At 50.1% G+C, this 125983-nt stretch overlaps 1 protein-coding gene across 4 annotated transcripts; it reads left to right on the top strand.

Annotated features, from left to right (window-relative positions):
- Nucleotides 1-13135: 13135 nt before the first annotated feature.
- SAMD4A (sterile alpha motif domain containing 4A) lies at nt 13136-122336 on the top strand. Of its 4 annotated transcripts, XM_074869173.1 has the most exons (13): nt 13169-13238; nt 14048-14695; nt 77503-78021; nt 97980-98243; nt 103837-103946; nt 104600-104686; nt 107259-107553; nt 109007-109092; nt 111242-111360; nt 113736-113937; nt 114783-114909; nt 116648-116731; nt 118712-122336. In XM_074869173.1, exons 2-13 carry the CDS (start codon nt 14500-14502, stop codon nt 118738-118740), a joined length of 2118 nt encoding a protein of 705 aa, XP_074725274.1. In that variant the 5' UTR covers nt 13169-13238; nt 14048-14499; the 3' UTR covers nt 118741-122336. The 4 variants fall into 4 exon arrangements, with proteins under 4 accessions (XP_074725273.1, XP_074725274.1, XP_074725275.1 ...); XM_074869172.1 differs by lacking the exon at nt 118712-122336 and having other exon boundaries at nt 13136-13238; nt 14472-14695; nt 116648-117846; XM_074869174.1 differs by lacking the exon at nt 97980-98243.
- Nucleotides 122337-125983: the final 3647 nt, after the last annotated feature.

Genomic DNA, 125983 nt, shown 5'->3' with positions numbered 1-125983 from the left:
ACAAGCTACACCCAAGGTGCTGCACACCTCCAAACCAGGGAAGGAAGCTTCCCCTCCTCAAAGGTATTCCATCTTCACCTTCCCATCATTCATTGGTTTTGTTTTGTTTTGCCACGACACTGCTTCCCAGCTCCTGGCGATTGCCTCTGAGTGAAAGATTTAGGTGATGGTGGTGGTGGTAAGAGTAATGCTTAGTTGTAAAGACAGATAGGGGTTGGGAATTGATGGATGTAGCCGCAGATTTCCAGCCAGTGATCTGTAGGCTGTTTGTAAGGCAATTTATCTAGTCTACGTAAAGTGACCTTCCTTGCCAGGGAATAAACTGGCCAAATCAGTCTTTCGTTTGCACTGTCTATCAAACAGAAATTAAATACCCAGGTGTCTGTGGGGACTGACCAGAGAACTTTGGAAGACAGATGAGCCTGCATGGAAGCCATCGTGACAAGGAGTGGCTTGTGTGCTGCGATGTGGGAGGCTGAGAACAGCAAGAGGAGAGCAGAGGAGACTGTAGTAGCAGAAGGAACGAGTGCTGGTGGCAGCGAGGTCCTACCTCGGGTAAGGACACGGTGCAGATGTGGAGCAACAACAGTGTGATGCAACTCAAGCAGACCCAGAGCTGCCTGTATGAGAGAGCAGAAAGACTCTAAATACCACCCGGTGTCTGCACCGCTCAGGACAGATCACGGAGGCGTGGTGAGGACTCGTCCTCTGTGTCACTACAGACAGTCCTCACCCGAGCTCTTAGACACGCGTGTCTTGGTGCTAGTGAGAATGGGAAAGCGCAGAAAGAGCATGAAGAATGAGTGGGTGAAATCAGTCTTAAAAATAAAAATCGCCTTCCCTTTCTATGTGGTCCAGCGTTGAGTTTTGCTAGCTTGGTTGCAGCATACCCGATGGAGGTAGTCCCCGAGTTTAGCCTCCCTATCTGTGTCACCAGCTTCGTTCTTTCTGTGCTTTCTGGAGCACAGGTCTGATGGGGAGCGGCTGAGGGAACTGGGGGGGTTTAGTCTGGAGAAGACGAGGCTGAGGGGAGACCTCATGGCCCTCTACAACTCCCTGAAAGGAGGGTGCAGAGAGGGGGGATGAGTCTCTTGAGCCAAGGAACAAGCGCCAGGACAAGAGGGAATGGCCTCAAGCTGCGCCAGGGCAGGGTCAGACTGGCTCTTAGGAAGTATTTCTTTGCAGAAGGGGTTGTTGGGCGTTGGAATGGGCTGCCCAGGGCAGGGGGGGAGTCCCCATCCCTGGAGGGGTTGAAGAGTCGGGTTGACCCAGCGCTGAGGGATCTGGTGGAGTTGGGAACGGTCAGTGTGAGGTTAATGGTTGGACTGGAGGATCTTCAAGATCTTTTCCAGCCAAGATGATTCTGTGATTCTGTTCTGCCGTTAAAGGGGAGCAACTAACGTGATGATGGTGGAAATAATTATCCTTCAGACTTCCCTCCGTACCCACATGTCGCTGTTGTGAAATGGAGAGCTGGTGTAAATTGTTCCAGGCCTCTGTGAGCTCTCAGAAAAATAAATAGAAAGACCAAAGAGCCTGAGCCATGACAATAGCCGTTTCCATATGAACAGCTTACACTACCAGCATGAGGAATAGTGGCTGTAGAGCTTGTTATTCCAGAGGAGCAGGTTAATGCTGCACTGGCTCTAACCTGGAGGTGGTCACTGCTTGATAGTTAGCAGGGACTTGGTTTGTCCACGCAGACGATCAAAGAGGAGTTGTTTACCGCTTGACCATGGTAGTCCCCGACAGAATCAATTCATTAAAATTTCCCAACAAGACAGCGTGATCCACGCTTGTGGGCTTGTTTAATCTCAAAGTGAAATTGGTATTCAAGTAAACCCCACAGAGAATTGCCTGGTCTGTCTCATCCTTCAGCCAATCGATGCCAGTATTAAATAATAATGGCAAACAGGATGTAGCCGTGCTGAACTGCCAGGCCATGTATTTACCATTAAGTCTGTCCCAGCTTTTCATTTATTTCATGTTCTTTTAATAGCATTTTCCAGAGATGCTTAGTTGCTTTATCGGATCTAACAAGCTTCCTTGCTGGCCCAAATCAAAGACCTGACAGAGTTATAAAAAGTACAGTAGCTGGCTTATTACGTTTGCCCTTCTTCTAAGAAGCCATCTCAAAATATAGATCAGGTGAGAAGTAAAAGGAGCAGCTCTAAAGCTGCCTTGTGTGTCCCTTGGTTGTCTTAAAACAGGGATTCAAGGCTCTAAGAGAGAAATAAAACCTTCCTGTGACCCACAAAACCACAGTATATTGGCAGAGACTGTTCTGCTCTGTCGCCCTGTTGTAATAGAGGTCATATAACATTCCTTTTCCACTCATTATAGATGATGTTTATGGATTTGGGGACATCAAGGAACATACGCAGACTTCTGGCAGCAAGACTTGCTTCTTTTCAGCAGCGTTGGGGTATTAAAAATTGGTAACAATTTTTGCTGCAGGAGAGAGGCGGGAGGTACCTCACCGATCAGTTTGGTTCATCAGCTGTAATCAGAGCTGAGGCTTTGAAAGGAGTTGATCAAACTAAGTGGTGTTACTTAGGGATGTCCCAAGGTGCCTTTCCAAATGCCAATGGACTATGATGTGGACATCTTACTTCTGTAGAGAAAGTTCTCTGTTAGGATCTTCACAGAATCATCTCAGTTGGAAAAGACCTTGAAGATCCTCCAGTCCAACCATGAACCTCACACTGACCGTTCCCAACTCCACCAGATCCCTCAGCGCTGGGTCAACCCGACTCTTCAACCCCTCCAGGGATGGGGACTCCCCCCCTGCCCTGGGCAGCCCATTCCAACGCCCAACAACCCCTTCTGCAAAGAAATACTTCCTAAGAGCCAGTCTGACCCTGCCCTGGCGCAGCTTGAGGCCATTCCCTCTTGTCCTGGCGCTTGTTCCTTGGCTCAAGAGACTCATCCCCCCTCTCTGCACCCTCCTTTCAGGGAGTTGTAGAGGGCCATGAGGTCTCCCCTCAGCCTCGTCTTCTCCAGACTAAACCCCCCCAGTTCCCTCAGCCGCTCCCCATCAGACCTGTGCTCCAGGCCCTTCACCTGCCTTCTTACCTGCCTCCCCCAAGTATAGGGCAAATAGTAGGAGGGAGACAATTCAGGTCAATTAATCTTAAAATGATCTTCCCATTCCCATGAGGAATTCAGAATTCCCATAAGGCATTTTGAAAATTGTCTGATGCCCTGACCTCTACTCCTCGTGGGCTGAAATGGTGCTGCATTCCACTACAGACCCTGCGAGGTCTCACCACCACCACAGAGGATGACCGTTGACCGTCAGAGCGCCGAAGCTGTCTGCTGAGCTCCCAGTAACCAACACTGCCAACCTGGCACGAGGCTGTTTCCCACCTGGAAATAAGGGAAGGAGTTGTTCATCATCTCATGTTTTGATGGGTCTGAGCAGATGAGACCCCATCTACGTGTTTTGTTCAGCTTTAAGACAAGCTTCTGTGTGAATCTGATTAAAATGATTCATTTACTTGCTAACATCAAACTTAAAACTGTAAGTATGGTAAAAGGAGCCAAGACTCGGGATCTGAGTTTCTCCTGCTAGTTTGTGCGTTGCTCAGTTCCCCCCGTGCCCCAATGAAGCTCTGCAAGATCTGCCAGGTGAAGGAGGTCTGGGGCTGACGTGTGTAACTGGGAAGTCTCTGGAGTAACTGGCCACCAGTCACAATTTACTCAGTTGTCCTGATGTTCAGAATAAACAAGGACTGGTCTCTGTCACTGCAGCGGACGTGCAGCCCCTGCAAAGGCTGTCCCTGGTGTCCTGTATGTTTATAGCTAATGTAATTAATGCCAGGAATAGATGAATTTTACATGATACAGCAAAAGTCCTCCTCTGAATTAAGCCGTTACAAAGGCTTGGTATTGTCTTGCTGGAGTATGCTGGGCAGGAAGGGCAAAGAGAAACCAGGATTAGGGGTTTATTTCTGGATAATTTTTAGTATTACTCCCATTTTAATGTTGCTTTGACAGCATACAGTGGCCTCGTACTGCAAATGCATACCGGAGCACAGCTCTCAGGTCCCTACCGAGCGTTGGAGAGTCCCATGCTTTGCAGGGTCCCCCCAATACCAGCCAGAGCCCACTCCCTGCCTTGCCACTGCTCTCTGAAGCAGTGCTAGCCATAATCACCTGAGATGTTTGCCCAGCTAGTGGCCCCAGAGAGGCTCAGAAAGTCTCTGTTGAACAGTGTGGAGTCACTCAGGCAGCTCTACACATTGTTTCTGTATTGCTTTTACTTCCTCGTGTCTGTGAGCGATGAGGGTAGAGGAGATATGAGCTTGTAGTGCAGCGATGGTTATACCTGTAAAAAGGGGCTTCTGCTGGTTTGGTTCCATAAATTTGTAGGAATGTGCAACACCTACATAAAGGCACCTTTGTGTGGATGCTGCTGCATCTGAGCTAGGAGAGTTCATGCTTTAATTATGCCATCTCATAATGGGAATGTTTTAAAACAGTAAAAATACTATGTGTAAACATAGTCTCTTAAGACTAGATGAAGTCTTCAGCAGAGTCTGATGTCCAAAGTGACAAAAATCCGGGTGCTCCTGAGGGTTGAGTGAACCCCGGAATTACTTCTGTGGGATCAGCAATAAGTTATCTGGACAACTAGTTGCTACCTGAGTTTTATATCCTCAGTTTGTGGCGTCCTTGTATCAGCAGAAAGTTTGTACCTAGAAAGCTTTTCTAGGCTTTAGACGCCTCCTCCAGCTTTTTGTCTTCATCAGATGAGGGTTTTTGGCGGTTCCTAATATTTTTTACTCTCCCATTGCATAGCCACTTCACATCTGATATTTCTTGGCAGATTTTTCAATAGTAGCTGTAGTCAGGGGACTGGTGAGAAGTCTAATGCATCACTTATCTCTCTCACAGTGCTATTTATTTCGGTGTCTATCAGTTCCTTGTGAGCAATAATTTAACAAACGGGCTAGAGGGAGGATTGCTAACTTGTGAATTATTTTGATAGTTGTTCCTCTTCTTTTTTTCTTTTAACTCTGCAGATACTATTGCGTTCAGAGGCAGTGAGACCCCAGAGATCTACCAGGGGTTGTCATGCATCAATCTCCTGCCACCAGAACGGACTGTGAGATACAGATGTTCTGTTGTGTCTTAGCTGGTCAAACACAACACAGACACCGTGCTTGGAGCTACTTGATTTTAGTCTCCAGTTCCTGAGGGTCCTTGATTTCAAGGATTTCCCCTGTAGGGAAAGAGCCTAGACCGCAAGCTCAAAATGCACCAGCTTGCAGGAAGGCAGGGTGGGATATTGCTGGCAGCGAGGCTGGGGATAATTACAGCGAGTGGGGAGCCCCGAGGGAGTCAGGCACCGCGTTTTCTTGTGTGGCTGGTCCGCTTGCCAAGGCTAGCAGACCCCTTCCTAGGGCGGCACGTTGCACTGATCAAAGTAAGAACAGGACAGCCATTTATGGCGTATGACAGCTTGAAAAGCAACGCTTTGCACGAGACGTTGCCATACACGGAGACAAGATTGACAACCCAGCTGCTGCCTTTCTTTTGAAAGCCATTCCTTCCTAGGTGGTCACTACCAACCCTGGCTGGAGTGGCAGCAGCAGCATCCAAACCCTCCTCTGCTGGGACGGCTTGAGTGACACAAGACCTTTACTTTTTGCGATAGGGCCAAAAGAAAGAGGTTTGCCAAGAGCTGGTGGATTCACATTTAAGAATGGCTATAGCTTTTCCAGTCTTTCAATCTTTAAGTATCTTCCCAGAGACATGAAAATGTGTAAATAAGTCTGCCAGCTCCGGTTTTCACTTTCAGCGCCAACTTCTTAACGAAAAAGTCTCCGTTGAGTCCAACAGCATTTAATGCTCTATCATTAACAATTTGCTTTTCTCCTGTCCTGAAAAAGGTATTTGATAATATAAAGGACTCTTGACCCTATGACGTGTTTTAATGGGGTCATTTATATCTTTCATTTTAGCAACCTTTACCTTGATGTTACCGTGCTTTAACTGTTGGATCGACTCGCAGTAACCCATTAGACACTTATTTCACAGCACCCTCCAGGCTTTGCAGAGTTGTACCCTCTGCAATACTTTGCCACTCGTTTTGCTGGGCTTTATTTTGTTGGGTTTTACAGGTAGGTTGGCAATGTGCAGATTTCTCTGCAGTTCATCCTGCTCCTGCTTCCAGTGACTGCAGCCAGGCAATGTGGGGCTCCACTACCCCCTCTGGATACATCTGCTGTAGCTAACTGGAATGGCTGGACCTCCATAGGCCACTTTTTCAATAGTGTCCTTCAATGTTCCTGGTTGCTGCACATCAAGTGTTCATTCTCCAAGGATTCCCAGAAAAACCATGTGTTCCAGCACAGCCAGTATTTTCCTTGTCCCATGTAGTCTGAAAGCTATTAAAAGAGGTGGTGGGGACAGAGAGGTGGCTGGATGCTGATGAAGTTGGGGACAATTACAGGAAACGTGGTGGCTCATAAAGCTTTGCCCTGGAGCCAGCAACCAGTTTTAACCACAGACGTCTACACTGGGACGTAACGCGTGATCTCGTATTGTAACTATGTGGTAGCCTCGGCTGTCGGGAGTAGGACCAGTCCATACAAGGGCAAGGCAAACCCAAAGATATTTCCACTGGTTTTTGATCAAGAGCCTTGCCTCTCCAAATGAGCTCCTTAAAGCACAGAAGTAGGAATGATTTTCAGTCTTTTGTATGTCTCTTATTTGGAGCAATATAATCCTTTGTAGCGGGATTTGGAGATGGTCCAGCTGAGTGACCCTACCTGCACGAATCTGATCTAATAAGATGGTTTTATCCCCTTTTTGTATTTGCTCATTTCCATGAGAATCTTCTCCTTTTTTTTCTTTTCCCACCTGTTGCAGAGTATCTTGCTGATACCCATGAAGACAGGAATGGTGGTTTTGGGGCATTTTGGTGTATTGCACCAAGCGTGTTGAGTGGCCCATGGGCAGAGCTGTCAGGGTACCCCACTCCCCATGCCAGGCTCCTCAGGGAACTCATGACCTCCGCTGTGCTCTGCTGGATGGTGGCTGGAGACAAGCTGAGTTTGGTATATACGGAGCAACATTTACAATCTTACCTATTTATTTCTTCCCTGTTTTTCAAAGAAACACATAAATACATCCGAGCAGCAGTTTAAGCATCTGGTGGAGCATTGTCCAACCAGTCTGGTTCATCAGGGAGCTGGGGCTGGTATTACCCCGTGTTAGGTGTTGGAAACATGAGAAAAGCAAAACAGTGAGAAATCTGAAAACACACATTTCCTTGACGCTGGGTGCCCAGAGCAAGCACAGGATGGGATGGAGGTCCAGTGATTTGTGTTTGTTGTGGCGTCAAGGAGGAATGCGAAGCGGGGTGTGGGCCGTGTGGTCCCATTCTTTCACTCATTCCAAGGACAGATTTATCTCCTGCTCTACTCTTTTCTCTCAAGGGATGATTTTTTCAGTAGCTTGCCAGCCTTGTTCCTCATCCTCCCTTTTTTCCCCACAGAAAACAGCTGTACCCCTAGTACCAAGGAATGTGCCGTGTCGTTACTCAGAAGGTAATGGTTTGACTACAGTCCCACCCACTCACACATACAAACTAAGATAAATACTACCCCAAGTTTGTACTAACTTGGAGGGACAATTATCCGACACCAAATCGGAGGGACAGATCGATGGGTTTGTGCTCTTGCCCCCCCCCCCAGAAGGGACGCCTTTTGGTAAGATTTCCTTGGCTACGCCGAGTGTATACCCGGGAACTTAGTGTGTGTGATTGGAATCGTTTTTCTTTTGTGTAGTGCTATATAACAACCTGCAGTTTGTGCATTTATCATAGGCAATCTTAAAGAATCTGTAGATGTTGCATAAAAATAAACCGTCCTATTCGTGAATCGGACGGCTTCTCTTGAATGCAACCAGACTTACAGTGCGTGGGCTGTTTGGGCTGGGTCAGACCTATAGTGACAGCCACTAATCCTCACTATTCATGAATCTGATGGCTTCTTTTGAATGCAGCTGGGCCTACAGCATATGGGCTGTTTGGGCATCCAGGTCAGGCCTATAGTTACGGCCCCAGTTGACATACCTATTAAGAGATAAGTCCAGCCGCCCCTAGCCCCTTTAATCTCTGAGGACCAGCTAGAACACAAGGGGATTTATCTCTTACCACATGTATTTTCACCCTAAATGCAACACCCAGTTAGCCCTTCATAGACGTGCCAGCCTTCATTTATGGAGCTCTCCTGAGGACTCCTGAGAAGCAAAACCCATCCTACCTCCTACACAGCTGGTGCCTCTCTGCCCAGCTCAGTTTCCATATCTTGTCCCCTTCTTGTTACTTCTTGCAATGTCTCTAGAGGACTCAGGCAAAATGGAGGATACCCCTTAGAGGCCTCAGTGGATCATCTCTATTTACATCTGTTCTAGCTGCACTCAGCCCTAGGTGTTACTTATTTAGGTTTTGTGGAAAACTGGGTGTTTGGAGCCAGGAGCAGGAGGATCAATGCGAGCTGTTTCCCGACGTGTTTGCCTTTCATGCTTGGATCCCCTGCCATTTTATCAGGTGGAAGTGTGAAGGTTTTCCTCCACACCAGCATGTTGGCTACGTCTAAAACTTCAGCCAACCTAGCAACTCTTCCATTCTCCTTTAAGGAAATTCTCCTTAAATTACCATCATTTTGTCAGCACCAGGCATGCTTCATTATTAATAATTAAGTAGGAAAACTGCCTTAGTATCAGTGTTGCTGACATATGTCTTGAGTTGGAACCAGGCTTCCAAAGAGAATTGCTTGAAAGGGGTAGTCAGGGAAGCAATTTCCTCGATGGTGCATGCTAATGCACATCTCCAAGCCTGTCTTGGAGCTGCTGGAGCCGGGGAGTCGAGCAGCTCCGTTGAATGGTGCCTCCTTGGGGATCAGTGTCTTGTTTCATCAAGGCCATCTGCTTGCAACACAGCCTCAGTCAGCTCCAAGTCCTACAACAAGCTGCTTTCATTGCTGGCTGGAAATGGTTTGAAAAATCTGAGTGTTGTAGGTAAACATGACGTGAGGCTATGGGATATAGCCATCCAGGGAGTTATCTCGCCGGCAGGCATTTACAGGGTGTTAGTGCACATGAAGAGGGGCCCAGAGCTGCTCAGGCATCTTTCTGCAGACCCATCCGAGGTGTGAGCTGGAGCTGTGCTCCGTGCCTGTGCCGACGGCCGGCGGAGGGGGCGGGATGGGACATCCCTCGTGTGCCACACGAACCAGCCTAATAACCAGGCTGTCCCGAAGGCCCAGCAGGGCTTGAGTCAGGCTTTGCCCTCGACACACACAGAGGTCTCAGTTTTGCAAAGAGAAATTCTGCAGATATTCACTTGCTGTTGGTGGGATGATAAGGTTTTGCAATGCGAAAGCCTGTGTTTATATTCAAGGGGCTATATTCAAGGGGAAGAGCTCAATGAAACTGCCTGCTGGGTTAAATAAATCCTCTGCATCCCCTTCTTCCTCAAGCTCCTCTTCGTCACCGATTCTGTGCATGTCACCGGGCATCAGAGCTGCCTGTGATACGTTTGCCAGGGGTGCTTTTTTGAGAACCACTAGTTAAGCTTATTTATTTTGTTGCCTCTGTATCCCTGGGGTCCCTATGAGCCAACTCACCAAGTGCACAGGGCAGAGCTGAGGCTGCTGGCGAGGCAGATGCTGGTGTGCTCACAGCACAACACGATGGTGTTTTCAGAGATGAAACGGGGCTTCTCAAAGCAACCCCCTTGACTATGGCTAAACAAATAATGTGAGCAGTGCTTCCCATGCTAACCAGTATTTCCCAGTGCTTCCACTTGCTTCCACTAGCGCTCAGATGCTGCCACTTCTTTTCTTTCCCCTTCAGCTGTGCACCGACCCCCTGCTGCAGCTCATGCCAGAGGGTTAAATGTGCTCTTCCTCCCAGCCCTCGTCCCTCATCGCCCGTCGATCACTGCCTCCTGCATCAGGCCAGTCAGCCCACACTGCTTTCAGGAGGATTTAGGCTACAACACCTAATTTACCACTAACGGGACTTAAGAGGGAGTGGTTGTACATCTGGGCTGAGAGCTGATCCATAGGGCAAGGTCATGCATTAAGGCTGGAAGACAAGCATTTCACACCCTGCCCCAAAACGATGCCAGCAAAATGCGGTGTATGTAGAGTTAGGTTAGGTATTCCAGGCCTGGGATCATATTTTTTTTTCTGTTTTCTTCAGTGCGGAAGAGATCTCTGTCCTTCCCCAGCCCCTTGGAAGATCGCTGCTCCTCTCATGGCAAATTCAGACCCGAGGTCATCCCCGAACCCCAGACTGGGCACGGGAGCATGACTATAAATACAAATTTTCAACAGCTGCCCCACCCAGTTTGGAAATATAGATCCATGTAGCTTTTATTATTTAATTTTTGGTTTTACTTTTCTTAGATTTCGGGTTTTTGTGTTTGTTTTTGGCGGGTCTTATTTGTATGAATCGTACAGCTCCACCACCCAAGGTAAGGAAAATGCTAGCATCCCAGTGGCCAATTCGCACTTTGTTGAGGAACAAGTGGAAGAAATGCTGTGTTTAGTTATCTCAGCCTGCCTACCATGATATTTTCCCTAATACTTGGGTTTAATGAGATAGGAAATCTAGGCCATTGTGTGCTGGTGGATATCCTCATCCTTCTTTCAGCTAAATACGTTATCAGATAGCTTCCACGGAGATGAGCAACTGCTTCCTTTGAACTTATGAACCGTCAGGATTCACTAATTTGTTTAGACCACCTGCTTGGCTAATATTACCACAAGCCTCTTGTTTTCTCTCCAAAGTGGTAAACAGAAACGTAGAAGGTACCTAAATGCTGCTGTACCGAGCCACCCCGGCATGCCGGCAGCAGAGGTCGGCCAGACCACGGCTCTGCCCCAGCCAGATAACGACAGCACAGACCACGCAAAGCCCCGCTAGCAGCCTCCACTTTTTTGCCCCGGGGCTTGCAGCCCTGCAGAAATACTTCAGCTGGATCCATGAAGATCCCGGCGTCCCCCAGGAATTGCCATATAAAATGGAATTACCCCGCTTCGCCACTCTCTCTGCCTTTTGTTTGTGCAGAGCTGGCTGGGGTGTCTCTGCTCCCAGGACATAGTGGCTGCACATTGGATGCTCCATGGGGAAGAGAGTTAACCACAGAGGTGTTGATGAGCCCCCCCCACCCCAGCCAATTAGCCCTAGAAAAGGAGATTTGCTTCCAGCCAGCTTGGGGATCTTTCTACTGCACTGATCTGCAACGGGCACCCGCCCCGCAATGCATCTAGTGATGCAGCAGGGTATTTCTTCCATGAGTCGCAGATATATTTTTTAATTACCATAGAAACCTCCAAACATCACAGCGTATGCCGTTACATCAGGATCTCACTCCTCCACATCTGCTTCCTGGGGGCACTATGGGGATTGGGTACTGTGGGGTCCTGGGTGGCGGATGATTCTTTTGGGTTTTATTTCACAGACTCTGTGGCTTCGGTTCTTTTACTCTCGCTCGTTCATGACTTGCTGCGTGTGGGGGAACACCATCTCTCGCCGATCTGCCCGGCCTCGCGGAGGGCTGCGTTTGATATTTCAGCCCTAAATATTCTTCTGATGGCTGCTGTTACCACTTTAGATGTGCAAAATGCAAAACCTGAGAGGCGTTATCAGCAAAGCAAAGCTTGGCAACTCTTAAATTAGCAACGTGCAAGCACGCGGCATTCTGCCCGGAGCTCCTCGTGCCGTTAACGCCGATGCTTTAACGAGCCTCGATCCGCGTCCCCGTGCAAAACGTACACACCGGCGCGGCAGATGGTGTATCCTCGCAGCTCCATGGGCCGTCCCTCAGCACGCCCGGCCGGCAGGAGGACTGTCGGCGTCGAGGTGAGGGGAAAGGGGCACTTTGATTGACCATTTATTAGGATGGAGCTGGAGGATGAGACAGATGGTTGGGGTTTGTTGGCAGGGAACTCCGCTCCTGTTTGTTTAATTAGTCACCAGACATACTGAAAGCTAAAGCGTGTTACACGCAAACACGTAAGCGGGGGGAGATGGACCGTTTGCACTTGACGTATAGGAGCTGCTGGAAGCGTCTTGGTGATCCTCATCGCGTGGTCCTGCTGCGGGATCGACGCTCCTGCACACGGGATCGGGCATTCCCGAGGGCTTCGAGCAACATTTATCTCCCTGCTACATTTTTTTTCCCCCAAAAAAGGGATGGACTCAGCCGTGTGCATTGCTTTTTAAGCCAAAGGGTGCACAAACCTGGAGTTTTCCTTTCTCCAGCACCCACCAGAGCACGCAGGAGTTGCCGGTGGAGGGGTTCGGCCCTTGCTTTGCCACGATCCCATCACATCTCCCTCCCTCGCCATCTCCCGACACCCAAACACGTCTCTGACTCGCCTCTGAGCTGCCCTGTCCGCAAAGCCACGGGGACTAGGAATTGCTGCAAAGGTGCCCATGTCACTTGTCCCCCCATGCACCAGCTGCACAAGGATCGGACAGCCCACATCCTTTTACAAATGAAGACGCTTTACACCATTTTTTATGCTTTATAAAGCATTAGATTCTCCTCAGTATTTGCTGTCTTCACGCAAAATGCTCGTACTTGGGGTTTTTTTCCCCCCATTTCCCTTCTTAGGAGATACCTGTATCACTCATCCCTCGAAGACCAGGGAAATAAAATCTGTGGGGGATACTGAGGACCCGCAACACAAATCCTAGTAGCGCCTGCAGCGTTACATCCATCCATCCCCATCGCCACCCGCCAAAACCCCGGGGTACCGTTTACCGCTGAGTGCGCCGATATGAAAAACACTCCCCCCCAAAAAAAAAAAAAAAAAATGTTTTAAAGACACTTTCTTGCCGATGCGACAGTGACCGGAGCCCGAAGTAGCTTTTTTTTTTCCCTCCCCCCCAACCCCGCCCCTGCCATTACCCCGCGCTCCACTAGATGGTGGGTTCCCCCCCCCCATCCCGGCTTCCCCGCGCGCCCCGCCCCGCCCCGCCCCGCCATGACGTCACCGCTATGCAAATGAGCGGCATGTGGGGAGCGGGGGCTCGGCGCGCCGCCGGCCTCAGTCTCGCGCCGCGGAGCCGCCGCCGCCGTTCGCGCCCCGCGGCCCCCCCCTCCCCTTTCTCCCCCCCCCTTCCCCGTCCCCTTTCCCCGCCATGGCACGGCCCCCCCCAGCGCCGCGCCGACCCCCCCCCCGCTCCCCGGGGCCGCTGTGAGTCAGGTGAGTGTGACAGTGCGGAGGGGGGGAACTTTTTTTTTTGGGGGGGGGGAACTCGTTCCCCTTCGCCCTTCAGCTGTGCTTTGCTGCAGTGGGGACACCCCCCGGGGGCTGGATGCGTGTGGGGGGGGTTGCTTGGTCCCCCCATAAATGGGGGTGCTGGGTGTATGGGGGAAGTGCTTATTCCTCCCCCCCCCCCCCCATGCGGTTCTGGATGTTTGGGGGGGTTGCTTATCTCGGGGCGCTGGATGCGTTGGGGGGGTGCTTATTCTCCCCCCCCTCCATGGGGGTGCTGGACGTATGGAGGGGGGGGGCTGCTTATCTCGGGGTGCCGGATGCAGTGCGGGGGTTGCTTATTCCCCCCCCCCGGCGGTGCTGGATGCATTGAGGGGGGGTCCTCCCCGTGCCTGGGTGCCGCGGGGAGGGGAGTTCCCTCCCTCCCTCCCCTGACGGGGTGCTAGATGCATTGGCGGGGTGTGTGGGGGTGCTGATCCCCCGACCCCCCCTCCCCGGGGTGCTGGGTGCACTGCACGGGGGTTGCTTACACCCCCCCACACTCCCCCGTGCTGCTGGGTGCACCCTGGGGGGGCGCTGGGTGCAGTGGGAGGGGGTGCACCCCCCCCCACCTCCCCGAACCGGGCTGGGGGGGGGGGGGGGGGCTCGGAGATCTATCTGCTCGTTCGAAGAGGAGGAGGAGGGGGAGGAAGGCAGCGGGGCTGCGGTGCCCGGGCCGCTGCGTGCCAGGGCCGAGGGCGAGCCTTCCTCCCCCTCCTCCTCCTCCCCCCCCCTGACGCCCCCGCTCTCTCTTCCAGGTGTGAGGCCCCCGACGCCCCCCGCCGCCCCCCGCCGGGAGGAGGCAGCCCCCCCGCCGCGCCCTGCCCTGCCCTGCCCGCCGCCGCAGCCTCGCTGGGGGCAGCCCTGACGCTGGGGTTTTCCTTTTTTTTTTTGGCTTTTTTTTTTTTTTTTTGGTGCCCCCCCCGATTCCCCCTCCTTTTCCCCCTCCCTCCCTTGTCACCGTCAGGGACTCCAGCACTGCACCGGAGCCAGAAGAGAGGGAGCAAAACCCAACCCAGGCCGAAAGCTGCGTCCAAAACAAAACCCACCCTTTTTATTGCGAAGGAGACTGTTGTTGTTTTCCATTTTTATTATTATTATTTTTTAATCCTGACCCAAGACTTAGGGGAGGAGAGTCGGGGCAGGGAGGCTTTCCCGGTTATTTATTTTCTCCCCCCGCAGAGGTGTCTCCTCCGGCCGCCGGCTCACCATGATGTTTCGAGACCAGGTCGGCGTGTTGGCCGGTTGGTTCAAGGGCTGGAACGAGTGTGAGCAGACTGTTGCGCTGCTCTCGCTGCTGAAACGCGTCAGCCGGACCCAAGCTCGCTTCCTCCAGCTCTGCCTGGAGCACTCCCTGGCAGACTGCACCGAGCTCCACATCCTCGAAGGGGAAGCCAACAACCCCGGTGAGTGTGGTGTTTTTTTTTTTTTTTTTCTGCAACCCTTCTTGAACGATGCTCTAATGCAGGCAAAATTTTAAAAAAAAAAAACAAAAAACCAACAAAAAACCCCCACCGAAAAGCAACCACCCAAGAGGGAGGTTGGTGAGCCAGGGCTCCTCAGCTTGATTGCATTAACAGCTTCTCTCCTTACGTTTTATTTTTCAAACGGGCGATGGTTTATTTCAGTTTGATTTTTCACAGCAAACTACTCCAGTCTATGGCGTGGTGTAACTACGGTAGCATGAATGATTGGTGGTTTTTTTTTTTTTTCCTCTCTTCCCCCCCACCCCCCCCACCCCCCTTCCTCCTTCCATGCAGTTTCCTGTGAAATAAGTAAGTCAGGTCACGTAGAGTCTGGATTTTCTAGGCTTCTTTTGGACAACGTGGCTTGCTTTGCTTTCTGCAACATGCAGAAGCAGCCCATCGCTACCTTAGAGGAACTGTTATTTTCTAAAGGTCTGGGCAGCCGCGTTACCCTATTTTATTCATTTATTTTTTTTAATGTGGCAATTCCTATTTCATCATTCAGATCCTGTTTGGACGCATTTTTTTTCCTGCGGCTCTGAATACCCCCTTGTGTTTCAGTGGAGCTCTAAGAAAATATGAGTAGAGCGTTTTACGTTACTGAACGTCCAGGGTGCGTTACAGAAAATGTGCACGGCTACAAAAGTGTATTTCGGTTTTATTTACACACCATTACAAGTTAACTCCGCAGAAGTAAATGGAGTTAGAGCAGGGTGAAAACGGCACGAGCGGTGTGCGAATTGCGCCGTGTGTTAACGTGGTTGTTTATGGGTGTGTATGCAGCACAAACATGTATGTCCCTGCGTGTGTGTGTGTGTGTGTGTGTGCAGATACACGCAGGGATGCAAGTCGCTTTAAGCAGAGTTTCTGAAATACAGAGTACGAGTAGGGAAGGCGAAAATCTGTCTTTAAGTTCCATAGTTGCGTTTCCCCAAACCCTCCAAAAAAAAAAAAAAAAGGCAAAGCAAACCCTCCCCCTGTTGCAAAGCATCCCTTTTGTTTAAAATCTCGGGGTGGGGGGAGCTGGGAGCTCTTGGTTTTTGGGCTGTATGTGTCGGAAGGGCGCCGGGGAGTGGCCGGTTGGGTTTTGTGAAAGGTGGAAATCTTGCGGGCTGGCGACGGCCGGATCCCGAACGGAGCCCCCCGTGTTGACGGAGCGGGAAAAAATGTGGGGTCCTTCTCCAGCTGTTCCCGATTAGAGCACCGAGCCGGCAGGATTTGGCAGCTCGCTGCCTGTGCTGCCATTTGATGACAAGGTCCAGCGCAACGCCGTGTTCAACCGAGAACGGATTTAAGTCCTTCTGCAGGAAACCAACCCCGGGGCTGCTCCTGGATCGGGGCTGGCTACAAGGGGGGAGCAAGGCTGGAATTGGCCGTTCCCTTATATAGCTCGCAGGAATGAGAGGGAGGAATGCTGCTGAGTGCGTCTGGGTGCAATACTGCTGGTTTTATAAACAGCTGAAGGGCCAAACCTCATCCATTTGGGTGGGGAGGCCCCCGGGGGGGGGCAGGGAGGGAGCATGCTCTCTAAACCCAGCTGCTCCGGGATAAATGTGCAGCCTCCCATGCCGGTCTTAGCACGGGCTTGCTGCAATTCCTGCTGCAAGTCGGCGTCAGCAATATATTTTTAATTTTATTATTTTTACCAGTGTCGCAGTTTTTCAGTTGGGTTGTGTCGGTGGTGATAGCCGTGTCCCCTCGGTTGGTCAGGTAATTAGAGGGGGTTGATTTCCCTCCTGACCGCGCCAAAGGCGAATTATGAAGGAAAACAGTGTTTTGAAGTCCTCCCAGATACAAAGTCACGCATGGCCGGCTGTGTGGTGGCATTTGCTCGATGTAAGCCAGGGTGGAAACCAGGGGTTGGACCCTTCCCATCTCTACTCGTGCGAGCAATCCCTGCTTGCCCCTGTAATCCCGTTGACCTTGCTTGGCGCGAGGATTTCTCCTGCGAGTGAAGCTTGGCATCCAGCCTCCTGCCTGTCCCTCAGTGCGTTTGTGGAGCTGCCTGCACTTTCCCTGACATTTCTTCCAAAAATGAGCTGTTCCTCCAGGGCATTTGTAACTCCAATAGCAAAACCTGGATCCGCCGAGTTCCTCTTTCTCGCCAGACACCCCTCCATACTGCTTTCCCATGGGATGGACGTATCTATGCGTCCTGCAGAACAGGACACGCACTTTTCTGAGCTGGGTAATCCTGTTGCGGTGGAGGGAAGGGTAGCTGAGGTGCTGTTGGGAAATAGCTTTTCGTCTCCAGTGTTAATGCTGTCTTCTTCATAAAACCACCTGTATTTTTTTAAATAGCTGCTATTCAGCACCCATTTTGCAGTCTGACATTTGTCGCTTGCCTGGCAGTGGAATCACACCAAGTTCTTCTGAAAAGCAGTGTCATCATCTAACCTTGAGTTACTCTTTACTGTTTCAATCCTGTTGTTTGCTTAACTAATTTGAGCTTGATTCCTGCCCAGGCTGGGGGCTGAGGTGCCTCCTGATATGTTTTCTTGGTGTTTGCTGACTTGGAAATGGTGGCTCCGTGCTTGTAGGTGCCCCAACAATATCCTCGTTGATGTTGGTGACATGGCAATGGTGGTGTGCAAGGGACTGCAGGGTGATGGGGTTGCAGAGCTTGAATGTAAGACGTGGTGAGGTCACCTTCAATGAAGCATAGATGAAATCCTCCGTCTGGCAAGGGGTGTCACCACGAGTTAAGTAATGCTGGTCTGAATGCAATGTGCTGGTCTAATGTGCTGGAGCAAGTGTCCAAATTGACATAAACGGTGGGTGCTTGTGAGAAGCGAGTTGTTTTGTACATGTGGGACTTGTTGCTTGCCCTAAGCCCCTTGGGGAGGTGAGAAAACTTGAATGTTATCCCTATTTTACAACTGTTAGAAGGAGGTGACAGCCCTGCTGTGTTCCTTGGTGGATGGGCACCATCCTTGGCACTATCATCACCAACAACTGAGATCAGTTGGGGCATGAAATCCTCGCTGTCTGGTCAAGCTGGGCTCATGAGCCTTCGGGTGTGAGGACCAGGCGTGGAGGAAACCTCCTCTCAGCAAAGGTGTCCAGGTTGTGTCTCGCCTGGTAGACTCCAAATGAGAGGTCTGCTGTATGGCAGATGAGATGGGGAAACCTCAAGGAAGAAAAATAACTCTTTTTAACTAGTTAATTGATATGGAGAAGCAAGTATATTTATTTTGAAGGAGGTTTGTGGTTTTTTTTTTCCCAAGTGTAAGGGTATTTTTGATAAGGGCAGCCAAGCCCTCTTCGTTAGGACTGCAAACCCAATGTGTCTCTGCTGTGTAGAGCCATGTATGACTCTCAGAAAGCCCTGAGGAGCCTCCTGCTTCTGTGATTCTTTGGATACTTGCTCAGGCATGGAGAGGTGCCCACCCCAGATGAGAAACATCTTGCAGAAGGCTACACTGGTGTCTTGGAGCCCACCAGCGATGTGGTGTGGGGGCTGCACAGATCACCTGCAATCTGTAGTTTATTTAAAGGTGTTGCTTGGTTATAAAGGTAAAGTAGAAGTGAGAAGCAAACACGGAAGGAAATCTGTACGTTTCTTCATTAGATGAAGTGTACAGCTTGTGGTTATCCTAAATGGTGGCTGTGAGTAGCCTCACAGAGCTTTAATGGTTTAACTGGTGAAGAATGCAAGTTGCTGCTAATTCAGTTTGAGTACGAATGGCTTGGCGTGCCGTGCATGGAGAAGAATATGGAAACCATATTATCCATGCACAGAAATAGAAGTTTCAGGTATTACATAGCGCTATTTAAAAGCCTGCTATAACTTCCTTCCTTCCTTCCAGCCTGGCCTTGCCGGGCTGCTTCGGTCCCAGCTGCTCGGAGCCATCAGGATGTGGCGACCTCCTCCAAGCCACCAGTAAAGGTCAGGCAGGAGCGTAATGTGTCCCATGGTGGGAGCGGGACCCGAGCTCCTCCTGCGCCCGGCCGGCTGGCGCTGAGACACCGCGGGGTGCTGGCTATGGCCTCTCCGTGGGGTACAGGCCCGATGAGGAGATGGGGGGCTGCTCTATCCACCAAACGTGGTCTCTAGGCTTTTTGTGTTGAGTGTGGGGTGTGCTTCTGCTCTCAGGGGCTTGGGCATCCCCTCACTGATGGCCAGGGGTGCGACTGGGTGGTTGGTTTTTTTTGTTTTTTTTTTTTTTTTTTCAAGAGTAGTCCCACATCCCGTCCCACCAGCCCCAGCTTCAGATCTGCCACGGCTTCCTCGCTCCTGCAGTCTCTGCTGGTCGACAGAGATGCCCGGAGGCTCTTGTGGGACCACCAGGCATGCAAACACCCATCTGCGCTGGTGGTAGCAGAGTGACAACTTTAAGCCCTCGGTCTTGAAGGACAACAAGCTTTCTTTGCCCTGTGCACAGGCCATTAACTACTTCACATGTTAAGGCCAAAATCTTTATTTCATTTCGGCAGGCTGTCAAGTATCACAATGAGAGCATCAAAATGACCTAGATTTCTCGTCCTGGGAAGGACTGGCCAGAGGAAGAGACAAGGGTTGCAGGGAGTGGTGATGTCTTTAATTAGACCAAGTGATGCAGCTGGAAAAAATGGCCAAGCACAGAGGTGCACCAGCTCAAAGGAGGACTTGTGTGGTTGTGGTTGGTTTTTTTTTCCCCCCCCCCAACTGTACCAGCTGGTCTATTAAAAGGTATTACATGTTCCTGCAGACCTCACCTCGTATATCTTTAGGTCACTGTGGCTCCAGCCCTACGACTGTTGCTGCAGTCTCCCAGCTCATTGGGAAGCTGCTCCCCCTCCGCTGTGCAAATTTTGCTGTTCGTCCCCAGTGAACCCCACTGAGGGAAAATCATCCCAGTGCCCAGTTTGAAGTTCCTTTTTTAAAATTTATTTATTTTTCTTGGCTTACTGTTGCATTGCGATGCTGAGCTCTAGTTTAAGTGCTCTTGTGCTGTGCAAGAGCATCGCTGGGCTGTCCCATGGCGAGGACTGGAGAGGCCAAGCAGGCATCCTGAGAGGAGAAGGGGGCGAGTTGCTAAGCCCTGTGCTTGGTGGGAGCAATAGGAAGTTTTAAGTGCAATGTCAGACACTGGCATCGCATGATCCCTCTGCACACTTGTCTCTGCCTGGAGAGAGGTGTGAGCAGCCCTGCCAGCTCTGCTCATTAAAAATCACGAGCTGGGACTCTTAAATGGAGAGATCTGCCGAGCTGTTGGACACTGTCTTCTTTTCTTCTGTGCGCTGTTGCCTGAGCTGCTGCCATGCATCTTGCCCAGGTTTTGTTTGCAAACTTGAGGGCTAAAAGCTATCTGTGCTGGGTTTTTGGGAGAATAGCGAGGGGAGGGGTGTAGAGGTACAGAGCAATGTTAGCCAGGGGCTTTGGGCAAGGCCACACACCCAGTATTCTCTTGCAATTCAAAAATATTTTTATTTTTAAAGATGCTTTTCAGAGTAGCTGTGGGAAGCACTGCAGGCCAGCATTTGGCTCATGCCAGCCCTGGCTGGAGGCAGGTCTGTGGCGTGGCGTGAAGAAGGCTCCCCTTGCTCTCCCCTGGACCTGGGGGAGATGCCTCTGGGCTTGCACTTAACTCTCCTACATTTTCTCCTGTTTGCTTAAAAACGCCTTCCCTCGTGGTTCCTGGCACGCATCCCTTGCAGGAGGAGGAGGAGGAGGGAGAAGCTCCCTGTAGCTCGTTCCCGAAGCACCAGCAGTACCAATGCCCAGGTCTCCTCCACCGGGCAGGGCTAACGAGGGCTGGGTAGTTTGGTGGTGGGTGTGCCTCTTCCCATGAGGCAGAGCTTGTGGGGGAAACTTTTTTTTTTTGGGGTGTAGAAAGGCTTAAAGCGGTGGAGGAAAAAGTTAACTAATGAGAATGGCGTGGTTTGCTGCCTGGAGCATGGTGTGGTGCAAGCGGGTCTGCCCACGGGTGGGCTGCTTTCTCCCAAAGAGACTTTTCCATACTTTGCAGTGTCTTTTTAATTATTTTATATATAATGCATGCCTTGGCGAGGGGCCTGATGTCAGGGTTAATTTTCCCACTGACTGAAGCTGGGAAAAATCCTGCTGTTGAAGTGCATGTAAAAGATGCAGAGAAGCATTTCATGCATCATCGCAGAACTGAGCTGGAGTTGTCTGCCTGGCCCAGCTTGTTGTCCCTTGCTTTCTATCCAAGTGCTACCCTTCTGTGCAGGTATCTCCTGTTTGCACTTGGAAAAGTAAACGAGATTAAGTTCTGCCCCACGACGGTGGGTGCAAGGCTGTATGTGAAGGGGAGGAACCACACAGGGCATCGCTGACGGCGTACAGCAGTCTTCAACCTGTCAGGATACAGATTGATGGGAGAGGTCAAGGGTAGCTTTAGATCGGGAGCTGAATAAGAACCAACTGTAGAGCCATCAATTAAAATAATCTAGTTTGCGAATACACTTATCTTCAAATGAGATTAAATGGATGAATGGGGAAAGCGCTCTGCTCGTCGCCTGGGCCGTTGCCGGTGGGTGATCGTCTGTGCGGTTACGTCCTGTGGCGTGTTAGACCTCAGCATCTGAACAAAGCTGCGTGCCCGCCTCGCCATTTATATTATACATGTTTGCACTTGGGCCAGTTGCTTTTAAAATAGTTGATGCTCCGGTCAGCCAGAGTTCCCTGCAAAGTTTCCCTGAAGCAGTTGGTGAAGGTTTCTGTGGATCACGGTGCAAATTCCCGTCTTCCTACAATTTCTTAAGCTTTGACCTTTCTCTCGTCTTCCATCAAAAAACACCTTTATTTAAATTGTGGCCCGCGAAAGCAATTTTTTACCAAGCTGGGAGTTATGTTTGCAATCAGCGTAACTGAAATAGTAATTAGTGTGAACGCTCGTTTTATTTTAAGATACATTCGTCAGTGTGTTAGCTTTCCAGCTTTGTGCTTGTGTCTAATGTTACCGCAGATAAGCGTTTGGCGAAAGGGCACCCCTTGCACTACCCCTGCGTCTGAACCCCAGGGGTCAGAGCCGACAGCTCCTCGGGGTTGGATTCATCAGAGGGTGGAGAAGCTGGTGTACCGCAGCGCCTGCGGGGCTGCACTTTGGGGTTCCCACCTCATCCCTCCCAGTCTTCTCCCCGCTTCTTGCATGGTGCCAAGTGAGTGCAGGAGCCCACGGCAAAGCGCAATTCCTCGTGTTTGAAACCCTTTCTGTCTGCAGAAACCCAGGATTGGGGCTTGACACCAAGGGTTGCAGCTGGGATGAACCCTTACGTGAACTGTGTGTGCACATGTATATCCCTCTGAGTGTGCACGTGCCCTTTGTATTTTCTTTCTATGTTCACTGAATAAACAAGAGCATTACTTTTATTACTAACTCTTGGTTACACAAGAGCTGCTAAGGGGTCTAAAAGATGCTAAAAGAGGCTGTAGGCCCTGATGGAGGGATGCACAAGCTTGCATGCTCACCCCTTTTCTCTTAAAAAAAAAAAAAAAAAAAAAGGTGGGGGGGTGGGAAGCACTTATCTTTGCAGTGCTCTGGTCCTAGGAAGGAGACCCAGAGATTTGCAGAGGTCACCGCTGAGTGTGAGTTTGGCAATGGCAAACAGCCAAGCCGGTGGCTTTCCATCTTGGCCCCAGTAATTACAAATAACGTTGAGGTTGGAGCGAGCAGATCTGTTCCCGACTTTCCACCGCTTCCTCTTCCACAGCAGATGCATTAAGTGGAGGTTCAGGATCTCATCAAAACAAGGTTGGGATTGTTTCTGTGTTGGAGAATGTGATGCTGGCTTTTCTTTGGGAGGAGTTTCACTTGGAGAGGGAATCGCTTTTCTGGTGCGGGGGGTCGCAAGCTGGGTTTCCTTCCCTGGAGAAGAGGTCTTGGGGGATGGCCCTGCAATTCAGAAGAGGTCTTGGGGGATGGCTGCTCTGATTCTGGGTAATGAGCAGAAAATGAGTCTGCTTGGGGTGGGGGCACCAGCTCCAGAGGCAAAAACCTAATTTGCTTTGTACCTGGCAGGAGTTAGCTGTGCGAGGCAGGTGCATGGGCTTTTACAAGCCTTTCCATGCAGGGAGGAAACATGTCTAAGGCAAGAGGAGATGTAAGTGAAGGGTTTATCAGCACAGGTTCACCCATCCGATGCCTGGTTCACAGTTTGCAGTTTTATTTGTGAATTTGCATGTGGTGACTCTATGGTGTGGCGTGGTTGTATCAAAGATTTTGATGAAGGTGTCTGAATCGCAGTGTGTTTTTTCTGATCAGGCTCTGTGCTTGCAGAGCAGGGTGGGCATGCAGTACAGCTCGTTTAAGGCTTCCTGGGCTTGGGGCTCCTCTCTGACATACGTGAAGGCTCTGCTCGCTGATCAGGTCTGATCTCTGAGTTGAAACCGGGGTGATAACCATGTATTTTGCTACTATTAACTCTGGCTGCTGCTCTTTGCAGACTTTCCAGGGCATTTGAGCTGTAGCACAAAGATTATTTTTTTTTTTTACATTATATAAAAATAATCCACGAGGCAGAAAAAGACTTTCTCCTGTGCACGTGACCATGCTTGAACAAATTCATGGTCATTTTGTATTGTGAGTGTGGGACTTTCTGTTACAGAAGATACGGACGGATGGTACTGATGGCTCTGTTGCACCAAGGGCTGAGCCAGCTTCTGCCGCAATCCCTGCAAGCCTTCCGTGACATTTGCAGGAGCTGGACGTGGCCCAGCGTGTTGAGCTATCATGCCTGAAGATGTTATTTTACTTAAAGTAATGTTAATATTGTGAGTGTCGTCTGCAGGATTCAGCAGCTTTGCTCTGCTCTTTGCTCTCGAGTGAGGCAGCCCTGGCGTGGAAGCATGGGGCACTTTAAAAAAGCTTCTATTCTGTTACTGATCCTCGCAAGTAATTAGTTCCAGATTTCTCTTTCTTTTTTTTTTTTTTTGATAAAACTTATTTCAGACAAACCACAAACCTGCCTTGCTTTTAACCAGTTAGTTCTCCTGCTCCTTGCCTACGCTGTTGCCTGGTTGGGGTATGGGCATGTGTTGTGTTTGGAGTTTTAATTGTTGTTATAAGAAGTAATTGAGTGGGTGGATGAAACAGCATTTGACCAGGTTTAGCTTGAAACATTTTAAAACTCACTTTCCATGCCACTGCATTTTTTCATGTTTTCAAAGAAGAAAAAACCTTGAACGTCACAGATGGGTGGTTCTTGTCCTTGTTTTTTTTCCTATTGTCCCCTTCTCTCTGTCCCTCGCCTGCCATGGGAAGTGAAGAAGAAAGAAAATCAGGAGAGAAATGTGGAGCAAAAACCCACAACTTTTGTTGTGGAGAAACTTGGCTGATCTGACGTTTGCAAGCAGAACATAGTGTTTCTGCAGCAGCTGTGGTCTACGTTCATGCATTTCCCTGTTTTTCATAGTTTTCCTGTTGGGATATTCCCCTTATTTTTCATGCAGCAAACATCAATGTGATTTTTCTACCTTTTTTCTGTCTGTTCCCCAGCATGCTCAAATTGCCCATGGGGTCAGCTTGGTTCTGGGTAGGTTTTTTTAAAATCTTACAGTTCCAAAGTGGATTATTTAAAAAAAAAAAAATGCAAAGTCCTCAGGCTGTTTCCCTCCAGATAATGTGAATGTAGATGAAATGTTGAATTATAACTACCTGAGTGACCTTTTAAGATAAGAATTGTTATTGACTGGCGGTATTATGTTAAACAGATAAGAATTTTTTTTAGAAGAGAATGGAAAAAAAAAAAAAACACCCAGTAACCATAACAACTTACCTGGTAATGCACAGGCAGCACACAGCTCCTTCCTGATGCTGGTGCAGGGGTCTTGAGGGTGGCCCCTCAGGAGGAACCTGGGACACCTCCTTGGGGCTTCAGGTTGGTGCTGTGAGGGATGCCCCAGGTCACTTGGCTGCTCCTGTGGTTGTCAGCTCTTGAATTTTCATCATCTGAAGGGAATTTTAGCCAGAGAGTTGTGCTAGGGCTCAGTCCTGTGCTGGTGCGTCTGGTGCTGTGGGTTTGGGTGTGGTGAGAGAGATGGGTGCAAGGGGAGAAGGTGCTGGGAGCAGGAAGGATGCTTTTGATGGTCCTCACTTGAGAAATGAGCAGCCAGGCAAGGAAGGCTCTTCCTTAACATTACTGTGCCTTGGAGCCCCATTGGGAGCTGGGTCCCATCTCTGCACCCCAGCAGAGGTGCCAGCTCCTGTTTTGGGTTATTATAACAGAGTTAGGAGTTTGGTGAGAAATACATGTACTTAAAGCCTTCCTTCACCCAGCTAAGCCCTGCTTGGTGTGTTTGCACATGCTGCTCCTGGGGATGCTGTCAATTTAAAGCAGAATTCACACTTCTGCCATGGACTTGATTACCTTCTGTTATCAGGGGTTGCCAGTGAGGCTATTAGAGCTAAAGAAAACCAACCGTGAGCAACGTGAGCAATTGATTTTTTTTTTTTTCTTACCACCTGCTTTTCTTCTTTCTCCCCCATCCCTTTGCACTTGGATTACCTGCGTGTCACAGGTTCCCATGATTTGTGGAAACCACACTCATGGCTCGCAGGCGGGGGTGGGCCAAAAGGTGAACACGAAGCAGCAGCTTGGAAAGCGCAGAGACCCAGGAGGTCTAAAAGGAGAGGCCTGATTAAACAAAAAATACTCTAAATGCCTTAGAATTAGGTCTAGGGAAAAAAAAAAATCCATTTGAATATGTACCAGCAGAAGAGGCAGAGGTGTGCAACTCAGTGTGTCTGTTCAGGAAATCAGTTACTTAAACCTGCTTGGTTAAAAGAGTCATCGCAGCAGCATATTTCTTTTAACGATAGCTCTTAGTGCTGTGTAAAGGTGTCTTCTCGGACTGCACTCGCTAACCTTTCATCACATTATTCTGAAGCAGTCAGTTGGATGCTGAATGCTTTTTGTAGCCGATGTCAAATCTCGGTCAGCCGGAGAGCCTTTATAAATAAAGGTGTCTGCTTGTATTCAGGCATACGTGGATAATAGCTGCTGTAATTCAGCTGTCCAGCTCGGCTACCCGGCTTTTATAAATGACTGATCAGAGATTCCACTGAGAATGGGTATTTAAAGGGATGGAGCTGCTAAAAGTGGTCTCTGTACTGATAAGTATAGCGAGCCTCTATCCTTGGGACAGGTGGCTGGTGGTGTCCTTCTTCCACTGATGTCCTCGGTTTATATTTCACACAAAGCAAATGTTGCATTAATAAAACTTCAGTGTTGTGGTTAGATTGCAGGGCTCTGCATTAATTTTTTGCAAGCTGCACTCGAATCTTTCAGTTTGTCATCTTTTTCTTTTCTTTTTTTTTTTTCTTTTAATGGGAGCGGGTAAACACTCGGAGATCTCTCTGGACAAGCCACAGCAGCTGGAGGATACTGGTTTCTCTATGGAGTGGAGGAATTTCATCAGAGGAGCTATTGTTCGACTGTGTTCTCAGCATTTTGGCAACTGTTCTTTAGATTAACCCTACAGAAAGGGGAGGGTGCTCTTTGAAATAATTGCAAAAATGTGGGCAGATGCTTTTGCATTGTTAGAAGTCGATACTGGTTGGTAGTGGGGAAGCATGGTGTGGGATTAAGGAACGAAGAAGCCAGAGTTCTTTAAATCCCTCCTAAAGCCGAACTGGATGTTAGCATTGATGTTCAGTTGTTTTCTGTTTTTAAAATAGAAATAGCTCATGTTTTCTCTCCCTCTACCCTGAGCAGTCAATAATCTTGGTGTGTAATACCCAGGGGGTCCTGCTGCACGAGGGGCACGGAGCCCAGCCCAAGACAGTCCCCCCCACCCCAAGATCCAGCTCCTTGCTGGTCTAACGCCCCTGATTTTTGACAGATTCGCTCCCACTGTGGACTTGAGATGCTGTTTTGCAGCATCTCTGAAGTCAGCCTTTTGCTCAGCGCCTAGTTCCTTGGTGCACAACTCACCTGCAAGGTGGCAGCTTGTGGGGAGCATCCCCTGTCCCCTTGCAGCTGGTGGCCCAGATCGGGTGGCTCCGTCCCTGTCCCAGGTCACTTCTATACCCTCCCTCGGAGGGGAGATGCCGAGAGCTGCCTCAGAGCAAGCTTCTTGCTGCGGAGGCTCCTTGGGCCCTGTCTCCTCTCCCAGGGGGGCTGCGGCTGGCACATCCAGCCCATGCCCCTAACAAACTAATACAGAATACTCACTGGCTGGATAATCCATTTTCCTGGGCACAGGCTCTTGTGCTTGAAAAGGAGGAGGATTCAGTACAAGAACAAGCATCCCACATATGGCTTAGATATGGCAGGTGGGGAAGGAAACCCTCCTCCAGCTCTGAAATGTTTGTCTATGTTACCTGTGTGCAGGCCCCTTTTAAAATGTATTTCTCCATGCATTTATTCATTCGTATCCTGCAGCTTGAGTCCTGGCAGAGCTCTTTAGATCGCTCTATATCTATGTGCAGTGTACCCCAGCCCTTTCATCGTTTTCATCCCCTGCAGAAAACATCTCAACAGAATATGCCTTCTCTGGGGTGACTTTCATTTGCTTATTTTTTCTTTTTTTTTTTAAAAAAAAAGGGTTGCTAAAGCTTTTCCCAGGACACAGTCAGCATTTCTGAGTGACTTCTTGCATTCCTGGGCTCTTGTCCCCATCCTGCGTGGGAAAGCAGGGCTGTCCCTGTGCACAGCTGATGCTCACACACCAGTTCCCTTTAGATCTCCCCCAGCACCAGCCAGGCTGGGACCCCTACGCCCGTGCTGAATTGCAAAGTAATTAAGTCCCACCTCGAGGATGGGAACGAAGAGGGATGTAATCTGCAGCTTGGTGAACCACCCTGCTGAAGTCAGTGATGATTTTAGCTGGGTTTTATTCCAGCGGGTAAGTCCTGCTCACCAGTGAAACATAAAAAATAACTTCTTGGGGTTTTGAGTGTAATTATTTTGAATTTATTCTGCTGAATTTGGCCCCCTGGCACTGGTGGAAAATGAGAACAACCTCCCTAATCCTGCTAGGGCCACTGAATCTGGCAGCAGTCGTCTTCATCTGGAGAAAACACTTTGTGATACTGAATCTCTCTTTCTGCAAAGGCAGATCAGGATGTTCTCGAGTTAACAAATAGATGCTGCTGGCAAAAGCTGTTGTTGGGTGGGTGGCTCCAGAGAGGCAGAGCAAACCTGCCCGGCTGTAGAAGCTTGGCACATGCACTGTTCTCCCCTGGGTACGCTGTTTTTGGGCGGTCCAAGCTCAGTAGAAATGGGGACGATGTGCAGATATTGAGCCCTGGATGCAGAACTGCAGCTGTACCTGGTCCTGCAGTCCCACCGGCTGTGAACTGCGTGCTTGGGTTTGCTTCCCATGCTCCCTGGGTGAAAGCCCAGGGTTTTCAAGGTGCCCACCTTCCCTGGGGGCTTTCCAGAGGCAACCAGTGGTCTGTGGTGAATTTTACTTTTTTGGGTTCGTGGGTCGGGAAGTTGGATCATGAATCTCATGCTTGAGCTTGCAGTGAGTGTGACAGTGTCCGATTTACCAGGGCAATAAAATCTGCTGATGATGGATAGCAGAAAGCACACATAATGGGTTAAGAGGTGGCTCGAGATAGCCAGACGGGTGTAGATCTGGAGGGGTGAGTAGTTCCCGTGCGCTGAAGGACAATATGAACTCGCTATGGACCAGCAGTTCCACGGTAGCCTGGGCTCTTACCTGTTTGTGCTCTCCTGTGAGCACAAGGATGTGTTACCCATCCATGACCCCTCGTGGTCCCTCACAGGGGACCTGGAGGAGAAACAGGAGCCCGTGAGTGTGGCCAAGGGGTGATGAAGCTCCTCACTCACCACGCAGCACCTTCTTCCTCTGCCAGAGCCAAGTTCAGTGCCCAGCTCTGTTAGTTGCCAGCTCGGCAAAACATAACCCAAGGTTGGTTTTTTTTTTTTTTGATGTGCGTATTTTGGTTCAGTTCACCCAGACAATTACACTAATTTGCTTTATTATACGCAAAGAGATTAAAAATGCATCTGGCAGAGAGGATTAAAAACTGTAATCTGGCTGGTAAGAAGCACGCAATGTTCTAGGATTTCCTTTCTAGGTGTGCAGAGCTCTGTAACATAAGCAAATGTGATCCTTTGTAGTTGCAGTTTTCATAGGGAGCGCTCATTAAAGCTAGTGTGATTGTCCAAGTAAACGAGAAATGAATGAATTTAAAATATAAGACTAAATCCTACCACATTAAAGCAGTAGTCATGATTTAAGAGTTTGATTTTGGTTTTTGTTTTGGTGTTTTTCTTCTGGTATGTGAACCTGGAGCAAGAGGGTTACTTTACCTTTTAAAGGATTTAACAAGTCGCTCTAATTTTCGTTTAATGTTGCAGTGCTTCAAAATAACGCAAGGTCACACCGAGCATAACTAATTCCAGTGTGAAGGCAGAGGGTAGCCTGTTTCTCGATAGACTTACAATTAGTGCAACAATACTCCTGCCTTCAAGAGGGATGTAGCAGGAAATGAGATGGCTGGAATGTTGGTAAATAAAAATATGTGCTTGGGGACTTTTTTCTTTTTTTTTGTTTTGTATGAGGAGATGGGGGAACTCTATAAAAGCCAAGGTTTAATTTAATTTTGCTTGCTTTCACGTGTGCTTCTGGCCTGAGAGGACTTGTGGCAGGAGGTCAAGACATGGTGAAGGTGTCCTTGCGTCCTTCAGGGGCTGGCAAACCGCTCCAAGGGTGCTGTCTTGTGAGTTCTCATCACTTGGTTTGTCCAGGTTTAACCATGACAGGGTTTCAGGGATGCTGAAAGCTTTTTTCCTGGGATCTGAGCTGGTCTGGTGCTGCTGCATGAGCTGTGCTGCTCCATCCCAGCCGGGTGCTGGGCTTTCGGGAGCGTTTGCCTGGCTATTTTGCAAAATCATTTTGTTGCACCATTAAGACTTGTTGTTGTGAGTCTTAGCTTCATCTTGACATCAAAAAAACCCGAACCCCCTGGCTATTTTCACACAGCTCTTGGTGTGCTACCGATTCTGGCCTCCTGTGTAACAAGAATCCCAAAACATCATCCCATTTTTCCTGCAGCAAGCCCCACAGCATGCGCGTGGCCAAAGCATATCTTGCTTTAGTTGGGTCATCTTTGGGGATCCTGCAACCTCTCCCGGCTGCGGTGCTGCTCGGATGGATGGTGTTAATAGCAAATAACTGTCACCGTGTCACCTTCGTGTTTCAGGTGATGCCCAGGGTCTTCCACTGCCATCATTAGAGAACTGTTTCACAACTTGTCCCTTACTGCATTTTGCTTTCAAAGCCTGGACTGCTGCCACAACCCATGTGTGTCCCTTTCTTACGTACGTCACAGTCTGCTGCTGTCAGAGGTGGCCGGCAGCCTGGTGACACTGTGAGCATGGGTAGGGAGAGGGGAGCTCCCATGCCCTCGCTCCTATTTACCTTCCCTTTCCTTGTCCAGAGAGACTATTTTCACAATGTACAGGTTGCTGGTGATCACAGCAAGCGTTTGCTGCCAGTGCCCAAGGGGAGACGGTGAGGACATGTCCCATTTCCCACCAACCTTCCCCCAGCGGGGGCTGTTGGGGAGCCCCAGGGCTGCCCATCGCTGCCGGGATGCAGGTGCTGCTCCCTGGACCGCTCCAACTCTTCCCTGCGTGGGATGGAGCCAGCAACCTCCTGTCCCCTCGGTGCCAGCTGGAGCCCTGCCGGCAGCACCAGACCTCCCTGGGCATCACCTTCCCACTGGCAGAGCTGTGGCCAAACAAAAAGCATTTTCCTTTCTCCATCTCCTACCTGCTGCGTGACTGCCCGGCCTTGGGGAGGGAGATGGGGCTGTGGGCATCCCTCCAGCCATGCCTCGGTCTGCTTTTATCTCCCTTAAAATGTCTGCACACCCTGGTTTGCAAATACAGTCAGCTCTGCCTTGCTCCATTGAGGTTTGTTTGGTGTTTGGGTTTTTTTTTTGTTAACTCCTTATGTGCCCCTGGCTCATACAATTTGGCCCGTTGTGGTAGAAATCCCAGCGTGTGCTCTGTGCTTGCTTTTTTTTTGTTTTTCAGCAAAGACCGTATGCTGCAGCTCCTGGGAGAGAGAAAAGCAGCATTAACTTTTCATCTCTGTTGTCGCTAATTTAAGGGGTGAGAAAGTGGCCTGGGTCTGTTCTTAAGAACTGGGCATATACTGATAGTAGCAGTGTCAGTACTGAATAACTCAATAAGCTGAAGAATGCAGCAATATCTAAAATTAAATCTGTTCTTAATTGCTGGGTTATAAATGGCAGCGTTTTCTCCAAATGGAATTAATTTATTATTTTTCAATTGCCAACGCAAGACTCAGCAGCACAAACCCCACAGTTAGCATTAATACAATAATAAGGCACTTCCAAAAGGTGCGTTTGGCATTTGTAACACACAATACAATCTAACAAACCATAAACTATGTCAAAATACTATTAAGGTGGTAATTAAAACTTTAAAAAAAAAAAATGTAGAATAGATGAGTACATTCCAAATTGTGACTTTTCAATGAAGCTCTTTCATAAAAAACATTGTTTCTTGCCAAAACAAATTCAAAGGCATTTTTGTAATTTCTGTTGGGGAAAGGAGGAGTGTTTACCCAGCCTTTCATGTTGGCTGGGCTTTTGACTTATTTAAAAAAAAAAAAAAAGGCAGTGAAAAAAGAGGTATTTTTGTCTGAATGTGCATTAAAAAGTCTTGCTCCTGTCCTCTCCAGAGTGATGTGCAAAGTGGGGCGAAGGCTGGAGGGATGCCCCTTGGGGATGCAAAACTCTCTTTAGCATCGTAGCTGAAATCCAGTGGGGGTGGGATCCCTTCATACGTTGTGTCTGGGGCAGACACGGTGCCCAAAGCGGTTCCCAACAGCACGAGGATGTCGGGGGTCCAGCCGATATCGGTGGCAAAACTCCCCTTGGCTCTGGTGGCTTCTGCTTTTGGAGGAGGAACCCCCTGCGGGTGCTTGGCATGGGGACAGGGTTCCCCGCTTGCTTCGCAGAGCATCTTCTGCAGCGACAGGCATCCAACCAGCGCACAAAGCAAAACTGTTTGAGGTATTTATAGTTTTTCCTTCTGATTTTTTTTTTTATCCTTCCAATTTTGGACACGTTTTTGACAGCTTTTACCTGCTGAGTCACCATTCATCCTCTTGCATGGGAGCTACTCCTGCCATCCCAATTCCCCGAGCAGGCTTGAGCAACCATCATTTAAAAATAAATCCTGTCAAGGAAGTGTTTTTCTTCTCCCTTTTTTTTTTTTTTCCATATCACCAACTGCTTTTCCTGCTGTGTGTTTGCTTTCTTACACAAGATGGCTATTTTATAGATGCGATGCCTTCACGTTGCTAAGGCTGGCTTTATGATTTATCACGTCCCGCCACGGCGTACAGTATGGAGGAACTGTATGTTGAAACCAGATAACGGTGCAACTTTTGAAGATAACCGTATCTGATTCTGCAACAAGTGCTCTGGTTTTCCTAAGATGGATTTTATCACTGGTAAACCACAACTTGAGCACAAACTGCTTGATTCTTGTAGCTCCGCTTAATAAATAACTCCCTGTCCACAGCAAGTAGCCGTGGCTGTTACTTCTGATGGATGGGAAGGGAGGGTTGGTCTTGCCAAGGGTAACCCCGGTATCCAGGTCGGTTTTCTTTCCCACTTACCAGGTTTAGATGGCAGGAGTGTTTACAGCTGTTTTTGCAATGTTGCTTAGTGCTTAATCTGCAACACTTGCTTGCAGACTGCCTGTTGGCAGCCAGACTGCGACAGCCACCTCTCTAGAAACCACTTGGAAAGACTTTGGATATGTGCAACGTTGCTCATTTAGGGTATCGAAGCATCTGCCTTCCTGTCGCTTCGAGTCCTTTCTGCCCCCAAAATGCATCTTGGATTTATGTGCTTTGCTTTATTTGGTGTAGTTCTGTGCATTAGGTGGTAAATGTCAAGAATATCAATTAGCTCCTTCCTATTTCTATATTCTCACTGGCTGGAGCCCGCGTTGATGCTGCAGAGGAAGGGGGATTGCTTTATGGTGTGCATGGCTGTTCTGCCTGGGTGGTGTATTCCTTATTTTGTGGGTGTTCCCACCTTCCTTCTTTCCGGGGAATACAATGCAGAAATTAAATATGCAGTCTATTTATAAATTTCAGTCTATATATTAATCCATCTATATATTAATCCTCCAGGTGGTTGCATTTCACTGTAATACAGCTGTTAGTGGGATGTTAATCTTGGTGAAGGTCTATTTTAGCTTTCGCCTGGTTGTACAGCCCGCTGTCATCCCACGGGGCAAATCCTCCCCCAGGAAAGAGGAAGGGAGACTATTTAAGGAGGAGCAATTTGGGAGGGAACAACTGCAGCTGAAACCGAAGCCAGGTTTGGGAGGAGGAGGCTGGGAAGGAGCTATTTCAGGGGATGGCTTGCCTGCCCACGTTGGTCTTGGGCATGGAGGTGTCCATCCACCTTCTTCGTGTCTGATGATCAGCACTAGTTTTGACACGAGCAGTTTAATGCCTGACTGTTTCTTGACACGCTTGCATGGGGAGACGCAGAAATATCACGTGCCACTGGTGGTGTAGATGCCTTGCTCAGCTCCTTGGTGGTTTGGGGGTGTCTCGTAGGTTCAGTGGCATCCTTTGGGGTCCTGCTGGTGTGCAGCTACATCTTGCATGCACTGCAGGTGTTAAACATGGTGTGTTTTGTGCTGCGTGCCTGCTCCCTCCTTAAGGGTATTTAGATTTCATCCTGTCTTATGAGAGGGCCAGATCACGAGCGGCATCTTACCCAAACTGGAGTCTTCATCCTGCTTGCGAACATAACGTGTTTCCGTTCCTTCTAATTTCGTCTAAGGAGTGGCCTGTCTTTTCCATAACTAAACTTCTTAATTCCCTGGGGATATGCTGTATTGATCAGCCAGTAAATCTTTGACCTCCAATTCAGCAGGGCGGCTTGAGTGGGAGTGGAGTTTAAGTGTGAAACCCATGGGATACATTTTCAATCCTGGACGTGATGCTCTAGCCCTTGCCCCTGTAGTTTTTCTTGACGACACAGAAGACGACAAGCTTTGTACTTCTGCTGCTTTTAAATCTGAATGAGTAATTCAATAACGAATAGCTGTCAGTTCATTGCTTTCATGTAAAGGAGAAATCCTGTCCTTTCAAAGCCTTTTATATAAGAATTGGATAGTGAGCTAATTTCTAATCTTGCGCGACTAACCAGTACTTGAACATAAGGCTTCCCTTTATCATTGCAGTCTCTTTTGTTATAGAAATCTTCAGCATATGGTTTTTGGAGAATTTAGCATCTAGCTCAGACACACGGTGACACACTCTTAGTCCTCTCTGCGCATGTAAGTCTAAAAATGGCCTTTTTTTTAAGTTTCCAGGATGCTTGTGAGTAATTAGTGCTAGAAAGGAAAACAAAAGGCCCACCAACACCAACAGTTTTTGGAAAAGAAGGTTTCTAAAAATGCATCTCCTTTTAGCAAGGAGAGCACGTGTGCCTCAGCTATGACACAGAAATTGTTGACATGTTGTGCTAAATTTGCTGAGGGTTTCTCAGTCCTGGGGATTTGTTTTTTATAACAGTTGGAAAAAGCTTGTAAAACTGGGGAATGTATGCAGTGGTTTTCCCTCCTTTCCTGCTGCTTCTTGCCGGGCTCTCCTGAGGCCAGCCCGCTTGCCCGCATCAGGGTCCTAAATCATCTTTTTGGTGTCTGTGGCGGTCCTTGTGCATCAAGCCTGGGTGCAAGCTTCCTTCTTCTGTCCTACATCTTTTTGCCTGTTTAACATGAAGATTTTGTATTTATAGATTTTCCTTCCCTCCCTATCAGCCTCCGTGGGGACTCAGGGTCAAGTGGCTTGTCATGCCCTGCATCCCAGGGAGAGCCTGTTGCTGCTAGGGAGAGAGCAGGGATGCTGCAGTCCTGCTCCTTTCTGGCATTTGCTGCTTTCAGCAGGGTCAAACCACTAAAATTTAGTTTAGGGGAAAGGGGGCCATGGTGGCATGGGCTGTGCATCCCCACTCCTGAGCAAAAAGGGTTTGTTATTGCAGGAAAAAACCTTTCAGGGTTGTGGGATGGAACTGGATGGTTGGGTCTGGAGCTGGGGCTGCTGCGGTATTCCTCCCTCTGTCCAAAGGATTTCACCTGATATATCAAATAGAAGGTGAATTGGGCTGTGCAGTATTTCAGCTGTTTTTGAAAAATCAGCTTTTTTACAGTTACTGTTCATCCTTCCTCTCAGATGTCCCTTTGGCTGGTGATGTGTGGTAAAGAGGAGAAGAAAAAAAAGGGGGAAATTCTACTTAGGGAAAAAGAAAAGTGTTTTGTCCCTAGTGCCAGAGCCAGGCAGCAAAGCGTGGGAAGGGCTTGCACGGGATTCATTGTGGCCACTTGTTTCTCAGCTTCGGCCATTTTCCCATCAAACCAGAAGCCACACAAATATCTTGATTTTTGTTATTGCTGTGATAGGGGAAGCTTTTTCTGTGTGAAGTAACAGCTGTAGGGGATTTCTTGAGTAGTTTAGAGGGATAAGTGGGCCTTTTGACCCGCCCTGAGGCCACAGGGGCTCCTTGGAGTAAAGGTTTTGGGCTATATGAGTTCTCATGTCGCCGAGGATGATGATGGTGTGCTACGGAGTATCCGAACCTTGCTCAAAACACACAGGTTTAGCTTCATTTTTCTTTTTTTCCAGGGGTTTTACAAGTGCAGCTGGCTTTGTACGCTTCCTCCTTCCCGTGCATGTTGGTCTGTGCGCAATTCCTGGGGAAGTCTCTCCATTGGCATCCCAAGAGGAGCAGGATGAAGGCGTGCAGACGCAGTGGGGTGCAGGGTGCAGGGATGGGGGGGGGGGCACGCAGCACCCCAAGTTGAGGGATCCCTGCGCAAACCCAATTTTGTGTGCTGTCTTCCAGCACAAAAGCGAGTCCCCTCCGGCTCTCCCCCTGGTGTCCTTTGGAGACCCTCTGGGAGAGCATCAGCTGGGAGGACCCCGTGCAGCCGCTGGGGATGGTCACCTGCCAACTTCAGCTCTGGGAGGGGGAAGGATGGGAATTCACGTGTGTTAGGATAAGGAGGTGCCTGCCTCCCTTTGGGGGACCCTTTGGCTCCAGGGAGGATCCCTTGTTGCACCCCATGCACCGAGGGGTGACTGTGAGAGTGATGCCCCTAATCCAGACCTCTTCAGGCTGGTGCTGCGCTGCTTTCGGTGGGCAAATGGGGAAGGTTTGGAGGAAGGCACAGTCTGGTGGGTGCCAGAGCTGCTCTCCCTGCTCCAAGATGTGAGATAAGCTGAAGGAAATCGTGGGGATGTATTCCCTCCCTCCCCCGGCACGCACATAACCCTGAGGCTTGGCTGTTGTTTCAAAGCTGCTCTCTGACTGTTTTAAATTTAGGAGCTGGCTCACGCAGGCATGGGCTGCGAGTGCCATGGGGCAGCAGCAGGATGGGGCGTCCACAGTGACCAGAGCTGCTTCTCCTCCTCCTCCCGCCAGATCTCCCACCCTCCCCAGCCCAATTCTGTATTTCCACCTCACCCAAGACATCCCCGCTCCAAGACAAGTCATTGGGAATTAGGGTTTTTGTGGGGAGCTTTTGCTGTTGGGGGAAGAGAAGCAGCAGTGAGAGTGGCTTTTGTGGGGTCTTGACATCTGTGCACTCACATCCCTGCGTTCCCAACGTACAACTTGTCCTGTAATTCCGTTCCGGCTATAAAACTTGCACTTTTTGGCTTGAAAAGTCACGTTGGCATGGACTTGCAGAGCACACAGGCTCCTGCCTCCGCAGGCATGGGGTGAATTCAGAGTATCAGCATCCGTCTAGATGCTTGACCTTTTGTGCGTTCTCTATTGCAAACACAGTTTTTTGCAAATGTGGGGGGAAAAAAATGAAAAATACATAAAGGTCTGTGCTAAAGGCAATCCTGGTGGGATGGCTTCATCTGTAGCCCCTGTTTGTTTCTTCGTCCTCTCTTCTCTCTGGAAGAGGAAGATAATCTACCTGGCAAGGGTACCGGGAAGCTAAATTAATTCACGCTGAGGTCTTCGGATAGAAAACGCTGCAGTAAGCACAAAGTGTGGGTGTCGGCACGGTGCTGTATAGCACTTGGATGGTGCCTGTTAATGTACACATAGAAATGTGCTGATATCTTTCAGTATGGCATTAAAAATCGCCTGTATCTTTGGAAGTGTAAATATGGGAAGAATAATCAGCCCAGCTGTGCTCTCTGTGACCTCCAGCTTCCCAAGTGAAGTCTTGTCTTTCCCTTTTATTTCTGTACCCACGTCCTCATCTGGTATCACAGGTCCCTCTGCTCAGGACATGTGCTTGCAAGACTCTCCTATTTTTCCCTATCTGACAGCCACGGAGGATTGTGGCTCTTCCTCAGGCGGCCTGACTCCCCTGCTGTCCTCAGGCAACAAGGTTTAAATAAAAAGGAAAGTTTGTTTGGGTAGAAAGAAATAAATAAGGCTCCACCTGAATTTCCGGGGTGTTTTTAGTTTTTTTTGTCAAGAATAGCCTGGAATGCTCCTCACTAGAAACAAATAAGAGCTGAGGTGTCCGAATGGAGTGTAATAATTTATTTGAACAGAGTGTAATAATTTATTTTAAGCACACTGTGGAAGCAGGAGGCTGCAATAGCTTTGCAATCCTTCATGTGGGTGAAGGGGGGAGAGATGGGGATTTCTGCTTTGGGGTGTACATGGATGTGGCCTTGTGCGTCTTGGCCAAAAAATGTGGGGACCCCCCCAATTCATTCAGCATGCAAGAAGCATTGCTTTGCCTCATCACCACGCAGATGGTGGGTAAAGGTGAAATTGCTATGCAGACCCCTCTTCTGCCCTTGCGCTGAGGTTTCCTTGCATAAGGCTTGGTTCAGCTTCTTGGCAGAAATGGGAGTTTTCCCCTGTAGGAATAGGGCTCTCCTGAACAGAAGATCTTTGAAAATAAATAAGTATGTTTTCGGTCTGGAAAATACTTTCAGATCCTTAGATCCTCCAGCCAGAAAGGAGCATGCTGATCCTCCGGTCTGGCCAGACAATTGCGCTCCGTCATTCCTGTAGCTGAGCTCCTGGTTTTTTGGGTGAGCTGGATTTTATTTTGGTATTTTCCATCAACTCTGCAAAATGGGGTCAGCTCTCGCCTGCCGCTCTCTCCAGTGGATGATGTGCTCCTCTGGCAGGAAATCCTCTCTCCTGTGCCTACCCTCGCCGATGGTACATGTCGGCAGCACGCAGGGCTTTTATCAGGAGATGAAAGCAGATGCTCAGCGCCAGGTGGGAAGGTGGCTCCTCCGTGTTTGGCTCTCGCCATCCCATCTCCCACCTCGGGAAGGGATGGTGATGGGTAGCAGCATCCCTTCTCCCTCCCCCTTGGCTGCGTGTTTCCAGTGGGTCCCATCTGCATCACGAGGGGCAAATAAATAAATAATTGAATGCATGCAGCCTGGGGGTATCTCCACTCGGAGCGACCGGCTGGGTTGCAGCCGATCCAACACAGCCAGTTGCCCGGACTTCAGCTGGGGCCAGTGGGTTTTCTCCTGCCAGGAAGAGCCAGGTTGAGCGATAAAGGCCCCCTTGTTAATGCATATTGCCTTAAGCTGTGTTTCCACAGGTTTCCGTCTGTTTACCGAGAGTATTCAGACATGTAATTCCACCGGATCTGGCTGCTTACGGAGAAGGCTGGATTATTTGTGTTTCATAAATAAGGCCAGAAAATGCGAGGTCCAGAGCACTGAAAGCCAGCTCTGCCTCACTCCTAATGGACTTTCTTTTTTGGTCCCGCTCTCCTGTCTTTTGCTTTTTTTTTTAAATTTTTAACCATAGTTCCCCTTCCCTCTGGCCCACATGTACCCCGTTCTCTCACAAAACTTAGTGAAACCCTGCAAGCCACCCATGTTGCTGTAGAAGAATGCATTTCTACCCCCTTTGCACCCCTTCTGCCTTCACCCCACGTGCTTTCAGCCCCGCAGGCTGCGGGACACAGCCCAGCAAACCTCGCTGCTGGAAGGAGGAACAGCATGGGTCTGCTTTTTAGCATCAGCTTCTGCCACCTTAAACCATTTGTGACTCCACAGCCAGCTCGTGCCCCTCCAGAAGAGAGTCTTCTATGGGCCCCTCTCACCTGGGGGGCCCTTTTCCTGATTTAATCCTGCTAGTGGTTTTTTTTTTGGTATGGTAAAACCTTACTTCGAGAGGAGCTGGGATTATGTATAATGTGACCTGGGTGCCCCTGAGAAAGGGAGGAACAATCTGTTGGGAGGAGACGGTCCCAGCGCATCCCCTTCCCAGTGTGGGGGGTGGATTTGGTGGAGCTGCTCTCATCTCAGTGAGCTTTCATGTTCCCCACAACCTTTTCCCAACTCTCCTGTTTGTCCTTTTGGCCATAAACCAGCAAAGTGGAGTCTGGTTTACACTGACATGTGCATGAGCTGAGAGCTCTGCGTCCATCTGTCCCCCTTGGGGCACAGCATCACTCCCTCATCTCCAGTGGAGCCCATGGGAAAAGCGGCTCCCTAAAGGTAAATGAACAGTTTGGTTAATTAGAGCTCTTTTCCAGCTGGATGCCTGTGGTAGCAGGGGATGGCTTGTGTCCTCAAGCTGGGCACCTAGACCACGGGCTTGCACCCGGACCCTGCAGTGATGGTCAGGCTCTGCAGGGGAAAAAAAAAACCAACCTAAAGACTATTTTTTTTACATAAAAAGATCTCTAATGACAGTTTAGCGGTCCAGCCTGTCCTTAAAGCACCTTGTAGGAACTATTAAAGTGAGAGCAGTGCTGGTACAAACGCAGCCATATGTTCATCTGAACAGGGAGGTGTCAATTCAATTGGCAGAAGTGTTTGGAGGAACATCTGTGAAGGGGTAGGAGAGATTTCCTGTACCACCAGCACGGCAAGTCCTGTTGCTGTCAGACCCGTGCTTGGTCTCCAGAGCTGAGCCAGACTCCTCCTGTGAGACTGTCTCACCAAGATGCTGCTGCTGCTCTCAAAATAAAAAAAATAAATTAAAACAAAAAAAAAAAATCAGTGTTTTTGCAGTCTACCCTGCTGCTTGGGGTGGTTTGCAGGACAACCGATGTGCACAGCAATAGCATGGCCTGTCCTTCAGCCAGCCAAGCCTTGGTTTTCCTAAGTTGGAAAGAATTGCTTTGGATAAACTTTGTAAAGTCTGGATTCATGTCGCGTTGGAGTCGGCGAACAGATGCCCGTTGTTTTATGGAGCTGTGGATGAAATACCTGAGAGCTTTCCTTTGGCTGTAGCTTACAGGGCTCACAGCTGGGGATGCCCCAGGTATGTGAGAAGCACCGAGCCGGGGTCATTTACCTGCTCTGTAATCCACACTGCTGGGATCCTCGGTGCTGAAATTGGGGAGATTAAAGGTAGCCTGTGTGTGCATCGTCAGACTCCTGCTGTACCCATAAGGTTACCTGTATCCCTTGGCCTAAAATGTGCACAGCGCCACGTCCTCGGCCTGAGAGGGGATTTGGGCTGGGGACATCCCAATGGGATGTGTGGCCAGCCCTCGAGATGACTGACTAGCAGATGCGTGGGAAATCCTCCCAGTAGCAAGGCCAGTAAGGTGATGCTTTCCCAGTGTAAACTTTCATTTTCCAAAAACCCAGAGTTTCTGGGAACTTCCTTAGGTTCCATCCAGAGTGGCTGGGCTGAGATGTAAGTTTGGGTGCAGACCCCATAAGCAGAAGAACAAGGGGAAGCTGTTGGGCTACTTCTTTTCTAACAGAAAGCAGACTTAAGGACTTTGTTGTTCTGGGGGAGGTAAATGAGTCTTTGAAGCTTTGCTTGCTCTCTGACTTCTCAGCATAGCGATTAATATAACCCCCTATTTTAAATGTATCTTCAGATAAGAGCATCCATAGTGTTGGACCACATTTAGGGATGATGGATCATCGTGACCACAGCAGCTTGGGGATGAAGCAGACTGCACTTGGCAGCTTCTGCGTTTGGTGGTCAGGGCTGCAGGGAGGAGATGGGGCTAATCCTGCAAACTAACAATGTGCTCAGACTCTGCACTTTGTATCTTCAAAGCATCACACAGCTGGAAACTAGTTAACGCCAAACTTTTATCTGCTCCCTCACAAACTTGTGGACCAAATTGTGAACCGCAGGGGAGCAGACCCCAAGTCTCACCCCGGCTTGCTTTTCCCCTGGCTTGGTGTGCAGCTGGATATCGTGTCACATCCCAAAGGCAAGGAAATATTTGAGTCCATAAAATGTTTGACTCCAAAGATGTGTTTAGGAGGACGTGACCCTCCAGGCTGGTCTGAATTCGTAAAGAGCAGCACGTGAGCAGTATAACCAGCATAATCTTCAAGCAGGCTATGTCCAAGGGACTCTAGATGCTGATAATAAAGCCAATTAGACTCTTAACGGTGTTTTTTTTAAACGCTCCATGTGATGTTTCCAACAGCATTTTATGTTTCAGACTTCTTTGGTAGGACAGTGGTAGGATCTAGAAATATTCGAGGCATTAACAGTGTCTCTGTCTCTCTCTCCCTCTTCCCATCCAAAGATAATAAGAGCTGCAGGGCTAGCCCTTCCCCCAAAGCTGCAGGGCTTGTGTTGCTTTTCCTTGCATATTTTGGCAGGGAGAAAATAGCCTTGAGGTATGGTAAAAGACAGAAATATGCTGGAGCATCAGGAATCAAACCAGCCTCTTTGAGGATGGAGTAAGAGAACATAAAGATTTTTCTTTCTTTCTAAAGACATTACGCGCAAAGCCATCGTTTTTGGGGATTGAGGATCATAAAGCACTTTCCTGGACTGGAGAAATTATTCAAGCTGACAGATTTCAAAATGAAAACAAAACTGCAGAAAAGCTGAATTTTTAAGAACTACTGTTCACACAGTTGAAAAACAAAAAAATGCGTTTGCTTTGCAGTTTTGATGACACTATTTTCTAGGTTGTGCATTAATGATTTGAAGGTAGCAGTAACTTCTTGACTATTCCATTGCTTTTTAAACCTGTTTTTACTGGACGGGGTGGCTGGTTCTTCCCTTTTGTGCCCATTTACATCAGAGTGGTCGCTGTGTCTCTGTGCTGATGGGGGGAGCTGGCGATCCCCTAACAGAGGGGGACCAGGAGCTTGGTTTTGGCCGCTGCAGGATGTTGTGCGATGGAGAGGGTGTCTTGGGCATTGAAAAGCCTTTGGGAGCAAGAAGTGTAGGAAATGAGTAAACTTTCTGCACTGCATGGACAATTTCAGTCCTTTGTGGCATATGCTGGTGCCAGGAATCTCTTAGCTTCATGCACTGAAGATACGTGCAATTTGAAAGTGTGTGAAAGTGATTTTAGACTTGGTAGTGTCACTCAGCTGCAAGTGCAGAGAAGATAAAGAGTAAAATCAAATTTAAAAACCCCAAATGGAGGGATGCATCTTTGCTCCTTTATTTTTTTAACTGAGACCTTGTTAGCTGGTAGCACTGGTCCCTGCTGTGGCTTTGCAGAGGGGATCACGGTGGGTCTGGGGGAGGCAGCATGAAGGGCTGCAGCAGGGTCCCCATCCCCTGGCCACATTGAGCTGCAGGTCCTCCTGCATGGGTGTCACTTGTCTTCGCAGTGGGCTGTCATCCCTAGGGAGTGAATGCAGGGCATTTGGGAGCTGGCAGCTTGCCTTTTGCCTTTCCCCAGCCCCCTGAGCATCACTCACAGAATCCCAGAATCATCTCGGTTGGAAAAGCCCTTGAAGCTCCTCCAGTCCAACCATGAACCTCACACTGACCGTTCCCAACTCCACCAGATCCCTCAGCGCTGGGTCAACCCAACTCCTCAACCCCTCCAGGGATGGGGACTCCCCCCCTGCCCTGGGCAGCCCATTCCAACGCCCAACAACCCCTTCTGCAAAGAAATACTTCCTAAGAGCCAGTCTGACCCTGCCCTGGCACAGCTTGAGGCCATTCCCTCTTGTCCTGGCGCTTGTTCCTTGGCTCAAGAGACTCATCCCCAGCTCTCTGCACCCTCCTTTCAGGGAGTTGTAGAGGGCCATGAGGTCTCCCCTCAGCCTCCTCTTCTCCAGACTAAACCCCCCCAGTTCCCTCAGCCGCTCCCCATCAGACCTGTGCTCCAGACCCTGCACCAGCTCCGTTGCCCTTCTCTGGACACGCTCGAGTCATTCAATGTCCTTTTTGGAGTGAGGGGCCCAAAACTGAACCCAGGAATCGAGGTGCGGCCTCACCAGTGCCGAGTCCAAGGGTAAGATCCCTTCCCTGTCCCTGCTGGCCACGCTATTGCTGATACTCGGGGCTGATGTGAGGTTGTGCCCGGCTCGCTGGGGATCCTGGCTCATCCCTGGGGCCGTGGTGCTCCGCTTCAGCCTGGCATGTCTGCAGTCCAAAAAGAGCCGCCAGGCACAACACCCACCCGTGGCATCGAGGACATCTGAGCATCGGCTGCGATGACACCCGCTCCCCGTCTGCAGCACCGCTTGCCGAGGTCGGTGCTCCTGGTGTGCCTGTTTTGGGCTCGGCGTGGATGTTTTATTTTCTGTCATCAGCCGCAAATACTCCTCTGTGCTCCCGGATAAGTCGCTGATGATCTGGCACGGCCACAGCTCCTGCTGCTCCCTGTGAACCTGGCTCAGCTCCATCCCGAGTCAGTCATGTTGCCCGGGGCTCCAACCTGGTGCAGCAGCACAGTGCTTAGCCTGGGAAGAATATGTCATGGACTGGCATGGAAAAGATACTTTACTGCGTTATTTAATGGATATTCAAGTTTTTCTACAACTGCATCTGTCACCGTGACCCTGGAGTGGCTACGTTCAAGCAGTAAGTGCAGTGATAAACGTCAGATCCTACCAGAGGAGAGATCTCGAAGAAGTGACCGAGAAGTCCCTGTTCATAATAGAACAGCGCTGTAGGGGGTTTTGGGGGGGAAAAAAGAGGCAAAGAACAAATACATGATGTGTCAGTAATGCCTTCAGAAAAAAAAGGAAGATTGTTCCAGATACCAAGGTGTAAGGAATCTGGTGCAGAGCTTTTTGCGGTGCTTCTGGTGCACATCACGAGTTGCTCCCTCTCTGCTGTCACATCTTTGTTTTAATTTCCCTGCAAACAGCAGTGCATCCGTGGTGCAGGTTTACTCCTGAGCAACACCGAATTGCATCTGTCTGCGATTTGTCTTTCTGCAGAAGGATGTTTTTGCCAATTTAAAAACAGATCTTCAGTCTCTCAAAGATGAGGTGGCTTCAGACACCCACAGGTTTTGTTGGATTTTTTTTTTTTTCTGGCATGCACGCTTCCAAAAACAAGCGGGAATCCTTCCAGAGATGAGCACTGTAACTTCAACTTTTGGAAAGCTTTTTTTTTTCCCTAGTTCTATACATATTTTTGCTCATTAGTGATGGCAGAGAGCCTACAGGTATTTATCACAGCATCAGCCATCCAGCTTCTCCGCAGCAGCTCCCAGCCTTTATATAATGCTGGGGAATTCAGGCAAAATGCAGGATGTAAATACAGAACAGGACAGATAAATAAAAATTAAGAAAGGCCTGTTTGTTTAAAGCGTATTTTTCGTAAGAAAAGAGTGAAAATTAAACTTCAAATGATGACAGTCTGCGTTAAGCTAAAAACATACCATGAGTTGCTGTGCTTCATATTAAATATTCCAGCGCTGCTTGTTTGCTGTCAGGGTGTTAAAGTCAAAATGTTGGGGGTGAGGAGTCAATAGCAAAGTACCTGTAAAGAGGTTGTTGAAGTGGTAAATTTTCTTCTTTTCTGTTGGATTGTTCAGTTCTGTTCAGTGGCTGGTCCCTTCAAGCAAAGAAAGTCATCAGGGGCTGAGACAAGGCTGGGGATGTTTTGCTCTTCAACCCCCAAGTTAACGTGAGATCTGTTGCTTCTAAACTCTTGAGACTGACCAGAAATTTTTTTTTAAAATAATAATAAAAAATAAGGAAAAAAAAAAAGGCAAGTAGTCTGAAATACAAGTGAAATAAGCTTCGATCCCCTTGCTTTTTCCATACGTATTTCGCAGTGCTGAAGCTACCTTGTCATTCTGCTCCTCCGTTTCCACTTGAGCGAAGTTTTAACACATCGCTGCAAAGAATGAGTGTGTAGTAAATATAATGATTCATCATTCCTATCATAGTGAAAAAGGGAGGTGGGGAATGTCTGTCAAGTTCCCTAAAGTCCTTGAATTAAATGTGTAGGGATTTTGAGTAACCTCTGAGTTAACAAATAAAAGCACTAATTTTAGTGTTGAGATGATATTTAATTGAAAAGCAACCAAAGGGACGTACTCATTTTTAGGCAACTAACAAAAAAGTATAAATACAAAATAAGTTTAAAATAAAGTAATTGGAAATTAATTGAAATTTAATTTTAATTAGGTGCCCGAAATTGGATCGTCTGGATCCCTGGGGGTCCTATCTCTGTCTCTTCCCTTTTTTTTTCCCCCTCTACAAGGCAAATGCCAGTTAATGTTTTAAAAGTGCTTTAAATAACTTCATGTCTGCAACCTGTTGCAGGTCAGCGTGACTCAAACGTTCAGAGGTTTAGCAACCTGCATGCAGTTGTAGTTACAGAATAGCTGCAAATGGAAGAAGCATTCAGGTCTTTGTGTGTCTTAGATGCCCAGTTTTCCTTAACAGCAGAAGAAAAAATGCCCCAGTTTCACTGTTCTGCTTTGAACTATCACTCGTACTGATTTTCTTCTCCTGGCTGGAGAGCAGAGGGCATGTATCAGACCACTTAGTGAAGATCTTGCGTGGTTTTCTCTGAAGCACTAGATGTCTGGAGATGTGATGGCTTGCTTTTTCCGACACCTCCAGCTGCGGTAGCACCTTAAGGCTGGGCAGTGGTACAGGATCCATCCCTTGCCCTTGGGGGCTTGGTTTTCATCTAGCAAGGGTCCTCTTGGGTGTCTAGACAGGCTTTCGGTTAACCCTGGTGTCCCAGGTCTTGCCAGACGCCACCTCTCCGCAGAGAGCTCCCAGGGCTGGAGGAGATGCCCGAGCATTTCCCTGCTGCAGGGGACGCGGGTGCCAAGACTTCTCGGGGCATCTTTGACTTTGCTGGGAAGGTCGGGATGCTGTTTCTGGCCGCCCCGAGGGATTTCACCACGGATCCTGCCCTTGACAAGTGAGGACACGGCTCATACCAGCCGCCAGGCTGGTGGTGGGGCAAGGAATGTCCTCTGTCTAGACGGATGGGTCTGACTCAGGGAGCACGAGGTTTTGGGAACGGCCTCACCGACTCCCTCAGGGTAGGGCTCAGGTGCACCAAACCGCTGCTATTTTTGTCCCCGTGGAGAGAGAGAGGGGAGACTCACGGCTCATTCAGGCAGCCCAGCAGCAAGACGAGCAAGATGCTCCAAATTCGAGCAGACCCTGGAGCACTCCCCCATGCTCAGGCCAAGCCGTCCCCTGCTGTGGCATCCCCAGAGTGACCTCGTTGGAGGAAGAAGGGCTAAATGGGTGCAGCCTGCAAGCCTGTGGGGTTTGCCTGTGCTGGGTGCAGGGGGAGGGAATGGTTCTGTGGGGAATACCTGCACCTTTCCCACCTCCATCGCACACCTGGCCTTGTCCCCGTTGGGTCCCTGCTGCTTGGGAAAGCTGGCAGCATGTTCTGGCTCCTCATCGAGGATATATCTTGGTGCTTATTGACTCCAAGATGCCTTTGTTGTGCTCGGTCAGAGCACCAGTGTCTAACAGGGGTGTCTTAATACATGTGAGGAGCTGTCACTTAATGGCTTGAACTGCAGAGCTCGTTATTGTTGTGTAAAAAGGAGGAAAAAGTCAAGAAACAAGGAAAACCCAAGTTTTCTTGTCCTTGTGCTGCATTTGCGGGACCTGAGCTGCTCTGCACGGCTGCTTGCATGTGTCATACGTGCACAGGCTGGCACATGTGTGTGTGCCTGGGGGGTCGGGGGCAGCGTTTGGAGAAGCAGGTCTCCGTTCCCCTCACCCAGGTGTTGCAGAGTTCAGCTGCTCGCGATGAGCTCCTCAAGTCGACGCCGTTTCCTTCCACCCCTCGGAGCTCCAGAAAAGATGGGTTTCGCTCAGGAAGTCAGGGCGGCTGTGTTATTTATAGAAGAATTATTTGTTTGGACGTGAATAACCTCGGCATTTGTTGGCAGCGAGTTGGAGATCAGCTTCCCCGTCTGTTATGTGACTGCACCTTTGCTTCCTGGGAAGACCCTGTTGGATCCTAGGGTGTTTTCCTGGACTGGATCCATTCCCCCCTCTACCCCCTGCCCTCCCTGTACCTCGGCACCCTCCTGGGCACCGTCCTGGGGTATCTCCTCTGCGCTGGCTGTCCCCGGTGATCCCTGATGGTGGTGCATTTGCTGGCATGCAGCTCAGAAATCCTCTTTAAAAGCATCTCCCCATGCATATTGGGTAAGGTGGTCCCCCCCAAAAAGCTGATAAACCCCATTTTTCAGTGCAGGCTTATGAAAAGACACAAGCGTATGTTTAGCTGCATCTTACTCATTTTGCTGGTTTCCCCATTTCAGCTCTGAAGTGAAATCATCCCTCAGCCTCCAACTAATGGAAACTTGGTTTGAGTGCCAAGATAGAGGCAGCAGAACCTGCAACTATTTTTCCAAAGCGCTGGAAACATTGTGCAGCTACAGCTACCACAGGGGAGGCAGGGTGGAAACGTTCAGATCAGGTTTGTCAGCGCTGATACCGATTTTCCAGAGATAAGGTTTAAGTCCCCTGCATCATTCCGCAACAAAGTGGATTTGTTTGTTGCTTTGATATAAGGATTTTTGGTTTTAAGCTGAATCATCTTATTTTGGCTGAGTGAAGGACCCTCAGAAGATAAATGGATTTCTTCTGCACGCTTCCCCATGCTCTTTTTCATCGTCAGAGCAATGTAAAGACTCCTTAGAGTAATTAGGAATCCAGCCCTTCATTTCCCTTTTCTTTTTTCTTTTTAAAATTAGGGGAGAAGGCTCATTCCTCCTATTCAGCTGAGAGTCCACGTGAAATAAAATCTCCCAGAGTGCGTTGTAGGGTTGAGTAATGTCATGTGTAACGCTGACTTGAGCATCTGCCTCCCCTAACATGCGAATCGAGATGAAAACAGATTTTTTTTTTTTTCTTTTTTTGAAACGAGGTGTGTGGTTTGTTTGTGGAGGGTTTGGAAAAACCTCTGGAGCTCCTTTGCATGTATATGCAATCCTCAGGCGTACTTGTCTGACTGTCCTAGCTGCTAATTTAAAGGTCAAAGTCTTGGAGGTTTCCCAATGTATATCGTCTACCATGATTATTTTTTCCATATTAAAAAAAAATAAATTGCCAATAGTGTTTAATTATTTTCCAATTCATTTAAGCTCTTGTGGAGGGGTTTGTGCTTGCACCGGCTGGGTATTGCCTGAGCAAGAGCAGTGTGTCCCGCTGGAGCTGCCTCTGGCTCAGGGGAAGGGCTTTTTTTTTTTTTTTTTTTTTTTTTTTTTTTTGAATTCTCTAAACATGATTCGAGTCTCAAGTACGAAAGTCTGATGAGGGGAAATACTGCACCAGAACATTTGCTTGTGGTTTTTTTTCTTCTCTCCCTCCCTTTCCCTGTGCGTGCCTGCGAGAGAGGGAGAGCGAGGGTTTGTGTGGAGGAAGGGGGGAGGCACCAGCCAAAATTTTCCAGCGGGGAGCTGCTGGGGCTTGGCACGCCTGATGCGCCGGCTCCTTGCTAGGATAGTTAGAGGGAGGTGGAATAGCTCAAACTGGGGTTATTGGGCTTTAACCTACTGCTGCACAGACAGCAGCTTCTCAGGAGGAGCAGCTCGCTCTGCCTCTCCTTTTGTTACCCCCCTCCTTTTCCCCTGATCCCCTCTCCACCATCACCTCCAACCGATGTGCATTTTTGCTCGGTCCCAGGTGGCTTTGTGTTTGGGATGGGAGAAGATGAAAAGGGGTGACACTGTGGGATGGGGAAGGAGGTTCCTATGGGGAAGGAGTGCACCAGCTCTGGGGATAGCCCCCAAGGTGGATAGTACCACATGCAATTTAGCTATGGCAAGGGCTGCTTATCCCAAATTACCCCAAAGGATAATTATAGCAAGGAGCAGAAGTTGAGGGAATGAACTTTCTGGGTCTGACTCATCCACTTTGCTTCTCTCTGGCGAAGCGGAGTGGGTGGGGATGTCCCCAGAGATGCTTCCCAAGCCTGACGGTGTCCTTGGGCGCGGGGCTGTGGCTTCACCCGACCTATTTGCTGGGTCTCTGGAGCTATGGGACGTAGCCAAGCTGATGGCCCTTTGGCTCCAGCAAACTTTGAGGGTCACAGGACTTGTGCTGGGTCATGTTTACGGTTGAACTCAATGATCTTAAAGGTCTTTTCCAACCTAAATGATTCTGTGGTTCTGTGATTCTGTTGTACAGCCCTGGGAGAATCTGGGCAAGTCCCCTTTCCTCTTTCAGGCATCGGGTTGGGTTTGGAATTCGGGGTCTGAAGGGAGGCAGAGGGTTTGCCGGTGTGACCCCTTGTGTAACGCAGGGCTGGAGATCTCCGCTTGGCAGTTCCCGAGCCGTGTCCCCTGCCTGTTTGAATTGGGCTATCTGCATCTAATTAGGGCAGAGTTTTCTTCCAAAAAGCTCATTCTTGAATGAACGCTGTTGAAAAGTGCGTTCATTATATAAGTACTCGTCGTGGGTCCTCCCGGGCCATCTGCAGGAAGAGCCTCGAGTAAGAGATACCCCAACACCCATCCAATTATTTAATCTTTATTTCATTCAGGGCTACACCTGCTTTCCCAGACCCCTTCATTAAACGCCAAAAGAATCAAAATGTCAGATATACCCCCCCCCACCCCGAAGCTCGATTTCCGTTGCCGTGCTTTATAACTGGATAGCAGTGATGTACCCACGAAGGAATGCCGGGAACCGCTGCCGTTCGGGATCTTCTCCCAGCCCACGGAAACTCCGCATTCTTCGGCCAGCTTGCGGCACGCCAGCGCATTCCTGCTCCATGAGGTGGAAGCAATACTGGTAGTGTGAGCTGTGATTTCTGCGGCTGGGGTGGGGAAGCGCCGCTTTAAAAAGCCTCTTAATTATATTCTTTCTCGGCAACACATCAGCGCTGTTTTTAGCCCATTACGAACTCTGCGATTTTTCTCTTAAATCATGCCTATTAGCTGATTGACCTAGTTGTTCTTTTTTTTTTTTTTTTTTTTTTCCCATCACAAAATGTTCTGTTTTCAGGCACTTTACAGCCCTTGAAGAAGAAGAGGGGAGAGAAAATAAGGTGCTCAGCCCTGTTTCATACCCATCTCCTCACTCGCCTGCCGATGGCAGCGTTCGGTTCTTCACCTGGAAGCGCAGATACAACACAAGTCCTTGCGCAGCCTGGTTGTAGCTGCTGCTTTGGACTTTTCCATAATCCCCTAATTTCCTCAGGCAGTGATGCTGCTGGCAGGACTTGCCCCAAGCCGTTACGTTGCTGCGTGCATCCGTCCCTCGCTGGCACCCAGCGTCACGGTTGTGCTGCAGACCAGCCTCTTTGCTCACTGGGATCTGGGTGCGAAAGGGTGCTGCTCCCATCACTCACCATGCAGGAAAAATCAGGAAGACCGGGTTGGGGAGGAGATTCTCACAGAGGGGGAGGTGCAAGCGAGGTTTTACCGCTTTGAGAGCTCCTCCACAAGCAAAGGTGAGGTTCCTCCACACCGTTGCACCCCACGGTGCCATGGGTCACATTTTCCCTGGGATACTGAGTGCCAGAGTTGCACGGGGGTTCTCTTCCCTCCCAATTCTCGTCATAAATTCCCTTGCAGCAAAACCAGGCTTTGGGGAGGTGTGTTGGCTGCGGGCTAGGAGAGGACCGGCTGCTGCAGACGCTAATCTGGAGTCAGATGCGTATCAGGGTGATGGACCTGCTGCATTTGTGATCAATACGATGGGTGTATTTATCATAATTCCCCCTCTTGTCCTTAGACCTGGCGAGTCAGAGCCCCGCTGTGCGCCAGCAGCGACCTGCCCTCGTTTAAACGCTGATGAACTTGAACGGAAAGTTGATTTGTCTGGTGTGCATATTAAGCAGCGTGGACGCCGTTGACCGACGATGCGGGAGGTCGGGACCTCTTTGGCCAGGGATAAAGCAATGAATAAAAGATGTGCTGCCTGGGGGATAAATCTCTGTGTTAGTCCTGTGTCAGCAGATAGTGCACCTGGGAGAAGTATTTGTGACAGCCTGCATTCGGGGGAACGATTAAGGAAACTCAGTCTATTTAGTTTATCCAGGAGGACAGGAAGAATTGATCCATCTGTGTATAAATACTGACGCGGGCGGTTTCAGCAGCGGTTGGTAGCCTGTTTTAAAAACACAAAGGGTTGGAAGTAGATGCTGGAGACATTCAGGCTGGAGATGGGGTTTGAGTTTTTAGCTCGTTGTATAATTAACCTTCGCAGCAGCTTACCAGGGGCTCGGGTGGATTCTGCATGGGGTTCAAGTCGGGGATGTCTGCTTCCCGCAGGGTACCTGGTATTGATGCTACAGAGCAGAGTGCAGGGCTCCCTGGGTGTACAGTTCTCTTTACTCGCTTAATTCAGCTAATTGGAGTAAATTACCACAGGACACCTTCCAGGCCCTCACATCAACTGGCTTGTGAATAGTCTCATAATGTGTTTTTTTGGTGGTCTTTTTTTTTTTTTAAGCTGGCATGGGAGGTGTCTTTCCCCAGACCTGCGTTTCTTGCCTAGGTTCCAGCCTTGGCTCAAAATGCATGTTCTGAAAATACTGATGCCTTTTTGGGGAGAAGACGGGACATTACAACTTTGTGGCAGGCCCTTAGGTTACCCGGTGGTGACTGTGATCTCTTCTTTACTTCTTCTCTATGAAGTTACCTTTATGCAGTGCATGGCAGGACCTTTCTTCATACTCTGTGTTCAGATGTGCATGTTCTAGACAGGTTGCCCTTTTTTCCCTCCCTGTGCTGTGACAAGCAGATCAATAACTTTGCTTTCAATAGGGTTTTTGATCCCTTCAGCCGGAGAAGATGCTCACTCGTGCTCTTGCAGGTGCACTCCTCTCTCTGTGGGGAGCGCGGTGTTGTAGGAGACCTTCCAGCTACAGCCACCGTGCTCATTTTTCTTGCAAAAGGTGTCAAAATGAACCCAAGGTAGTGATGCCCAAGAAGCCTGTCCTGCTGCTGGTTTCCCAGGTACTGGTGCAGCTGGGAGAAGCAGAAAAGCTTGCTGGTGCTGCTGGCATCACCTAGTCATTCCCAAGAGATGGGTGTTGGATGGAGCCAAGGATGTCAATTCATCTCGCAGGGCTGGTCTTTCACAGTTGCAGCCTTTGGTAGGTGTGAAAAGATAAAACAAAGAAAATCCTGTTGCAACAGCTTCATCCACCCTCCCCCTGGTCTATTCTTGGCCTGCTGCGATACCAAGAGTGTATTTTTAGAGCTGTGGTCATGTGTTTGCTGTATCTTATGTGCTGCTGTGCCTCCTGCCCAGCCGGTCACAGGGATGTGGGCTTCCCTGTCAGGTTGCCAGTCTTGGGGGTTCTTTCCCTGATCATGGATGTCTGGTTAAAAAAGATTAAAAAAAAACCACCTTAAAGGGCTCCTAGCAACCTGTTGGGTTTTTTAATCGACCTGTAAAGACAAAAAAGTCTCGTTTGTAATAGTGCATCCTGTACTAACATGTTGTAAGAATGCATTCCAATACAAATGTGCTCTGTCTTCAGATGTTTAGAATGATCTTTTCTTAGGAAACTTGCCTAATTGTCCAAATACATACATATTTTATTTATATATATTAGTTGAGACTGCACATACTAGGCCTTTTTGTTAACATCTTTTAATCATGGTGGTCTTGCATATTTATTCTAGCTATTTGCAGATGACTGCCTGCCTGAAAACTGTTTATCTGATAAAAGTAAAATTGTCAAGTTGTTGGTATCCTTTTTCTCCTTGTGTCCTGGAGACAGGTGTTTTCTTTTGAAGGATGCTAACGATGGGAGGTCTGATTCCTTTCCTGTTGAATACATGAAATCCACTCAGATGGACACCCTTTTTTTCTCCATATAGAGTCTTACCTGCAAGCTGCTTTCTTACCTGTGCAGATGTGAAGATCTGAAAGGAAAGGGCAGCATGATACAAAGAGACTGTCAATAAGATAGCTATAAACTAGAATATATCCACTCAGAGTGATGGAAAATCATTCGTAAATCACTGGGGGATCACACATACTCCAGAGGAGCTGCTCTAGACAAGTTTCGTACATGCCAGGCAGATAGATGGGAGTATAACATTTGCTCAGGACTAAGAAATGGAAAAACCTCACCCCAAACTTTTAATACTAACTCCTCTAAATCACATTTTTATTGACTTGTTTAAAATACGATGCAGGCGAAATCTGTTTCTCAAGAGTGACTTATGCTGGAGTTAAAAAACAGAAAGCAAATTCTGTCTGCCAGCCAAGTAAAACTTGGATTGGCTATTAAAACCAGGATTTTGTTGGCTAGCATTGTATCTGATTACATGAAAGTGTGGGAGCTAATGCTTTCTAAAGCTATTTTTCCAGCCTTTCAGATGTTCAGTCGTATCACCTACTGTAGCTGTTCAGCAAGACTCCCCCACCCCCCCCACCCCAGCCATACGCCTTCTAATCAAACCCGCGTGCCTCAGGAAGCTCAGGAAAAGCACTTTTTGTCCTACATATTTATTTTTAAGTAAACGTAGCTGTCATTCTAAACAAAGGATCTTTAAAACAATTTCGCTGAACTGCAAAGGAGAAGGAGAAACCTGATTGTAAGCATCCCACCAGCTTACATGGTTTCAACTGCCAGAGGTGAGAAGGTGTCTCAGCAGGTGTAAATTATCCTGTTTCTGTTGAATGATACCGAGCTGACAGTCTGGCTCAGCCGAGGAGGGTCTCTGCACCTCTGCATGGAGTGGAGTTTAACTTCACCTTTGCAGAAGGTGCATGGGAAGATGTACAATCCTCCCTTGCTTTGTAGGGGGAGCATCAGTTGATGTGTGCAGGATCCTCAAGAACAAGCAGAGCAGCCGCCCCTTACCTGGTTAACTTTCAATTTTCTGAATGAATGTTTTTAATCTTTATATTGTATATAAAGTTACTGAAGGTCAGTCCTATATAGACTACTGGAAAGAGCATCGAGATGACTTACCTGTCTTTCTGCACTAGTAATGTTGTGCCGTTTTGAACACACTTGCTCTGAAACTCTTCCTATGAAGAAGATTGTCCTAGCAACTCGGTCCAGTGCTTTGGTGCCTTTATTGCAAACAAAGTTTCCCTAATGCTAAACTAATGCTCCTCCCATCACATTGAGCTGAATCGTCTTTGTTTCCTGGCAGCTAACCTTTCATTACATGATGAGGGCAAGTCTCTGGGAGCCGTAGTTTGTGCAGGACACCTGGGGCTGTGGATTGGAGTCTGAGTGAGTTGGACTTCTCTGTCTTAACTAGAAATAATTCTGTGAGAGCTTTTGCCACCATAGGTGCTGGTCAATAGAAATGATGTTTTCCAGTGCTGCTCCTCAGGGTCATGAAGAGCTCTTCCATGAAGTGACATCTTTGGGGCTGGAGCTACCTTTCTATTCTGTGTGATAACACACTTAGCAAGAGGGAGTCTTGGCCAAAGCAAAAGGTTTGCTACAGTAATGCAGTGAGGATGATGAAGATGCTGTGACACACTTTTCTGGAGGACACCAGCATTCAGATGGCTGAGATGGTGATAGCTAGGGAGGATAAGCAAAGTTTGGATTGACGCTGTGAACATGCTGTTTATTTTGGGAAATTCAATAGCAAGCTGAGATGTTTGATTACCCTCTTTGTCCCCTGGGCTAGATTTCATTTATGAAAGACAGGTTTCATCAAAGAAACGCTACAGGCATAACCTGAGATCAAAAGCAAGTTTCTGAATGCTGGTTGCTGCGGATTTAGATGATTTCATACAGTGACAGAGGTATTTGCTACTTCTTCCCTGCCTCTTCCTCTGCCGGCACCAAGGGTTTTCTTCAGCTCTAAATGTGAGGAGATGTGATTCCCTGAGATGGAGAGGGTTGGTGGCAGGTTTCTCTTGGTGTGACGTGTGTGGCCAACATTGCACCAGAGTCTGGTTTTGGGCAATGCAGGACAACGTTGCCCAGGTTCAGATCTCCAGTGCTCTGCAGGACTGGGACCAGGGTTGGGGACCATGTGTTCTGCACTGAAAGAGTAACACTGACCACCTGGTGGGCTTGGCTTGGATGTTCCTAAAATAGTGGTCTATCACATGGGTCCTGTCTCCCCACGCTAGCTCATCAGGCACAGCACTATCACAAGAGCAACAGTTTTCAGGAGTATACAATATCCAGGCTCTGCTTCAAGTCTGCAGCAAGGTTGACTTTCCTGTTGTTGGCTCTTGGGTGAGGTCTTCTTGCCTCCTGGTATTGAATTTTCAAGGGAGTTGGTGCCCACAGCTTTGATCTCTGTAGGTGGCTGCAATCACGTTGCCAGAGAGCTTTTTTTCTTTTTTCTTTTAAGGCCTCACCCCATGTGCTGTGAGGGTGCCTGGGGCATAACAGTAGCCACAAAGCTTGTGAAATAGGCCAGGAAGAAATGACAAACATGTCGTTATTCAAAGTCATGCATTGGCTGATCAGATGCTACTTCTTATGCTGGCAGCATTGGCTTCTTGTAGAAGTTTGGGGCAACTTGCCTGGCAAGATACCAGAAAAGTCCCCACCGACAGACTGTAGCAAAGAAGGTGCCACAGGACCAAGAGCTCCTGAAGACAGCCCGGCACCCACGTCACTCAAGAGCTACTGTGGGTCTTCACTATGTGAGGTGGAGAGGTGTTTTGCACTGGAAGGTACAAATTACTCAGGACTTTCTGGGGCTTATCAATCCACAGTCAGAAAAGGACCAGCAGCCAACCTGTGGTTGTTGCAACCCAGCAGAAGGCCGGCTGAATTGCATCCGTCACACAGCTTTGTCATCACCAGCATCATCATGACCTCCCTCGTGGTTTTGCCCAGAAAAATACTTCAGGAGGAGGCTGATAACACCCCCACTGTGAAAGGCTAGGAGACTTCTGGGGAGAAATGGTGTAGAGAAGTCCCAGCCCCATTCATCTGGAGAATCTCAGAGGATTTAAACTGTCCTATTCAGGAGAAGAGGGTGGGTTCAGGTCTCCTCGTCCCGGCCTGGAGCAGCCCACTGTGGAGGGCACTGCTAAGAGAAAGCCATTACAGGAGTGCCCTGATGTTGCAGATTAATAATGCAGAAACTCTGAACAAGCAATATGTATAGGAAGTATTTGGAAAGATGTTTTATCTGTAGAAGCAAGGACGCTTCATTAATCTCACTGAATAACACCGAGCCATAAATTATATTCATAATAGACGTATTTACATAATGAAAAGTAACTTCACTTGGTCTTTACATGAATAGAGATTAGAAGCAACTGTATTTTCAGGCAAGCCCATCAGTCTGTTAGAAATAGTGTGCTGAGAGCTCAGACGATGGAAGGAGCCAGCTGTGCCCCAGAGCCATCTTTGTGTCCTCCCACACTGCGGCTTGTGTCTCTTCCGCAGTGTCATGGAAAATGCGCCTTCAAAAAAAAAAAAGGGTTAAAGAAAATTGCTGCGACTTGCAGTGTGCTTGCCTTGCTTTCAGCATCCGAAAATATTAAAACCAGCAGCCCGTGCAGTCCAGACCACAACAGAATTTAGAGGCCGTGGTGCAAGTATCCAGGAAACTGGTTTTGTATGGTAAGGCCACGTATCTGTAACCCAGTAATCCCCAGCACTGGGAGAGCTGGAAGTGGGTTGCATTTCAGTGTGGTGAAGTTGTTTAACCAGGCTGGAGAAACCGACTTTTCCTTGCAAAAGTGGGGGAAGAAGAAGCTCATTTAATGCAAGCTTTGCACAGGACACGGCGGCTGATGGGGCTGTTGGGTACCTCCAGTTTCATGGGTTTACTCAGAAAATGCCTCAGGTGAAAGAAAGTGGTAGAAGTGTTCTCAGAGGTTAGGTTGCTTTTTTCCCCCAACATTTATATGTTATTTTCCTGTCTCAAAGCCCAAACCTTGCACATCCCCTTGCCACACTTGCAGTTCCTCTCCTCCATGGGCGGGCGCTTTTAGGTCCCTGGCTGGATGGGGTGAGCTGCCACAGGAGCAGTTTTGGCTGATGGGCACCTGCGTTAACCCGGCAGGGAGGCTGGTTCACAATCCCATCAGCAGTTCAGAGTGCTCTGAAATACCAGCAGTGGGTGGCCGGTGACGCACGGGTCCTCCTGGACGTCACCCACCCAGAGGCAAATCTGAGTCACAGGGAGGTGATTCTTCACCGCCTTGTTGGGCTGTTACTTGCATCGGTGAATGGGGTGGTTGAGGATGGGGGGTGGATTTGAATCCAATTCTGCATGCGTTTGGTATAGTGGAAAATCATTGTGAAATGGAGCAGTGGGAAATGGCAACCTCAGTGTCAAGGAGGACAGCAGGGGGTGAAGAGCTCTGACTTTGCCACTCATCTTCCATTGACGAGATGTCCTGCCACATCTGCTGTGCCACCACTCAAAGGCACAGTAAGCTTTAAACTCCTCTCAAAGTACTTGAAAGAGAGGAAAGGCCGGGCTGAGGATGAAGGAGATGCTGGCGAGCTCCAGCCTTGCAGCTTTGCAGCTTTTGCAGGTAGTTCACCGAATGCTAACGAAGCAGCGAGATCAGTTTGTCTGCACTCCTGTGAACAGGAGTCCTCAGTGCTTCTGAAGGGCTGTCAGCGTGGCGGAGGGGAAAGGACTTTAGGAAGTCATGCAGGGCATGAAAGTCCTCTGGGATCCCGAGAGAAAATAAATAATTTCTATCTATTCTATTCTATTCTATTCTATTCTATTCTATTCTATTCTATTCTATTCTATTCTATTCTAATTAAAATTCTGTTCCATTCTGGTTGTGTTCTATTCTATTCTGTTCTATTCTATTCTGCCTAGCGTTCATCAGTCTGATCCCGTCTGGGTTGGTGTTGGTGACACAGCCAGGCGCCGTGTGACACGGAGGGTGTAGGAGCGGGGCAGCAGATAGTGCCAGCGCTGCGGTCCAGGCAGGTCCCTGGCAGCTGCATCTCAGGGAGAGCAGCGAGACGCTTCTCCCAGCCTTTGTGCTGGCTGCCTCGAGAGCCGATCAGGTTTCACCCCGAAATAACTTTCTTCTGCAAACAGTGGTGGCCATTATAAGGTCTGAAACCTGAGCATGGCCTCGCATTGGTTGCTTTATCAAGCCAGGAATTTATTGCATCTATCATCTCTCCCCAAAACCTGTTTTCCAGTTTTCCCCCAGTGATATTTGGTGGTACTGGGAAACCAGGGCTTCTTACCGCCTTTTCCACCTCCTCTCTGTGCTGCTGCAAGCTGGTCCTGCTGAAGCTGGTGTGGTTTCATGTTCTGAAGTGATTGTCAGCATCTGATGGAGAAGCATCTCTGGGAATAACATTCCCTCCTGCTGCGTTTCCATATAAAACTTCCCACTGTTTATTTTGCAGCTTTTCTTGTCGTGCTGCTTCACGTTGAGAATTGCAATTTGTTGTCCGGTGACCATATGTGCATATTCCATGGCGGCAAAGGGACTGTGGAAAGTTGCAGGTCAGGGAATTTGTTCCTGGGGTCCAATTTTCTGCCTTTAACAAGTCTCTTGTTGTGTTGTTGTTTGCAAAGTATCCCAGAAGAGGAGCAGAGGCTTTGCAAGCATTACTCATGTGAATGATTTTCTTTATGGGATTGCCAGCATGCGGGAGAGCTGCAGCCTCCAGTTCCCCTCTACTAAAGGCATTTCTCCTCAAGGAGTAAACCTGGAGTAGCTGGTGGAAGCGCATTGTCCGTAGGCTTTAGTGAAAGGCTGCTGACTGCAAAAGCAGTCCTCTACATGAAATACTGTACTGGGTTTGCATTAGCTAAGAAATACCATCTCCTCCTAATACCAGGGGGAGACACTGTGGAAGGGTAGAGGAGATGATAACTCAGAGTTGTATAAGCCCCATCCTGAAGTTTCCCTTCATAGCACACAAGGAGAGCTGGAGACCTGGAGGATCTGAGTAGTTGTAGGAATCTCTTTGAGTTGGGAAGCGCCGGAGCATCGCTCTCCCCGTGGGGAACTGGGATGTAAACCAGATCTCCTGCTGAGATGGAGGTTGCAGAAACTGCTGAGCGGGATGATGCTATCACCATATCGTGATGCAGCAAAGCCTTTTTCTGTCTGGGCCATGCTGGGTGGCTGCTGTCTGCATCTCTCTAGCCAGAGTGCAAATTTCTGGAGGTATTTGGCAATCAGGTCCTTCTGCAGGGTAGACTTGCCTGCAGCAGAGCCCAGATGCGTGGGAGAGAAGTGAAGCGAAGTGAAGAGATTTCAGTTGGAAGAGACCTACAGTGATCCTCTAGTCCAACTGCCTGGCCAATTCAGAGCTGACCAAAAGTTAAAGCACATCATTAAGGGCATCATCCAAATGGCTCTTCAACACTGACAGGCTTGGGACATCGACCACCTCCCTAGGAAGCCTGTTCTAGTGTTTGACCAGCCTCTCAGTAAAGAAATGCTTCCTAAAGTCAAGTCTAAACCTCCCCTTGCACCACTTTGAACAGGGTTGTGGCACCTTGACCTTCCCCATGCTCCCCTGCAGCATGTAAGCTACTCCTCCCACCAATGCATCTATATTTTTGGTTGCTCATCATCTTACTGCATTTTTCCAACTTCGCTTCTAGCCAAGAAAAGCTTCTAGCACCATTTCTGAGGATCCAGCTGTATGCTTTTCTCACCGCTCATTTCTTCACACTGTTTGCAGGGACGCAATTAGGGCTTGAGGCATCGCAGGGACAACTTACAGTGACCATAGTGCAGAATTTACTCACTGCAAAATCCCAGAGAGCGTTCCATAGCTCTCCTAATTGACTAGATTTGTGCATGTTTACCACCGTGTTGCTGTAGATCGGCTCAGAGCCGCTTGAGGAGCGCAGTTGCTGATCGACTGTAATGAGTAACCTGGAGGGTAAGAGAGAGGGGTCAGCGGCTTCCAGAAATCCTGTCACTTCTTGTGGTCATCACTTATGAGTAGTGTAGGTTGAATCTTTCCGTGTGGGTTACTGCAACATGTTTCTGCTCTTCAGGGGAAAACAAGATGCACGGAAGGGGTTTTTCCTCTGCAGGAAAATCTGTTTCTCCCTCTTCCTCCACAAAAATACCTGGTTTCCATTTTATTGGAAATTTCTTCCCAAATATTATGGAATTTGGTCAAGAAAATGAAATCTCAAATCCTTCTTGTGGTTTTTTTGGTAGTTGAAAATGGATGTTTTAGCCAGGAAGGGGGGAGGAGAAGGATGGATTTTAGTTTGACTGAAAACTTGCATTAACTGGTAAAAGCTTTTCAGGTTTCAAGCACTAAGAAGTGTTGAAGTTGTCGTTGCTTGGAGCTGGGAGAGCAGTTGGTTTTCTACATCAGTCTTAAGGCTCAGGAACATAGTGTTAAATGGAGATTTTACAATTGAACAGAAAATGTCCCACTGGAGCCTTGCGATATTTCCCTGTTTTAAGGATGATTTTCACTTTCTCTCCTCCTCTGCTGTCTACCCTAATGCTGGTGGTCGGCATTGATAACACCAACCCTTGGACCACCGTTAGCTGTTGGAGCTACATCCGCTGCTGCCAAACATCCCCAATGCCCATCAGTATATAAACAGTGTCAAGATGGGGCTGTATGAGTTTTTTGGGCTCCTCAGTGTAATTTTGGGGACTTCTATGGGCAGCAGCAGTTATGGGAGAGGAACCAGTGGCTTCAGCACCGTGCATGGCCAAACCAGCCAGCCGAGCAGCAGGAACGTGTAATTGCAAGGACTGGCGTTCTTCTTTGTTCTCTAAGTTAAATGTCCACGCTGACCCGCGTCACGTTGTGTTCATGGTGGAAAGAGCATCATGGAAACCTTCCTGGTGAAATAGCTGTGACTGCAGCGCCGCCAGATCGTTTTATTACCACCCCCCCCCCACCAAAGCCTTGCAGCTCCTGGGATGTTTTCATGAAATACAAATAAAAATTGGGCGAACAGCAGTTTTATTCTGAAGGAACAATGTCACTCTTTGTTTTGAGGTCCTGCAGCATTTCGTGGGTATACAAGAAGCAAAATGTGAAGCTGGTTATAAAGGAAAGACAAGCTGGCTGCCTGTACGTGCCAGCCACGGGCGGCACTGAAACACGGTGAATTCCCCGGTGAAAAGCGTGTTTTAAGCCAGTGTTTCTGCCTTGTGAGTTCTTGTTACAGCTGGCAAAGATACAGGGAGTCAGCCGAGTGCTGGTACCGCTGTTCTGGTACAAGCTGTCAACTGATAAAGAGTCAGCTCTTCCAGTCCACTGAGTTTTTTTTGTTTGTAAAAAAAAAGGAGTTTCACTTTGCTTTGAATGTGTCTGTTATAGATGCACAGATTTTTCCCGTCCTCCCTGACTCAGCCCCCAGCTCTCCCCTCCCTCCTCTTTGACGTTGGCACTTCAGGGCAGGATCAAAGTGGGTGAAATTAGAAAGTCTCCTCCTTACGGTGACTCATCGCTGGCTTTGGTCAAGTGCTTTGCACTGGGTGATGTGAACAGCAGAAAGTAGAAGGGATGGATGTCTGCATTGCCTAACTCCTCCTGGGGCTTCTGCACCCAGACCGTGCCACGTGGGGGGGCATATCTGCTTCTCCTCGCTTCACAGCTAAGCTATCGTAGTTTTCTGTTCATCGTACTTTATAGCCAAAGCAAAATACGTCAGTTTTTACCCAGGGAGGAAATCTTGTTGAATCTGAGATCTAATCAGATCAATTAAATTGTTTTCTCTTTTATTTGCTTCAGGGAGTTTGAAGTGATGAGCAGTTAGGTGTTTCCCCTGGCTCCCGCAGGGCAGAGAGTTGTGTCCACCCAAAGCCAGGGCTTGATTTTTACACCTCAAGCACTGCACTGAAATTTTCTTTTTTTAAGTCCTGGGTATGTTTTCCCTGTGAGGAGCTTGACAGCACAACAGGCTCTTGCTCTTCAGTGTGCATGCAGCAAGAGGGGCACCCCTGTACAAATGTTCTCTGTTGTCTAACGCTGGTTTCCAGCAGTAGACTCCATGCTCCTGTAGCTCCTGAGGTTCATAAGAGAGCTGAGAACTGGGCCAAACATCAGACCGAGCCACAACCTGTCTCATCTTTTTTAAAAAAAAAAAGTCTTGGGAGAGTTGCACAAGCTTTGTGCAACCTGGATTTGTGCAAGAAGCCAATTTATCATGGAAGGGGTTACCTGGGGGGCAGGAGCACTCCTCCTTCTGCTCCAGACACTTGTGAAAATCTTAACAGAGAAGGGAAAATAATAATTTTGTGGCTGGCAGATGCAGATTCAGCCCGTTAGCCTACACTGCCTGCAATCTTCCTGAGTGGTTGCGGAAGCCTTTGGCTGGGATGTGGAGGAGGATCCAACGTTCATCCCAAGAGGTGGGCTGAGCCCCTGGCATGGTGGGGAGCCCCTGGCATGGTGGGGGCCCCCCGTGGCCTTACTGTGATCTCAGGGCTTGTCCTCATGCAGCTGCAGCTCGGGGGTCTGTACAGTCACCCCAACCAGGAGCGTGTTGTTGCACACTCAGACCCACCTGAAGAAGCCAACCTGGGGCCACCAAGGAGGTTCTCCCTTCCTGGTTGCTCTCTGCTCCAGGGAGGAGCGTTGTTGAGGGGTGCAGGCAACTGCTTCAGGTTCAAGACAGAGAGTTTTGAAACGTCAGTGCCAGCAGACGGTGGACGCAACATTGCACACAACCTTCTTCCCCCAGCTCCTGGTCTCCTCTTTCTGCAGTGGCTCGGTAGTGCCTGGTAGGACCAGAGGCAGCTCGGGCACGAGGGGATTTTGTAGCATTTTCATGCAGCATTTTGCTAAGAGCAGCAGCAGATCATGATGGTGACTTTCATTCATAGCACTTAGATGTGTATAAAAGCAAAACTTTCCTTAGAACTCCTTTTCCTCCAGGCGTCGCATTTCCTCTTAATACGTGGAAATTACATTATTGTACAAGTGCGGTTCCAGCATTTATTTTTATTTTTAACATTTCCATGTCTGCTGTGGGACAGGAAGCAATGGTAGCAGTCCCTAGCATCCAAAGATAGGAGCCAGTTTGTTTTATCTTTACTTTGGCCACGTTAAATTTTGCTGAGCATGACTTGGCCAAGCTCCAGGATGCTGGACTAAGCCCACCATATTCAGAGAGAAGTGAATAATTATACTTTGTGGTAGTAACGCAGGAAGGAACGAAAAAAGTGTTTGCAAAACGCTTTGAAGATAATGACAGCCCCCAATTTTATGAGTGGTGGCATTACAGAGCATGCTCTAGATAGTTAGTTAATGCTCGGTGATTAGAGGACTGGACAAGAAACACCATTTCCAATGGTGCCCAAATTGGACTTCCTTTAAGAAGGGAGTGGTGAAAGGGAGGGCTTAGCCAAAAATAAACGAGCATCTCAAAGGCAGATGGTCCTATTCACAGACCTAAAATTACACCAGCAGGATGAAAGGAATTAGCATCTGGTGGCGAAGGGAGGGCAGTGTCACTGCGCGGGGTGGGTGACCAGATGGCCCGGGCTCTGTCGGATGTCCTCCTGCAGGCAGTTTCAACCTTTCCCCATTTGCAGACCTCAGTCTTTTATTTTTTATTTTTTCTCTGGGGAGGTGTGGATTCCTCCGGAGCAAATGTAGGCTTGCTGGCAGGAGGCTCATGTCTCCCAGTTACCTTTTATGGACCTGTTAACACCCTGCTTCTGCAGCCACTGCAAGCTGGAGTGAGCGAGTGCCGAGGAGCCTTCAGCTCGGGCTGGGATCTTTCAGCAGCACAGCACCGTGGTTAATCCCAGGGATAAACCTGTGCCCGTGCAAACCTCATGAAGTTCAACAAGGCCAAGTGCAAGGTCCTGCACACGGGTCGGGGCCATCCCACGCACAAACACAGGCTGGGCGAGGAGTGGATGGAGAGCAGCCCCAAGGAGAAGGGCTTGGGAATAGTAGTGGATGGAAAACTGCCTGTGAGCCAGCAACGTGTGCTCACAGCCCAGAAAGCCACCCGTGTGCTGGGCTGCATCCAGAGCAGTGTGGGCAGCAGGGCGAGGGGGGGATTCTCCCCCTCTGGTCCGCTCTCGTGAGACCCCCCTGCAGTGCTGGGTCCAGCTCTGGGGGCACCAACAGCAGAAGGACACAGATCTGCTTGAGCGGGTCCAGAGGAGGCCACAAAGATGCTCGGGGGGCTGGAGCACCCCCCTGTGAGGACAGGCTGAGAGAGTTGGGGGGGTTCAGCTGGAGAAGAGAAGGCTCTGGGGAGACCTTAGAGCGGCCTCCCAGGACTGAAAGGGGCTACAGGAAACGGGGGAGGGACTCTTGAGCAGGGGAGAGGGATAGGATGAGGGGTAACGGTTTTAAACTGAAAGAGGGCAGATTTAGATTAAATGTAAGGAGGAAATTCTTCCCTGTGAAGGTGGTGAGGCCCTGGCACAGGTTGCCCAGAGAAGCTGTGGCTGCCCCCTCCCTGGAGGGATTCAAGGCCAGGTTGGACGGGGCTTTGGGCAACCTGGGCTAGTGGAAGGTGCCCCTGCCTGTGGCAGGGGGCTGGAACTGGATGATCTTTAAGGTCCTTTCCAACCCAAACCATTCCATGATTCTGTGATGATGGACATGCCAGCCCTGGCTTGGGGAAAGCCTGTAAAGGTTCAAGCACCTGGTTTCTCAGTAAGTGTGCAGCCGGTCACCTAATTTCTGTGGGATCCTTGTGTTACCTTAGCTGAAATTAGGTGCAATGGTTGTGGCTGCTCCGGATACTTGGGGCCCTGTCCTCCTGTGTCCTGGACGGATGCTCAACAGCTGTTTCCCGGAGCAGTGTTTTGGGGTGCAGAGGGGCCAACACTTGTTTAAAGGATTGTTTTCCCTTCCCAGATGGAGCACCAAAAGCCTTTTGTAGAGCCGTGCTCTGAATCCCATCAGCAGCCTGATCTAGGTTAAAATGACCTTTTTTAGTTTATTCCCCCCCCCCTCCCCCCATGTTATTTTTAGCCTGGAGGAGGCCAGTGACGTGGTTCATGGCACAACCCCACACACGGTTGCATTGGAGGGGTGGGGATGTGGGGCCCAGTGCATGTGCTGGCGTAAGGGGAATCCCTTGCACCCCATTCCCTGCCTCAACCCTGTGCTGCAGGTCACTGCCAGTGCATTTCTCTAGCCTGGCTTCAGACAGTATTTGAAAACTCGTAAGATTTAAAAGCACTCTTGCAATGCAAGAGAAAAATCTAAGAGCTAAGATTTAAATCCCTCTCCCCCTCCTCGCGTGTATGGGGGATTTGGGGAGGGATTGGATTTGGTCCCGGGTTTGTAAATGTTAATTGTACAATATATCATACCAATCTGCAAAGGACAGGGCAGAAATCTCTGGAAGAAGTCGCTGACTGGTGGGGGTTTGCCTTCCTACGTAGCCACATTTATTTTTATTTTACTTTTGAGCTAGTATTCCAGGAAAGCCCATTAAAAGCTGGCAGCCGCCTGCTAGCGAGCAGCTTGCCGGAGCTGAGCGCCGACGTGTGATGCCGGAGGAGCCGCGCCGACGGTTGGGGATGACTGATGGCGCGAGGTGTCGGTGGAAAGGAGGGGAAAAAGGGGATGTTCTCACTCCGCTGAACTTCCTTCCTTTGTGTTTCCTATTAAGCCGAGGGAACCGCGCTGATGCGGCTGCTTTTGCAGCCTTCCAAGCTCCAATTTAATTGTGGATGATTTCATCCTGGCCTTTTTATGTTGAAGCCAGTGGCCTGCGTCATGCAGCAGTGAATTTAGGCAGATTTTATTTGCATGTGAGTCATTGAGCTTTTCCAGCTGAATGTCACCAACTTGGAATTTTTGTCTGATTTTGTTGTTGTTTTTGTCTCTTGGTGTTTTTCCACGGGGCTTTTTCCCTACCCCTCGCTGCCTGCACCCTGCCGTCCCTCCGCAAACCCCCCCCCAAAAAAATAGGAAAAGGCTAAATGTGAGTTTGAGTTGGCGGTGCGAAAGGACGGGATTATGAATGTTCAGGGAGGGGGGGGAAAAAGGATGCTTTATGTCGCTGGGAGGGAAGGACCGAAGCCAAGTCAAATTGAGGGCTCTAATTTGGGAGCGGTGTTATTACAGGTCAGAGGGAGTCAGTTACTGGCTAAATTGGGAGAGCTGTCACATGCAGGAGCTGTAAATGCTGCTCACATGGCTGGGGCACACAGGATCTTGGACAGCTCGGTTTGATTTTGTTGACAACGCTTAAAAAAAACAATAATAAAAAAAAAAAAATCTGTTTATTTTCCCTCAGAATATAGGCTCCGTAGCAGTGGCTCTCTGCCTCTGCTGCCTGCTTGTCCCGGCGCTCGCCTGCCCTTTGCACAGAGAAGTTTATAAATAGAGCAACTCCTCCATTATGTGCAGCTTCAGTCTCTTTATTTTTATACTGGAATCTGTTCAATGATTAACAGTTTAAACCATGTGCTGTATATCAATACCTTACATACCCTTCATAACTTATTTTTAGTATTATTTTTCCCCCTTCTAAATCCTTTATCCATGTTAGGCAACACAGTTATGACATTCAGATCATTTTTTATTATCTTTTTTTTAGCCTTTGAAGAAACTTATCTGCATTTCAATTGAGCTTTTGCTAAAAGGCTTTTTGCAATTGAAATTAAGAAGTCAGAGGAGTATTTCCTCCGTGCCTGTGGTTGTGCCTGTAGTCTCCTCGCTGAAAGCCAGGAACATTTGGGCGTTTTTATGGATTAGGCTCAAAGAAGAGATACAGAAATCGCATGTTTTATTTCTTTGGCTTCCTGCGTCCTAGGAAATTCCACTGAAAATCTGGATTTGAGGGCGTGCGGACACATATGAGCAATATAACCCCAATGTAAGTGAAAGCAGGCAGTGAACTCATTTCCCACCTGTACCCCCGTGTCCCAGAAGGAGCAAAACCAGCAGCATTTTGCTTTTGCTGAGCTCACGAGCTCAAAGAAGCAATGGGACTTCTGGAAGCAATCTGCAGCCCCCTGTTTAATTAGACTTTTAATCCTCGCTGACCCATCCCATTGCCCTGGGCTGAGCTGCCTCATGGGCCGGCTCAGCTCAGCTAACTTTGCACAGCAGCCAACAAAAGCCACTTGACCCAGGATCTTGTTGGGATATCTTTGTCCATCAGCTCTGGCATGGCTGCTTTGATATTTCTGTCTCCTCGTTGCATGCACAAGGGCTAATGGATTCCCCTCTGCTCCGCTGTCCAAAAGGGACAGCGTTTTGGTGTCATTTCTGCTGCAATAGCTTTTTTCCACCCACCCTGTAAGCTCCTGCTTTCTGCTGCTCTCCTGCACCAGTGGGTCAAGGTGGAGAAACACCTCACCTGATGGTGTCCACACCGTTGATGGTGCTTTTGCAATTTTGCTCACACTCTGTTGTCAGGTGGGACCCAGGCACTATTATCCTGCGCTTTAAAAAGACCATTCTCCCCATGTGAGGCTTGGGAGTGTGATGCCCCGGACACCCAGGAGCTTGTCAAGTAAAGAGGAACCGGCGCTGTGAGTCCTTGTCCGGTGTCAGGTTGGCTTCACTCTTCAGGACAGCTTTTGTAGGAGGTTGGTTTGTCTATCAAGCATGTCCTCCTCCTGGCCTTCAGGTGAGAAGCGAGGAGGTGGTACCTCATCCTTGCTGATGCCCCATCTGGCTCTGCATTCTTACTTCTGACGCTGAACCATTTCCCACATTTTTCTATCCAAGCGCTGAGTACTCGGGCAGAACTTGTGGGATTTTCACTCTTTTTTCACACCCATTGGCACCGCTGTCGTTGATGGAGTCATCACTCCACGAGGCCATGCCGGCTGGACTGCAGATTGTGAAATCAGTGAAGCAAATTTGGCTTTCCCAAAGTGTTCTCCTCGGCCACGTGGCGTTGAGGAGCTCCAGTGCCGTCATACATGTGGTGTATATTCCCTTGGCACCTATGGGGTTTTTGATAAGGTTTCCCAGTGTGTTGTCTTTGCTCTGACTCAGTGAAATGCTCTCAATGTTGCAAAGCTCTGCACTAAATTAAAAGTCATGTTGCTAGGGAGTGTTGTGATAATACATGGTATTACGCTCTGTAGCAAAAGTGTGCATCAGATCTGGCCTAGAAAACAAATCCATAAAACCTCCCATCAGATGAACAGCATGAAAATTGAGTGTACTTCAGCTTGGTATTAAATATGTCATGGAAAAAGACTCCCGCTCCTTCTGAATTTCCTGAAAGTCTGCTTTGGGCTGAAAACTGTAGTGGCTGCAGCCAATTTAGAGAAGGAAAAAACCCTGCTCTTGTTGCTGTCTGCAGAAGCACGCTTAATGATCGTGCCATGCGATTCTCCAGTGCTAAAAATATATTGCTTCTGGGTTTGTACAAACAGCCTCCTAATAACTGGAGCTCTGGCAAGCTCGTGAGGTAGAGGGGGAAAACAGTGTAAAAAATGTGAAAATCTTTTCTCTTTCTACTCGCTTTGCAGCACAGCAGAGGCAGGCTCTTCTGTCCTTGCGACTCTCAGCATGAATTAAGGGATGTTTTGTTGAGGGATGTCCCAGTTTGTTCTGCTTCTGACCAAACTAACGGGCATTTTGGTCCCTTTTGAGTTTACAACTTGGATGGGAAGCGCTGAGCTGCCTGCCCTGCAGCTCTATCTGCTGGTGGGGTTTCATTAGCTTGTTTGGGGTGACAGGATGAGAAGATCGAGGCTTGTCTTTGAGGCTGGCTTCAGCGCCGAATTTGCGAGCTCTTGCTAATGCTGTCCCTGCTGTGAGATCGAGAAGTGCAGTCCCAGCTTGAGATGCTCAACCTGGGGACATCCTTTCCAGTCATTTCTTCCACACAAGGAAGGGACTGATGCTACAAACAGACACTTGATGGGGCTGCCGTTGCTTTGGAGAGCTTGATGCAGAGGGGAGATGCCAGTAATAAACAGCTGAACCTATGTCCAAGGAGAACTGCCTTTAAAAGGGCAACGAGTTGAGTAGGGCTCGTGTCTTATCCCCCACAGGGTTTTTGGGGTTTGTTTTTTTTTTTTTTTCCCCAGAAGCTGCATGTCATACAGTTGCCCGCTCCTTAGCCTGCCTTCCCAAGAAGAGTTTAAAGAAATTGGCTGTTCTTCAAAAGTGAAGTGCATTCACGATGCAGCAGCCAGCTCCCAGGTGCTCATCCATGTCCGCCTCACCTCTGCATCAGGCTGCCTTTGTTTCAGAGCATTGCCCAGCAGGGACACACCTTTTATGAAGCACAGAAAATAAGGCCAACGATGGCCAACAAACCTTTTGCAACCCAGCTGTGCCAGCAAACTTGTCCATGCTGCCTTGGCAATGGGTGTTGAAGAACTTGCCTGTTGCACGCAGGAGGATGTTGGGGGTGGTTGCAAGAAGGTTGTGTCTTTTGGACAGAATTGTTTTCAATGGTTAAATCCACACCGTTACATTTAACAAGTCAAAGGGCTATTGCGTAGTTAATTTACATAGAGCTTCTTAATCTCGGTCATTAAAAATGGAGAAGATGCTCCACCAAGTCCTCTGTGCTCCTGTCAGTGCTGAATCCTGCAGTATAATCAGAAACACTTCGCTTTTGCTGGCTGTACGGCTCTTGCCTTTGTTTTTCCAAGGAACGAGTAGTGCCTGCAGCAGGGACTTCTCCGGCTACCTCCTTTTGCATGACGTGCTGTGCCTATTGCTCCATTTTTATGGCATCTCTTTCCTGCATCCACACTGGTCTGTTCACCTCCCCTCCTGCTCGGAGCTCCTCTGCAGCAGCCGCTCGGGTGGAAAAGAAACATTAGGAAAGTACTTAATGTATTTTTAGCCTCTTAGAATGTAATGTAGCTGCTGGAAACACGGAGGAGAGCCAGCTCTGTGTGAACCGATAGGTTGTAGCACATCACCAGCAAATTTTCTGTCGAGCCCTGGTGCTCCTTGGCACCATCGCGGAGCCAGGGTGCAAGGTGGGTTATGGGTGCTGATGAACGAAAAGGTCCTTCAAAGAGGTCATCTGCACTAAATCTGTACAGAAGCTGACCAGCTAGGGAAAGGGGGAATTCAGTGATTGCCTTTTTATATCTTTTTATAGACCGAAGATGCTGGGGTAGCGCTGAGCTGCGCAGCCACCTTGGACCCAGAGGTTCATAGCTGTTGGGGTGGGTGCTTCAGGAAAGCACAGAGCCCCGATTGCCACAAATAGCCCGAGCTCTCCTGGTGTCCGGGGGCTTGTCTGCAGACCTGGCTTTTCCCAGCTCCTAGCCAAGGCTTGTTACAGGGAGAGAGCTTGGCCACTACTCCCCAGGTTTCTCCCCAAGTCGGGCTGTTAGACCTGCATGGGAGGGAGCAAAAGCAAAAAAAACATTTGAGAGGTTTTCTTGGCTTTTCCTCTGTCAAATCCTGCATTACCCACCAGGACGAGTGGTTCTGAGGACCTGGGAAGAAGCTATCCCTGGGATGCAGAGCTGGCCTTTCCCGGCTGCTGCAGCACAGAGACGCGGGAGGTGCCAGGAAGCCACGGGTGCCAGATTCAGCCGGCGCTGATGCTGTTTGGCACGGCTCCTGTTGCCTTCAGACGTATAGGATTAGGTCCTCCCGCTCCGTGCTGAGGTCAGCTCTAGCGCAGGCATAAATTCAAACCCGTTTGAACGTAGCAGGGGGAGGTTGATGGGGTTTACACACCACGCTGCAGCCTCCTGGCCCGCAGAGGTGCCTGGAAACATCACCAGTGTCTCCTTGCGTGTGTTAGACATGGTTTTGCATCAGATTGGGGTGAGATGAGGAGCAGGATTCAGGTTCATCGGCATTTCAGTGTCAGCTCTCATCTCCATCTTGTGCAATTGGCAGGTCTGAAATAGCCTTTATCGTTGAGATTTTTTCCTTTTAATTTGCAACAGCAAAGAGGCACATGCTGAAATTCTTATTTGGCTTCTCATGGAGGGAGAAGGCTGCCAGGTTTAACAGCGAGGGTATTGATGTGCTCTGGATGGGGTACAGAGAGGGTTTCCAACAGGGTTCTCACTTTGTTTTCTTCAGTGTTGGTCTTTTGAGTGAGGCTGATTTAGGAAGAAAATTATGTAAATTCACCCAAACAAAGTATTGTGAATGGTTCGGTGTGTAGGTGCTAATTACTGCAAATAATAATCTAAATCCCTTCATCTGTAGTTTACCTTGAGTTGAGCTGCTGCAGTGGGAGCCAGGGCAGAGGTTCATGTCCACAGCAGCATTGGAGAGATTTGTGTGATGGGTGGTGGGGAGTTGGACCGTCTCACAGACCAGTAAATCCAGTTGCAGGAAGGCTGGGGCTAGCAGCAACCTGCCCTTGGTCGATACGCTCGGTGCAAATTCAGACCTGGGGTTGAAATCTCTTCATTTTTTGCTCTTCTGCTTTAACTTCACCACAAACCACCCTGTGTGAGATGGGGTATGGTCTCTCCACCCCACTCATGCTTTTCACCAAGCCAAATAAGACCTGTTTCACGTGGGTGCCAGAAGTCATAGAGCCAGCAGAAGTGTTGCCATGGGCTCAAGATTGATGAGCATAGAGCCATGACATGTACCAGAAACAAGAGCGGAAGGTGATGTGAGTGCTCATTCCTGAGCACCTTCATTTGAGAAAACGCAGGACATCAAGGAGCTCTTTAATTCAGACTGGAATTTATCTGGAAGCTGAAGCCAGACAAATTCAGGCTTAAACCAGATAAATTCAACTGGAAATGAAGGCAAACTGCAGTGCTTGGGAGACATTGGAAAAAATAGCCAGTAGACGTAGGATTGGAGTTTGTCTCTTGGTGGCTGTTCACTGGGAGATGACGTTTTGGCCAAACAGAGGTTGTGGGGCTGCGTTCGTATGCAGGGTCAGGTTTCTTGACCCCTTTTGCCCTGGCGAAGACACCCATGCGGCTGTAATAGGTGTTAGATACCGGGGCAGACTCTGGCGATGACCTCGGTCACCGCAGATTTTGGTGATTTTGATGGAAGCGCAGCATCTTGCATGGTGTATGGAGGAGCTGGCAGGTAGTGATGTGCTGCTGGGTCTTTATGCAGGAGGAGGAGCCCAGGCACTGATTTTTCTGCCTCTGCTGAAAAAGTGGGTGTCTCCAGGCAGCTCTGCCCATCACCCAGAGCTGGTGCCGCATCGGTAATGCAGGAAACGGTGAACAATGGGAACCTCTTCTGGGAGCTGCTGAAAAAGGCCTCCTGCAAAACCTTCCTCCAAACCCAGAAATAGCCATTGCTTGTGCTGGGGCCACCGATTTCAGGCTCACTTGAAGCAGTTGCAAGCTGCCTAAGAACAGATTGTATTTCTGTTTTGCTGTTGGCCATCCAAGACATGGAAACCTCGGTGTTGTCCATCCCTAGGAGGGCTTGGTTGCCATCCAAGAGCACCCAGTTCCTCCCTCCAATCCCTAATGCTGCAGCATGTCACTTTACAAGATCAGGGATCCCAGTCTTAATTTTTGGTACAAACTCCTGGTTTTTTCTGCCCAAGTGCATCTGAGAGTGCTGATCCATTCAGCCCTGCTGTGAAGATACTCTGTTTGGTGGGTGCTCAGATGTGCACATCTAACTCTTAATCATTTGTTGCTTGGACAAATGATCTGAATGGGCTTTTGAGAACTTTTAATGGAAAATATTGTTAAACTGAAAACAAAGGCATAATAAAACAGTAATTTAAGAGCAATTTACTGACAACTGGAGCCCTTAAATGCGCTAACTTACATTGTGGAACAATGATACCAAGCCTGCTATTTGAACATACTCTTTGTCACTTGGAAAATCCTTGGGCAGTTTTTAAAACACTTCCAGTCTTTAATTGTTGTCCTTGTTACTCATAATAAGCTGTTGCCTAGCTCATAAATTACACATCATTCATCTTGGCTGCTTCATCAAAACCCCCGTCAACATATTTGTCTGCTTCACTTGTGAAATGCGATAAGTCGTATATGACAACAGGAGGATAACCCAATTTCTGCTTTCAGAATGAAAAGGTTTATCTTGGTTGGGGTTGGTTGTTTTTTGGGGTCTTTTTAAGCACTTCAGAGGTATCCCGCATTGCCATTGTTCCTTGGAGACATCTCACGTGGTGAGACACATGCGTTCGTGTGCCTGTGCTGACAGCTCCTCTCAGCCATCCCTCCGGGCAGGGTCAGTGTTTTCAAGGTGGGAGTCAGAGATCTGTTTGCAAAAATCAAAAATAGAAGAAAAAAACGGGCAGTTAGGTTTCTAAATGCAGGCACCAGCGTGTCCTGAGTTGTTTTTTGCGGGCATCCGCAGGGACTGTGTGTATCCCTGCCTTTGTCCATCCAGACTGGCTTTACCTTTGGAAAACTGCGACAGTTCCCAAGTACATCATGAAAAGCTTCAGGAGCTCCACGTGCCTTGCTGGTGGTTGAAAGAACCATCTATCAGGAGGAGGGTTCAAAGTAAAGGCAAGAAGGTCCTTCACACAGTGCGGCGTTAGAGGTGGATCTGTCAGCACCGGACATGAAGGCAATTCACAGTTTGCAGGGATCGAGAAGTGATTAAGCAGATTTGTGACAGAAAGATCCGATGAGCGCTTATTAAATAGACAAACATCACCTCTTTCTCAAGCCATAAAGCCCCAGTTTTGGGGATAGTATTTAACCTATTCATAGCACAACACAGGTTTCAGCCTTGGAAGCAGGACCTGGCTATATTTGGTGCTATATTTATACGTAGGCACCCTGTGCATGCATCAGCTGTGCTGTGTGACAGCAAAATCACATCAGATAGGTAATCCTAAATTAGAAAGTAGTTTCATATCCCGCCTTCATTCAGCCTTTCACCCAAGAAAGAGTCCTGTAATAAAAATCAGGATTTTCTCCTTCCCAGCAACTCCCATCCCTTCCCATTACAGGGGTCACAGGGCTGGGATGGGAGCTGGCTCCTTAGGGTGCTCGTGATCAGTTGTTATTTTAGCTCATCTCCAAAAGGAGATGTCTCTGCAATGACAGCAACGGGCAGGACAGGGATTTGGGGGAGTTTCAAAGCAGCAAAGTGGAGTTTCTAACTTTGGGGCTTTATGCTCAGATTTGCCTGCGGCAAATATCAATAGTCTTGCCAGCCCTTACAGCCGCAAAAGCCTTGTGACAGAAAGCATCAGGCATCCTTGAAGCAGCACACAGGGGAACTAATGAGGCTTTAATGTGATTAGTGCCTGTGACCCACTACACAACCACGGGTAGCCTGCTGGGACCCCAGGATGCGGGAGCCCAAAACCGCGACCCATCCTAACCGTGGCTGACCTGGGGGGGGCTTGTTGTGGCAATAAAGGGTGAGACATCCCAGATGTCTGGGAGTGTATGGCAGCAGGTAGGGAGCTGAAGGGGGGCTCCTGCATTCGGGGAGAGGGTGGAGAGGGTCTCCAGGGGGTTGCCAGCCCCTCTCCCCCTGCCCAGAGACAGCTCCAGCTTTCCTCCTCCCATGCCGCCCTCTCCAGATCCCTCTATTTTCTGGCAGATGGGATTAAGCCTGACCTTCCGCCCCGTCTCGGAGAGAGCCAAGGCTCTTTCAGATCTAATTATTTTCCATTTTTGTTTAATTTTGCACATCCTGGTGCTGGCTGAGAAGGAGAGCGGCTCCTGACAGGGCAGGGAAGGGCACCCGGCCCCTTGCCAGCCGTAGGCTTTCGGACTAACACTCCATCTTTTGGGGTTGTTGTTTCAAACACCCAAATCTCTTGGGGGCCCAAGGCAAGTTTCCCAAAAAGTGGCTCTGGCACCATGCTGTGTTTCTCCAGTGGTGACCTTCATGCTCAGCCCCGCACTGTGCAAAGAAGAGGAGCCCAGCCACGACCACCTGCCTCCCCTATCCTCCTCCTCCTCTTCCCCTGCACCCAGTTTGCACTGGGCTCTTTTTTTTTTCTGCGTGTATTTTGCTACCTAGTTCCTATGTACAAGTGACGCCGACTTCTTTCAGCAGTGCATTGCATGCCTTCTTTTAATGATCTTTTGATTTCTCAGTTTATCTGAGCTGCTGCAAAATCACGCAGCCTCTCCCCACAGACAGTGCCGGGCTGGGCTTTGTTGGTACCAGCCTGAAAGTGCTGCTGAATTGCCCCAACAGCAATGATAAAATGTGGGGGTGATAAGGGGATGGGTGACATCCCTCTGCAAGAGGAAGGGAGAAAATAAGATGGGTTTTCAACCCGCCAGGCAGCTGGCTGAGAGGCAGGGAGAGAGAGGGGACAGAGAAATCAGATTAAGCACGACAGGAGGTTTTGCCTGTACCAGTTACATCTGCATATGGAAAATACGAGATGCTGTGGTGGACCTTGAGTCCCACTACGCTTATGTATTTTTGACAACTTCACTTAGGTTGAGTGTTGCTTTTTCAAATCCCATTTTTTAGCACCAGAACAACCTCACAGCATCCTTGTGGGCACAGGAGCACGCCCAGAGTACCAAAACTTGCTTCTGCTGCAAACGAAGCAGTTCCTTCTCCACCAAAACTCTGCCACACCATGTCCCTTGCACCTCTCAGCACACAAGTATGAGATGGCTCAGGCACGCCATCGGCCGGGTGGGGAAGCGGCTCTGGAAGAGGGGTGGGTCTGTGGAGAAGTAAATACCACTGCAGAAAGTTCCAGTGAGAGCCGTCGGCGTTTCCAGCAAGCCATCTAGTGGCTTCCTATTAAAATGGTTGCTTGCCTTGAAACTGGGAAGGCAAAGCTGAAGGGATGAGTGCTGGTCACCACAGCAGTTGTGTTGAGGAACCAACCTGCAGGGTTTGGTCCTAATTGGGAAAAGACCCTACTGTAATAGCCATCTTCTGGGTCAGGGGGTGGTAGGGTGGTGGAAGGGTTGGGTTAGCTGCTGGATGGCCCAAGAGCAAACCTGATGGGTGATCCTACAGATGGACATCCAGATCTTCATTTCACTGGTGTGGGTTTGGTTACTCTAGCTCAGAAACACATGAAGGTTATAGGAATAATCAATAATTTAGAGCAGCTTCCTCTACAGTATGGATAGGAGACAGCAGACAGGGAGGAAGAACATAAAGTTTTGGGATTTTTTTAATAACTTGAGAGCGCAGGGCATTTCACTTAGTGAAGTTTTGGGAGGTAGGTTTAAAGCAAACAGAAGGAAGTCCTTTTGCACCAGATGGTTCAGTTGTGGCACCCTTAGGCACATCCTGCTACAAAGCAGAAAGTTTGAAGGCTTCATAGACAGGTTTCATAAATGCTGGAGGAGAGACTGACCCAGGGCTGGGAAGCATCAGTCGGGTGGTCTAGGTATATCCTGAGCTATCCTTGTCTGGTGTTTGTATAAACTCTTCAGAAAAGCCTCCAGTGATGGAGATTTCACATCTGTAGGCAACCTGTCTCTGCGCATCACTAGCCCTACCTGTGGGAGGTAGTTTCTTCATGTCCAACCTCGTTCACCTTTGCTGCAATTCAAACCTATTACTACAATCCCCAGGAGACATGGAGAGCAGCTTGTCAACGCCAGTCTGCACCTCTCAGACAGATGACAGGCTGGCTGATGCAGTTTTTATGTGCAACATGGCATTTTGACTGATGTTCAGCCTGTGATGCTTCCTGACCCCAGGCTCTTCCCCGCCTGCTACTGCACATTGATTTGTTCCCACCTGCATGCAGATGTTTGCACCTACTTAATGCAGCTATTTTTTTCCGACTTTTCTCCAGGTCTCAACACTGTTTGACTTCTAATCCAGTTTTCTGGAGTGTTTTCATTTCTCCTAGCGTGATACCTGCACATCGAATACATTTATCACAGCACTCGTAACACTGATGACATACTGGGTAGTGTCATGGCCGGGCCGAGTCTCCTTGCTCAGCACATTCTCCCAGTCTGACGGTGAATCACCAGTAACGACTCTCTCCATACGGTTTTCTGATGAGTTGTGTGCCCACATTAGAGTAGTTTCGCCTGAGCGTGTTTCTCTGGTGTGCTGCTGAGGAAGCCATGTGCGGCAACACCTAATGAATATCAAGATATACGGTGCTGACTGCTTCTCCAGCTATTCACAGGCCAGTTACTCTGTTGCAGAAGAAAATTAAATTGTTCTTGACAAATCAGTGTCAGCAGTCACTTATCATCTTGTTATCTTCTAAGTGCTTACAAATAGGTTGTTTCATTATTTGTTCCATCAGTTTTCCAGGAGTTGGAGTTAAGTGACGAGTTTGTAATTCCCTGACTTTTCCTTTTGCATATTTTTAAAGCTAAATCCTATGTTTGCTTTTTTTACTGCTCTTCTAAAACCTCTCCTATCTGCCACGAGCTAACAGAGGAACCATAGCTCTGCGGCTGCTTCAGCTGAGCCCTTCTCTCAGTACCTTTGGGGCAGCTTATCGCTCCAGGCCAGCGGAGGGGCCAACACCCCAGCTTGGTTATTGCCCTCCTGCTGGGATGCTTCTCCCCTTCACCCTCTGTGGCTCTTGCCTGTGTTAGCTCATTTGAGTCTTGACCTTTTGATTTTCCAACCGGTGCTTTTAAAAGGTTTATCCACGAAGTGCTTTTGTCTAGTGTTTTGCGTAATCTGCCGCAATATGGAAAATTTGGGCCAGATTGTGACTTTGATTAACATTAGGACAACAGCAGTGGAGCTATGTGGCTGTAGAGGTGGGTGTAATTTGGCTTTTTTAGTGATTTTCAGGAGCATCTGTTAACTCTGGGTGTTCAGTTCAGCACGTCTTGCCATGACCTTGATTTTCAGAGAGCGGTGACCCCCCTGCCTGGGAGATGCTCACGCAGTGGCATCGCACACACAGGCATCCCTTTGGCGTGTCGTATTTACTCTGCCAGGGTCTATTTATTTCTTTATTAGCCGTGTTTGCCGATTTCTCAATTCTCTTCTTTTTTTTTCCTATTCCTTCAACAGGAATCATTAACCAATGGCAACAGGAATCCAAGGATAAAGTGATTTCCCTATTGTTAACCCACCTGCCTTTACTGAAGCCCGGAAACATTGAGGCAAAAGTCGAATACATGAAACTCTTGCCTAAAATCCTGGCCCACTCGATCGAACACAACCAACACATCGAGGAGAGCAGGCAGCTGCTGTCCTACGCCTTGATACACCCCGCCACCTCCTTAGAGGACAGGAGCGCCCTGGCCATGTGGCTCAACCACCTGGAGGACCGCACATCGGGTGGCTTTGGCAGCCAGAACAGAGGTCGGTCGGATTCGGTGGACTACGGGCAGACGCACTACTATCACCAAAGACAAAACTCCGATGACAAACTCAACGGATGGCAAAATTCTCGAGACTCGGGCATAAGTGTCAGCGCTTCCAGCTGGCAGGACAAAAACCTGGCGTGCGAGAACGGCCATCTGCCCCTCTACTCCTCCTCCTCCGTCCCCACAACCATCAACACCATCGGCACTAGCACAAGCACCAGTAAGTACCCACGGGAAGCTCTGGGGACGGCCACCCACGGCCGCTCTTCACAGCATGGTCCCCCCATTCTGCTAGAAAATACTGCTTTTCCATGGTTAGTAGAGGGGCTAGGTTCATCTGGGCCATAGAAAACACCTCTTTTTTTTTTTTCTTTCCCCTACCTGCATTTTTATTTCCTGCCTGTCTTTTTTTTTTTTTTTCCCTCTAGTCCTGTGGGATTTTAAAGACCTGGTAGCTGGAGAGGAGGGAAAAACAGCCAAGCTGTAAGAGCAAAAAATGCACATTATCAAAGGGAGCCCCTTTTATTTCATGTAGCTCTATGTAGATTTGCTGTTCATGTTTCAAGAGTTCCTAAAGCAAGCGGGGAGCTGATGCTTCATGTCCAAAAGTGAGCTGAGGGACTTAAGGCAAGTCCAGAAGTGAGTTAGGGGACTTAAGCCAAGTCCAGAAGTGACGTGGGGACTTACTGGGAGGAAATGGGATTGGAGCCCCAAAGCACAAGCATCATTTTTGGAAGCAGGGCTGGGATCTGCAGTCTTCAGGGCATGTCTGAAAACATCCCCTTGTATCTGCAGCACATACAGGAGTGAAGCTGGTGGTGATCAGGGGGTTTAGATGCCCAGTCCTCAATGTTTTCCAGGAGGATTGGGTAGCTCTTCCCCTATGGAGACCCTGCCAGGCTTTGGTGGGAGCGGTGGATGATGCAGAGTCCAGCCCAAGGCTCGGGGCACTCGGAGATGCTGCAGAGCACCGTGGCTGGAGATTTATCACTGGTTTTGTGTGAAGATGCAGTGTGTCTATAACTGTTTTTAAAAGAAGCCAGTGATGCTTGCAACCCATCCTTGGGAGAGGAAGAGCAAAGCATCTTCTCAGTGGGGTTCAAGAGCTCCTCTGCCCACCCGCTCCCTCTGTCACCTTGGGTGACAGCCACCATCTCGCCTGCAAGGCTGGACGTCCTCCTTCACTTTGGGGCATTCAGGAGGTCTCTCTCCAAGAGACTCGGCATTTTCCTAGATATAAGGGATGCAGAGAGCACTTGGGGAGGAGAGGCTTCTTGCGGCGAGGGCGCTGGCTTCTCTATCAGCGTGTGGAAAGCCACAATTAAATAGCTGAAAGCTTTAAAATGGTCGCTTAAGGCTTCTGGGGTTTTCCCTCTCCTGTAATAAGCACTTTTTTTAGGTGGTGTTTCAAACCGACAGTGATATGAAACGCGGCTCTGGGTTTATTGCTGTAACACCCTGGTCCCTGCTTCTCCGGTGTCCATCCTTTCAGGCAGCGCTGCCTGCTCTGCCACATGGGGTTTTAGCAGAAGGGTCTCAGCTTCTCCACCAGCTCTGAACATCATGCCCATCCTGTCCCCCGTCTTTGAAGCCCCAGCTCCTACTGCCGTGGGAGTGTGTGAGGTTCAGCTTCTCTGAGAGCTGGATCCCTACGCTGCAGAGGAGAGCTGTTTCAGGGTGACCAAGCCCCTTGGGAAAGGCTTAACAAGGAGGTAGGGTGAGAAGAACCATGAATGTATTTGCAATTGGTCTGTTAAACCTCTCCAGGGATTATTTTTTGGGAGGTTCTTCCATGTGGTTTTTGCATGCCTGGCGGTCTGAAGGCTTCACCCACCAGGGAGGCAGTGGGAAGAGGTGACTTCAGAAGGGATCTGGTTCCTCGTGTCAAGAGCTGGAAGCAGGGAGGTCTGATGGGTGCAGCAGGTTCATCACTGACAGTGGTGGAGCTCTGCAAGATGTGTTAGGTCTTAAAGGACGCTTTTCCAAAACCCCTTTGTGTTTCTTTGAGCCTTTTTGCACGCAGGCTTCTCTTGTAGCAGAAGCAGTGACCCACCTCTTGCCCAGCAGGGTCCCCAGGTAGTAGCAGAAGGTGCCAAAACCCAGGCAACAGCCAAATTATTCAGCAGTGCCTGAGCTGAGGTTTTTCCTAAATTCTTCAGAATTAGGTGTGCATAGCACTGGAATGGGAGCATTTGTGGGTCTGTCAGCAGGGGCTGTACAGCCCTGCACTTTACCTTGGTCTTTTGCTGGAAGATCACGTCCCTGCTCCATCTCTGCCACTTGCTTTTCCACAGCGTCCCGTGCCATAAGTCCGATCCTTCCCGACATCCCACAGGAGCTGCTTTTTGTGGCACTGGGGCAGCTCGCTCGCACTGTCTTGCTCTGAGCTGTAAGGTTTATAGTGTCCATCTTCAGGGAACCTTTTCCCCAAGCATCACACTGGGGTCAACACATTGAGTAGCTCTGCTGAGTCATCTAAACACATCTTCAGCCCCATCTACTCCTAAATGTTAAGCTGTTGTAACTCCTGCTCATGTATTTGGGTGGCAGCACGTTCAGGCAACCTGTGGACTGAGCTGGAGATGACCTGACCACGCTTCATGTGTTAGTTCATAAGCTTCCTTAATGCAATATTTGCTCGGACACAAGCACAGTAAGTCCACAGACAGATGCTAAAAAATAAACACGGCTGTCAGCCTTTGTCCCAGCCCCTTGAATCAATCAATACATCTATTAATCTTTTATTCCAAAGCAAAGCCCTCAAACTGTTACTGTTTGTTTAGGTTTTAGTGTTATTATTTTTAAATTCTCCCTCTGACTTGGAGGTGTTTATCTGGGCAGGGGCTTAATCCAGCAACACCCTGCAGGGCATGGCTTTCCCTGACCCATCCCCATAAAGGCACTGCCTGTTCCTGATGCCAAAATGGGGCAGAGTCTTTCCCGGAGGAGTAATGTGGTGATCTTGCCTGAGGTACTTTCGTCTTGTTTTGTACCATAATTAGGTGTAATGCTATTACGGCGTCAGGTTTAAATATGGGTAGGTGAAGTTCACATAACAATTTGCTTTGTGCTGTCCTTGTCTTTGACTCGACCTAGACCCAGGCTTTGAGACTTGATTCAGGCTTGGTTCATCTCCAGCTCTCTCTTAACGGTGCTGGCTGGTGTTAGCCAAAGTTTGAGGAGATGTTGTTGGAGTTCTCCAGCCTTTGCAGGGCAAGTCTGGAGTGCTCTGAAGGCGTCGCTCTGGATTTACGCCAGTGATGGTGATCCAGAAGCGGGACCAGCATTGTAAGTGATGGGTTTGGGTCTGGAGCCGTCTGAGGGTACAGACTCATCTGAAACGATGGAAGTTCACGTGCTCCTTCCCATCCACTGCATCACCGTAACTGTTTTCTCAGCCCGTCCTGCAGAGCTTGAGCTGCAACTTTAAGCCAAGCTTTAGTGTGCCAGGAGTAAAGGTAGCCTTGGCGTGGGCTGGGGAGAGGAGGTGGGCAGGAGGCCAGAGCTGCTCCAGGCGTGGTGGGACAGGGTGAAGCCCAGGGCCCCGGCTCTGCGGCCGAGCCAGGCAGCAGTTGCAAAACTCCTGGGTTGCACAACGTCTTTGCACTGGAAACACGGCCTGGAAGCTCTGAAAGGACAGAAAACAGCAGCTGGCTTTCAAAGCTGCAGACCAACAGCTTCTTGCATGAGGGCTCCAGCTCCTTCCTTTCCCCCGTGTAATTGGTTTCGCTTGAGCGTGATCTGATGGTGCACGTTTTGGTTGTCAAATGGAAGTACAGCGTGGCTTAACCCTGTGTTTTCCACCTGCTCAGAAGGGAATATGTGCAGAGGAGATGAGGGTTTGCTCTTAAACAGGCTTGTCCAGCGCTGAGAAGGTGGGGTGCAGGTACAAGGGTCTGATTTGGATGTAAGGTCTGCGAGCAAGCAAAGAGAAAGAAAAGCACAAGGTTTGGCAGGAGTGCTAGCAACTCCAGTTGGCAATAGTGAGCCTGTTGAACCACAGCTATAGAGTTAAAGATTTGGTTCCTGGCATCTGCTGGATGAGTGTCTTGGTCCTCTGCTCCCAGTATATAACCTGGGGATAACAGTATTACTTCTTATATCAATGTATGGTGGGATTTTCCCGTGCTCTCACCTCTGGTGTAGTGCCAGGGCACTTAAACTCCCCATGGAGAGCAGGTTCCTGGGGGCAAGTCTCTGCACAGGGGCAGAAGGTCTTGGTTTTACTGCAGGAGCAACAGTAACTTGTCCCAGACATTTGAATTAAGAGCCAGGCTCCTTCTGGCAGAGCAGCAAGGACCTACTTATGCCAGTATGTGTCCAGAAGAAGAGGCAGCTCAGTGCCAAGCACAGGCAACACTTCAGCCAGGGTGAGTGTCTCCAGTTGTCACCTTGCCTGGGGGACAGGAGCACTGCCCAGCCTCTCTGTGGGCTGTAGTGCTGCCATAAAGCAATGGCACATCGGGTTCCCCAGAGAAGGTAGGCAACACTTGGTCTTACTGGAGCCTTGTGTGTCTAGGAGTCTGTCTCCTGTCTGTCCTTGCAAAAAGAGAATGAGGTCCCTGGACTGGCCGGTGGTGCCCCGCAGCCCTGTCCTTGGGTGAGCACCCGCCGTGTCCCTGGTGTGTGCGCCCTGGGTCGCTTGGAGAGGCAGCAGGGCCTGGAGGTGCGGTGTGGGTGGCACCAGGGGACGAGGTGGTGGCGTGGATCACAGGTCAGTGATGGACACTGAGACCTTGCTGTGGAATATCCTGCAGAGCAGAAATCCCAGGCATTGGGACTGTGTCCGTACGGGAGAGATGTTACAGACTTTGGCATTTCGGTGTCGCTGTGCTACCTGGATTCCCCTGTGAGTGAACAGAGAGGTCCTTGGACCAGCAAAGCTGTTTGCCAGTCTGCAGCCACCCTTCCGTTTCTTCTCCACCCGGAAAGATGCCAAGTGCTCCGGCCTGCTACTCCCTTCCCATGGGAGTCTCTGCCAGAAAACTATGTTGTCTACGAGGAGGGAGAGGAGAGCAAGCAGTGCCACGCAGGAGAAATACTCACCTATATAACCTCCTTGTCCTGAAAAAGAAAAATCTCTTATGTTGCCCTAGAGCTGAAGAGAAGGAATAAATCAGCGTGCTTCTTTCCACGCACGCCAGTCCACATTCATGGCTCTCCCCCTGCACCTGCCAGCTCTCAAGAAATGCTTACCTCTCAGTCATGCTCAGGTGGCACCAGCAAGATGTGCTGGTGACCAAACTCCCAGTGTCACAGGAAAAGTAGAGATGTTGGTGGCAGCAGGGCAGCCTGCAGAAGGAAGGACTGTCCCGTGGGGTCATGTGAAAACCCACCAGGGGCTGTGGCTCCGGGACAAGCCCAGTGCCGGCTTGTGAAGACCCTACTGTCCTGGGAAGGGCTTTCTGTCGTGTTGCTCTTTCTCAGAAGAGACTCAATCCCAGCTACCGTCCTACAGGCAGATCTGCAGCTACTAAACCGTATGTCAGCATGTGTGTGCATGACACGGCTTGCTGGATTTTGCCAACATTTGCCCCAGTTATGGGCTGCCTAGTGAGAGAGCAGATGAACAAGATGATGAAGCTCTTCCCCAGGTCAGCAGGGAATTGAGGTGGAAGAAACGACAGCAAGAAAGCACTTGTCATGAATGGAGTGTGGGTTTCCTGACTCTCCCTCCCCTACACTGTTGTGCAACAGCTCACTGACTACCACTGGAGATGACCCTGTCGTACCCAGTATCCAAACTGAGCTTGATAATGAAATAACTGCATGTTTTAACCTGCAGGAACACCCTGATTTGTGCTGGGTTGATGGGCAGCAAGTCGAACATTCTTGTCTCTGTACGTTTGCAACACCTGAAGGGGATTGTGTGTCCTCAGCATATGTTTGACTTATGCGGGGTAATGGTTCTTCCCATGCAAAGTTAGCAAAACATGCCCTTTTGTTTACTCAAAGATAAAGAGTGCAAAAGTCTTAATAAGGTTAAAGCAGTGAAGCAAACAAATATACTGTTCTAGCCAGGGCAGGGATTAGCTTTGTACTCAGGAATTGCCTTCAGAAATTGCTCCTCTGTTGGCTGTGCAGTGTATTGAGACTTGGCACCCTGGCCCTCATCCTGCCAGGGGACACCTTTGATGTTGTTTGCTTTTCTCTTACTGATGGACTGAGAAAAGCTTGTTGGCCTTTCTTACACTTCAGCCTTTCAGCGGTGGTAGACGGGGGCATCTGTTGTCCTGCTCATGCCCTATAGTGTTGCATGTAACTGTCAGAGAGCATTTCTAGGAGTCACCCCCTTTGCCAGTGTCCCATTGCTACAATGTCTTGCTAATGCTGTAGCTTAAAAACAGTCATTGTACAGAAAGAGAATGTGTGAGCAGAGTTGTGTCCTCATATCCATGCAGAAAATGCACAAATACAATAGCAGACAGGACTGAGAGTGAGGACAACATAGAATTATAGAAACATTTAGATTGGAAAAGACCTTTAAGATCATCAAGTCCAACCATAATCTTTTATTCAGCTCTGAACAGCAGATTCAGATTTCCTGGACCATCTATAAATCAAAGTATCACAGAATCCCAGAATCACCTCGGTTGGAAAAGACCTTGAAGCTCCTCCAGTCCAACCATGAACCTCACACTGACCGTTCTCAACTCCACCAGATCCCTCAGTGCTGGGTCAACCCGACTCTTCAACCCCTCCAGGGATGGGGACTCCCCCCCTGCCCTGGGCAGCCCATTCCAACGCCCAACACCCCCTTCTGCAAAGAAATACTTCCTAAGAGCCAGTCTGACCCTGCCCTGGCGCAGCTTGAGGCCATTCCCTCTTGTCCTGGTGCTTGTTCCTTGGCTCAAGAGACTCATCCCCCCTCTCTGCACCCTCCTTTCAGGGAGTTGTAGAGGGCCATGAGGTCTCCCCTCAGCCTCCTCTTCTCCAGACTAAACCCCCCCAGTTCCCTCAGCCGCTCCCCATCAGACCTGTGCTCCAGACCCTGCACCAGCTCCGTTGCCCTTCTCTGGACACGCTCAAGTCATTCAATGGCCTTTTTGGAGTGAGGGGCCCAAAACTGAACCCAGGAATCGAGGTGCAAGTACTTGGTCCCTGGTCTATAAGGTCTACAGCTCTGCAGACCATCACTCAGCAAGCAAGGAGCTGAACCTGTCTTCAGCCTGGAAGCCATCAAGCATTGGAGATGGTAGTGCCAGTGGAGGACAAGAGCGATGGCCTTTTGGTGTGTCAGCAATGCTGGGGGGAATCTGCTACTGCTCTTGAGTGGTCACTGCAGAGCTGTGTTTTATAGCTGACGTCCCTTCCTGCTGTTGAGGTCACTCCATTTGCTGTGTCCCTCACCCTCTGGTTAGCAGCGAGGTGTCCAAAATCAAAACAGAGCAAGCTGTGCCCATTCTCCATGAGCTGGTCTGCTGGCCAGGATGTTTTGAGTTGATGGACCAGCTGCGTGTGCTCATCCCACCGTCAGCCCAGCTCCCATGCTGCCCAGACCTGGTCTCCAAGCAGGGCAGTCAGGTGAGCCATCCCACCCTGGGACCACTGCAGCCACCAATGTGGTTGTTGGGTGCAGGGAAGGAGGCTGCTCCCCCTGTGTCTGTGTGGTCTGGGCATGCAGCACCAAGATACAGGCTGGGAAAATGGGTTTGTCTAAATGGAAGAGATCAGGGCAGCCCTATCATACAGTCCAAGTAGCAACTGATAGGGCAAGAGGAGATGGCCTCAAGTTGTGCCAGGGGAGGTTTAAATTGGATATTAGGAAAGATTTCTTCCCTGAAAGGGTTACCAAGCACTGGAACAGGTTGCCCATGGAAGTGGTTGAGTCACCATCCCTGGAGGTATTTAAAAGACGTGTAGACATGGCGCTTAGGGACGTGGTTTAGTGGTGGACTTGGCAGTGTTAGGTTTATGGTTGGATTCGATGATTTTAAAGGCCTTTTCCAACCTGATTGATTCCATGATTCTATGATCTCTGCAGTGCCCTTGCTTGCAAGGGCTCAAGGTGAAGATGCTTGATGACACTTTGGGCAGGAAATTGGTCTGGCCCTACCTTCTGGTCTGTCACCTTTCAGCATCCGTGTTGCTGTGTTCAGTGTTTCCTAACTCTGTGAATTGAAGTGTCTTGATGGACTCTTGTACTTGAGCAACGGTCAGAACCTGTTCTACCCTTGAGACTTCAGTTTAGCTGCCCCAGCTCTTTCTGTTCCTCCTCTGAGCCTGTTCTGACACATTTCCTTCTCTTTGCTTCTGGAGGCTCTCTCTTCTCTCTGTGTCTTTGGCCAAAAAGGGGGGTGGCTGACGAAGGGCAACATGGTGGTGACGTCCCACCTGCAGTGCATCTCCATGGGGGTCTTAGGCTGTCACTGAAGCTAATCAACCTGCCTGTCATCTTCCCAAACATCATGCTCTGCACTGGAAGGGAAAAAAAGAGGGGATTCACATGGCTTTGGAGGTTGTCCCCAGGCCAGCATCTGGGAGGGTGGCTCTCCTGTTCCCATCAGCTGGGACTTGCCATTCACAGCATCGCTCGCAGGGGACGCGCAGCCTCGCAACCTTTGGGGCAGAAGAAGAAGTTTCTTGCCAGCAGCAGTTGGCTTTGGGGGGGATGCAGATGGCTCTGGGGGGATGAGGTTAGCAAAGCAGAGCTGATGTTGCCCCAGGCAGCAGAGAGATGGGGATGAGGTCCTCCCCACCGTGCCCGCTCTGCTCTCGCGCGGGAGCGAGTGATGACGGGGGGCATATGTGCAGCCTACGGCAGGCAGCGCTTCGGGGCTGTGCACCGATCCTGCCGTAGGCAGGGTGTCGAGCGAGTGCTGGGTACCTGCTTGCCAAGCAGAGGGAGTAGGCAGGGAAGCGAACGCGTTTGCCACGAGCGTGCTGCAGCGAGTGGGTTTTCACGTGGGCGGCGGGCTGGATCTTGTGGTCCTGCCTCTGCTCGGCCTGTCATCAGCCAGGATGCTCGGAGGCAGAGATGTGACTGAAAGGAGGAGGGGCCCTGCTGCAGTCCCAAAGGGAAAGAGGGGAGGGGACCTTGAGATATGTGGATTTCACCAGTTGCTTTTGGCTGCTGGTAGGTACAGATGCACGCGGGTGCTCCTAAACCAGCCCTCACGACACCAAAAGATGCATCTAGGCACTTAAATAATCCACGTAATCCAGCCTGCCGTAGCCCTAGCAAACAGCCCTGTTGTCAGGGAAGTGGTGAAGGGGGGGTGGTTGGTCTGTGTTGGCTGGTGAAGAGGAGGGGGAGCACCAGGTGCCAGCAGGTGACACGTGGTTGTCCCCAAAGAGGACGTGTCACACGTGCATCCTCTGGGACCACACCGTTGCTTCCTCCAAACCTGGTACATGCAAGGTTTGATCCTTGCATGTGCCCACACATCTTAGAGGTCACCGCTCCCAAATTCACGTACCCTACACAGGGAGCGATGGCCCCTCGGCTTCGTGGCTGGAATGAGGCCACCTAATTTGGGAACCTCTATTCCAGCAGCACCCAGGGACGCTCCCACCCTCTCGACTTGTGAAATCCCAGCACAATCACCGACCGTAAGCGCTCAGGGCAGGGACTGTGTGCCCTGGTTTTGCACAGGCATTAGCGCGTTGCTTGTCCATTGGCAGTGGAGGGTAGGACACCAGCCTTGACCTGCAAGTCGGGGTGGGGGGAACTTGAAGCTTGTGGCTCCTCCACTGCCTCCACTTTCCTTACAGCAGCCCGGGTGTCTCGGGGAGGGGCGTTAAGAAGGAGCAGTGATGGTTTTGTGCGTTATCCTACAGTCCTTGGGATTCCTGTTGCCAATTAATCATGCTTCTGACCTGGAAGCAGCGCAGAAGCCACCAGCACAGCTGATTGATGCTCTCTGGGCTGTGGAGCAAAGTCAGAGATCCCCAGTAATTCTCTCAGACCCCTCAGCAATCTCTCATGTCAGTTGACTGGGATGTTTTGTTGATGGATGGACCCTCCTAGACATGGGTGTATTTTACCAGCCGCCCTGGTGCCTGTCGGATACTGGCACAGACGACAGTAAGCTGTGGTTACTCATTGCATAGGAGCTTGTTTCTCTCCCGAGCGAAGTTTTGCTTTTCCAATCGCCCCGTGGGTCCCCATCTGCAGTTGGATCACTGCCAGAGCCACCATCGGCATGGGGCCAGCAGCTCCGTCTGGGAGCCAGGTACCCAGGGATGCTCCTCAGCACCTCCACTATTATCTTATAGCCATAAAGTGCTTGATGAATAATGTCTCCAGCTGCCTCCAGCTAGGGATTGCTCTCACCAGCTCACCCCTGGGCTGCTAGTTGCCAGCAGATATTTTGGGGTGCCCAGCAGGCAGCTGCAGAAGGAGAGGAAGGGTCCGTGCTGGCAGAGGCATATAGCCCCCCCTAAAACCGTTTTTGCTGCTCCACAACAGCCTCCCGACACCACCTTTCTGCAGCCTTCCCTCGCAATGTCATGAAAATCAGATTTGTGATGTTTTCCTGAGCATCTTCGTGGGGTGAGAAACCCCTGGAGACAATTGCCTTTCCATCGCTCATCCTTTGAAACTGTGCAACTCCAGGCTTTGGCAAGTAAAGAAATGGAGACAGATGAGCTCTTCTTCCCTCCCTCCATCAAACAGCAGCTGCAGAGAAATGGCAGGAGGGCACCAAGGAGGGACAGGAGTGCTGGGGTTTGGATTCATCCAAAGCAACTCCAGTCTCCTTCCCAACTGCACGGGGACTTGCTGTCTTCTCCTGACTCAGTAACATGCTGCTATTTAATTAACTTTTGACTTCTGGTTTAAAGGAGCAGTGCACAAAATAGTTATTTACTTCATTTGGAAATTCTTTTAATCGTTACCATAATTATAGCTTCCTCCTCTTTTTTTTTTTTTTTTTATATTTTTCATAGCAGGGGGAAGGGAGGGAGGGAGGGGGAATATTTGCCGCTCTCCTTGTGGTTATCACATCCTTCAAATTACTAAAAGAGGCTGGGATAATAGGTCTGGTGATTATATATAGGCACCATCTGCTCTGTGGCTGCTTCCTATCAAAGTGCAGTTAGGAGAGTGCAAGAAGGATATTTTCTCTCCAGCTATATTAAGACTCTGTTTCCATCTCGGCTCCAAAGCAAAGCTCTCCGCATGCAAATGGATCAAATGCGCTGTAATCAATGGCTCAGTTTTGGCAGCCTTGAAGCTGAATTTTTTTTTTAAATTTTATTTTCCCTTCAAGTTTGCTGTTCCCATTCGTTATGCAATTTTATTCGAGGCTGGTTGCTCTGCATTCGATGTTTTCTTGTAACCATAGTCCCCCCCGTCCTGTTTGCTGAGCAATATAGTCTCATGTTAGCTGGCGCAGAGATCTGTGTCATAACTCAAATGCAAAGCAATATCTGAGCAATCGGGAATGTTTCGGAGGATGATGAGGGCAGATTTTTAGGATGCATGTGCTGTCGGTATGTAGAGGAGGTGGAAAGCTGAGCTGAGTTAATTTGGAGCAATAATGGGAAAGAATTAATGCATGTTTGATGATAGCAGCCATGGCTATCCCACTGCTGCTGGGGACTGTTGGGGAGCATTGCAGAGCTCGGTATTTGGTAATATGGGGAGTCATGAGGTGTCCCTGCTGGGCAGTAGCTTTTGCATCTTCCTATGTGGGGAACTTGTATCAGCACTAGCGTGGCCAGCAGAGACATGGAAGGGATCTTACCCCTGGACTCGGCACTGGTGAGGCCGCACCTCGATGACTGGGTTCAGTTTTGGGCCCCTCACTCCAAAAAGGCCATTGAATGACTTGAGCGTGTCCAGAGAAGGGCAACGGAGCTGGTGCAGGGTCTGGAGCACAGGTCTGATGGGGAGCGGCTGAGGGAACTGGGGGGGTTTAGTCTGGAGAAGAGGAGGCTGAGGGGAGACCTCCTGGCCCTCTACAACTCCCTGAAAGGAGGGTGCAGAGAGGGGGGATGAGTCTCTTGAGCCAAGGAACAAGCGCCAGGACAAGAGGGAATGGCCTCAAGCTGCGCCAGGGCAGGGTCAGACTGGCTCTTAGGAAGTATTTCTTTGCAGAAGGGGTTGTTGGGCGTTGGAATGGGCTGCCCAGGGCAGGGGGGGAGTCCCCATCCCTGGAGGGGTTGGAGAGTCGGGTTGACCCAGTGCTGAGGGATCTGGTGGAGTTGAGAACGGTCAGTGTGAGGTTCATGGTTGGACTGGAGGATCTTCAAGGTCTTTTCCAACCGAGATGATTCTGGGATTCTGTGATGCTGCATTTGCCCCTCAGAGGCCTCGAAGACCCGACAGGCTTTTCTTCTCTCCTGGAGCTGGTAAGATTTTATGCTCTTGGAAGAAAAAGATAGAAGAGATGGAATAAGAAGTTGCCAGCCCAGAAGGAGGGTGCTCAGAATGGGGCGTGTGAGCCCCCGAGAGCTGGAGGCCAGAGGGATCCAATAAGGCTGAAATGCAGAGGAATTTGTTCTGCCAAATGTGGGCCATGGTGCTTACAAGAGAGAAGTACTAAATAGCTTTTTTGAATGAGTGAAAGCAGGTGAAAAGAGACAAGGGAGGAGAAGATCCCAGATAAATCGGGGAGGATGGAAAAGGCTACAGTGCTGTAGCAAAGTCTTGTTTCTTTCTGGGTGAAATTTCATGGATGATGGTGGGGCAATGACTGTGGGACATACAACATGTAAGATGCACGTTGTCCTTCTGCATTTTGTCACTCCTGAAGGTGTGCTGTCTCCCTGCACTCACTCCACAGATTTTTAATGACTCTTTAGGGATTATTGGATCCTAAATTTCTTGGGGCAATACCAGAGGTTTCACATTCACCCCTTCGATTAGCTTAAGACTCTTCTTTTCTTACTCGCAGTTTCCCACAGGTTGCCTATTGATACGTAAAGGATGTACATCTTCCAGCTTGGCCTCCTGAAATGACTGTAACTGATGGAGGGGTTTCTCCATCTGAAGTGTAACGTGTGGTAGAAGCAGATGCTGTTGGCAGTCTCAGCAGATGCTCCTCAGACCAGGGAGCTGGTAGAGGCACTGAGGAGCACTGGCTGCTGCTTGAGCAGAGCAGATGCTCTTGGACATCTCTTCTGGGTGGAAAAGGACCGTAGGAAGGAGAGTTTCTGCATCCCAGCACCGTTTATCTAGCTTGAGTTGTTAGCAAGGGAGGAATTTCCCCCGGGAGGCTCCTAGCAAAAAATCAGTGAATTTGGGGATAATTACTTGGCTTGGTCCAGCACAGCAGTGTTGTTATTAACGGACCGGGATTCCCCAGGGCCGAACACTGCTTTTTCTGTGGTTTGTCTATAAATGTATGAGAGAAACCACCTGTATTGTCCTGGAGATCAGGGTGTTGCATTTACCCAGAGAGCAGCGTGGTTTAGGGCAGCACCTTCTTGCAACATGCCTCTAATCCTCCATCCCTAACACCGATTCCCACCTCCCCGAGGCGCCGTTTCATGTATCCTTTTGTCTGCGAGTAAAAGCACGGTCAGGATTCACACTTGGTCTGTCTTGCTCCTGCCTTGCTGGATGCTCTGGTGGGAAGCCCCACGCAAGGACCTTGAAAGCAGCTCCCGAGCTCCTGCTCCTCAGCCAAGACAAGTTGGGCTTCCTTCCAGAAACACATCCCGTCGGATTGCTGAAGCCACCAAGAGCTGCGTTTACACGCCTGTAGATGCAGCCCCGCTCCTGCTGCCACACAAATGAGTAAATAACAATAACAGCAATTCCTCCCGGAGCTAAACAGTGGCTCCACGTGTGCTCGTGCCATACAGGGACTCGCAAAACCCTCTGCGGTCGGCAGAGACGTCCCCTTCCCCGGCTGAGCCTGGATGGGGCCTCACACGCACTTCTTGGAGAAAGCAGCAACAAATGGGTTATTGTTTCTCTGTTCAGCTTCTTGAACAGGAAACCGTGTTTAAAAACGTCATTTTTTAAAAAGAATTTGCTTGACAGGCTTTTCTGCAGTCTGTGCTTCTTTCTAATTTCTCTGCTCGAGGCAGCACTCTGCTTATATCTTTTTTTTTTTCCTAAAGCACACAGCTACCCAGTGGCTGCTTGCATTTAGGACCCTTGTTTTCACCCTCTGTGACTTGTATCAGCCTCTGATTCAGAGGCAAGGACATGGTTTATCCAGCACCATACGAACGCAGTTAAAGTCACAGCCACAAAACCCAGGAAGAAAAGAAGAAAAAAAAAAAAGGCACAAAGAAAAGGCTCCAAGGGTTAGGGGATGTTGAGCCGAAAAATGTTCCATCAGGTTCTGCTTCAGCCATGCTGGAGCTGCCCGCAGCGGCGCGAGGAGTGGGTGAATGAGGTGCCCAGGAACGAGGCTGGGTGCCAGCCAGGCAGCGTGACCCACCGGCAGCTGTTTCCAAGGGTCCTCGGCACAGAAACGCTGGAAAAGCCGTGAGCATTGGTCTGCCAGCGCGGGGAGCCTTCCTGGAGAAGAGGATGCTTCGTGACGGGGGTAGCAAGCAGGAGGAGAGGGCCGAGTTGAACTTGGTGGTTGCTTTGTGGGGGGCATTGCAGGAGCTGCTCAGTATTCCCCCTCCGTGGGGGTGCCTCCAGGCTGCACAAGAGACTGTGTGGATTAAAACCATCCCTGCTTCCTATAGCAAACTGGGGTCAAGCTGCTGCTCCAGGTACCTACAGACCAGAAAAGGAAACGGGCATGATCAGATGCTGCATGAGGATGCACCGTAACCAGCTTTGCAGTCCAGAAGTGCCATTTTTAGTCTAAAACCAAAAAAACCCATCTCCCACAGAGTTCAGCATGCACCTTGCAGCGCTTTTTCTTTTCTCCAGCTACATGGAGGACATTATTCTGAATTGTAATCGGCTGTACAGACTGTGCGCCGGTATAAAGGATTGTGAGGTTGTTTTAAAGGTCCTCGGATATTGGGGACCCAGTGAGGCCCGCGCAGTGGTAGAGGGCACGCCAGGACTGGAGATGGTCTGAATAATCCTCTGTACCCAGCAATGGGTCTGGCTCTTGTTAGAAATGCTCACATCAGCCCCACGTGTGTCTTGTCAAGGACTTTTGCAGCACTTTAAGCCAGATTTAATGAAGGGTGCATGGGGGCAGAGGGAAAGCGAGCACCTTGTCGGCCGTCACACGCTGTGTGGAGGAAGGTCTGCCTGCAGAGCCCAATTCCTCAGCTCTAATTACAGGAATGGGTGGCTTTTCCCTTCTCAGGCTGAAAAATTGGCCCGAAACCCTGAGAAACCACAACACAAATGTCTGACGCTGTTCCTCATGGTCTTCAGTGAACAAAAACCCTCTTGAAAGTAGCCCTTGCCTACCAAAATAGGCAACACCACTTCAAAAAGGAAGAGAGAATAAAAAAACCCCTATACCCAGGGCTTGATGGGGAAAGCACTTGCAGCCTCAGAGTTTCTATAAGCATGTTGTCATGCCTGCCAGCCCAGCCAGTGTTTGGTCTGTGATAAAGCTGGTTTTGCCCAGGGAGGTGGTGGCCCCACAGGGATGCTCCTTGCTACTTCATCCCTGCGGATGCAGCCGTCTCCTGCGATGGGGAGCCCCGCGCGCCACGACGGTTGCATCATTGTCATCACTCCTTCCATCCTCTTAATTTTTTTCCTCTGGGAATATTAAGCCGAGCTTGGTTTGAAGCCGGAGGGCACTTCGGCAACACCTTGTGCATCTCGGCACGGTTAGCTCCAGGTTGTTTATCACATTTTTCCCTAGGATGCAAAACATCCCAAGCTCATCTCAAAGGCATTATATTTAGCAGTAACTGCTGGATTGCAGCTGACCCTGATCTGGAGGCCACGAGGAGCTTTCTTTCAAGGAAACAGAGTCTGGTGTGGGCTGAGCACAACCTCTGCGGCCGTTCAGAGCCGCGGTGGTGGAAGAAAGAGGCGACACTAGCCCACTTATTGTGGGGAGGACCATGATCTGCTCTGGCCCCCGTCCCATTGGATACTCGGGTGGAAGGAGCTGGCAGGAAAACACTTCTAAACCAGAAGTGGGACACGCTTACAAGTTGTAGGGGATCCATGTGCCAGCATGGCTTGCACTTCGGAGCGGTGGTTTCCTCTCTTTGTTCATCCAGCTTGCACCGCTGCGGCGCTCAGAAAGGCAGGCGTGCCTCTGGCCGCCTTCTGGAAGCTTATCTTACCCTAGAAGAATATATTAGGTTTCCTTTTTAAATTAAAGCTTAAGATTTTTGTAATTTAAAAAAAAAAAAAAAATGAGGCTGAGCGTAAAGTTTCCTTCTCCTGAAGTTAAAGCACACGTGGACCATTTCTTTTAGCAAGAGACTGAGTGACCTGTCCCAGCTCGGACATCAACAGCCCTGGGTTCACCTTGGCCCATCCAAAAAACACACAGGATTGTCAAAAGCAGGGAAGGACCTACACTAAACTGTCCCTTTGAAAATCATTAGCTACATCCTCTATTTCAAGAACTTGAGGGCATGAACACAGGCAGCAGTATTAATAAATATGCACATTTATTAATCCCCTTCCTGAGGGTTACAAATTAAAAGAGGGAGAGGTGTGTGCACACCAGGCAGGTGCCTTCCTGGGGTTCACAGCATTTTTAAGCCTGAGCACTGATGGAAACTGATAAGAGGGTTTGCAAGAAACTGTTGCTCACTGGTGTCTGTTACAGCCAGAAAGGCTTAAGCGGAGCCTAAAGTTAGTCCAGTGCTAAGAGCTCTTAAATAATCTCTGGTACCAAGAGTAGCTGGGGTCGTTTCAAAGTGCTGGTGACTTTTTTTGCTTGTGGCATCCTTTGCGGAGGAATTATCCCTACTGCATCTCGTGAAGATGTGTGAATTGACTCATAGATCAGTAAAAAATGCTTGTGGTTTAGTAAAACATGGTCTGTTGGACTCCAGTGTTGCGTTATCTCAGGGAAAGAAGTGGAACTAATTTCTATATGTTGCACTGGATGATTTCTAATTGTTCCTGGCCATCCTGTGGAGTTCATTATTTCTCCTCCAGCCGACACCAGCTTCTAATTAGGGGACATAAAATTAAGATGGAAGAGCAGCAGTTTGCAAGGGTATTGCTGCTCGGGAAGGAATCTGGGCTGGATTTAAGCCAAAACTATCCTCTCGTTTGCAAGATTTTGGTGGGGAGAGGATGTCTTAAATGCTACCGGGTACCCGCTGCTGCGTACACCCTGTAAGAGGGAGGACTGATGGAACAGCCCTTCGCCTCCTAAAAGGGGGCAGTTGGCTCCTGTTCTCCTTGCCCGTTCCCCTGCATCTCTCCTTCATTCAAGGGGCACAAATATTTCCTAACCCAGAGTTTTTCTTACAACAAGTGCAGGGTGGCTCCTATCCCCCCAGCCGTGTGACTGCGACTGAGAGCAGCAGGCACAGAAGGGGCTCTGGTGCTCTGCAGTGCTCAGCCCTGCTGATGCATTTCAACTGATTCAGCATTTTTTTCCCATATTTTCCCTCATTTTTATTATTTTTTAAATTCTAAATATTTTTTTCTCCTGGGAGGATGATGTGACATCTACAGAGCCCCGTTACGGTGCTGCTTTTGGGGTACAGTTGCAAAGCCAAGAGCTGAAATAGCTTGGCCAAGACCTTCTTCAGTATTTCCCCATCAGGATGCATCACAACTTTAGGAAACATAACACTGCTCTGAAAACAAACCCAGGTCCTCGCTGACATCCTTTTCTGCCAGGAGACTTCTGGAAGATGTTTCTATAGTTATTTAATGGGAAGGGAACAAATTTTTCACCATAAGCCGTTCCCTTGCTTTCCTGCACAGCGTGGTGTTAGTGTTATGTGCTGGTAGAAGAAAATGCTTTCAGAAATAGGAACAATTTAGACATTGCAGAAATCCACAGGTTTTTGGCCTCATCCATCAGCTGCATGTGGCACCAGCTGCTTTTTACAGGTGCTTAATAAATGCAAACGAGCTCTGGTGTTTTTCTCTCCCCTCCTTTTATAACCCTGCTACTTGCTCATTTTCATTCCGCTTCTGGTCAGCAGAGATGGCTTTGATGGCACGTTTTCCCCTGGGCTTCAGCTGGGAATTAAACCTGGCTTAACTTTTAAAGCACACTGGCTGGGGGTTTTCCACCAAGACTCGTTTATATTAGGAAATCACATGTGGAGAAGCCGTGAGTGGTTTTGATGAACTCCTACCAGTGCGAAAACAGGGGTTAGGGAGCTTTAGTGCTTTGGTGCTTTGGGAGGAAAAGCAACAGGAATGATGAATTTCCCCCAGGTTTTGTAGAGTTAAGAAATTTGGTTTTGAAAGAAAAATTGGAAAGTTTTTGCTTTAGTTTCATATGGGCTGAAAGGTCATTTTAACCCCTCTGCCCTCAGATTTCCCTCGAGCAGAAAATCTGCTTTTCATTTCACCTACCCTGCAATGAAGCTTAGAGCCGCTAATTTTGAGAAATTAGTGTCCTTCTGCAGAATTTGCTCTCGTTTCTAGATATGAGACCTTGTTAACAGACCAGTGCAGATGTTCTGTTAGTGATCACGATGTGATCCCACCTCCGTACCCAAGGGCACACTGAAAATAGCAGCGTTGGCTTGGGTTTGATGCAAAGCAGAAAGGACCCTCCCGTAGCGCTGGATCTGGATCTTGTCCCAGTTATCCCAGACACAGCTCGGCTGGGCAACAGCTAGATCCAGAGATTGTTTTGGTCTCGGTTATCAGGAAACAGCCCCCATGAACTTCCAACTAATTTCATTGAGAGTAACTGCAATAAAACATTAAACAAGTGATTAACATCCGAAATCCGTACATTAAAATATAGTAACTGCATTTATGGTTTAACCAGCAGTTTAGTGACTTTGTGAATGATGGAATTTGAATTTTGTTAAGCCAACAGACCAGTCTTTTCATACATTTTTCATTACAGGAAACAAAGATAGTTTGTCCATATCCATCTTTTCCTCTAAATATTACCCCTACTAACCAACAGACCCAAGGAAAAGAAATCTGAATCTTTAAGGAGATAACTAAAAATGAATGAGACAGTATGGAAGAAGAGCAATGAAAAATGGAGACCATTCAGTAAAAATTGTATTTCAAAATCTATTCAGGTTGCAACACTTCTACCAAAACCTGTCAGAAAAATCTATGATTTGGGTGTTTTTAATACTTTAGCCTACATAAGACATATTTCTGTGCTTGACTGAAAGGCAAGTAAATACCTACCCATTGTAAAGCCTTTCTTGAGAAATAACTCCAAATCACTGGAGCTGGTGCATCGCTCTTTTCCTAGACGGTGTTAAAGTTATTTGTTAAAAACAAATTCAACTTGGTGGTGTCAAAATTTCAGCCAGGAAATGCAAACCCGTATGCAGCTGGGAAGGAAAAACAAATCCAAAGCTTTTCAAAGATCATTTTTTAGGGGGGATTCAGCCTCACCTCTTTGTCGTGGGTGTGTTTTCACCGCTGCTTTGGGTGTTTGTTTTTGTGGAGGGTTAAAAGGCATGTGCTTGGAAGCGCACCTGATGGGTGGTTGAGCTGGGATGCTCTCATTGCTGGTGATGGCTCAACTAAGTGCAAGATCTTAGTAGGACTCAACAAGGCTTAGACACTTCTATGGATGATAAGCACCTCTGTGATGATGTTAAGCTTGTACTTCGAGGCATAAGCCAAGTCCTAACCCAAAGGGAGAAACAAGAGCAGCTTCCGCTGGGTCTGTGTGAGGACATTCCCATCCTGGGGATTTTTATGCCTTTCCCAGAAAGATATGGGTCCGGATGATTTTAGTGGGGCAAGTTTCATGGCTTCAGTGTAGTCGCTTGAAAATTCCCATTACACCTGCAACAGCAGCGGTGTCTTCCCTGCAAGGCTCCAGGGTTGGCGAGAGACAGCAGCCAAGCACCTGCCACAGTCCCATCCTCGGGTTTGCTGTCGGTACGTGAGTCCGCACGGGGAACACCTCCAGAGCTGCTCGATTTTTTTTTTCCTAGAGAAGCAATCCACTTTTCTTTAAGCAAGCCAACATAGCTCGTGTAACCCCATCTCCTTGCAGGTACTCCCGTCCCCTTTGCTTCCTGGGAGGCAAAGCGGAGAGCTCAGGGTAGGATTCAGCTAGCCGTGGGCACCGCGAAGCCATCAGCGAAGCACCGTGGCCGACCACCACGCATTTTATGATTTCATTTAATTTTTTTTGCGGGGGACTTTGCTGTATCCCGGGCCGCGAGGGGGGAATAACCTCTTTGATTTTATTTTTTTTTCAGTTCTCTCAGGCCAGACACACCACAGCCCTTTGAAACGCTCTGTGTCCCTTACCCCACCCATGAATGTGCCAAACCAACCTCTAGGACATGGATGGATGTCTCATGAGGACTTACGAGCTAGAGGACCCCAGTGCATCCCTTCCGATCATGCCCCCCTGTCTCCACAAAGCAGTGTAGCCTCTTCGGGAAGTGGTGGGAGTGAACATTTAGAAGATCAGCCTTCTGCTCGTAACACATTCCAGGAGGAAGGGAGTGGGATGAAAGGTGAGTGAAAAAACAGATGCCTCCCCCCCGACCCCGACCCCAGCACCCAGAGGCAGGAGGGGAAAAGCTGTTTTCCCGGCAGCGCGGGGCTTGGTTGGTGGTTTTGGGTGAGAGTCCTCGTAACCATCGGGGCCTTTCAGCGTTTCTTCCCGGCTTAGGAATTTAGGTTTAGGGGAATAAGTTAGGTTTTCTTTTAAGCAGCGGCTGGTCCTGATCTGACATCTTCTATGGTTGGGTGCCGGTGGGCTGGTTTTGCCCCAAAATCCTGCAAGCTGTCACCTTTCCAAAAAGCTGGATTTTTTCCATAGCCTGTGGCTTTTGGCTGTGAGTGGTGCTCTTTTCTCTTTCTTTTTTATTACGGTGAAAAATAGCTTAGCGTAAGTTTAGTAAGCCATGTGTGATTTACCATTGTGGTGTTTGGTACCCACCAAGTATTTGGGGAAGTTTTAGATTAAGATACTTGTTTGCAGTGAATTTATTCTGTGGTTTTTGATTGTTTTTCCCATTATGCCTGCATTTCACAGAGACTCTTAGCAATAAATATATGCGATCCTGTTGGTAAACAAGGCAGAAACTAAACCCTATTGCTGCAGTCAAAGATGGAGAGCAAACTTCAGGCTGTGAGGAATAAATAGATGAAAACTGGGCAAATGCACAGACTGTATATTCCTGTGACAGACAAAATGACTAAGAATGAACCCGCAGCTATCAGAAGTGATTTAAACAACTGCAGTTTTCATTAATGCAAAGCAACTCAATTGTGTAAAGACCAATGATGTATCAGAATAAGGAAATAATTGTATTTTTTAAATAGTCATAAGGTCTGATTTTATTCTAATTACAGACAAATCTAGATATGTGTAAATCTCTGTAAAGTTGAACTGCGTTTGACTTGGCACTGTAGGACTTTGATGTGCAGGAGATAAATGCATGAAAAAAACCCTCGTGGTTCTCCAGTGAGATAGATGTTCGGGGCTCAGCCCTCTCCCTGGCTGGACTTTGCACCATAGCGTTGCCCTGGGGTGGGAGCAATGGGCTGTAGATGTCACAGGAGAGTTTTCTGAGCACAGTGGCCTCACAGAGCTGGGCTTTTCTGCTCGCTAACGAACACCTAATCAGGTGGCACAGCCAGGGAGTGTTCCGTCTCCAGTGGTGCTGTGGGCTCAGTGCCAACCTGTGGCTCTCGCTGCCTGCGTAACCTTATGGTGGCCCGGCAGGCAGGCAGGGTCAGAGGGGTCACCATGAGCATGTTGAAGGCTAAGCTGCGATCAGCGTGAAGGGTCCACAAGGTTTTCCATGCTTGGGGCCGGATCCTGCAGTCTGTCAGGACAGGGAGACCCCTTTTGGGAGCAAGTGGTGCAGAGGGGTCTGTTTAACACTATTTCTCCACATTTCTGCCAATGGAGCTGGGGGGGAGATCGTGGGGAGCTTGGCTGCCTGTGATCCACAGTTGCAGCTCTGGGACTTGCACAGTTAGAAACTTTCCAGTGCAAAGCAATCGATCTACAGCCAAATCTGCAGAACCCAAAGGTGCTATTGCCCAGGCTGTCCATGAGCAATAATCAATTAAATAAACTCCATGTATTAAGACAGCCTGTGGCTGCTGCATGCAGCCCTCCGAGGGGAGGTGGCTGCCTTTCCTCGGGCCATCCCTTCCCAGGCATCCTCCTTCTCTGGAGGAAGATTTGCAGACATCTAAACCTGATTCCCCCCCATTGCTGTCAGCCAAATTGCTTTTGTCCCACTGTCTGGGGATGTGCAAAACAGATGTCTACAGCCTCTGGTGTCTACGACTGTCGTGTCCTCCCCCTCCGCTGTATTTTCTTCTGACTGAACCAATCCAGTTTCTTCCCAGATGGTGTTTTCTAAACTTGGGGTTGTTCGTGTTTCTCTCTGCCAGGTTTTTTGCAGAAAGTCCGTATTTTATTGAAGGTGTGTTGCCCAAAACCAGACTCGGGAGCAGAGCAGAGACTTGCTTGCCGTACAGACAGCGTTCCTGTGACTGTATAGCTCATCGTCCTCAAATAACACACCACGGCAGGCTGCGTGTGACCCATTGTATCCCCACAGCTTTCCTGAAAAAAAAAAGTACTGCCCGTTCCCTGCCCTCAGTTTGTGCCATTTCTTGTTCCTACAGAAACGCACAACTCTGTGCATTTTTATTGGGTTGCATCTTATTTCATCCAGACCGGTTGCTCGGTTTGCCAAGTCCCTTCTCTGAATTGCAGCCACGTCTCCCTGTGCGCCTGCAGGCTCTCGTGGCTCGGTGTCACCCGTGCCTCTGGTCAGCATGCTCCTTCTTTAACACCCTCCAGGGCATCCAGGAGGATAGTGGGGAAACCAGACCCACGTCAAAGGCCCATCCAGCCTGGCTTCCACAAGAGAGCCCCATCCAGCATGGCTTAGCAGTTCATCTCCCCTAATGTCACCTATTTCTGTCCTTTCCATCTATCTTCGTGCTCTATTGTCACCTATTTCTCTCCTTTCTATTTATCCTCATGCTGAAGGAAGAGAGTCCTTTGGCTTTTTCCCAGGTGTTTCTCTAGGGGGAAGACGCGGAGCCCATCCATCTGTCTGTCCATCCCTTCCTGGGGCACAGCTTGGGGTGCACTGGGAGGAGGGTTTGGGTAGAGCTGGGGGTTTCTGCGGCGAGTACGTCCATGGCTTAGCATGATGTGCCATAAGGGCACTTCTGAAGATGTCCTGTGTATTGGCCTTTGTGTATATATATGGCAGGGTGAATTGTTTTCCTTCTGAATTTCCATGCCAGCACCCAGATATACATGTGCCGGCCAAATTCTGGTGTTTAATGCCTATAGGGGACGATGGATGTGAGCAGCATGGAAGTCCTCGCTTTGCTGCTCACATCAGATGCAGCATTTCTGACAGCCGTGCCATGACTTTGCAATTAGCTCCCGGTAATCGGTGATTAAAGAATAGCTCTGCGGGTGGGCGGCTCACTGCTCCGTGGGGAGCATTAGGGAATCTGACTTTCCAAGGACCATGAAATCGCCTTAGATGACGTTGCACCTCCTGGTTGCCTCTTCCCTGTGGGAAGGGGGAAGACTCCACCACCATCCCTCTGCATGCTGGGGTGGTTCTTTCTCCCCTGCCCGCCCCCAGAATTGCCAGCCCCACTGGCAAGGGGGTTCTGGGACCATCATAGCTCCCCAAAATTAGGAGGTGGTCCAGGGGGGGCTGATGCAGAGAGAAAGAAGAGCTGCTTCTGTGCTCTGAGGGTTGGAGATGGGTTTTCTGCAGGGTTTAATGTCTATATGAAGTTGCATCTCTCTTCTGAAAGTATCCCTGTGGGCTTTGCCATCAGCATGGATGTGTACCAAAGGCGCATGCCCCCACAGACATGGGATCAGGTACACTGAGGTAGACATGTTGTCACTAAAATGGTGTGGTTTTGTGCTAAAATGAAGTTGAGATTCAAGCCTGCCAGTCCCACGCTGGAAACAGAGGGCTTTCTGCTAATAGCTTTTAATTTTTTTAAACAGAATATCAGTTTAAGAGGCCTCCGGTAGCAGGTTTTAGGACTGTTGTATGTTGGGACTTTTGGAAAACAGCAAAGTTCAGCCTGTCCATGCTCAGTAATGGCTTTTCCTCGGTGTTTGGTGTGGGGTTGATCTCCTTCTGGGCAGCATTTGAGGAATTTCATTGAAACGCAAATCCTGATGTGTGCCGGAGGACGGAGAACGTGAGCAAAATGCAGCATTTTGGAGCCATTTGCATCCTCTTCTTGGATGCGAGTGGGGTTTGGCATCAGCCTGGGCAGTGGGCAGCAGGAGACTTCTGGCAGATGTAAGAATTGCCTTAGGGGACCAAACCAATGGTCCATCTTGCCCTGTCCCCTCCAGTGATGAGGTGTTGGTTTGGGAAGAGGTCTGTGACGATCCTTGACTTGCATCTGGCACTCAGCAATGTGGGGCTTTCTGGACAGAGACTATCCATACTGCGGGATGTCCTCCTCGCATCGTCTCATCCCTTTCCGAAGCAAGTCTGGCCTCACGCTTTGCAGTCAGATCAGCCTAGAAAACCTTTGAGGTTGGCTACACTAGTGAAGGTTATTGGACGTGGCCATTGAAGGTTGTCCTCACGCTGTCTGTGGGGATGCTGAGCAGAGCACCAGCACCCTCAGCAGCCCCATCATGGCAGCAGAAGCACATAGTGGGTAGAAATCCCTCCTGAAAATGGTGCAGACCCCCATTCCTCCTCCCCCTCGGTGGGCACGTTGGGCAGAGGAACCCTGTCAGGGCAGCCTCGCCACCAGCCATCACTCCTTGCCCTCGGGCTCCCCTGTACCAACAGCCCCTGCCTGCCATGGGACGTGGGGTCCCCCCCCCACTCGACATATACCCCTTACATCGACTTGGGAATGATCAAAGAGAGGGGAGGTGTTGCTGTTAATTTGTATTTAGCCCAAAAAAGACATTTCCCAAGATCTCTCCATTCAAGGTGTGGGGTTTAGGGTTGAAACACAGATTTTTCATTGTTACTGCACCCAGCGTGGGTTGAAACAGGGCTCCTGGGTGTCTCGCTGGCAGGGAAGGGGACAAGGACTGATGGACAAGGGCATTATTGCTGGGAGTGGAGCGTGTGAGCTCTGTAGGCTAAGGCAGAGCTATTGTCGGGTTGTAGGTGCTAAATAAAGCAGGTCCCGATTTGGCACAGCATTTGAAGCCTTTAGGATGCAAACCAAAAGCGTCATCACAGGCACGGTGTTGAGCTGCAGCACAGATATCTGCAGGGCTCCCCTCTCCCTTCTGGGGTGTCACCACGGGTCCCCCAAACCTGCAACACCCAGAGTAGCTGCTGAGCAGGCTGAAGCAGGGGAGGCTCGTATCCCTTTGCCTTCCCCGTGGAGAACACCCCATCGTGGGGTCTGGTGGGGTTTTACGTGTTGCAGAGGAAGGATTCCCCTCCCAGGTCCCTCTCTGTGAAACCACACTGATGTCAGGAGGATGAAAGTATTTTTGGGTACCCATCCAGCTGGGCACAGAGGTGCTACACTGCAGATAACAACTGGGAAGGAAGAAATCATTTCCAGACAGTGTATTTTGAGCTCCCAAGTCATCCTTCTGAAACAGGTTGTGGGACTGTCTTTGATGGCACTTCATTTTTCCATGCTCGAAAAAAAAAAAAATCTCTTTATTTCTCCTTAAGCAGTCATTTAAATTTTCAGCACATACCATCTTCCCTCACACCATAAATCAGTGTCTGCCATCTGCAAAACAGCCATTTGTTCATCCAAAGCTCAGCCATGCCGTTAGCTTCAGCAGTTCCCACGTTCCTGGGGAAAGGGCAGTGAGGAGCTTGGCGTGACGCCGGCTCCCGTGGGCTAATTCCCAGTGGCTCAGCCGCAGAAGCCCAACCTCTGAGGACGTGTCCTCATCTGGGGGCTGGTTCCTCCTACCATGGCACTACGTCCTCCACAAGGTCTGTGAAGTTCAGTAAGGTGCCTGAAGCACCGGTGGGATGGTGGATGGCGCCTAATCAACTCCTCATGTCGCTGCTGATGCTATTGCGCGTGGTTAAGTGGTGTCATGAACTCAACGGGAGCTCTCATCTCCTTACCTTTGTGCTGCAGATGTCCCAGCCTGGTTGAAGAGCCTCCGGCTGCACAAGTACGCTGCCCTCTTCTCGCAGATGACGTACGAGGAGATGATGGCCCTCACCGAATGCCAGCTCGAGGCGCAAGTACGTCCCATGTCACTCGTAAAGCCATCGGCCATGCTCCTGATGCTTGTGCAGTCGGTAGATGAGATGCCTCCAACACCTCTTTTGTGTCTTCACATGGAAGGCGTTTTGCCCGGAGGTGGTTGGGAAGCAAACAAAGAAAGAAAAACTGGGTCTTGGGGAGTGAAAAAAACCCACATTGTACCTGAAAAAGGCCTTGTCCCAGATTTCTTACTGGAGTCCCAGCATGGAAGTCTCGTCACTGGGAGCTGCGCTTGGCTAATTTTCCAGTTGGGATTAAGTTCAGGAGTTTCAAGGGCACAGTCTGCAGTACCCAACTCCTTTAAAGTCAGTGGGGCTTTGATGGCCAATTGCCTTGTTAACGTTTGAAAATGGGTCCACTTTCAGATTTACCTCTGCGTTATCCTCAGGATGAAGAGGGCCAGTCAGCACCTTTGCTTTCACTGTGTGAGATGTACCAGGGAGGGATGGACTAGCTGGAAATCTCTATCTTCAGCAAGTCTCTAAGTGATATTCTATGTCCCTTGCTAATCCCTGTGCTCAGAAATTTGATTAATTTATAGCAGCCCTTTTTGGTTTTGGGGGAGGAAGGATTTGGGTTGACCCAGCTGTTCTGTGGAAATGTTAATGCCAGGTTTGTGCTGTTTTTGCAGAATGTTACCAAAGGTGCAAGACACAAAATAGTCATCAGTATCCAAAAGCTAAAAGAAAGACAAAACCTGCTCAAGTCTTTAGAAAGGGTAAGTAATCACAACCACCTTTGTATTTCTTCTTTTTTAAGAAGCCAGGAATTAATTCTGGGGTGGAGCCCTCTTTAGTTACACACGTTGTTGGGATTTTTTGCAGAGAAATCTGTTGTTGTCTTGGCCACATCTGACTGATGTCTCAAACACTTCTTTACCAGAAGCAGGTTTTATTTGGAGCTGTATTTTGCAGAGTGGGTCCTAATCCATCTCCAGCACTCACGCAGCTGGGATGGACATGCCCTGCAGCACTGGTACAAGCCCTGGCCAGCTCCAGGGTGCTCAGAAACACCTGAGTTTTGAGTGATGGAGGGCACCATCCCAGCAGCCCATCTGCTGAACTGTGGTGCAGGACCAGCTGTAGCCCCACCAGCCATCGCAGTCCTCTCTGCCACTGGAGACCCAACTGGGCAGAGCCTTTAACCCCTGGTTATCTCCCTTCTCAATGCCACTGTCCCTGTCATGAGACCCCTCCATGCACAGGGTCAATATGGGGACCCCCAAGCCCTGCCCCTACCTCTCTGTCCCCAAAAAAGAGATGGGATTTCCCAGTGTCTGTCAGGTCGAGGACCACTGTGCTTTTCTGGAGCATCATATGGGCAGCCTGTCCCCAGATAAAAAGCCAGACACCCACGTCAGTGCCTGAACAGCATCTTGAATTTCCAAGGAGAACAAACAGAAACTTCTTTGTCACTTCAACAAAAGCTTAAATTCTGCAGAAATGGCTGTCGGAGAAGCAGCAGCACCACAGACTTGCTGGGAGCAGCTCACCCAACCTCTCACTATTTATTATCACAATATTATATTATATTTAATTGCACCGTCTTCAAACAGCAACTTGCAGAGCCTCCCACTAGGGGCTTTTAAATACTTATGTGGTGTGTTGCTATTTATTGGTGTTTTTGTTAGCTCACTGCTTCACTATTTATTTATAATATGGGATTGTACTCGAAGTATGGCAGGAGCTAATAAAGCCATATTTACCTCCGTATATTAATAATAACTATTAAATCCAAGAGACAGCCCATTGGATTGAGCTTGCTTCGGCGATATGTTTTCCAGACGATTGCACAGCCTCTTCCCCCGCTTCTCCTCCTGGGTTTTGAAATACGGTATTGATTGACTGGCGCGGTGCAGGAGCTTAAGCTCGGTTCAGCTGACGCAAGCAGCCACGCACGCTGTAAAACACAGGAGATAAGTGGCAGGGACTGCTTCTGAGCCCTCGTGGGGTGGGTTTGGGCTGCAGGGATGTGACCATGTCCCACTTTGCTGGGCCTCAGAGCTGCCTGTGAGCTGCTTTCCTCGGGAGGAGACGTCTCTGGTTTTCCAGGCTTCCCGTCCAATTTCTTTTTGCTAAACAAGAGCATGTGTGGGACTTGATGTTTTTGGGCAGTGTCTCGCTGCTAAAGATTGCTGCTTTCTTGGAAAGAGCTGCTCCACCCCTCTCCGCCGGTTAGCAGAGCAGGATTTTTTCCCCAAGAAATAGTGCCCAGCAGGCTCACGCCAGGTCTTCGAGAGAAGTGGAGCTGAGAAGAATCAGGGTGAACAACCTTTTCAGGGCTGCAGCCTGTGTGCCCACTTTGTGTCTCTTCCCTAGGCGTAGCCAGGACTCGCTCACCCCAAAAGCTGCCACTTTCCAAGCAGCATCCCATGGGCCATACCATGCAATGAGCTGTTCTGGTCCAGACTACATTAAAACCAAAATGCAATTATTTCCCATCAGTGGGATGAGGATCTGACTGTAGAAAGGGAGTTCTTGATCCACTCTATAACCAAGAGCAAGGCTGCGGGTGTACCCGAATTCTCTCCCTCCTGGGCAGATCTCCCCCAGCATCTCCCAGCTGAATGTTTTTGGTACAGGGATATAAGTCTACCCTTCTGTGTCTGACCACAACCCACCCTGCTCCCCTTGAAACTCTCCCTTTCCCCCCTGTATCTGCTCCCACAGCCCGTCCCAGCGTGGACGGGGATGTCCCTGCTTCACTGCTGCAGGATGGGCCCCTGCATCCCAGCACGGTCCTGGGCTCTGTGATGGGCCCAGGCGTAAGGATGCTCTGGGGAGCTCTTTGGGGCAGAGTAGTTAATGGAGAGCCAGGCTTGAAAGCAGTGCTGGAAACTGGAGCCAAGCCCACGTTAAAAAGTGTAATTCCAATTAAATAGAGCTGAAATGTCACAATTGTGGGATTGCTGGGGAAGGAGCAAGATGCTCACTGGTCTGGGCATTGACAGGCTCAGTCGCTCTCGTGGATTTGCATCTTCCTGATGAAAATTTGTAAAGGCTGAAGCTGGATTATCACTGGTTTGGGGTCCCAGTGGTTGACGGGGCACATTTATCTCCGGCGATTCAGGTCTGAACACATCCCTGGCTAATCAGACATGGTCCCTGCAGCAGCTCCACATTCCCCTGCTCTAAGCAAGACTCGGTGAATGAGCCACGGCTGTTGACTCTGAACTCTAGCGGGGTCCTGGAGCAGGATTTTCTGGGGTGTAACAGTAGGAATCTGGTTCGTAGCCGATGTCCTGTTGTCCCTGCAGAGACAAACCCTCTTCTCTCCACTTGAATCCACAGGACATCCTGGAAGGTGGCAACTTGCGTGTCCCGCTGCAGGAACTACACCAAATGATCCTCACCCCCATCAAAGCCTACTCTTCCCAAAACTCGAGCACAGAGGAGCACAGTCGGGACGCGGACTCGCATCACCCTTCCTCCCTGCTCGGCTCCGACAGCCAAGGCTCTGACTGCAAGGACTCTGCCGCGGGGGGGATGCAGCAGCACCATTTGCCGGGATGCGAGGGCGAGTCGGGGGGGGCCCCTTTGCCCGAAGGTGACCTGCCTGGACAGTTCACCAGAGTGATGGGGAAAGGTGAGCGGCTGTCGCTTCTTATTGGCGTCCTCGCTGGGGAGAGCTGCTCCGGGGCAGGGTGGTGCGGTGGCGGCCCTGGCAGCAGCCTTTCCCCAAGCCCCTGCAAGCTGCAGTCCTGGGGGTGGTGAGTTTTTGAGGCCCCGTCAGGCTGTGGTAAGAGGTAAGAGCGTGGGTGGGGAGGTGGGCAGTGATTTTGGGGAGGGACAGCAATGGGACAGGCTGCCTGCCCCAGCTCAGAAGTCGATGGCATCCTCTCCCCCAGCTCAGGGACAGGTAACATCCTCTCCCTTCCCATTCAGAGCCCTGGGAGCATCCCAGCCGTCCAGAGGTGTTTTCATCAGCATCCCTTGGACTTGTTCTGCTTTTGTGAGGGTAACACTGGTGCATGGGCTTAGTGTGAGCTGTCCTGAGTGCAAATCAGCCGGGTCCAAGCCTCTCTATAAGCCCTAATTTAGATAGACATCCAAAATACTTGAGTGCCTTTCCGTGGCTGGTGTGGGGTGCACGGCTTTGCCTCGGGATTAACGCATTGGGAGGAGCACAGGAGCAATGTGAGGTAGGGACCGACACCCTGTGCCATGTACAGGGCTCGTCGAGCAAATTTGTATGAGCTTGGACGTGTCCTAACTCAGCCCGATGGGATCTGAGGTGTGGGCGCTGGCTGCGTGGAGGGAGATCTCCCTGGGGAAGAGGGGAGGGGAGTCTCGTCCGCAGGCTCACACAGGAGACCACGAACAGAAAGAAACTCATTGGGATGCCACGAAGAAATATCAGCCCTATTTCAGACCTTTTTTTTGCAAAAAATAGATGAGGTATTTTCGATATAAAAACTTGGTGCAGAATTTCCCACCGGCTAATTGACTGCATGCACAGACAAACGTGGGTTTCTGGCCCCGTTTTAAACCCGCTGATGAATTCAGCCCGTGACAAATGCCTCCGTCACGCATGAAGCTGTACGTGTGGCACGAGCCTTGCCAGGACGAGGTGTCCTCCTGGACCGCAAGGCATCCCTGCCCGGGGGCTGTGACAGGAGAGACTCATTTCACTGTGAACTCATTTCCACTTGCTTTTATGGCATTCATTCCAAAAGAGGTTAAAATCCATAGGGAAAGGTGGGAATCTGTTTGCAGCAGGGGCAGATTTTGGCTGTAGGAGCAGGAGCTCTCCCAGAACTAGCTCTTGCCTAGGAATAGGGAATAATCCTGTGCCCCTGATTTGCTCAGGTCTAATTTTGGTGACTCCAGTGGTGTTACTTCGGATTTACACCATCATAACGGAGAACAAAATCTGACCCTAAATATAGGACGACACAGCAGGAATTGGGGAAGGGTGTTTTTTCTTGCTGATGAGAAAACCTGCCCGTGGAACAAGGGAAGTGGGCTCGTTGGACCCCCCTGGACCCCAGCTTGGTGTCCCCATGCCCATTTCTCTTCTCTTTATTTTTTTTTTCCAGTATGCACACAACTTTTAGTTTCCCGACCCGACGAAGAGAATATAAGTTCCTATTTACAGCTCATAGACAAATGTCTAATCCACGAGGTGAGTCGTGACAGATAATCTAAAACTGTTGTTCTCATCACTTAGAAACTGTTTCCAAAGTGTCTGTTTATGTAAACCTTTTGGTTTCTAACACAAATATTTTTGGGGGGTATTAATAGTAATTCTGACAGAACAGGGCTGGAGCGGGCGGTAGCTCCAGCGTGGTACATGGAAATGTTGTTTCCCCCCCACGCTCGTGTAATTGCCAAGACCTGAAGCTGGGAAATTCATCTGGCTCGTGACAGTCCGATCAGCAGCTGGATGAAAGAAAAAAATCCCAGGATGAGTGTGCAGGCGGTTTCTGTCAGACCCGGTGATCCCTTGGCATTGCAACACGTAGACTTGGGATTTTGCAACGGGAGCAGCTGTTTCTGCTCCCGACAGATCTGCCTTTGCCGGGGGATGACTTGGGATGGCCGAGGCTGTGCCGCGGGGGCTCCGGCACGCTCCTGCCCTGGGGACAGGGGGGGATGGCCGGGAGGCAGCCCCGATGTCCTGCAGCATTTTGTACCCATGCTGGCTGCACCTGGAAAAACAAGCTGCTTCTCATCATCTGCCCATATGGCAGGGGTCGGGGGTAAATTGCACACCCTCTCATAGGAGCTGCAGGCTTTAAACATTTCTCAGTTATTTGTTTATAAAAAAATAACACTGTCAAAGCACAGAAGAATCTCCTCTGGAGAGGGCTGGTGGCTGCAAACCCCATAATGTGCTGTACGCTGCGTGGAAGAGGAGAGAGGCAGCTCGCAGCCCCTGGCCTTGCAGCTGAAGCCGGTGCTTGAGCCGTGCTTGTGCGAAGGTTTGATCCATGTGTCTCTACAGGGCCAAGCACATCTTGAATCGGGGTGAAATTGTTGGGTACCGGGCAAAACACAAGTGCTTCATCCTCTTTTTTTTTTTGAACTGCACTCCTGGATGCCTCTGTCGATCACAGTGGGGGGATTCGGTGCATTTTGCTGGCAGCTCCTGCGGTGTCAGCCAACATTTGGCCCCGTGGAATACGGGGTGGTGGCACCCACCGTTGGGGTTTGCTGCAAGGCAGGTTTAGAGCCCAGGGTATGGTCTTCTCAGTACTTTAGGGGCTGGAGGGGAGAGCGTGTCTGCTCCTACTTGCTCCTCTCTTGGAGAGCCTGGAAATGATGCCTGGACTTTCTGGATGGCCGAGCAGGGCATCACTGGGGGAGCAGAGGCATGAAGAGTGAGGATGGTGGGAGCAGCTGCCCAGGACTGGAGCCAGGAAGACACAGAGCTGCAGAAGGACTCATTTTCCAGGAGCGCCCAGGGTGGATGTGGTGACGCAGCATCACCCCACTGGTGCCAGTCTGTGTCCCAGGATCACCGTCTGCATCGGCTCCGGCGTAATCAGCGCCAGGAGAGAGCATCTCCTCCAGAGACTGGTTTGGAGCAATCAAGTCAGGCACTAATTAGCCTCCAAATTGTCCTCTGGAGACCTCTGCTCCTCTCTGCCGGCGGCGCGGAGACGTTGGGTGTCTAAAATTAGCTGTGGTGGGCACGTGGGTGTCCCCATAACCCACACCGTCTGCCTGGGGATCTGGGGTGTTTTGGGAGGAGGTCTGTCCCCTGCGTGGGTGACCTTCGCCAGCACCCAGGCGGGTGACAAGTCTCACCCCGTGTGACCTCCTGCAGAGGCTGTCGGCACCCAGACCAGAGCCAAGCTCTGCCCAGCCCCAAGAAGGAGGATGGGATGCGGGATGCCACGGAGCAGCTCTGCCTTCCAAATCCCAGCTTTTTCCCAGCTTGGCAGCGTTTTTTAGAGCCACATTCAGGTGATGAGTGTCACCACGCAACGGGGACCAGGCATCAAACCCCGTGGGGAGCTCGGGAGAATAATGGGGAAGCTTTGGGGAAGCCCTGCTCTTCCCAGGGTGGGGTGGCAGCCTCGGGGGCAGATCCAGGCCCTCGCTCTGGGGCTCAGGGGACACTGCCAGAGCATTTTTTCCACCTGAGATGAGTAAATCCTTGAGACAGACCAGGGTTTCCCTCTGGACTTGCCGATGGGGCTCAGCTCACACCACCGCCTGCTCTGGCTGCTTTTCTTCACACGCACACCCACATACACATCCCTGCATGCTTTGTCCAGAAAAATATTCATATGTTTCCTATTTTTCTCTCTTATTTTTTTGGGCAGGCGTTTACAGAGATCCAGAAGAAGCGGCTGCTGTCATGGAAACAGCAGGTGCAGAAACTCTTTCGGTCTTTCCCTCGGAAATCCCTCCTGGAGCTGTCAGGCTATCGGCAGCAGAGGAGGTACGCTGGCTTTTGGGGAGGGAGGGATGCAGCAGCCAGAGGGCCCGACAAGAGCATTGCCAGTGGGACCAGTGTCTCCCAATAGGGAGGGATGGATCCTGCCAGCTTCAGCACTGCATTTCAGGAGGGAGGAAGGTTGGAAAAGCTTCAGCAATAAAACCCCAGGCGTTGGCTGGGAAGGCAAAGCAGCAGTAAGTTTCCTTGTGCGTGTGGTCGGTGCCTACCCCACCAATTCCCACCACATCTCCCTGGCTCCGAACCCAGCAATTCCCAGCTGCACAGCCTATCCCCAGCACTGGGCCGCCAGCTCTGCCCCCGCCTGCTGCCCTTTGCTGATTACATCAGTGCTGGAGTTTCACCAAAAAGGTGTCAACTGGCAAAAAAAGGCTTGAAGCCTGCAGAGCCAGGGGGCTGTGGTCAGCAAGCCTGGGTGGGGATGTGTTGCCAACACTTTGCTCACTTCCATGGTGATGCTGGATTTCGGGTGATCCTAGAAAGCTTTGGGGTTATGGCAAGAACAGATATTTTTAGATCGGTTTTAACAAGAGCGTCAGCCTTTTGTTTCATTCTGCTAAGCCTGTTTTATTGCAGTCTTGTGCAAGTTCTTTTTTCTGAAAAAGAAAGGGGCTTGGAGATAACCGGGAGCGCTGGGACAGCCGGGATGTGAGTTCAGAAGGAAGAAGCGCAGAACCAGAGTGTTCCCCAGTGGAATTAAATGGAATATTTTAGAATGGGAAAACGAGCGATTTCGGTGTTCGTGGCAGGATCAGAAGCAGAATAGACACGAGCAAAGGTCTTTGTTGGACCCCTTTGGTCTGGGCTGTATCCAATACATGTATGTATTTCCAGTGCAGTGGTTTAGCTGCACATCCAGGCTGACCCCAAGCACAAGGTAGAGCTGCTGGCTTGAAATGATGCCAGTCCTTTTCCCGGGGTTGCCCAGGGTGCTCTCCAGTTTCCTTGCTGCTTTTGAGCTGTTTGCATTTTGCATTTCTTCTGCTCCCACTCCTGGGAAGTTGCGGGCGAGGAAGGAGCACGTGGCCAGTCCTGGTTTTCTCGTGGGGATTGAATGGCAAGAGCATTTTTTGGATGAGGTTTAAAGAAACCCCGTTGTACTTCTGCCTAGTAAATGTATCCAGTTTTGGGATCCCAGCATGTTAATGTTGTCTGAAGTGTGTTTGTGGCCGCCCACACAAGCAGGAGAGATGAGGGCTGGGAGGAAGGTGAGCTGAAGCATCTGTGAGGGTGATTTAAGTGTTGGAGGAGGGCAGGGGGGGAACAGGGAGAAGCTGTGGGTTCACAGAATGCTCCTACCCTTAAACTTGATGCCCAGCTGCCCGGCTGATCGGGCAGAGACACCAAGCCAATGTTGTGTGGCAAGGAGACCTGCGCTGCGGGTGTTTCCAAGGATTACCTGATGATTTTTGTGTCATTTCTCTGGTTTTAAATGGCGAAAACCCACATGGAGAGGGGTGCCGGTGTGTGCGACTCTCCTCTCCAAGGAGTAAAGATGGTTTTGTGTCCTGAGATCGATGTCTCAGGACGTTTGGGCTGCGTGGTCTTGGGTCCAGATGGTTTTGCTGTGACCGCAGGGAGCTGGGTGGAGGTTTGCAGTGCAGAGACAGGAGCGGGTGCAGAGCCAGTCCCACCTCTGCAGGAACGTGCCTTTCACTCAGCCCCTCCCTAGGAAATCTTGGGCTTGTGAGGTCGTTTTAACCAAGTTTTACAGAACTTGAGAAGTCTCAGAGAGGACTGTGTATAAATGAACCTCCTGGAAGGGGAGAAGGTCCAACCCTTCAAGCATTCCCAGTAAAGAAAACCCAACAGCATGAGCTGAACCTTTATCAGACACTAGAGAATCCACACGGGAGAGATGTCTTTTGTACAGCTCAAAGGCATGAAGAGTTTAAGTCAAACCCCAAGAAATCAGGCATCACTAGCTCCAGTGCCAAGGGAACTGCGTTATTTTAGCTTGCACTTAAGAGCAGGCCCATTCTGCAGGAGTAAAACTTTAAAAAAAATAAAATGTGAGTCTGAGAACTGCAGAAGGAAGGGAGGGTGACTGACAGAGGAGAAGAAGAAAGGATGCTGCTGTGGCATGCCCAAACCTCCTCCTTCCCGCTGCACGTGCAGGCCTGGGGGACCAGCAGCAGCAGGGTGGGAGGGTCGGGGTGGGAGCGGAGCTCACGGTGACACAGTGGCTGTGGGATGGGATCGGGGTGGGAAGCATCGGTACAGCCCCTTGCAACACCTCAGGGGCACCCTCGGGACGATTGGCTGTTGGTCTGAGCACACCAAACCAGCTGCTCGCCCCCGCGGCACCGTCCCCCTCACAAGGGCCAATTTCTCACCCTCGGCGCTTTCTCTCTCCGCAGCCGAGGCTTTGGCCAGTCAAACTCCTTACCGACAGCCGGATCTGCAGGGACAGGACTGGGCCGGCGAAACCCCCGCCAGTTCCAGATCCCCTCCCGCAACCTCCCCACCGCCCGGCTGGGGCTGCTGGGCCCCAGTGGGCTGCTGGGCACCCCCCAGCGCAGCCCCGCCGCCAGCCCCGCCATCCTCAAGCAAGGCAGACAGGTCAGTCGGTGTTCACGGCATCTCCAGCTTTTCCATCCCTTCCCCACAAGCTTCTTTTGGTTTTCCTCCTCTGGCCAGCAGGGACAGGGAAGGGATCTTACCCCTGGACTCGGCACTGGTGAGGCCGCCCCTCCATTCCTGGGTTCAGTTTTGGGCCCCTCGCTCCAAAAAGGCCATTGAATGACTCGAGCGTGTCCAGAGAAGGGCAACGGAGCTGGTGCAGGGTCTGGAGCACAGGTCTGATGGGGAGCGGCTGAGGGAACTGGGGGGGTTTAGTCTGGAGAAGAGGAGGCTGAGGGGAGACCTCATGGCCCTCTACAGCTACCTGAAAGGAGGGTGCAGAGAGGGGGGATGAGTCTCTTGAGCCAAGGAACAAGCGCCAGGACAAGAGGGAATGGCCTCAAGCTGCGCCAGGGCAGGGTCAGACTGGCTCTTAGGAAGGATTTCTTTGCAGAAGGGGTTGTTGGGCGTTGGAATGGGCTGCCCAGGGCAGGGGGGGAGTCCCCATCCCTGGAGGGGTTGAAGAGTCGGGTTGACCCAGCGCTGAGGGATCTGGTGGAGTTGGGAATGGTCAGTGTGAGGTTCATGGTTGGACTGGAGGAGCTTCAAGGTCTTTTCTAACCTTGGTGATTCTGGGATTCTGTAATCTATCCATGTCCCCTTTTTTTTTCTTCATTTTTTTGGTTGCGCTCTCCTCTGTGCGGTGGGATGCAGAAGAGGGACCGTCAGGAAGGGCGCAAACCAGGAGGCAGAGAGGGGAGAGATGAGCCCAAGGAGGTTACAGATACATGGCACAGAGGCCTCTGTTTTACACTGCACACCCCTTTTTTGTTTGCTTCCTGCAGAACCTCTGGTTTGCCAACCCCGGGGGCAGCAACAGCATGCCCAGCCGGAGCCACAGCTCGGTGCAAAGGACGCGCTCGCTGCCGGTCCACACCTCCCCGCAGACCATGCTGATGTTTCAGCAGCCAGGTAGGACACAGACATTTGCTTTTTCGCTTCCCCACAGCTCAGTGAGATGAGGGGAGGCTGCGTGAAAGGAGCCGCGTCGGTGAGCCTCGCTGCAGGCCACGCCGGCGCTGCCAGCTGTCACCACCCGAGCTGGGTATCTCTGACACTAGTCGGGTTATTGGGTTGATTGAACCAGAGACATCACTGGAGGGATTTTCACCCTATATATAACACCTTGACCCTCTATAGAACAGTGCTGGTGCTTCTGAGGGGCTTCATGTCAGGCAGGGAAGGAGACAGCTCCTCCATCACCTTTTTTGCTCACACCTGGACACGGCGACCCCAGTGCAGAGGAGCTCTGCCTTCGTGCACTCAAGGGAAATTCTTTTCACAACGTGTGTGAAGGGAAGTGGTGCTGTGTCGGTGCTTCCTCCCCAAACACCACAAAACTGTGCCCATATGTAGGAGCATCCTCTGATTCAGGGCGATTCCTGCTGAACTTGGACCCTGAACCTGGAGCATCCTTCCCATTAGGACATTGATGATTTTTTCTCTGTGTATCCCTTAATTAGCCTTTAAGCGTGCCTTGTCTTACCAGCACACGATAACAATTTATACCACAGGATAGGGAGTTACACCCCCTCTGCAGTAAACTAAACCTCATCCATAAGCTTCTGCTGTGGTTTCAGTGTGGCAGGTCCCCTCACATCACACACCCGCAGTCTTTTAGCTGCAAAATTTAGGGTGGCAAACGTCCTGTACAGCAAAAGCAGCATCTGCTCTTGGGTATTGATTAAACACCAGGACAGGGGCACATTTCTGCAGGCGCTGAAGGAGAATAAATAGGTTTCTCTTTGCGTGTTAGCCTGCGGTGAATGAGGGCGTAGGAGGATTAGAGAGCCAAAGATGTGGACAGCGTCGCGAGGAAAATAGCAATAATGCAGAGCTGGGCTCCTGAAATACTTCTCCTCGGGCCACGGGGATCTCAGCCCTCCTGGACCTTGTCCCATGTTCCCACAAGCTGGTGGCAAGCTGGAGAAGCTGGCCATCAGTAGCAAAAGCTGTATTTGCAAAGCTTTTTGCTGCAAAGGGGAGGGCATTTTGGTGCTGTGTGGATGAGGCCGGGGCGTTGCAGCACACCGAACTTCATCCTCCCCGTTTTTTTTGTGCTCACCCCACTGGGGACGTGGCAGCGGGGCCGTGGGTGATGGAGCGGTGGAAGAGGCGGTCGGCGGCTCTGCCGGTCTGTGCTGCCATCCCACGTCTGAGCGCTAACCCTGCCTGCACGCTGCCTGCATAGGCAGCTCCCGGCCCCGCTGCTCCCCAGGGCCGCTGGAATATTTTACATGTATCGAGGATTTTTGTGAGGCCTGAGCAAGGGGAAAGCTGGGGGCTGCCCCCTTCCAGGGCAAGGGTCTCAGCTCCCCCCCCAGCATTTCCAGCACCTCAACCCCTCATTTCTGTCCATCTTCTGCCGCAATGCCACCGAGTCTCCCCAGATTTACCCCTTATTGATAAGAAACAGGAGAGCGATGACTATTTTTGTAAACATCTCTTTTTGGAGGTGATTGCTCAAGGGAGCGAAGCGCTGCCAGAGTCTGGCCGTGAGGTCAGACCCTCCTGGGGCACCTTTTGGGTAGTTTTTTACCCCACATGCACCCACGCCAGTGGCAGCAGAGGGGACAGGGGGTGCAGGGCAGGCAAGCAGGGTCCCTGCCCGGTCCCCTGACCGAGATCTCCTGTCCCTTTCTCCCTGCAGAGTTCCAGGTGCCGGTGACTGAACCTGACATCAACAACAGGCTGGAGTCCCTGTGCCTGAGCATGACGGAGCACGCGCTCAGCGGTGAGCACTCCCTCCTCCTCGGGCTCTTCCAGCACATCCACGCCGCCTCCGCTGAGCCCCCCAGCACCCACAAAAGCTGGGACAGGCTGTGGCTGTGAGGGGACAGGCTGGCGGCAGGGCTGGATGCTCCCAGGGATGCTCCCAGGAGGGGCCGGACAGGGATATTGGCTTCTCTCAGCGAGGTAGCCAGGGCAGGGGGTAAAACCAAACGCAGGGATCACACCCAGCACTAGTGGAGTCCATGCTTATTAGCCACTAGTTAGCTTGCTAATAATAATTAGTATTAGCTTGCTAGTCTGTTACTAGTTCTCGATAAAGCCCTTGCCACCGGCATGCTCGAATGGTTCACAAGCTTTGGAGTATTTTACCCTTCTGCCACTGGCGTCCCTCGTTTGGCCAGGGGGTGCGTGAGCCCCAGGGCACGGGGCTAAAACCCTGCCTGGGCTGCCAGACAGTGCCGGGAGCTGCTGTGCTGGCACCACGGGTGGCTCCTCGCCCACGCCTGGGGTTGGCTGTGGAGAATGGGCACGGGGAGGGAGGAGAACAAGGCAGAAAAACAGGCAGAAAAGGTGGAAAAGGCAACGGCAGCACGATGGAGAGCCCGGTGCAGCAAAAAGCACCAGCACCGCAAGCACCCAGTGCCCCTCGCCAATGCACTGGACCCCCAAGCATGAAGGATGGGATGAGCACGGCCACCGGCATCGCCCAGACCCTCCTGAATAACCAGCTCGGGTCTCACCCCCCGGCAATCCCCGGACTGCGTTGAACAGTTGCGGACAGGAGCCCTCGGGGAGGATGAGTGCCACCGGGCTCCCTGCAGCGATGTGACAGCCCGTCCAGGGGAGAGGGACACGAGAGCAAGGACTGTAAGAGGCAGTAGGGCCCTGGCAACGCCACGGCGGCATCCCCGGCCAGGAAAACAAGGACACTTCTGTCACCCGAAGCGTTTCTCCAGCGTGTGCCCAGGCGAGGCTTAGCTGTCTTGTTCCTCTGCAGGGTACTGTTCCTCCGAGTTATTTTTTTCCAGCTCGCATACCCCGAGCCTCTCAAAACTGGTTGTGCTATAAATAGGTCTTAAAAAAATAAACCTTTCGGGGGAGAAAAAAAAAAAAAAAGGTGTAACAAACCTGTTTGTTTTTAGTCTTAAGGAGGGAGGTGGCCGTGATGCTCTGGAGCGCCCTGTTCAGGGGCTGCCCCAGGAGCTGCCCTCCCAGGGATGGGGGTTTGGGATGGGGGATGGGGGGTGTTCAGGGATGGAGGAGGGCTGGAGGGTTGGAAATGCTGTTGGGTGTTGATTTCTGGTTCCGTAATTGCTGTCGGCGCCCAGGGGTCTTTGTGGGGCTTTGGGATGGGTCGTGGACCCCTCGCTCCTGGGCTCGGGGCTGTGGCTGGATGCGTCCCTGCTGTCCCGGGATGCTGGGGACGGGGACTCTGGGGAGAGAGAAACGACTCCTGGGGTTTTTTTCCTGCTATGATCCTCAGCTGGAGAAAAATTTTACATCCTCTGTGGTGCGGTGTTGCAGGGCTGGGTTAACTGGGGGGCGAAGCAGCCCCCCTGGGACTGGCTCCATCCCTGTCCCCCCACTCGTGGGCAGTGGGTCATGAATTTGTCCCACTGTTGGGGGGGTCTCAGACTCGCACCCACCTTGCAGCGAAGCCAGGCTGCTCAGAAACTCCCCTCTCCTCCTGGGAAAGGTGCCGTGGGGACGTAGCAGAAGGCCTGGACCGGTGTTGGGACAGCTCTCAGGGTGGGGGGTCTGCCGCGGGGTAGAGACAGCGTCATGGAGGCACTAGCAGAGTGCTGACACCCCAAAACCCGTCTGCACCCCCTTGGGGTGATGGAGGGGTGGGGGTGGCCCCGTGGTGCCACCTCGCTGCAGGGGCTGTGGGTTGGGGGTGCTCTGGGGGTCCATCCCCCCCACCCTTCCCTGTCTCGCTGCTCACTGAGGCTGCTCCTAAACTCTCCCTTCCCGCTTGCAGATGGTGTCGACCGAACCTCCACGATCTAGAAGGCGTCGCAACGGGGACGCTGGCCAGGAGAACAACTGCTGCGGGTCCAGCGGCGAGGTCGGGGCTTGCGGGGAGCCTCAGCGATAGCTTGCATCCTTTCTCCTCTCTCTCCTCTCCTCTCCTCTCTCTTTCTCTCTCTCTCCTGTTTTAATTTTGTGAATGTGTAGATTGTCCTTGTGAACATATCATTAGACTTGGAATTTGTGTTGTCATTTATTACATCCATGCTAGGGGGGAAAAAAAAATGGCAAAAAATCAATGACAAAAAGCATGGGGATGGGGTGGGGGGGGGATGCGGCAGGAGAGTGCTGACAACGGAGGGTTCACCAGAGCACCGTGGGCAAACCCTGTTTCTGGATGAGGATACGAATGAATATCGACTATCACGCGGGTGTGTATGACCAAAAACCCTTTGGGGAGGAGTTGTCTGTCCCGCCGGGGACTTCGGGGCTGGTGGTCCCATCTCTTGAGTTTTGCTGCGTTCAGGCATGGACTGGCCCGGCGAGCCTAGATTTTTAAAAAAAAAAGAAAAAAAATCACCCCAAAATTTCCTTTCATTTTAGCCAAGAGCATCCGCAGTTTCGAGGCAGCGTTGTGCACAGAGCAGTGGCGGGTCAGCGGGCGCCTGCCGGGTGTGGGGGTCAGACCCCCCCCAGTCCCTGTGCTCCTGGCATGGGGTCAGGGTGCAGGGACATGGGGGGGGGGGCGGGGGGGGCGGGGGGGCAGCATCTCACCCGGCGGAGGGTCCTGGGGGATGTCGGTGAAGGGGGGGGGATGCTGGATGAGTTTCTGTGTCTCTTGCCTTGCTTGCGCAGGTACCGAGAAGGTGCTGCATCTGTGGCTTCACACATCTGCCCCCAGCAATGAGGGGCTTTTCCAGCCCCGGGGTGACCAACGAGGGATGAAGGAGGCTTGGGAGCGAGTGTGTGGTTTTATTTAGCCAAATAAAAACCAAGCCCCAAAGGGCACCAAAACACAGCTCCACAACCCCGTGTTCTTGGCATTAAACATGTGCCGGGGAGGAGACGTGGGTGGCGGTGGCTTGGCTGCCCCCTCACCCACCGCTGTGCCGCTTTTTATAACAGGGAGCTAAATTTGGTCCGAGGGCATTAAATACTTAAACCTGACACGACGCTGCTTAGGCCTGTGCTCAAAGCCAGGTCAGGGCCAGAAACTCCATCGGCGCCCACAGCGATGCTCGGCATAGCAGCAGCTTCGCTCCTGCCGGTCCTAATGCTGCTCTGAGTCCTCTGATGGAATAATAAATTTCAAATTAATTCATGAAAAGGGGTGATGGGTGGGAGCAGGTGTTGCAGTAATATTCCCCAAATGGGGCTCAGCTGTGAGCACCAGCAGGCAGCAGCATGTACTGGGACCGGCCGGAGCAGGGCTGGGGGCTGAGGGGGACCCAGAGCATCGTCTGGGCCAGTGGAGATGGGAGATGTGTGAATCCATTTGCCATGCAGCATTTTTAAGTTGTTTTCTTTAAAAAAAAAACAAAGTGCCAAATGCAATGTTTTATGTTTGCTGTTCCTCGGTGTCCTGCTTCCCGGCAGGCATGAGATGGTGGGGGGGTGTGCAGGGGTGGGGGGAGCGGAGGAGGGAAAATCCGAAGGCGAGGGAGGTTGGGGAGAAGTGTGAGGAGGTGAAGGTGAAGAGGGGGCTGGGGGGGGGGCTGAGCCACAGGCGCTGGGGACCTGGGTCACCCTCCGCTGAGCACCCCCAGGTTGTATGAAACCGAGGTGCGAACACAACCGCCGTAGCAGGAGCCTTCCCCAGGGAAGGCTCACAAGTATTTACAGAGCTGAAATTCTATTTATTCCTTCGCTGACTATAGAAACAGAGGTTATCTGATTGTTAAGAGATATTATTTTGGATATATTACCTATTAACTTGCTATGGCTGGTAACCATGATAATGTCTGTTATTAACAACCACCAAATAATTCAATAGTTTTTTCCTTTTGTTAAAAAAAAGCTTATTTTCCATTGACAGTGTATAGGTTAATAACAACTTAGTTGTGTTTGCTGTTCCTTGTTTTTTTTTTTAGTAAAAAAAAAAAAAAAGTGGCTTCAGTTGCGTTCGGGAAGTCCTGCCTGGCTCTGGATGCCTGTGCTGAGTGCAGGCAGCAGAGCTCCAGTGAAAGAAGTTTAAAAAAAAAAAAAAAAAAAACTCGAATCCTAAAAGAAAATAAAAATTATTTATAAAAAGAAAAAAGAAAAAAAAATAACCAGTTGCATGAGTGAGGCTGTGAAGTCAAATCTTTAGTAATAAAGCGGCAGTGCCTTTCTTTTTTGTATTCACCCGTTCACCCCATGTGCAACTGTTTTGTACCACGCGCGCGTCGTGGCGAGGGAGATGCCGCCGCCGCGGGGGCCCTCGGCATCGGGTGGGCATCTCCCCCCTGCCCCGCTCCCCCAGAGACAGCCCCTGACCCCCCCCCCCAGCACCCACCGGGGACCTTTTACTGGTGCTGTTCCCCTGAGCCGTCCCCGGCTGCAGCGGGGGAGGCCGGCCAGCTCAGCACCCAAGTGTCCTTGGGTCCGGCGGATGCTCCCCGCGGCTGCGACACCCAGGGAAAAAAAAAAAAAACAAAACCAAAACCAACAAAACATAAAACACCCTTTTCTTTCGAGGTGTCGTCCCCCTCCCCAGGGACAAGCCCTGAGCTCGACTGGACTTGAGCTGGGCTTTGCCTTTGCTTGCTCAGCTCATTAAAAAATCTTCGGGGGGGGGGGTCAAGCCCGGCCAGCATCCAGCAGGAAAATCCAAAACTGTGATTTACGCCCGCAAGCGGCGCGGAGCGAAGCTCGAGTTTGGTCAGCACTTAGGGAAACTATTTCTGTTGTCACCTTTCTCCATGTCGGGGTGCGGCCGTGCCCCAGGTTTGGCTTTCTGAATGTGCCTGATGGAAAGTGGGTCCTGCAGACGTCTATAATTTGCACACAGCGATGATAACACTAAAGTTGATTTTATACGAGTCATCAGAGTTTGCAAAGTGAGTTTTATTTTTTGTATTCCTTTATCTTTACTTAAAGGTGAATGTGTATTCCTCTGGGAGGAATAGGAAGAAAAAAAAAAAACAGGAATGTTAATAATGTTAAACAGAATACTTCCTCCCTTATTAATATATATATATAACCCTTATGTATTTATGCATATTGTAAGCTTACTTTAAAAAGCTCTGAATTCTCTTCTGTTGCATGCCGTTCCCGGGCAGCCTTTTATTGTACATGCATGCCTTTAGTCCTGGTTTTTCTGTACAAAGTTAGTGCACAAAGAACTATTTTTGCCTAGTTAATGTTGCCAAGCAATGCATATTTTTTAAATATTTTTTTTTTGTCATATATGGAAATAGCATGTTTGTTACATGTAAAAGCTTCCCAATATAAAGAAATACTAATGTTTGGAGATGCCGGTCTTTGCAAGTGTACAGTTTTCAAATGTTGTTCCCAGTGAAACACCCTCGTGATTTCAACTTGCTCCAATGTATTTATTACTCATTTCCTCCCATGTAACTAGGAATCATGGCTATATTTCATATCAACGTTATATTGAAAGTGAAGGGAGATGATTAATACAAGGTTTTGTAACACTGGGGTGTGGCGCCTCCTTATTTACGGTCTTTTTGGCAGATGGCCTCGTGCTTTAAAAAAAAAAAAAAACCAAAAAAAACCAACCTAAAATAAATGGCCAGCCCCGTGGGGTAACGGAGGGGAGGAGCAGTTGCATAGTTCTGCATGGGGAGGGGGGGTATTTTTATATAAAGCCTGTGGCAGGGCTGATAAATCCTCAGCATTCTCCATGCAGCCTCTTCTCTGTCCCTTTGGGACACCCACGCCCCGGGAGCTGTTTAGATACGGGATTTTCTTTTGGAATCGGGGCTGGAGCAGCTCAGAGGCTGAAGCTGAGGCTGCCGAGGCGCATGGAGCAGCCGGCTTGGCTGAGAGCCTCAGTGTGTGTGTGCATGGAGACATTTGGGTCGAGTTTTTAAGGCTGGGCTGATTCTGGGCTTAAAAGCTGCAAATTTCAGACCTGCCCTGGGCCGGAGCGGGCAGGGCAGGATGCTCTGAGCTGGCGCTGCCGCTTGCCACGAGTGCTGGGCCGCAGGAGGTGCCGAGGGCAGGACCATCACTTCTGGCCCAGGTTTTGCCATCTTTTCTCAGCTTTGGGCTCTGCATGGGCTGGTGCTGTTTGCAGCGTCGCTGCCTCGCTGAGGGTGGCAGGGACCCCCCCAGATCTCCCCATCCCACCCGCTGCTTGGCGCAGGGGCAGTGAGAGCAGGACGCTCGGGGAGGGGCTGGTTACCTCTGCGGGTGGTGTGTTCAGAACCTCGCCGGGCAGCCTGGTGCAGGGTTAGACCACACTTACTGGTTAAAAAAAGGTTTTTTCTGACATTTAAATGGAATTTCCTGTATTTCAGCTTGTGGCTATTGCCTTTTGTAGCTCTTTTTTATCCACCCCCAGCAGACACATCAGTAAGATTCCCCTGAGCCTCCACTTCTCCAGGCTGACCAAGCCCAGCTCCTGCAGGCTCTTCTCAACCACTCCAAGCACTAAATCATCAGCTTGGCCATTCACTGTGCTCGTATGTCCCTGTCCCTCCTGTACTGGGGAGCCCAGCACTGGCCCAACACACCACCTGTGTCTCACCAGTGCTGAGCAGAGGGGCAGGATCACCCCAGCCTTGACCTGTTGGAGATGCTCTTCTTAACGCAGCCCAGGATGCTGGCGGCCGCCTTTGCTGTGAGGGTGGGTTGCTGGGCTCGTGGTGTCCACCTGGACTCCCAGATGCTTCTCTGCAAAACTGCTTTCCACGCCGTCAGCCCCCAGGGTGCACAGAGGTGGGGGGTTATCCCTCACTGGGGGCAGGACTCAGCCCCTTGCTGAATTTCTTGAGGTTCCTCTCAGCCCATTTCTCCAGCCTGTCCAGGTCACAGAATCCCAGAATCATCTCGGTTGGAAAAGACCTTGAAGCTCCTCCAGTCCAACCATGAACCTCACACTGACTGTTCCCAACTCCACCAGATCCCTCAGCGCTGGGTCAACCCGACTCTTCAACCCCTCCAGGGATGGGGACTCCCCCCCTGCCCTGGGCAGCCCATTCCAACGCCCAACAACCCCTTCTGCAAAGAAATACTTCCTAAGAGCCAGTCTGACCCTGCCCTGGCGCAGCTTGAGGCCATTCCCTCTTGTCCTGGCGCTTGTTCCTTGGCTCAAGAGACTCATCCCCCCTCTCTGCACCCTCCTTTCAGGGAGCTGTAGAGGGCCATGAGGTCTCCCCTCAGCCTCCTCTTCTCCAGACTAAACCCCCCCAGTTCCCTCAGCCGCTCCTCATACGACATGTTCTCCAGACCTTTCACCAGGGATAACCCCAGGTTATCCTGTTAAACAGGGTCTTTTCTACGTCTACCCCAAAGGGTGATGGGGAAGAGTCAGCATCCAAGGGGATGATGCTCTTGTCCCTTTGGCCCTAACCTGAGGCTCCCGGTGCGGGTACAAATGCCTCATATTTAACAGCGAGGGGAATAGCCAGGGGAACAATTTATCAGCAGCAATAGGCAGGGATTTCCCATTACAGGAAAGTTTTTAATCAAGATGGAGAGGGCTTTACCAGAAGAGCTCCTCGAGTTCAAGGAATAATTAATTCCCCAAGTCTGTTGGCTGAGGCTGTGCGGGAGAGGCTGGATGATAACAGTGGGCTGCCTGCCAGCCAGCGACCCGCTCCCAGAATATACCAAATTGCCGCTCCTCAGAGCCCCGGGCCAGCGGCAGCCCACGCCAGCAGCACAGGGCTCGTCACCAGCAGCATGACTATTTTGCTCAGCGTGGCTTTTGTCACTCCCTCATGAGTGGTGAGCGCTGCCACGTAGCCCCCCAGAGAGGAAAATATTCCCAGAGCTGGTGCATCTGAACACGAGGCTGCGAGGGGCCGGGCGTAAGCGGCCCTGGTGCTGTTCAGCTGCGGCAGAGGCAGCTGCTTGACAGTGCTTTTGGAGAGTGAATTCACCGCGGGGCTCAGCAGCGTCGCTGAGTGCTCCGGGGAGCTGTTTTTAATTGGGATCTGTAAATAGCTCGGTGACGTACGCCCGGCACGGACACCTTGGGGCTGCGGCATCGCTCGCGCGAGGCGGTGGAAGCAGTGGGGCTGAGTGCTCCCCGCGTCCAGCCTGGGGGTCACGGTCCTGGCATGGATCAGAATGGGTACCCTATATCTATACATAAATCTATACAGCCGTATATGTCCACACAGGCAAAGTTTGCAGCCTTAGGAAGATGAAGCCACCTCTCTGCATCTCCCAGCAAGTTGCCTGGTGATGGATGCTTAAATTAGTGTAGCAATAGCACCCATCCCTGTGCAATTTGGGGGACAGGGTCCCAGAGCTGCCATGGAGCCATCAGCAACCCCAAAGGGAGCAATCGGAGAAGGACAGACCATGGCTTTGCCCAAAGCCCAGTGCAGGCAGAGCCAGGGCCCCCAGCCGTGCTCTGGGCAGGCAGAAGAGCGGTGCTTACAGCCTGCCGGTGCCTGAGAGAGCAAAGCAGAGTTTCCCCTCTTTTCTCTAAGAAAACACCTTGCTGACTGAGTCTGGTTAGAGGAGAAATCGCCCAGCTCAGCCAGAATACCCACTTTTACATAGAAAATAGATTTTTGGCCAATTTTAAATAATAATAATAATTTTTAAAATCATCCTGGCAGGTTAGCCCCTGCTTTTCGACGAAGCAGCACCACCTCCACCCCTGCGAAGAGGCAGCACGGGGCTGGGCATTGGCTCCCCAGGGCAGCAGCATCCAGCAGTGGGATGCAGCCAAGGGGTTGGGTGCCCCTCTCCCACGGCCCCATGCTCCCAGCCTGGCATCGGGGTGACCTCCCAGGCTTCCCCAAAAAGCTTTTCCAGCCCCACCATGAAAGCTCTTGCTCCTCAACCAGGACGAGCAGAGCTCAAGGCCGGGCTCAGCAGAGGGAGCCACAGACTGTGCGTCCCCGGGCAGGCGGCTGCCGAGGCCGGGACCCAGCCTGGCCCTTTCTCCTCTCTCTCCACATCACTGACCTTGAGCATCACTGAGCTGGAGCCAGGACCTTTGCAACCTCCCCCTGCCAGCTATCCTGCCCGCTGCTGCTGCTTCCCTACAAAAACTTTCCCTGTCCTTCTCTTTCTCTCCTCCAGCTGCCTTGGTGCCTTGTGATAATACCCATTTCGCTCCCGGTTTACCTCCCCAGGCGATGAGCAACAGAGGAGA

The sequence above is a fragment of the Strix uralensis genome, chromosome 4, assembly GCF_047716275.1.
Source record: "Strix uralensis isolate ZFMK-TIS-50842 chromosome 4, bStrUra1, whole genome shotgun sequence".
Classification (NCBI taxonomy): Eukaryota; Metazoa; Chordata; class Aves; order Strigiformes; family Strigidae; genus Strix; species Strix uralensis.
The sequence above is the reverse complement of the archived record's forward strand: the minus strand, read 5'-3'. Positions and strand labels throughout refer to the sequence as shown.

Excerpts from the sequence above, each read along its gene's own strand:
- SAMD4A (XM_074869172.1), top strand. The coding sequence starts at position 14,500 with ATGATGTTTCGAGACCAGGTCGGCGTGTTGGCCGGTTGGTTCAAGGGC. Across the intron at positions 14,696-77,502 it reads AGGGGAAGCCAACAACCCCG|GAATCATTAACCAATGGCAA; the intron begins GTGAGTGTGGTG and ends TTCCTTCAACAG. Across the intron at positions 107,554-109,006 it reads CACCAGAGTGATGGGGAAAG|TATGCACACAACTTTTAGTT; the intron begins GTGAGCGGCTGT and ends TTTTTTTTCCAG.